Genomic DNA, 143035 nt, shown 5'->3' with positions numbered 1-143035 from the left:
CAACAGCCCCATGAGAAAAGGAACCTTCATGCACTGTTGGTAGAAATGTAAATTGGTGCAGCCACTGTGGAAAAGAGCATGGAGGTTCCTCAAAAAATTAAAAACAGAACTACCATTTGATCCAGTAATTTCATTACTACATATTTACCCAAAGAAAATGAAAACACTAATTCAAAAACATACGCCCTATGTTTAATGCAGCATTATTTACAATAGCTAAGATATGGAAGCAACCCAAGTGTCCATAATAGATGAATGGACAAAGAAGAGGTGACACATACACAGACTCAAATGCACCCTGGAGTAATATACAGCTATTAACAAGGATAAGATCTTGGCATTTGCATCAACATGGATGGACTAAGTGAAATAAGTCAGACTTAGACAAATACCATATGATTTCACTTATATGTGTAAAAAACAAACACCAGGATAGACCATATTCTGGGCCACAATCACACCTTCACAGGTCATTAAGGTAATCTCTCGGACCACAGTGGAATTGAACTAGAAAGCAAGAACAGAAAGACAGATGGAAAAATCCCACATGTTGCTTAGTAACTTTTTAATAACTCCCGTTGCATCTGCAACTGCCAGCTCCCCCATTGAAAATTGTGTTTCCTACAAATACCTGACACTATTCCCTATGCTGATTATTATTTGAGACTTCCACCTCAGTGTCTAAGGAAGCAGTGTGGACTGTGAATGCATTTGGGAAAAGAGGAGCAGAGCAGTGGAGATGGGGCAACTGACAGACTCCTCTTTCTAACGCAAAGGTAGGTGAGAGTACCTGAAGACACAATGGTAGGCAACCTAGCTTAGCCTACACACAATTTTAGGATTTCAATAGTGTTCAGTCTTCAGTTCCTGAAAGGTGTCATATCCATGTGCAATTCTTGTAGTACCTGCTTGTTACAGCTAAAAGCCTTAGGCTGATTAATATCTCTAGCCTCTTAGGTAAAATAGTAGGCTTCTCAAGACACATTCAAATTAGAAGTGATTTTTTTCACTAAAACTCATTCCATAAACATCACTGAGCACCTACAATATATAGAAAATAATTGGCACAATCTTTCTCTAAAAAAGAGATTAAAAACTAGCTAGATGCAGGGAGAGAAACACAATTACATAATGCCATGAACATTATAGTGATACTAATACCTAGTGCTTTGAAGTTTACGATGAGCTTTTCATGTGAATTGTCATTCAAAGGGCTTATGCAGAAACAAAAGTGACTGGTTTTTCATTTATTTTTAACACTTTTGAAACATAAATGGTTCCTATTTCTTTCAGTCAAATCTAATCATCTTTGGTGTCATGCTTACAAAGTTATCTACCCCTAAAATTATCAAAACATTTAAACTTCATTCTAATGTATTAATTATTTTTTGATATTTATATTACTACAAGACAAAATCTATATTAATGGAAGACAAAATCTTCAGTCTTCTATTCCCATGAGAAGTTAAAAGTAATATAATTTATTTCAGCTCATAGCATCTACCTCCAAAAAAGAAATCAAACAAAAAGAAAAAGAAATCAAGCATTCAAACACAACTAAAATTAGGCTGCTTCTTTACAATACCTTACTCACCAGCTAAAACTAAAAAACTAACATATCATCTGACCTAGTAAGTCCATCTCTGGACTTACAGATGCACTCAAAAAATGCTTTTACAAAATGTTAAGAGCAGCATTATATAAAAATAATTGGGGGGATCCCTGGGTGGCACAGCGGTTTGGCGCCTGCCTTTGGCCCAGGGCGCGATCCTGGAGACACTGGATCGAATCCAACGTCGGGCTCCCGGTGCATGGAGCCTGCTTCTCCCTCTGCCTGTGTCTCTGCGCCTCTCTCTCTCTGTGTGTGTGTGTGTGTGACTATCATAAATGAATAAAAAAAATAAAAAATAATAATAATAATAATAATTGGGGCCCAACTAGGTAAACTGAAGAGGTCAATATATGACCTTTGTGACCTTTTATTCATATATATTCTACAAGCCTGACTCCCAATGCTACACACCGACCCCTAGTTTCCATATTCCCTCTCCAACCCATGTCTCCCAAGATGCTATGCTTGCCTGGCTAGCTATTCCCAAGTCACTCTAGCCCTCATGGCCAATGGTTATTCTCAACCTGCCTGACTGCCATATACCTACAAAACCCATCCTCTACCTTAGCAGTCAATGTATTTACCCACTGCATTCTATAAAGGATTAGGGAGATCTTACAGCCACAAAAAGAAATACACATGATAAAAAAATAAAATGTAAATAAGAAGCTGTTAAGAGACTACATTTGAAAAAGTATGGCATAGGAAATTAAGCCATCTATATGTTTCGAGTGTATGGAAGACATGGCAAGGGGAAAATGGCCCAGTACAAAGTCTTCATTGTCTAGGAAGAAGAATCTCACTGGTTTCCCAGGGGAGCTCTCCCTTACACTGGGGTCCAGAACAGATGTTTCCCTTGTGGTCTCACATGGGGGACCCTGAACAGATCCCGTCCTTGATACCATCCTAAGGAGGGCTCTTCTTTGTAGACATCCTTGTTAAAGACAATAACATACTTCTGAATACAGAATATCATTTGCAAGGCTCTCTGCTATTTGTTAGGTGGCAGTAAAAAACTCCAGAGTGCCAGTTTTAGGTAACATGCTGTTCCTGGATGCTGGCATACATAGGATTCCAATTGGACTATATTTAAAAAAAAAAAAAACTTAAAAAAAACTCACTTCAACAGGAATTAAATGGTTCTAATGAAAAGAATACAAGGGATCTTATATTCTATTTTAGAATCCACATATAAGTGAGATCATGCAGTATTTGTCTTTCTGTGTCTGGCTTATTTCACTCAGCATAATGTGCTCTACTCATAGAAGCAGAGAGTAGAATGGTGGTTGCTAGGGGCTGGGGGGAGTGGGAGACAGGAAATGTTGGTCAAGGAACACAATGTTTGATTTATGCAAGATGATTAAGTTCTGGAGATCTAATGTACAGCATGGCGACTACAGTTAAAATGTATACTTGAAATTTGTTAAAAGAGTAGATCCTAAGTGTTTTCACGACAAACAAAAAAAAAAACCCACAAAAGTATTTGAATATTAAAAAAAAATTCTCCATGTTTCACCAAGTCAGGCTGGTTCTTGAAAAATAAACAATCTTCTCTGTTCACCCCTAAAGTGAGGAGTTTTGGGTTGTCACCTCTGAAATTTTAATAATCAGCTTTTCTGTGACACCTGAATGTGCTCTGAACAATGACTGCAGCTCTATACTCTATCAAGAGCCCTGTGGGCCCAGTGAGGTCCAAGTGTCTCTAAGTGCAAGAAGGGGGACTATGAGGGGCTGATTCTTCTTTTCCTTTAAAGAAGGAAAGGAGATTAAATAGTCACACTATATAATTAACTGCTTAAGCCTTATCTATCCACTATAATTCTGAAAAACCAAAGTAAGTTCCAGACTCTCTGGTCTGGAAGAAACAGTACAGGGGGAAACCTCTGGAGTCTGTTAAACAAAAATTATTCACTGGACACTTGTTTAAAATGGCAAGACAAATTTTACTCAAGACTATTCCAGCAGGGGTCAAAACTATTGCAATAGAGGAGAGAGATTAAGCTTAACTCCAGGGCAGCCCCAGTGGCCCAGCGGTTTGGTGCTGCCTTCTGCCCAGGGTGTGATCCTGGAGACCCGGGACCAACTCCCACGTCGGGCTCCCTGCATGGGGCCTGCTTCTCTCTCTCTCTCTCTCCCTGTGCCTGTGTCTCTGCCTCTCTCTCTCTCTCTCTCCCTCTCTCTCTGTCATGAATAAATAAATAAAATCTTAAAAAAAAAAAAGCTTAACTCCAAATACAACAAGGACAGGTTGGGATTTATAGCCAATGAGCAGAGTGAGGGGGTCAGTGTATGGAACATTGCTAAGGGGACACATCAAGGTCAAAGAACTCTTGCTAAACTGGCCTAACAGGACTCTTGCAAAGATAAGCCAAGGATTTAGATACAAGGAGTTAGATATTAAGGGTCTGGGATGACACATTTGATCAGACACCAAGAGTGGGAGCTTCTGAGCTTCTTGTTAAACTGATGTAGCAGGATTCTTAGCAAGACAGAAAGCCGAGGTCGAGGCCTCGTTGAAAAGATAGAAAGCCGAGGTCGAGGGCTTGGAGGAGCCCAACTAACATTTGGTCTTTGTCAAGTCTGAAAAATTATTTGGATTTGAATCCTTGATTTGCCACTGACTAACTTTGCAATTGTGCAAATGTAGGCTAGACATGAACCGCTTGAAGCTTCATCTTCCTGTATGTAACATGGAGGTGATCGTAACCACTCTCTGGACCCCACAGAGACATCATGAGAATAAAGATCAATACGAGCTGTTGCAGGTGAAAGCCTTTGGTAAAGCATAAAGCTCTGCATACATGTGAGGAAGTTACTCTTGCAGGACAGAAGGCAAGCCATTAGTCAAATGACCCTAGTCCTGCCATCTCCTTCTTGTCAGAGGAAAGGCATTGGAGTATGATGGCTCTTGCTGTCCACTCAGAGTATTTCCAATAGGATCAAAGAGTTATCAGGATAAAGAATTTCCAGGCCACAAAAGGGGAGACCTTAGCCCAGTTTTTCTGAGTGGTCATGATGATCTGGGTGCTTGAAAGAGCCTTATAAGAATATACAGTAAATGATGCTGTTGCCTCACGACACTGTGCTCCTAACCCTAACATACCTTTTCCCAAGGTAGACCTGGAGGAGGGTGATCTGCACCATGGGCCAGAGCAACCACACCAATGTGAAGGAATTTGTCTTTTTGGAACTCACTCACTTCCACGAGCTAGAATTGTTCTTGTTTGTGGTCTTCCTTGCTGTATATGTAGCAACTGTGCTGGGCAATGTCCTCATTGTGGTGACCATCACCTGTGAGTCCCACCTTCACTCTCCCATGTACTTTCTGCTGCGGAACAAATCAGTCCTGGACATTGTCTTTTCATCTGTCACTGTTCCCAAGTTCCTGGTGGATCTGTTATCAGAGAGGAAAACCATCTCCTACAATGGCTGCATGGCACAGATCTTCTTCTTCCACTTCGCTGGTGGGGCAGACATTTTCTTCCTCTCTGTGATGGCCTATGACAGGTACCTTGCAATCGCCAAACCCCTGCATTATGTGACCATTATGAGGAGAGAGATGTGGGTGGGCTTGGTGGTGGCTTCCTGGGTGGGTGGTGGTTTGCACTCAATTGTCCAGGTAACTCTCATGCTTCCACTCCCTTTCTGTGGCCCCAACATCCTGGATGCCTTCTACTGTGATGTGCCCCAAGTGATTAAGCTGGCCTGTACCAACACCTTTGCCCTGGAGCTTCTCATGATCTCTAACAATGGGCTGGTGACCCTGCTGTGGTTCCTCCTGCTCCTGGGATCCTACACTATCATTCTGGTGATGCTGAGATCTCACTCTGGGGAGGGGCGGAACAAGGCCCTGTCCACCTGCACTTCCCATATCTTCGTGGTGACCCTGCACTTCGTGCCTTGCGTCTACATCTACTGCCGGCCCTTCATCACGCTGCCCATGGACACAGTTGTATCCATCAATAACACAGTCATTACCCCCATGCTAAACCCCATGATCTATACGCTGAGGAACCAGGAGATGAAGTCAGCCATGAAAAGACTGCAGAGAAGGCTTGGACCTTCTGAGAGCAGTTAGCGGGAGTGAGCACGCACATGGAGACTGGAAATCTATGATCTGGTTTCCTCAAACTGCTATCCTGAGGCAACAGACCACCAGCTCTCTCACCAGTCATTTCTGTATATCCTCATAGCCTCTCAACTCTTAGCAGGAATCTAACAACAAAAGGAAGAGATGAGATTGAACATGAGCTATTGGGCTTGTGAACTTGGGAGAAGCAGGGGGTAGAAGATGGAAATCAATTACCTAATGCCATTTTGGTGTAATCTGTGATTCTCATGCCAACATATTTTACCTTACTTTTACCACCTGCAATATGGAAATGATCTTGTCTGTTCACAAGGTTGTCATGACAATGGAGAATGATAAGTGTGGAGAGGATGGTCATTCTGAAGATTAGCACCGCTCATGGAGTTAATCAGGCATACAATCCACATTCCCTATTGTCTATCCCTCTAATCCTAAATATGAATATATGAAGATTACGGATGTGTTTATTTCATACGTGCTCTCTCTAGTGACCCTGAATTTCCAGTTAATTATTAAAATCACTTCTTGATTTAATATTTTGAATACAGAATCTTCAATATATTTCGCCAACTAGTGAAAAGAGAAGAAATGCTTTAAGTTATGTTCAGTCAGATACATACATGGACAAATCTACACATAGACCAAGAATTTTCTCTTCTCAGGCCCATTTTACTGATCTTCCTACTGAAATTAACCTCAAAAGTGCTTGCATGGTTTGGGGATATGTCTGCACAAAATCCACAAAGGTAATTTATTTTATGTTAACCTGAACTTTCTTCTTCCCTCCTTTCTCTCCCCATTTCACCCTCAGTGTTTTTATAGCTAGAAAGCAAATTTACAGTTTTTGTCTTTGAATGCCTGACAATTCAAGAGAAGTTGCTTAGAACAGCAACAATGAAAATACCCAGGAAATACCATTTCACAGACTCAAGACCCATTTCATGTACCAGGAGAGGAAAGAAATCTATTGTGTGCAGGGTCATTTAGGAATAGCCACTGGGTCTGTGTTGTAAAACACCTCTCTCCTAAGAGAAAGAGTTCAAGGAATTTAATATGTAGAAAGACAATAAATAACCCTCTATTCCCTATGCTCATATCAAATTCTACCTTTCAGCCTGCAATAGTCATTCAAAAATCAGACAATTAGTAAAGAAGCTCAAGAAATTTCAATGTACAAAGCCATGTTTTGCAAATTGTTATGATGCATTAAAATGTCCTGGTAAGTGACACATGTCTATGATCTTCTCTACATCCTACAAGACAGAAACACTAGGCCAAGACTTTTTTTAATTTCTATTTGTTTTTACTTTATGCAGAATTTACTGCTGGACCGTAAGGTGTTTTTTTTTTTTCCTTAGTTTCTTCCAAGATATCTTTTTCTTCTATGCAACCCCTCTTCTGTTTTAGGAACAACATGCTCTTATCAGTAAGGATCATTTCTATGTCAGGGAGAGCGCTCATATGGGTTAATCTGACCATAAGCCTTGTGAGTTTTACACCGCATCTTGGGGCATTTGTTCACCTGGATTGCACTCAATGACCAGAGAACCCACATCAAAACCCTTAAGTTCAGCATCACTCTTTGCATTTTTAAGCACATGCAGTAAAAATTCAGCTCTCTTTTTGGCCCACTGTTTGGCCTGGATGTACCTACCAACTCTACTGTTACTATTATAGCAACAGAATGGCCACGATGGTTCTGCAAAGTGACATCTTTCAGATACTTGGTGGCTTTTCAGATATGCATACCCTTGATGGCCTGGGTAGTTTTATGTGTGTTCTTTTTTTTTTAAGATTTTATGTATTTATTCATGAGAGACACAGAAAGAGAGGCAGAGACATTGGCAGAGGGAGAAGCAGGCTCCACGCAGGGAGCCAGACATGGGACTCAATCCCAGAACTCCAGGATCACACCCTGGGCCAAAGGCAGGGGCTAAATGGCTGAGTCACCTAGAGATCCCTTCATATGTGTTCTTAAGGTGAACATGAAGATTTGTATGATTTTTGTAAGGTTTTCTGGCTCGAGTGAATAGTAAGCCATTTTCGGAGATCACTTCAGGCCACTTATGGGAAGAGGCTAGACCAAGACTTTAATTATACACCAATACTTCTCAAATTTTTAAAAATGATTGCCCCCCTCAAAGGAACTTTATTAAATATTTTTTAAAGATTTTTTTATTATTTTTTTAAATTTTTTATTGGAGTTTAATTTGCCAACATATAGCATAACACCCAGCGCTCATCCCGCCAAGTGGCCCTCTCAATGCCCATCACCCAGTCACCCCAACCCCACTCCCACCTCCCTTTGCACTACCCCTTGTTCATTTCCCAGAGTTAGGTGTCTTAGATAATTTTCCTAATTGCTCTCCCACAAGAAAATTTAATACCAAAGATATACTATATATCTTTTTAGGTACTGAGGTTCTTTGTCTTGTTTTAAAGATTTATTTATTTATTCATGAGAGGCACAGACTGAGAGAGAGAGGCAGAGACACAGGCAGAAGGGAGCCCAATGCGGGACTTGATCCCAGATGCCAGGATCATGACCCGAGCCAAAGGCAGGTGCCGAACCACTGAGCCACCCAGGCATCCCTGTACTGAGGCTCTTTGAAGGGCCACCCAGCACTGTAATATCTAAGATTTTTTGGGCCCCCACGGACCAGTTTTTGTTCCTTTGGGAATGTTGCTCACTTTGAGAATGAAGGATCATACGACATTAGATGTTTCTATTAATATGTTCCCCTAAATAAAAATATATATATATGTTCCCCTAAATCTCAGAAAATCACAGAACAGATAGATTCATGCCTTCTGGGGTTTTACAAGAATTTGAAAAGCACAGAAATGTGGGTATGTGTGTGTGTGTGTGTGCGTGTGCATATGTGTGGACTTGTGTGCAGTAATGACTTGGGAACTGTTTAATAACTCCCACTGGAACTCCAACATGATTGGAGAAGGTCCATTCTCTTTCCACACCAATAAAATTCCCTTTGCTAATTCTCATATCTGGCTTGGGCCTGAGGGACTAGTGCATGTGTCAGGGACACATTGGGGCAAACAGAAGAGCTGTGGTGACATGACTCCCTGAGTCTTCCCTTTCCACTGTGAAGGTGGAAGAGAAGACCTTGAAGACTAGTGCAATTCATCTTGAGAAGAACATGGTTCCCCAGCTTCATATATGCTGACAGCCACCTGCCCAGTCTTAGAGGTGCGAATTCCTGGCTGGATACTGAAGGCTTAGGTAAGGACATGGAACTGCCAGTGTGAGACATTGTGGATTATGCACGAATAGGATAAACATGAACAATGTACCTGGTGTATAAGACACTGCAAAAATAGCTCTCTTTGGTGAGAGAAAATGAAGTGGATGTTAAATATTGGGAAAGGAGGAATGTCTTTCTAGTAAGAGGTCACACACACATGGGTCTGCATGCTTAAAGAGAAAGCAGCTTGTATTTGGTGGAATAACCGAATTGCATTTAAGGAGATTTTGTTCCAGCTTAGGGTCTGTCCATGGGGGTCACAGAGCATTTTCCCACAAGATGGGTGCTTCCTTAAAAAAACACGATTTTTTAAAAAGATTTTATTTATTTGACAAAAAGAGAGAGCACAAGCAGAAGGAGCAGCAAGAGAGGGAGAGGTAGGCTCCCCACTGACCAAGAAGCCTGATGGGGGACTCAACCCCCTCTATCCCAGGACCCTAAAATCATGACCTGAGCTGAAGGAAGACACTTGAATGACTGGCGCCCAAAAAAATATGACTTTAAAATGCCCTAAATTCCCTTCAAAACTATAGAGGTTTCCAAGGCAGCCCCATATCCACACACTGCCCCTGATTCACTGGGTCTCTTTTGCCTTTGATCCAGAGCCAGCTTTATTCTCAGACCTGATGACTTAGCCCTGAAACCTCTAGTCCACTTGGTTAATCCACACAAGTTCATGGAAATACAATCTAATTGGTTCAAAGAGAAGCTGTTCTTCTACTGAGTAGCATTTTACATTCTGCCAAGGTCTTCCTTTTTTTTTTATTGGAGTTCAATTTGCCAGCATATAGTATAACACCCAGTGCTCATCCTGTCAAGTGCCCCCCTCAGTGCCCATCACCCAGTCACTCCATCCCCCCGCCCACCTCCCCTTCCACTACCGCTTGTTCGTTTCCCAGAGTTAGGAGTCTCCCATGTTCTGTCTCCCTCTCTGATATTTCCCACTCATTTTCTCTCCTTTCCTCTTTATTACTTTTCACTATTTTTAATATTCCCCATTCTCCATACTCAGTGGAAAGTCTGCCTCCCCCTCCTTGTGCTCTGTCTCTCTCAAATAAATAAAATCTTTTTAAGAATAAAAATAAAAACAATAAGGAAAACATTTTTTGAGCACCTTACTCATGCCCCAGACTAGGTAAAGCTTTGGTGATGTTAGGATGAATGAAACACTGAGCAGGCAGGATGAACATGAGGGGAAACTATACAAAACTAAGGAGAGACAGGTAAGAAATTAAATGGAATAATCTGTTATAGGCACAAGAAGAGAAGTCAGTGCAGGGAATGATGACAAAAGGGTGTCAGGAAAGTTTTCACAGAAGACTCTGAACCTGAGTGTTGAAAGATCAATGTTTGTGAAGCTGGGTAAGTAGGAGGTTCTGGGAGTGGTGAGGGCATGGTGGGTAGAGGGGTCATAGGAACATGTACAGACACAAAGGCGTGGGCCAGCAAGAATTTTGCATGACATTTAAACACCTGAAACAGAGGATCAAAGGAAACAGGGTACCAGATAATACCAAAAGGGGTTTAATCTTTATTCTGTAGATAATAGGGAACCATTAAAGATTTTTAAACAAAGGAATATATGGTCCCTGGATTTTCCCCATTCAGTGAAAAAACAGAGAGGAAGACAAACCATGTGAGATTTTTAACTCTGGGAAACAAACTAATGGTTGCTGAAGGGGAGGTGGGTGGGAGGATGGGGTAACTGGATGATGGGCTTTAAGGAGGGCATGTGATGGGATGAGCACTGGGTGTTATGCACAAATGACAAATCATTGAAAACTACATCTGAAAATAATGATGTACTATATATGTTGGCAAATTGAATTTAAATTTTTAAAAAGGAAAAGAAAAAGAAATATATGCTCCCATTTGTGACTTGGAATTACATTTCTGGAAAAAACAGGATGAATTAGAGAAAACTACACCAAAGGAAAGACCAGTTGGGAAATTTGCAATGATCGAAGGAGAAATGATAAGTGGTTATAACTAGGGACAAAGAGAAGGGGACTCACTGGGAAAGGCAAAGAAAGTAGAATCTTAAAAAAATAAAAATAAAAAATAAAAAATAAAAGAAAGTAGAATCTTCAGAAGAGCTTTTACAGTGTCCGAGTTCCTTGCAATGTGAGTGGCTCAGTAGAAGTCTTTTGGATAAAACATGCTACCTATCAGTACCTGCTGTCCTCACAGAGACAGAATAAACAGGAAATAAGGCAAATAGTCATATTCTCCAGAGCAAAGGCGATGCAATGTATGTTTAGGGTTTATTTAGCCACCTAATTTCTCAAGACTCGCAAAGCTTTTTTCTACACAGACCAAGAACAGTGCTTCCCAGGTGAACTTGATCTGGGGGCCATCTAGATGGTGGTTCAGACAGATGCTTAGGCTGAAGATGGCTTTTTTCCTCTGAGTTAACTTTGTCACTCCTACCAACATGATAAATCTTCTCAGAAATTATTGAAGCAACATGGGTGGAATGTGTATTGTGCTGAAAGCCATACTGACTGCACTAGCTCTCTCTATGCCCTTATGTATGTCACTTAAGCCTCCCTGGAACTTTATTTTTTTGAAATCGACCCTCAAACAATAAAAGGTTGCTCACTTCTGACTCCTACAGGCAAAACAGAATGAATTGAAAATTCTCTAAATTGGATCTGCCACTCCAAGTAAGAGAACCTATGGGCCACCAAGGCAGGAAGCTACCATTGTTCCATTTGGTGTTGATCTGTACTCTGTCAGGAAATGCAAATCCTAAACTCATCAGAAACTTCTCAGGTTTTATAGGAAGGGTATACCCGTATAGCCTACATCCCTGTGGTAAGCTTCTACGTCATGCCCTGTCTCTATGTATGCAGGCCTGGACTTTGCTGTCTTCTTTGTGAACAAAACCCTCTCCAGTACCAACCTTGCCATCTTTGTGTTAAGCCTCAACCTCTGGGAATCAATGAAATGAAATTTTAAAAAGTAAAAAAAAAAAAAAAAAAAAGACCTGTCATTTTTGAAAGATAATAGAAAGGCAATGGTCTAAAATACCTTGGCCATGGAGAGAGGAAATGAAGGGGTTGATGAAATACACCCTTGAAAACAATAGGAAAATTCTGTAAATTCTTTTATACAAATTATTCTTGGGGTGCATGGGTGGCTTAGATGGTTAAACATCTGCCTTTGGCTTGGGTCATGATTATCGGGTCCTAGGATGGAGCCCCACACCCAGCTCAGCAGGGAGTCTGCTTTTCTCTCTCTCTCTCTCTGCCTCTCCCACCACTTGTGTTCTCTCTTTCTCTCTTTCAAATGAATAAATACAATCTCTTTTTTAAAACACAAATTATTCTTGTATTTATATATTCTGAAGCTGCAGGTAGCATGGAAGAGTAGAAAGATCCTAGAAGTAAGAGACAGAGGAGATTTGTGTTATGTTTCCTGTGCCACTGATTTCCTATACAATCTTGGAAAACTGACTTAGTGTTTATTGAGTTCAGTTTTTCAGTTTCAATATTAACTGATGTGGGAATGCTAATACCTTCCCCTCTAATTTCAAAGGGATATAAGAAAAATTGTTATGAGGTATGCAGTAACTTTTATAACATGCTGTTCAAATCAATTCCTATCATGTGGCCACTGAAAGGCCTATGAGAGGTGATTTATTCCAATGGCTTTTACTGCACAGAAACAAATTGGAATGAGAATAAAATCAGAGGTGCTCCCACTCACAGAGGTGTAGGGAACCCACAGCTCCTTCCACGAAACCTTCCTTAGTTCTCTTCCTTGATAACATCTAGGGGTGGATTTTAACAGATGCCAAAGGCCCCACTGAATACAGTAGGGAAATGAATGATCTAGCTCAAACCACATTTTGGACTAATGCAGGAGCTAAAGCAAGTAGAACTGAGTGACTTCCCAGGTAACACAGCAGGTTCATGAAGGATAAGATATAGCATTAAAAATATATTTATGCATGTTCAGTTTCCATGTAAGAGATAAATCTTTGCTTGATTTCAATGCCTCAGCACTATTACGGTTTCTTTCAAAGCTGTACATGGAGGAAGAAATATCATCCAATGGCCCTGAGAAATCATTCCAAGGTGTCTGAATTTATTTTTTGTGGACTTACCCAGTCTCAAGAGCTGAGCTTGCTCTTATTTTTCTTTCTATTTGTAGTTTATGTGACAACTGTGTTAGCAAATGTTGCCATCATGGTGACTGTGACCTGTGAGTCCCGACTTCACACCCCCATGTACTTCCTGCTCCGCAACCTCTCAGTCTTGGACATCTGCTTCTCCTCCATCACTGCTCCCAAGGTCCTCGTGGACCTTCTGTCAAGGACAAAGACCATCTCCTTCAATGGTTGCATCACTCAGATGTTCTTCTTCCACCTTCTCGGTGGGGCAGACATTTTTTCTCTCTCTGTGATGGCCTTTGACCGCTACATGGCCATCTCCAAGCCCTTGCACTACGTGACCATCATGAGTAGGGGGCGATGCACTGCCCTCATTGTGGCCTCCTGGGTGGGGGGCTTTGTTCACTCCATCGTGCAGATTTCCCTGTTGCTGCCCCTCCCCTTCTGTGGGCCTAATGTTGTTGATGGCTTCTACTGCGATGTCCCCCAGGTCCTCAAACTTGCCTGCACTGACACCTTTGTTCTTGAAGTCTTAATGATTTCCAACAATGGTCTGGTCACTACCCTGTGGTTTGTCCTTCTTCTTGTGTCCTACACAGTCATCTTGATGATGCTGAGGTCCCACACTGGGGAAGGCAGGAGGAAAGCCATCTCCACCTGCACAGCCCACATCACTGTGGTGACGCTTCACTTTGTGCCCTGCATCTATGTCTATGCCCGGCCCTTCACTGCCCTCCCCATGGACAGAGCCGTCTCCATCACCTTCACAGTCATCATCCCTGTTCTGAACCCCATGATCTACACCCTGAGGAACCAGGAGATGAAGTCAGCCATGAGGAGACTGAAGAGAAGACTTATGTTTTCTGAAAGGACATAGGCTCATTATAGATTGTTGATCAAGATAAAAGCATATAATTGAAATATGTTCTTAAAATATTAGCTGTCACATATTGGGGCCCAACTCTGCATAGACAATTAACTATAGTAGTTATACAGACACAAAGGATCAGTGACCTGAAACACTGGTATGGAGAAGAAACACCTACAGGAAGTTAAACAGGAAGAACACAGTCCTTGAAGAGCAATTGACAGCAAGCAGGGAACAAATGTGGAATATAATAAAAGGTCTTGGGTGTCCCAGCAACAGAGTGAAGAATAGCACTGCAATGTCCAGACATGCAGTAGGCAACAGGGACATCTATCTCAACATAGCAGGGCTCCAGCAGCTAGGTCCCAGTCCAGCAATAGTTACCCTATGACTATTTTATTAAGCATATACTAAATACTGCTTATAAACATTCTTCTCTATCATCTCTGCTTTGTCAGCAACTTTGGACCTTCTTTTAGTCAATTCACCTATAAAATACACTAGCACAACCCCTACAACCACTCGGAATACATAAAGATTTAGCTTTCAAGGGTTTCCATTGCCTTTTACTTCCTGTGACTCTGTCGGAACTGGATGTGACCTGGGACTTAGATTGGGGCCTTACAAAATGAGACTGCATAAGAACAATGGCAAGAATCTGGAAGTCTATCCTACCATTCATACCACTGCCTAAGGCATAAGCTGGCTTGATAGTTGAAAAAAGAAAAAGCTGTATCCAACCCAATAAATACTTTTATTTTTCCTATGTGCACTCCTTTATCATTTCCCTTACCACAATGTATTAAAATATCCCATAAAACTTCACATTACTAGATCTGGTTTTTCTTTATATTCCCAGTATCTAGAATAGTGCCTGTCCTGTAAAAAGCTGTAAGTGTTGGTTGAATCTGTGGAAATGGAATGAAATGAATGTAAGATGCCAAATTCTATTTAAGTTTGCTTTTTAGTATTTAAAACTGACTTTATTTTCTGAATAGATACTTCCTCATGGAAGACAAAGAAATTGAAATGCCTAAATCAGAGTGTACTATGATCTTATACTCAAGGTCTTAGCATCTATGTATGTCTGTATAGAATCATCAAATCAAGTGTTAGATCCAAAAACGTTTGTTGAGAACCATGTACACAATTGAATAGAAACATCCCAGGGCAAATGAATGTTTTGCAACACTCAAGGCAAATGAATGTACAAATTTATTCATTTAGAGTTCCAATAAGCCTGTGTTCTGAGTATGTCCAGATAGCCCCTCAGGATGTCTGGTAATTGTACACAGAAGCATGAGATGTATTTCTTCTCTGCTCTCTTCTTCTCTGGAGCATAGGACTTAGTAAAATTGAGTAAGTAAAGAGGTTCATTGAAATGAAACTACAGGTTAATAATAATAATAACAATAATAATAATTAGAACCACATTCCCTTAATTTATTAGGACCAAACAGGCTTTGGAATTTGGAGTTCCTTAAATTTTAAAAAGATAATATAGTGTATGTATTATATCATTTCTCCAATGGGGAGCACCTGATAACCAAACACTTTAATATTTCTGTAAGAAAATGTATAAGTAGGAGCACCTGTGTTGCTCAGTCGCTTAAGCATCAGACTTAGTTTTCCAGTCATGATCTCAGGGTCATGAGATCAAGTACAAAGTTGGGTTCTGTCCTCAGTGCAGAGTCTGCTTGAGATTCTTTCCCCTCCCACTGCCTCCTCCTCTGCCCCTCCCCCTGCTGGTGCTCTCTCTCTAAAAAATATTCAAATCCCAATCCTCAGAATCTGTGAATATGCTATGTGATATGGCAAAGGAAACTAAGGGTGCAAATGGAATTAAGGCTGCTAATGAACTAACTCTTAAGTAAGGAGATCATCCTGATTATCTGGGAGGACCCAATGTAATCACAAGGGTCCTTAACAGTGGAACAGGTAGACAGAAGAGGAGGTCAGAGTAATGCAATGTGAGGCATACTTGACTTAACATGGCTAGCTTTAATAATGGAAAGATCCACAAGCCAAGGAATGTAGCTAGCCTCTATGAGGAGAGGAGAGGAAAGAGAGCATTCTCTTGCTAGGAAAAGCAAGAGAATGAACTCTGCCTTAGAACCTGCAGAAAGGAATGCAGCCTGTCAACACCTTGACGTTAGCCCAGTTGATACTCATGTCAGGTTTCTGAACTACAGAATTTGTAAGATAACAAATTGGTGTTGTTTTAAGCCACTAAATGTGTGGTGACTTTGTTACAGCAGCAAAAGGAAACTAACACAAGTTGGAGATGAAGAGGCTGTAAGAGCTGAAAGGGAAAGGAAATAAAAGATGAATGAAGTAACAAGTGCTGGGAGCAGGAGGCAAGAAAACCAAGGGAGGGTGGTCACATGCTTCTCCCAGGAGTCCAGAAGTGAGCACCATGCCCATGCACAAATCTCAAGTACAAGTGTATTGGGATAGAGAAGCCAGTCCCAAGCTGTCCCAATTTATGGACTCTGTATAGGATGGAATAAAACATTTGAATCTGAAGTAAAGGTCTAATTTAACACCCTTTGAAATGCCCCAGGTAATTGAGTAACAGAGAGACCATTTGACACCACACAAGCTGCTCCTACACTTTATGAGAAGAGACACAGAGATGGAGTTTCAAGTATTTTATATGGTGACTATACCATATTTGAATTGAGAAGATCACCCACTGTAAAATGCCACTTTAATAACAACTATGATGTAAAAATGAAGTTGTACCATGTTACATGTACTCATTGATGGGGAAGACACATCTTAATTTCAGGGACATTAAAATGTGAAAACCATTTGCAACAACATGGATGGAGCTAGTGAATATTATGCTAAGTGAAATAAATGAGTCAGAGAAAGACAAATACTATACAATTCTCTCATATGTGGAATTTAAAAAACAAAACAAACAAGTACAGGTTGTTTTAAGTCCAGTACAATGTGATGAGCACAATCTTAAAATGAAATAACATGGTCTTACCTATATATACAAGTGGAAGTCTTAAAAACACCTTTTTTACTAGCGCCACTGCAGAGTGTTTTAAATTCTATCCATGAGTCAAATACATTTGTTCCTTGAAAAAACACCATCTAGATGCAATGTAATTCTATCAATCTTCAAAGCACCCTTTATAGTTGTGACATTATATAGTGTGTCCTTTGCACAATAGTATATATATATAATATATATATACTATTATATATATAATATATATTAAGTTATTTAAATTAAATAGCACAGTAGCTCTGGCATTTATAGAAATATGTATTAGATGTGTTCCTTTATGGAGCATATTAAGTACAGCACAGTATTGTGAACACATTCTTTCATTGAAATATTACTTAGGTACAATAAAATTCTATTATTGATTTTTAAAAATGGGAAAGAAAGAAATATTGAAAATAAAGTTTCACCTTAGAACTTAAGAAATCCGGGGTGCTTGGGTGGCTCAGATGATTAAGCATCTGTCTTTAGCTCAGGTCATGATCCCAGGGTCCTGCAGGGACCCTGCTTCTTCCTCTCCCTCTCCCTGCCGCTCCCCTTGCTTGTGTTCTCTCTCTCTCTGTCAAATAAATAAATAAAATATTTTTAAAAACCTAAGGAAGGGTAAAGGAGAAAAAATGAGTGGGAAATATCAGAAAGGGAGACAGAAGATGAAAGACTCTTAACTCTGGGAAACGAACTAGGAGTGGTGGAAGGGGAGGTGGGCAGGGGGTGGGGGTGTTTGGGTGATGGGCACTGAGGTGGACACTTGACGGGATGAGCACTAGGTGTTATTCTATATGTTGGCAAATTGAACACCAATAAAAATAAATTTATAAAAAGAAAAACAAAGAAGTTTACAACAGAGCTTCCCTATAACCCAGCAATTGCACTGCTGGGGATTGACCCCAAAGATACAGATGTAGTGAAATGTCAGGACACCTGCACCCCAATGTTTATAGCAGCAATGTCCACAATAGCCAAACTGTGGAAGGAGCCTCGGAGTCCATGAATGAATATATAAAGAAGATGTGATCTATATATACAATGGAATATTATAGAGCCATCAGAAAGGACGAATACCCACCATTTGCTTCAACGTGGATGGAACTGGAGGGTATTATGCTGAGTGAAATAAGTCAATTGGAGAAGGACAACCATCATATAGCTTCACTCATAGGAGGAATATAAAAAATAGTGAAAGGGATTATAGGGGAAAGGAGGGACAATGAGTGGGAAAAATCAGAGAGGGTGACAAAGCATGAGAGACTCCTAACTCTGGGAAACGAACAAGGGGTAGTGGAAAGGGAGGTAGGCGGGTAGATGGGGTGACTGGGTGACAGGCACTGAGGAGGGCACTTGATGGGATGAGCACTGGGTGTTATACTATATGTTGGCAAATCAAACTGCAATAAAAATAAATAAATAAAAGTAAGAAAAAGAAAAAAAACAAAAATAAAAACCTAAGAAATTCAATATTTATTTATTTATTTATTTAAGATTTTATTTATATATTAATGAGAGACACAGAGAGAGAGGCAGAGACACACGCAGAGGGAGAAGCAGGCTCCACAGAGAGAACCCGATGTGGGACTCAATCCCGGGACTCCACGATCATGCCCTGAGCCAAAGGCAGATGCCCAACAGCTGAGCCACCCAGGCGTCCCAAAATTCAATATTTAAAGATGTAAGTAATCAGTTTCTAGTGTGTGTACATGCTCTCTCTCTCTCGCTCTCTCTCTCTCTCTCTCTCTCTCTCTCACACACACACACACACACACACACACAGACACACTTTCCAAAGAGAGACAGATAAAAAGCAAACATGTTTAATTTGGTCAGCCCTGTGCTTTAGGAACACATAAGACTACCATCAACTCACTAGCACAAAATAGATTTTTTTATAACTAAATTTTGATCATCTATAACATACATTATTTATATATAGTTTACCAGTTTCTTGGTGTTTAAAGAAAGTTTGAAACTGCTATTTGTCCTCCCTTTAGGGGATTAAAGATACTATTGCTATAGTTCCTCATTTTGGAAGTCATAAAGATACTTGTAGGAATCCTATACAGTACTCCCTTCTAGGAACCCTCCTTTTGTTCTCCAAATATCCTGGAATATCCAAGAGTGACAATTCTCTGGTTGAGTATACAAACAAATGTAATCTATAAACTTGCCCCCCACTAAGGGAAAAAAGTAAAGACACCAAAAGGTAGTTTTAAATTGTTACAGGATGGAAGGAAGAATATAATCTCCATGGAGAATATAGGTCAAGAAAACTGACTAAAGAGGAAAAAATCTTGATAGATCAATATTTATAGATGAATTGAAAAGGTGTCAAAAATTGACTCTTTGAAAAGGCACCAGACCCCAACTATTTTGTGATTTTCAATAAATATTCAAAAAGCTAGTAATTCCAACTTTTTAATAAATTGTAGAAAGCTTCTTAACTCATTCTATAAAGACAACATAACCCTATCTATAACTAGATAATAGTACCTAATGTATCTAATGCTATCACGTATCTAATATATGTGTACACACCAATCACATCTTTGAACAAAAATGTTAAGTTCTTATTACACATCAACAAATTACATACCAATTAATTAAAAAGAATGACAAATTATCATCAAGTAGGCTTTATTCCAGATATTCAAAGAGAACTATTAATGCAATTCACAGCAATAACAGATTAAGATGAGAAACAATGTCATTATCTCAGTGATGCAGAAAATATTCAGTACAACTCAACACACATCTTTGAAGAACAAAACACTTAGGAAGCCAAGAATTGAAGAAAAAATGTATAATCTTTATAAAAAAAAATATCTGTTACAACCATAGAGCAAACAGTATACCTAATGATTAAACATTACAACAATTTCCTTCATATTTTCAGACCATAATGCTTTGAAACTAGAACTAAACCACAAGAATAAGTTTGGAAGGATTTCAAATACGTGGAGGCTAAGGACCATACTGCTAAAAGATGAAAGGGTCAACCAGGAAATTAGAAAAGAATTAAAAAGATTCATGGAAACTAATGAGAATGAATATACAACCATTCAAAATCTTTGGGATACAGCAAAAGCAGTCCTGAGGGGGAAATACATTGCAATACAAACATCCATCCAAAAACTGGAAAGAACTCAAATGCAAAAGCTAACCTTGCACCTAAAGGAGCTGGAGAAGGAACAGCAAATGGAACCCTCACCCAGCAGAAGAAGACAGTTAATAAAGATTCGAACAGAACTCAATGAAATAGAGACCAGAAGAACTGTGGACCAGATCAACAAAACCAGGAGTTGGTTCTCTGAAAGAATTAATAAGATAGATAAACCATTAGCCAGCCGTATTAAAAAGAAGAGAGAAAAGACTCAAATTAATAAAATCATGAATGAGAAAGAAGAGATCACCATCAATAACAAGGAAATACAAACTATTGTAAAAACTTATTATGAGCAGCTTTTGCCAATAAATTAGTCAACCTAGAAGAAAAGGACGCAATTCTGGAAAACCACACACTACCAAAACTGAAACAGGAAGAAATAGAAAACCTGATCAGGCCAATAACCAGGGAGGAAATTGAAGCAGTCATCAAAAACCTCCCAAGACACAAAAGTCCAGGGCCAGATGGCTTCCTAGGGGAATTCTATCAAACGTTTAAAGAAGAAACCGTACCTATTCTACTAAAGCTGTTAGGAAACACAGAAAGAGATGGAGTACTTCTAAACTCGTTCTATGAGGCCAGCATGACCTCAATTCCAAAACCAAAGACCCCACCAAAAAGGAGAATTATAAACCAATATCTCTGATAAACACAGATGCAAAAATTCTCAACAAGATACTAGCCAATAGGATACAACAATACATTAATAAGATTATTCACCAGGACCAAGTGGGATTTATCCTCTGGATGCAAGGCTGGTTCAACACTTATAAAGCAATGTGATTGATCATATCAACAAGAGAAAAAACAAGAACCATATGATCCTCTCATTAGATGCAGAGAAAGCATTTGACAAAATACAGCGTCCATTCCTGATCAAAACTCTTCAGAGTGTAGGGATAGAGGGAACATTCCTCGACATCTTAAAAGCCATTTGCGAAAAGCCCACAGCAAATATAATTCTCAATGGGGAAACACTGGGAGCCTTTCCCCTAAGATAAGAACATGACAGGGATCTCCACTCTCACCACTGCTATTCAACATAGTACTAGGGATCCCTGGGTGGCGCAGTGGTTTGGCGCCTGCCTTTGGCCCAGGGCGCGATCCTGGAGACCCGGGATCGAATCCCACGTTGGGCTCCCGGTGCATGGAGCCTGCTTCTCCCTCTGCCTGTGTCTCTGCCTCTCTCTCTCTCTCTCTCTCTCTCTCTCTCTCTCTCTCTCTCTCTGTGTGTGTGTGTGTGTGTGTGTGTGTGTGTGACTAGCATAAATAATAAATAAAAAAAAAATAAAAAAAAAAACATAGTACTAGAAGTCCTAGCCTCAGCAATCAGGCAACAAAAGGAAATAAAAGGCATTCAAATTGGCAAAAAGGAAGTCAAACTCTCCCTCTTCGCACATGACATGATACTGTACCTAGAAAAGACTCCGGAGTCAATACCATTTACAATTTCATCCAAAAGCATAAGATACCTAGGAATAAACCTAACCAAAGAGCTAAAGGATCTATACCCTAAAAACTACAGAACACTTCTGAAAGAAATTGAGGAAGACACAAAGAGATGGAAAAATATTCCATACTCATGGATTGTAAGAACTGATATTGTGAAAATGTCAATGTTACCCAGAGCAATTTACACATTCAATGCAATCCCTATCAAAATACCATGGACTGGGGATCCCTGGGTGGCTCAGCAGCTTGGCGCCTGCCTTTGGCCCAGGGCAGATCCTGGAGTCCCGGGATCGAGTCCCACGTCGGGCTCCCTGCATGGAGCCTGCTTCTCTCTCTCTCTCTCTCTCTCTCATGAATAAATAAATAAAATCTTTAAAAAAAATACCATGGACTTTCTCCAGAGAGTTGGAAGAAATCATCTTAAGATTTATGTGGAATCAGAAAAGACCGCAAATAGCCAGGGGAATTCTAAAAAAGAAAACCATAGCTGGGGGCATCACAATGCCAGATTTCAGGTTGTACTACAAAGCTGTGGTCATCAAGACAGTGTGGTACTGGCACAAAAACAGACACATAGATCAATGGAACAGAATAGAGAATCCAGAAGTGGACCCTCAACTTTATGATCCACTGAAATTCGACAAAGCAGGAAAGACTATCCACTGGAAGAAAGACAGTCTCTTCAATAAATGGTGCTGGGAAAATTGGACATCCACATGCAGAAGAATGAAACTGGACCATTTTCTTATAGATAAACTCAAAGATAAACTTTGAGATAAACTCAAAATGGATGAAAGATCTAAACGTGAGACAAGATTCCATCAAAATCCTAGAGGAGAACATAGGCAACACCCTTTTTGAACTTGGCCACAGCAACTTCTTGCAATACATCCATGAAGGCAAGAGAAACAAAAACAAAAATGAATTATTGGGACTTCATCAAAATAAAAAGCTTCTGCACAACAAAAGAAACAGTCAACAAAACTAAAAGACAACCTACAGAATGGGAGAAGATATTTGCAAATGATGTATCAGATAAAGGGCTAGTATCCAAGATCTATAAAGAATTTATTAAACTCAACAGCAAAGAAAAAAAACAATCCAATCATGAAATGGGCAAAAGACATGAACAGAAATCTCACAGAGGAAGACATAGACATGGCCAACAAGCACATGAGAAAATGTTCCACATCACTGGCCATCAGGGAAATACAAATCAAAACCACAATGAGATACCATCTCACACCAGTGAGAATAGTGAAAATTAACAAGACAAGAAACAACAAATGTTGGAGAGGATGTGGAGAAAGGAGAACCCTCTTGCACTGTTGGTGGGAATGTGAACTGGTGCAGCCATTCTGGAAAACTGTGTGGAGGTTCCTCAAAGAGTTAAAAATAGACCTGCCCTACGACCCAGCAATTGCACTGCTGGGGATTGACCCCAAAGACACCGATGCAGTAAAATGCCGGGACACCTGCACCCCGATGTTTATTGCAGCAATGTCCACAATAGCCAAACTGTGGAAGGAGCCTCAGTGTCCATCGAAAGATGAATGGATAAAGAAGATGTGGTTTATGTATACAATGGAATATTCCTCAGCCATTAGAAACGACAAATACCCACCATTAGCTTCAACGTGGATGGAACTGGAGGGTATTATGCTGAGGGAAATGAGTCAATCGGAGAAGGACAAACGTTATATGTTCTCATTCATTTGGGGAATATGAATAATAGTGAAGGGGAATATAAGGGAAGGGAGAAGAAAGGTGTGGGAAATATCAGAAAGGGAGGCAAAACATAAAGACTCCTAACTCAAAAAAAAAAAAAAAAGACTCCTAACTCTGGGAAATGAACTAGGGGTGGTGGAAGGGGAGGAGGGCGGGGGGTGGGGGTGAATGGGTGACGGGCACTGAGGGGGACACTTGATGGGATGAGCACTGGGTGTTATGCTATATGTTGGAAAATTGAACTCCAATAAAAAAAAGATACAGATGCAGTGAAACGCCGAGACACCTGCACCCCGATGTTTATAGCAGCAATGTCCACAATAGCCAAACTGTGGAAGGAGCCTCAGTGTCCATTGAAAGATGAATGGATAAAGAAGATGTGGTCTGTGTATACAATGGAATATTACTCAGCCATTAAAATCGACAAATACCCACCATTTGCTTCGATGTGGTTGGACCTAGAGGGTATTTTGCTGAGTGAAATAAGCCAATTGAAAAGGACAAACATTATATAGTCTCATTCATTTGGGGAATATAAAAATTAGTGAAAGGGAGTATAGGGAAAGGAGAGAAGATGAGTGAAAATATCAGTGAGGGTGACAAAACATGAGAGACCCCTAACTCTGGGAAATTAACAAGGGTAGTAGAAGGGGAGGTGGGCGGGGGGTTGGGGTGACTGGGTGATGGGCACTGAGGGGGGCACTTGGCGGGATGAGCACAGGGTGTTTTGCTAAATGTTGGCAAATTAAACTCCAATAAAAAATTTTTAAAAAGAACAATTTCCTTTACCATATATAACTAGACAATGATATGGGTATCACACATATTAGTCATTAAATTTGAATTCACTTACAATTTAAAAAGAAGAAAAATAAGAAAGTGTATAAACGTTGGAAAAACAGAGGAAAAATCATTATTATTCTCAGATATTGAGAGGATATACCTAAAATAATATAAAGAAAATTCACTGAAAGCTCATTGAAAATAACAAAAGAATTAAACTAGGTGATTACATACATAATTGGTCTCCGATATACCACTACATCCATGGAGGGAATGTAATAGCACTATTTCGGGCAATATGAAAGACCATATACCATGAAATAAAGCCCTGATTTAAACGTGCATACACACATTAGAAATGCTTCTTGCAAACATTTACTTTAGTTCACTTAACTTACTTAGGTGCAAATAGAACTCACAGAAAAGGAAGGGAAAAGCTCAGACCCAAAAATAGACTTAAGCAGGAAACCAAAGAACTGAATATTCCTCCATCTGTGGAAGGAAAAACTGGAGAGAAAAAAAATCCACCTACCAGCAAAGAGAATAACTATCAGAAAGAGAAATTAAGAAAACGATTCCATTTATAATTGAAAAGACTGAAATACCTAGGAATAAATTTAACCAAGGAGCTAAAAGATCTCTTCACTAAAAACCATAAGACATTAATGAAAGAAATTGAAGAAGACACAAATGGAAAGATATTTTATGCTTTGTGTTAGAATAATATTGTAAGATGTCCATACTACCCAAAGAGATCTACAGATTTAATGTAATCCCTATCAAAATTCCAATGGCATTTTTCACTGAAATAGGAAAAACTCCTAAAGTTTACGTGGTACAACAAAAGACCCCTAATAGCCAAAACAACCATGAGAAAGAAGAACAAAGCTAGAGGCACCACAATTAAGATTTCAAACTATACTACAAAGTTATAATAATCAAAATAGTACAGTACTGGCACAAAAACATATAGACCAAAAGAACAGAATTGAACTCAGAAATAAACCCATACATACATGATCAATTAATTTACAACAAAGAAGCCAAGAATATATAATGAGGAAATGATAGTCTCTTTAATACATGGTATTAGGGAAACTGGATAACCACATGCATAATAATGAAATTAGATCCCTATCTTATATCACTTAGAAAAATTAACTTGAAATGGATGAAAGATTTAAGTATAAAACCTGAAACCATAAAACTCCTGGAAGAAAAATGAGAGAAAACCTCCTTAACATTGGTCTTAGCAAGGATTTTTTTGAATGGGATACCAAAAGCAGAAGCAACAGAAGCAAAAGTTAATAAATGGGATTACATCAAACTAAAAAACTTCTGCATAGCATAAGAGACAATTAACAAATTTAAAAAAAGCATATAGAATGGGAAAAAGTATTTGCAAATCATATAGGATTAGAATCTAAAATATATAAAGAATTCATACAATTCAACAGCAAAAAAAGAAAGAAAACAACAATCTGATTTAAAAATGACAGAGGAACTGAAGATATTTTTCCAAACAAGACATACAGATGGTCAACAAGTACATGGAAAGTGCTCAACATTGCTAAGCATCAGAGAAAGGTAAATCAAAACCACAATGAGACATCACTCAACACCTGTTAGGATAGCTATCATCAAAAAGACAGAGATAAGTGTTGACAAGGATGTGAAGAAAGAGAAAGGCTTGTGCACTGTTGGTGAAAATATAAATTCAATCAGCCACTGTGGAAAACACTATAGAGATTCCTCAAAACATTAAAGATAGAACTACCATGTGATCCAACAACCCCATCTCTGGGTACAGATCCAAAGGAAATAAAATCAAGATCTCCAAGAAGTATCAGCACACCCATGTTTATCGCAGCATTTTTTACACTATCCAACACAAGGAAAAAATCTAAGTGCCATCAATGGATAGATAAGTGATTAAATATACGTATATATGAGCAAACACACATACACACATGCTGGAATATTTCAGCCATATTAAAGAAGGATACCTTCCATTTGTGATAACATGGATGGATCTTGAGAGCACTAAGCTAAATGAAATAAATCAGACAGAGAATGAAATACTATATTTCATTTATATGAGCAATCTGTACTCCTAGAGAGTAAAATGGTGGTTTCCAGGTACTGGGGGATGGGAGAAAAGGAGAAATGCTAAAGGGTACAAACTTCTTCCATTTACAGGATGAAAAACTTTTGGGAACCTAATGTACAGCATGGTGATTATAGTTATCAATACTACATCTTGAAAGTTGTTACAAGAGTAGATTTTAAGTGATCTCACCACAAAATAGAATTAGTAATTATATAAGGTGATAGAAATGTTAGTTAATACCACAATAATAATTTTGCAATATGTAAATGTATCAAGTCAACATATCATAAACCCTAAACATACACAATGATATATGTCATTACATCTCAATAAAACAGGTGGGAGGATTGCCTATCTCAAATATACAACTTGTCTCATGCAGTATTTATCTTTGTAGATTAGTTTAATATAATAGAACAAAAACAAAATGGAAAGGCAGGTAAATCCAAACCCATCATCGTTCTAGAAACAGTTGAACTGCATTCTATATAAAGTCAAGCCATTCAATAAATTGAGTTAATCTTAAGTAACTACTGTCGTTGTGTAGAGAGCTTTACTCACATACTCATCTAGTTGTAACCAAATCAAAAGATACCATATGTGCAGAGTGTAGGAAAACAGGAAGAATGTGCACTCCCCCAAACACCACCTACATCATGGTTCTCTACACGTAGAGGCATACAGCAATATCATGAGACTATGATCATCCTGTGTATAATTAGAAATTGAACTGGTAGCAAAGAATTTTAGGTCCAGTTCTCTTGTAGTTTTTCTGGCAATTTAATTGAAACTCGCTTGTATATAATGTCCTCTGAGCCTTGCAAGTAATGAAAATTGGACCCTGGTACTCTCTTGGGTACTGCATTTGGCATGTTTTAACAGTGTTCTGATTCAGCTGTGGATGAGGGGATAAATTTCTACTACCACTTCTAAATAATTTGGGCCCTAATCAAAATGTGCCCATCTCTGTGTGTGTACGCATATGCATATCTTGGTAACTTTTTAATAACTCCCACTGCAACTCATCACCACCAGCAGAATCAGGTTCTTGACTTCCACTTCCTTGTCCAATAATATCCCCTTTGCGATTCTTATATTAGGCCTGAAGCTGAGGGATTTGCACATAAGACAGGGATACAATAGAAATTCTTGAAGGTGTGATGCTTTGAATCTGCCCATCTTGAAAGGAGAGCAAAGATACTAAGATTTAGTCTTCCAAAAAGCTTGCCCTTCAGAAACAAAATTTTCAAGAACTAATGTCCCCAAGTGTACTATTCTGCTCTGCACCTAAGAGCATACAATTTTTAGTTGGAATTCTAGGATCAAAGGAATTCAGTAAAGACATTAAAACTTCTAGCTCAAACCTATGTTATGCATAGTGAAATTGACATGTTGTTATTTTGATTATGAATAAATAGTCTGACTTTGATATTTCTCAGGTATATTAAACACTTCGGAGCCAAGATGATCTTCCCAGCAACAGAAACAACAAAAGGTGGGTATTATCTGTCGGGCAGAGGGATGCTGTGTTCAAAGGGATTCCAGAAATGTGGTCCCTTCAGCATGAGGGAAGACATCATACATTTTTTGACATCATACATTTGTTGTGATCCTTTGAGTTGCTTATTACTGAGGCCACCTTGAGCAAAGGTCAACGTAAAAAAGGTTTCCAGAGCTCTGTTTTGCCAAATTCCTATCTTCAGACAGACTTTATGAAACATTCTTGTTATATAAAATTAGACCCTCTATAGGAGATTGAGGAGGGGAAAATACCACTATTTATTCCATCCTATTTCCATCTCTTTCTTCCCTTTCACCCAAACATAGACTCATAATATATTCCATATGAGAAACAAGAATAACATTAATATCTACTGAAGGATAGGGGTGCACATTAAATGTATCAACCTTTTATAACTCTTCACACATAGTAAGCATTCATAAAGTAGTAGCTTTTGTAGCTCCTGAAAATCACGATATCTCTACCATATGTCCTCTCTTACCCAAATCTACCCTTACTTTCCTCATGACACATTTTATATTTTATCATATATTATGTTTATCAGTTTATGCAAGTCACCCATTTTTGTTAGGCTGTAAACACCGAACAATGTGTTCCAACTTCTTTTTATACCTATGAAGATAAATAAATAAACTAGCAAAAAATATTCACTTGCTACATGTAAGGTGGAGCAAATAAAAATTTATAAAAATTCCTAAGAATTACCCATTATACTGTATTTAAAACAGGCATTATTCTAAAGATGCCAACATCTCTCCTTGCTGTGTGCTTGCTCTTGTGCTCTCTCTCTCTCTCTCTTAGCTTTGATCCAAAAAAGAGTAGATCATTCCTCTCAAAATCAGGTCATTGTCCTTATTCTCTCCCCCATACTCAAGCAAGGGCCACATCACTTATAGAAGATGAAGAAGTTCTAGAAAACTGCTGTACAACACTGTGCACCCAAAAATTTGTTAAGGGGGTACCTCTCATGTTTAAGGGTTTTTACCACAATAAAAAAATTAATGTGATTCTTGGAGATTTAGATTTATATGCTGTCTCATCTGTTTTCCAATAGCAATTTTTAAATATTTTAAAATAATTATTAAACAAATAATCTGATTAGTATAAAGTTATATTCTCAGTAACAAGTAACCTACATGAAATAACAGGCTACAGATTTAAGAAATTCGACCCAAAACAGCCAAGTGCGAGGAAAGTGACTCATGCCACAGCAACACTGCCATAAGAAACAGAATGATAGAGCTTCCTGGGTGGCTCAGTTAGTTAAGTGTCTGCCTTCGCACTGGGCTCTTTCCTCAGTGGGGAGCCTGCTTCTCCCTGTCCTTCTGCCCCTCCCCCTACTGGTGTGTGCTCTCTGTCTCTCTTTCGGTCTCTCTCTCTGCCAAATAAATATAAAGAAAATAAACAGAAGGACATCCTTTTGTAGCAAGACGAGACCCTCCTGAAGTCAACAGAATATGTGCCAAAATGAACATTAAATTTGTAGACCATCGAAAGATGAATGGATAAAGAAGCTGTGGTCTATGTATAGAATGGAATATTCCTCAGCCATTAGAAACGACAAATACCCACCATTTGCTTCGACGTGGATGGAACTGGAGGGTATTATGCTGAGTGAAATAAGTCAATCGGAGAAGGACAAAAATTATATGATCTCATTCATTTGGGGAATATAAAAAATAGTGAAAGGGAATAAAGGGGAAAGGAGAAAAAATAAGTGGGAAATATCAGAAGAGGAGACAGAACATGAAAGACTCCTAACTCTGGGAAACGAACTAGGGGTAGTGGAAGCGGAGGTGGGCGGGGGGGTGGGGGTGACTGGGTGGCGGGCACTGAGGTGGGCACTTGACCAGATGAGCACTGGGTGTTATTCTGTATGTTGACAAATTGAACACCAATAAAAAATAAATTTATTTTAAAAACTGTACACTATAAATCTACAATGGCTGGAAAACACGTCTTACTTTTTAGGCCTCAGACAGTTCCTTATATTCAATCAGTTTGTGCAGAATGAAAAAAAATAAAATTTAAAAGCCAAAATTTGTAAAATATGCTATATAGAGGTCACTACTTAACATACATGCTTATTCTTTCTGAAATGAGTTTTTTAGGAAAAGAATTATTGAATGACTTCACATGTGATGATTTCATTTGATCACCAAACTGACTGCAATCTTTAAAAATTGGGCAGCTCAACAAATTGCAAACACTACAGCCACATGGGCAGGATTCTGAATTGCAGTCTCAGTGCTTAGGAGGAAAAACAAAATAAATTGCTGAGTACTTTCATGGGAAGTAGCTTGAAACAAAAGAGAAAAACAAAATGACTCAATGGAGCTGAAAAACTGCACCAGGGTGAAAGAATTTGCTTTCCTTGGCCTAACCCAGAATCAAGGACTGAGCTTGGTCTTATTTCTTTTCCTGCTTCTGGTATACGTGACGACTCTGCTGGGAAACCTCCTCATCATGGTCACTGTGACCTGTGAGTCCCGTCTTCACACCCCCATGTACTTCCTGCTCCGTAATTTATCTGTTGCCGACATCTGCTTTTCCTCCATCACAGCTCCCAAGGTTCTGATGGACCTTCTGTCACAAAGAAAGACAATCTCCTTTAATGGCTGCTTCACCCAGATGTTTTTTTTCCACCTTGTTGGAGGGGTGGATGTATTTTCTTTGTCAGTGATGGCATTGGATCGATATGTGGCCATCTCCAAGCCCCTGCACTATATGACCATTATGAGTAGAGGCCGTTGCATTGGATTAATAGTGGCCTCCTGGGTGGGAGGCTTTACCCACTCCATTGTACAGATTTCCCTGTTGCTTCCGCTCCCCTTCTGTGGACCCAATGTTCTTGACACTTTCTGCTGCGATGTCCCGCAGGTCCTCAAGCTCGCCTGTACAGACATTTTTATGCTTGAGTTGCTGATGATTTCCAATAATGGACTGCTCACCACACTGTGGTTTTTCTTCCTCCTGGTATCATATATGGTCATATTAGTAGTAGTAAAGTCTCAGGTGGGGGAGGGCAGGAGGAAAGCCATCTCCACCTGCACTTCCCACATCACTGTAGTGACCCTGCACTTTGTACCCTGCATCTATGTCTATGCCCGACCCTTCACTGCTCTCCCCACAGATAAAGCCATCTCTGTCACCTTCACGGTCATCTCTCCTTTGCTGAACCCCTTGATCTATACTCTGAGGAACCAGGAGATGAAGTCAGCCATGAGGAGATTGAAGAGAAGACTCATGCCTTCTGACAGGGAATAGATGGGTAGTTCACGCCTTCTCATCACCCTTGAAAAATGTTTGTCCATGAAATAAACTGTATTTAGTCAAGGATTCCTAATTAATTTCTATATTTCTACTAAGATACAGAGGACCTTCAAAGATACTGCTCAACATGCAATAATAATGTCAAAATATGGGTTTCCATGTTACAAAAGAAGTCAAATTGTTAGCCGGGGAGATGCATGCTGCTTTTGCAATACACCCTTGAAGAAATAAGGAAAACAGAATCAAGATATACTCAGTTTTTATCAATTTAGAATTGTCAACTGTATTGAGGTGTAACTGTGTGAAAATCAATACAGGAAACCTCATTTAAAATGGAGTGGGGAAGCCCTGAAGGGAATGCTTTCACACTACCACCTGGCATTCCCCCAGCAGGAAGAAGCCTAACTACCCCAGCAGGAGGAGGGAAGAATTTCTCCTTGCCCAGCAACAGCGCAGCTATTGAGAACTCAGAAAAAACAGCCGCTCCCAGCTTCCTCCTCTCCTGTATAAAAGCAAGCCCCTTCTCCCCACTTGCCTATGGATGGCCATGGTTGGTTTATTCTAAATAGCAGTTCCTCAATCATTCCCAAATAAACTCATTTTGCTGGTAAAATAACTGGCTCTTGTTTTTTAAGGCCAGTATTGCATGGTGACCACAAAGGAACCTGAAGGAGACGAATCCCTAAGGAACTAATAGCCCCCAGAACCGTGTGAGGTACCCAAATTGAGCCCCTGTGCTCTCTGCTTCCCGGAGTCGTCTTTTCCCTTTTGGTTCCAAATGTCTCCTCTTAGATCAGGGTTCCCTCCTTCTGGCTGAGCTCCACAACTCAGTCAGAAGGATATCTGGAATCTGGCTTTGTGTATATATATATATATATATATATATATATATATATATATATACACATACACACACACACACACACATACACACCTTTTTTTTTTTATTTTTTAAGAAGGCACTGCCTCTTCTGGTGACTACTCTTCTGTTTACCGAATTTTTGGTTTTGAATAATGGCATGTGACTCCACTAAATTCTCTCAGGAAGGTCCCCCTTCTAGAGCCCAGTCTGGTTTTATGTTTAAAAATTCTTGTCCCGGGCAGCCCGGGTGGCTCAGCGGTTTAGTGCTGCCTTCAGCCCAGGGTGTGATCCTGGAAACCCGGGATCCAGTCCCACGTCGGGCTCCCTGCATGGAGCCTGCTTATGTCTCTGCCTCTCTCTCTCTCTCTCTCTCTCTCTCTCTCTCTCTCTCTCTCTCTCTCTTTTGCATTAAAAAATTAAAAAAAAATTAAAAAATAAAAACTATGGTCCCTCCTCAGGAGCATTTTAAACTAATTGGACCAACTTAACCAAAACTAATGTAGAACTCCAATGGCCAGTAGGGGGAACTTTTGATCTCCCCAAACTTGATTTTCTTAGAAGACCACAGCTTTAAAAACAAACACAAATGGAATGGGATGCCTATTTCGGCTGGTATCTTGAGGTTTCCAAGTGTGTTCAGGACTCTAAAATATCTACAAAATGACATTTCTAAGATAACAGAGACAAACAAGCAATTGAAAAAAGACAAGCTTTTGAGGACTCATTCTCCCCTCCCCCATCTTCTTTATTTCCATCCCCACTTTCATCCCCTCCACGTCTCTAACTGAACTTCCCATTTTCTCCAAACCTCTCCCTGCTTCCTCCTCCTCTGAACCCATTAGAACCTGCCCCTTTGGGATCCCTGGGTGGCGCAGCGGTTTGGCCCCTGCCTTTGGCCCAGGGCACGATTCTGGAGACCCCGGATCGAATCCCACGTCGGGCTCCCGGTGCATGGAGCCTGCTTCTCTCTCTGCCTGTGTCTCTGCCTCTCTCTCTCTCTCTCTCTCTCTCTCTGTGACTCTCATAAAATAAAATAAATAAAAAAATTAAAAAAAATCTATAAAAAAAAAAAAAAAAAAAAAAAAGAACCTGCCCCTTTAAGATTAGACCCTCTGGGGGCGCCTAGGTGGCCCAGTCAATTAAGCAACTCCATTTCAGCTTAAGTCATGATCTCAGGTGGGATTAAGCCCCACGGGTTAGGCTCTGCACAGAGTCTGCTTATCCTTCTCTCTCTGCTCCTGACCCCACTTGCGCTTGTGCTCTCTCTCTCTCTCTCTCTAAAATAAGTAAAATCTTTTAAAAGAATAGAATATATTAAAATAAAATTAGACCCTCTGAGGATCCTAAACAGTAAGCCTGTATTTCCTGTATTTCCTGGACTAAGGCTGAACTCTGAGCTGTAGTCAAGGATTTTCCTAGAGTTACTAAAGATCCTCATAGATCGGCCAAGGAGTTTAACAGTGGTTCAAACTTACCAACCGATACCAGCTAGTTCACATGCTCCCTGCCAAGCCCAATGCTGGATGAAAGCAACTAATTGGGATGATCCTGAAATCTCCAGAACTGCAAACAAGAGGCCAAGCCCCTGCCTTCTTACTTGATCAAGCTCAACAGTCACTAAATGACTTCAGCTGGTAATCCTTAGGCTTTCCCTAAACCTACTGACTTAACATTCAGGCTTCCGCTCAGAAACCCAGGGAACCGGTGCGAGACTATTACTATCAACTACAAACTGGTCTTAAGGAAAATGTTGGCCTTCCTATGGATGTTGAATTCGTGCAGGTAGCCTTCAGCTCTGTGTTCATTGAAAGCCTGAACTCGGACCTTTCCCTTCCAGTTAAAAGGATGGGGCACCTGGGTGGCTCAGTTGGTTAGGCATCTGCCTTTGGCTCAGGTCATGATCATAGGTCCTGGGATTGAGCCCCAAGTCAGGCTTTCCTGCTCAGTGGGGAGTCTGCTTCTTCCTCTCCCTCTACTCCTCCTTCATTCTCTCTCTCAAATAAATAAGTAAATAATTTTTTTAAAGGAGCAGGATGGAATGAGAAACTATATCCACTCTAGATTTAGTTAATTTAGCAAATCAGTTCACCTGCGTCATTGAGACTCCCAACTAAAAGGAAGACCACTGTAAGATCCTTAGTTTTCAGTTCCAACAAGTGAAGTCCTCTAAACAAAACCCCTTCCTGGCCTCTGCCATTATTGGGAAAAGCCAAGACATTGCAAGAAAGATTGCAGTAAACATGCTCCCCGTGTTTTCAGCCCTCTGACCAGCTTTTCCAAAGCCCTCCCACAGGACTCTGAGGAACTACAAGGACTTTCCCCAAGCCTTCTTTTAACCAGCTTGGAGAAACAACTCTCAGAATGAAAACAAATCTCCAGGCAGCCCTGGTGGCCCAGTGGTTTAGCACTGCCTTCAGCCCAGGGTGTGATCCTGGAGACCCAGGATCAAGTCTCATGTCAGGCTCCCTGCATGAAGCCTGCTTCTCTCTCTCTGTCATGAATAAGTAAATAAAGCCTTTTAGAAAGAAAGAAAACGAATCTCTCCCTGATCTTACTGACACCAGAGACACTCTTCCCCACTCCATTTTAAAGGAGGTTTCCTGTATTTATTTTCAACCCTGCTGCTGTTAAACCCCTGCCTTGGGTACTGAGATGGTTCAAATAGGGGGTCTCAGACCTCGACAGGTTCCTATCTCTAAACCTATCTCCCTCGGGCTAAGCCTCCTAAGAGTTATTCGTCCTTTCTCCCTAGAAGTAATCAATACCCTATAAATAAAGAGGCTCTGCAAGGTATCAAGTCCATAATAAAAGATCATAAAGATCAGGACCTCCTCATCTCCTACTCTAGTCCTCATGATATTTCTATGTTGCCTGCGAGGAAATCCAAAGCCTGCAGATAAAGATAAGTCTGGGATCTCTGAGCCCTGAACAATATTGTTATCCCTCATCACCCTGTTGTTCTAGTCCCCATATGTTATTAGCCTGAGTCCCCATTGAAAGCAAATTTTCATTGTGATTGATTTATATAGCACCTTCTTTAGTATCCCTATGGATAAGGCTAGTTAGTATCTCTGCCTCCACTTGGGGAGGAAAGCTATATGCCTGGACAGAAATGCCTTGGGGTTTTGCCTAAGTATTTCCTACTTCACCCAAACCTTAAAAACAAATTTGGATGATATAAAGTTACCCAGAGGTTCTACTTTGTGATAACACATAGATGACTTGCTTCCCTGCTCCATTTCTGAGGCTTCTTCACTGCCAGACAGCAACCACTTGCTAAAACTTTGAGCCTTTGGACACCTGGGTGGCTCAGCGGTTGGTCACCTGCCTTCGGCTCAGGGCGTGATCCCAGGATCTGGGATCGAGTCCTACATCAGGCTCCCTGTGGGGAGCCTGCTTCTCCCTCTGCCTGTGTCTCTGCCTCTGTCTCTCATGAATAAATAAATAAATCTTTAAAATAAATAAACAAAACTTTCAGCCTTAGTGGAACACAAAATCTCCAAGGAGAAACTTCAGTTTGCTTGAACTCAGGTTTGATACTTGGGGTACCTGATTTCATAACAAGGGTTACCCTTAGATCCAAATAAGCTCCATGGCATCTTGAACTTCACAAACCCAAAACTAAATGCCAGTCACAAAGTTTTCTCGAGCTAGCTGACTACTGACAAAATTAGTCTCCAAATTCTTTTATGGCCCAATCATATTTTATTTTATTCCCCCCTATATATTTTATTTAAAAACAACAACCCAACCCTATTATTTGGGAAGATCAGGATGACTTAGTCTTTAAAGCCCTAAAGGAAAGTTTGGTGAGTCCCCCTATCCTTGGACATCCCAATTATCAATTTTTTTTCCTTTTTGTATTTGACGAGAAAGGGAACACCCTTACTGTACTTACCCAAAACATGGGCCCCACCATCGACCCATAGGTTATTATAGCCAACAGCTAGACCCTGTGGCACAAGGACATCCCCCCTTGCCTCAGAGCCATTCCTGCCAACACCCTTTTAGCCAAGACCTCTGAAGAAATAGCCATGGGATCCTCTCTAAAACTTTGTATCCCCAAGGAGTTGAAACCCTCCTGAATGCCTATTACACTCAACACTTTTAAGCCAACTGTCTCACCTATGAAATCCTCTTGCTAACTGTGCCACATATAATTCTTGCTGTAATTATCTTAACCCTGCCACCCTTCTTCCCTTCCCTACAGATGATGCTCCTCATGACTAACTCTGACAAATCTCCTGATCCCCTGTGATGATACAGGAAACTCTTTTGGATAACACTGACTTTTCATGGTTTACCAATGGTTCTTATTTGAGAAATGAAAATAGTAAATATTATGCTGAGTATGCTCCTGTAACTCCTTTTGAGGTGGTACCTTTGCTCTTGGCTACCTTGACTGAATGGGCTGAATTGTACACTCTTGCTCAGGCCTGCATTTTTAGCCAAGGACAAAACTGCAAATATCTATACTAATAGTAGGTAAGCCTTTGGAGTAGCTCATGACTTTGGGACGCTGTGGAGAGAGTGAGACCTCCTCACTCCCAACAGGGACAAAATTTTAAATGCTCTTTATGTCCAGGAATTATTAGATGCCATACTCTTACCAGTTACTTTAGCCATTATCAAGATCCCTGAGTATCCCAAAATTGATTCCCTGGAAGCTAAAGGAAACTACCTTGCTGTTTTTTCCATGAAGAATGTGTATATACCCCAATAGGAGAAAGGAAGAATTTCTCCTTGCCCAGCAACAGCCCAGCCAATGAGAATTCAATGAAAACAGCCCCTCCCAGCTTTCTCTTCTTCCCTATAAAAGCAAGCCCCTCCCCTCTGTTCCCCAGACTTCTTTATTGTTCACCATAATTTGCTTGTCCCAAATTTTAATTCCTCTGCTATTCCCAAATAAACTCATTTTGCTCAGAAAAAAAAAATAGCTCCTTTGGTTTTTAAGATCAACAATTGACAAAAATGGCACATATAGGGCAGCCCGGGTGGCTCAGCCGTTTAGCGCCACCTTCAGCCCAGGGTGTGATCCTGGAGACCCAGAATCGAGTCCTACATCAGGCTCCCTGCATGGAGCCTGCTTCTCCCTCTGCCTGTGTCTCTGCCTCTCTCTCTCTCTCTCTCTCTCTCTCTCAAATAAATAAATAAAATCTTTAAGAAAAAAATCCCTGTAAAAAAATGGCACATACTAAAATGTGTACAACTCAATGTTTTGATATATGTAAATGATCATAGGGGGAGACTGCATTAAGGTAGGATCTGTTATTTCCTACAACTACATGTGAATGTACAATTGTCTAAAAAAAATTTTCAAAAAAAAAATAAAAATAAAAAATAAAAAAATAAATAAATAATTTTCAATTAAATAAAATCTTTTTTTAAAAAAGCACCTGTCTACATATGTACTCAGATTCCCACTATATTCCTGCCCTCTTACCAGGTAGGTTGCTGAGACACATACTAGATACATAATGCATCTTGGCACTGGAGTTCTATAATATCTTTCATGAGGTAATCACATCTTTCTAAAGTAAACATGTCTGAATTAAGTTAATCCTTTGACTCTATAATGTTGATAAGTTAACTATTACCAGAAGGTCGTTCCACCTAAAGTTCACATTCCAGTGGTTGAGAGTTGGTGCCTTGAAATTAGTCCAGCTTGAATAAGACTATGAACCTCATCAATTATGAGTTCTGTGACCTGTGCAAGGTCCTTACCGTGACTTTCCTCTGAACCTCAGGCCTGTTGGGCACCTGGTGCTTAGCTCAAGCCAGAACTCAAGGTCCTGTGTCCTGTCCCCTCTTCTCTTTCTTCCTATCTTCCCCACTAGGTTTACACTTCACTTATTACTGTATCCTTGGCATCAGCATCAAGCAAAATATAGTAAATAGGCATTAAAAATTGTTGAATTAAAACAACTCAATGATTTCACATTGTTTCTCAAACATTTCTGCTCTTCAAATCATTGGAGGATATGGTTAAAAAACCACCAATTCATTTTTACTCACAGATAACATGACTCTCTAAAATTGATAGAAACCTACAAAGCTGCTTCAGATCATGCATATATATCAAAAAGACTGGAATGAAGTAGAACACATTATTTAACATTAACTCAGTATGTATTGGTTTACTCATTATGCTATGTAGAGCTGCTGGAAGGTTTTTTTAGAGCTTAGATCTTAAATTTTTTGAGAAAATTTAGAAAAATGTTCATATCATAATATAAATCTCAGTCCACAAATCAGACGTTCAAAGACCCTGAGGCAGAGATTTTCCCAGACCCAGAGCATCTAAAAAACAGCCAAGAGGACTTTGTAACTAGATGAGAGGAAGCAAGGAGGAACAAGGTAACAATTGAGGTCAGAGAGATCATGAGGCCCCAGGACCCAGCATTAGGACCTTTTAGATCATTGTAAAGATTTTGACTTTCCCATTAAGTAAGATAAAGGGTGTCAAAGAGCAGAATAATGATGTTTTAACAGAATTACTGGGGCCACTCTGATGAATAGACTGAAAAGGAATAAGGACAAAAGCAAGGAGACCAATTAAGAGGTTGCTACATTAGAAATTATAAAGACATGACTTAAGGTAGTAAGGGTGGAGTTGGTGAGAAGTTGGAAAAACTCTGAAGGTTGAGAAAAGAGGATTTGCCAATAGATCCAATGTGTACTCCCTGGCTACATGAGTATCTTATGAGAATTTGGTCATCCAGCTTGGTCATGAGCCCATCAGCTCCTTCACTCCCACCTAATAACCCCATCAACTCCAATAATACTTGTATGTCTTATGTCAAGACTCCCCCTGCATGGGTGACACTGCCTGAGGAAGTTGTTCAGAATCCCTAAGAATAGATATTTATTTTCCAACAGGAAAGTTATTAAAGAAAACACTAGGGTTAAAGGGCAACTCTGGCTAAACCAACCTAAGGGGATTCTTGCTGAGGTGATAAGACATGGAGGGTGGAGGATCCTGGCTAACCTGACTTTGCAGGATTGTTGCTAAAACTGAACAATGCAGAGATAGACATGGAGGCCCAAAAGTCAAGTCCTGCTTAAAAAGTTCAGGGAAGGGCAGCCCAGGTGGTTCAGCGGTTTAGTGCCACCTTCAGCCTAGGGCATGATCCTGGAGACCTGGGATCGAGTCCCATGTCAGACTCCCTGCATGTAGCCTGCTTATGTCTCTGCCTCTCTCTCTCTCTCTCTCTGTCTCTCTCTCTCTCTCTCATTAATAAATAAATAAAATCCTTTAAAAATAAATAAATCTTTAAAAAAAAAAAAAGGTTCAGGGGAGCCTGAGTAGAGTTTAGCCAAGGACAGAATCTTTCTCACTGCTAGAAAATTTTAGGCCCTCACAAAAATGTGTGTTCCCAACTGTGTTGTGTACATCTAATTATGTCCTAATTACTCCCACGGAAACAACCTTACCATCAGCAGATTTTTCCACAGCTACATCCAACTATAACCCCTCTGATAATTCCCATACCAGTTTTGGGATTAAGGAATTGGTAAATAGGTTAGGGCGCTGTGAATCAGCATGGAAGAGACAAGAAACTACTACTCCTTGAGTCTGCCCTTTTCCACATAAAGACAGAAGAGGAGCCATTGAAATCACTGGCCTTTAGAAGGGTATGTAACACAATTTCCTGAATCTGAATAGTTTCCAAGGTTCATGTGAACATAATTTAAGATGGCATCCTTGAAAGAAGGTTGGAGATTTTAGGTAAGAAGTATAATTCTACATGAGTGTGCACCTGTAGTGTCTGAATGTCTACAGATAGGAGGGACAAGTGAGAGTGAGGAAAATATAAATCTATTTGTGAAATGTACTCACAAAAACATTTGACTGAAAGTAATATGATGGGTACAGAAGGTGTTGCATTTCAAGGTTAACCTTCAGTGACAGCACAGATAAGTAATATCAACAACAGGGATCCCTGGGTGGCGCAGCGGTTTGGTGCCTGCCTTTGGCCCAGGGCGCGATCCTGGGGACCCGAGATCGAATCCCACATCGGGCTCCCAGTGCATGGAGCCTGCTTCTCCCTCTGCCTGTGTCTCTGCCTCTCTCTCTCTCTCTGTGACTATCATAAATAAATAAAAGTTAAAAAAAAAAGGAATATCAACAACAAAAGGCATTGTGATATGAGACACAGAGAAATGGTTCAGTTTAGAATCAGAGAAAAGGCATTTTTGTTTTCTGGGATCCCCTGAATTGCAGAGAGATTTCTCACAGGCCCTATTTCCCCTACTTGGATCTCCTCATCTCCTCAGCCTGAAATCTATAGAGGTATTTCTTATATTAAATTTAAAACTAGAGGGAAAAATAAAATATTTCAGACCTTCAGAATAGTTGAGAGTTGTACAATAAACACCTACATTCCCTTCCTCAGGCTTACTAAAATATAAAAATTTTCTAGCACTGATTTTCTTTCCATGCCTTCATGCTTGCATCCGTTTTTTTCCAGCCAATCTTCCCAGCTATAAGCAACTTTTTTAAAAAAATTTATTTATTTGAGAGACAGAGAGAGAGCATGCACACAGGTGGCAGGAACAGCAGAGGGAGAGGGAGAAGCAGATTACCCACTGAGCAGGGAGCCCAATATGGGCTCCCAGAACCCCAAAATCATGACCTCAGATGAAGGCAGATACTTAACTGACTGAGCCACCCAGGGGCCCTTACAAGCAACTTTTATATAGTCCAGTGATCCCCTAAAGCTAGAGCTCTCTGTTTCTCCATTTCTATGTGCAGCAAACATAAATGTCACTTTCTCCATGCAGATTTCTTGTAGCTTCTAGTGAGAAATCATCCTTTTCTTTCATGCAGCTCATCTGTCATTATCACTCCCGTATTACTATCAGACTTCTTTTCCCACTGGTTTTTTTTTCTTTCGCTCAGATAACCTAGAAGTCTGCCAATTTCCCATCAATATTTGCTAAACAACTGAATGGATTAAAAATAGGAAAATGATGGGGGCACCTGGGTGGCTCAGTCGGTTGAGCCTCTGACTCTTGATTTCAGCGCAGGTCATGATCTTAGGGTCATGGGATTGAGCCCTGCCTCAGGCTCTGAGCTCAATGGAGAGTCTTCTTGAGATCCTCTCCCCGCCCCTCCCACTACTCCTCCCCCCCCACACACACTCAGGCATGTGCACTCTTGCACATGCGCTTTTTCTCTCTGAAATAAATACGTAAATCTTTAAAAAATAATAAAAATAAAAATAGGAGGAAGAAGGAGAAGCTGGTGGACATTATCCGAATCACCAAAAGTAGTTTGTGAATGAATATAAGAAATATTACTTTCTAACAGGCCTTCTTGGGGTTTGAGGTACCTTCTCCCCTTTTGTGTAGATGGTCTATTATTGACACAGGAGTCCCTGTGGAAGACATTCACAACTAGGATGGATCTCCTCAACAACTATTGGGTTGGGATATTCTGATGATCATTTTTTCTCTCTCTTTAAACTAGTCAGGATTGATAGCTTAGCTATCAGTTAGCTCAACATACCCCATTTGTCGATGATCTTCCAGTATTAAGGTTACCCAACATAGTAAAAATTGTAACAGATAACCAACCTGTATGCTGATACCTCTGAATGTGTTAGTTCGCCTAATCCTTATAGCCTCCCTATAAGTTGAGTATCATAAGCCTTATTCCATGGATGCAGAAGTGAAGCCTCTCACTTGCCCAAATCACAAAGCCAGAACTTGAGCCCAGAAAGCTCTCACTGCAGAGACCATGCACTGGACTTCCCTGGTTTGCTAAGATGATGTCAGACAAGAAGCCAGATCAAGCAAGCTCTCTTCTTGCCTTCATATACTGTCACCATGCTCCGGGCCATTCTTACTACCACTGAACAAGAAAAATCTCCTATTTTCCTCAAAGCAGTATGTTCTGATGAAGCTGTTTTAGAATACATGTTCTGGGAAAAGAATGAAAAGATTGTCGGACTATTTAAAGACGCTGTGTGTCTGTGATAGTAATTAACCCAGAGTTTTTCTTTAAGATAACAAACATATGATCACAACTTATGAATTATGGATTAGGTAATACTCGAAGTATTGATGCTTCTGCAGAGATTAGTTCATGTAATCTTCACAAAAATCATATGAGGGAGATACTATTGTTTCCAAATACTGATGCAGAGACTGAGGCCAAAGGGGTGAAGTAAATTGCCTGCGTTCGAGTAACCAATAAGTGCCTGGTTGGGATTTGAACTGGCAGGTGGTGCCAGAGTCCCCCAGGTACCCACTGTACGCTACGATACCTCTTATAGATTTTTCAGCTTTCTGTATTAAATAGACTGGACAAAATCACACACAGATGAAATAAAACTTGATGGGAATGTGAGCTAAGCGAAAAATATCTTCACTGGAACTGAAAAACACACCCAAAAAAGTGAGAGAGAGGTGGTGTTTACCTTTCTTTTGTTTCTGATTATGGTAAGAAAAAGGAGATAAACTGCAAAGAAAGGAATTAAGGCCCATTTCAAGGATTCGTGAAAGAAAAAGAAAGGAATTCAAAAGCAGTAAGATTATACGGTAAGTATACACTTCACATTTTAAGAAACCGCCAAGCTGTTTTCACACTTTGGTCATGTCATTTTATGTTCCCCCAAAAAATGCCTCTCCTTTTTTGCCTATTGTTGATACATCTGTCTTTGTTATGTTAGCTATTCTAATAGGTGTGTGCTATGATTTTAATTTACATTTCCGCACTGATAATTGATGCTGAACATCTTCTCGTGTGTTTATTTGCTATCCCTGTATCTTCTTGTTGAAGTGCCTCTTCAAACCATTTATCCCTTTATGTGTTATTTGGGCTGTTTGTTTTCTTATTATTGAATTTTAAGAGTTACAGCCACTCTACTCCTGGGTACTTATCCAAGAGAAGTAAAAACATATGTCCACATAAAGACTTTTAAATGAATATTTATAGCAGTTTTAATGTGTAATATTTATTTTTTTTCATTTGTTTTTTATTGAAGTTCGATTTGCCAACATATAGTATAACACCCAGTGCTCATCCCATCAAGTGCCCTCCTCAGTGCCCGTCACCCAGTTACCCCATTCCCCCACCCACCTCCTCTTCCCCAACCCTTGTTCGTTTCCCAGAGTTAAGAGTCTCTCGTGGTTTGACTTCCTCTCTGATGCTTTAATGTGTAATAGCCAAACACCCAAAAGCAATCCAAATGTTCATCAACAAGTGAATGGATAAACAAACTGTGGTATAGCCATACAATTAAAAGGAAGAAAATATTGGTGCACACAAAAAGATGGATAAATTTTATGAGTGAAAAAAGAAACACAAAGGAAGTCTATATTATAGGATTCAATATAGAGAAAATTCCAAAAAATACATACTAATGTAGAGTGACAGAAAGCAAATCAGTGGTTGCCTGAAGAAAGAGGGGCAAAAGGGACATATAACAAAGGGTAACAAACACTTCTGGGGTGATAGGGTAACTACTTAAATATAGTAATGTCATGGGTATGGTCATGTCCAAACACCGAAGTATACACTTCAACTACGTGAGTCTATTGTATGTCAATGATAGCTCTTATTAAAAATGCTAATAATTTTTAAGAAACAAACTAGAACAATGGGCAGAAGAGAAGATTTTCAACACAGAGGGCTTTGTACCTATAAAAATAAAGGTAGAAATAAAGAAGTCTTGTTAAGTGAGAGTAGACCAAATAGAGAAGAACTTCATGGCTTTAAATTTTTCTCATTTGTCATAGAATTAAATTTCCAATTTAAAAAAGGGAGGAATGTTTCTATGGAATTCAGTCCAAAGAGGACCATTTTGCAGATAGGGGTTCTTAAACCATTTAAATGGAGCATGCAATGTGGGAAAAAAAAAAAACAGACACATTGCCTTACACACACACCAAACTGACTTCATTTTTACATCCCTCATGTCCCAACAGACTCTTTCTGAATATTTAACATCCAGCTGTTTATCTTGGATGCTTACAATTTCTATACTTAGAACATTTTAATGCCACATTTAAAATATATCTAATTTACAGAAGAATAACTAGATGCATGCTTGTGTTAATCAGATGCCGTTTTCTACATGTTAGCAATAACCTCAGAACAGTTTTTCATGTAGTAATAGCAGCTGACTAGTTTTTAGATCTGATACCTGACTCTGTCTGATACATTAAGGAACAATGAAAATTTCTGAAATAATATTTTTCATTTTTCCCAAGCTACGCAAAGAAGAGGAAACATGATTCAATGGAGTTGGGAAATAGCACAAGGATAAAAGAATTTATATTTCTGGGGCTTACTCAGTCCCATGACCTGAGCTTGATCTTATTTCTTTCTTTGTGTTTGGTGTACGTGATAACTCTTCTGGGAAACCTCCTCATCATGGTCACTGTGACCTGTGAGTCCCGCCTTCACACCCCCATGTACTTCCTGCTCCGCAACCTAGCCGTCCTTGACATCTGCTTCTCCTCCATCACTGCTCCCAAGGTTCTCATAGACCTTCTGTCAAAGATAAAGACCATCTCCTACACAAGCTGCATGACACAGATGTTCTTCTTCCACCTTCTCGGTGGGGCAGACATTTTTTCTCTCTCTGTGATGGCCTTTGACCGCTACATGGCCATCTCCAAGCCCTTGCACTATGTGACCATCATGAGTAGGGGGCGATGCACTGCCCTCATTGTGGCCTCCTGGGTGGGGGGCTTTGTCCACTCCATCGTGCAGATTTCCCTGTTGCTTCCGCTCCCCTTCTGTGGCCCCAATGTTCTTGACACTTTCTACTGCGATGTCCCCCAGGTCCTCAAACTTGCCTGCACTGACACCTTTGCACTTGAGCTCCTGATGATTTCCAACAATGGCTTAGTCACTACTTTGTGGTTTTTTTTCCTCCTGGTGTCCTACGCAGTCATCTTGACAATGCTGAGGTCTCAGGCAGGGGAGGGCGGGAGGAAAGCCATCTCCACCTGTACCTCCCACATCACTGTGGTGACCCTGCACTTTGTGCCCTGTATCTATGTCTATGCCCGGCCCTTCACGGCCCTCCCCACAGATAAAGCCATCTCTGTCACCTTCACAGTCATCTCCCCACTTTTGAACCCCATGATCTACACCCTGAGGAACCAGGAGATGAAATCAGCCATGAGGAGATTGAGCAGAAGACTCACACCCTTTGTGATGGAATAGTGTAAGAATCTCCAACCACTTCATTACCAAGGACTCCTTCCATTATTTTTTCCATAGCGTCCTATTTATATTCTTGAATATATTGTCAATAAACCAAATATACTTAATAGATAACAATTTATTTTCCTATTTAAGTTAATAGATTACTAATAACTCAAGCTTCTGGTGAGCATGAAGTAACTAGTATTATAGGATTGAACTAATCGATGTAGTCCTATTCAAGGACAACTATATGGCAGGTAAAGAGATGAACTGTTTCTCAAGAGGAAGTTAATAAAGCCTAGATATGAGTGATTTGCTCAATATCTTATATCAAGTGAATTGCAGAAATAAGTCTTCAGACACCTAATTTATTACTCTTCCTCCATATGTATGTAATGTGTTATATTACCAGAGCTGTCCATACCAAACTGTAATCTTGCTCTAGAAAAGATCTTATGATTAATGCTTCTGTAGCACACATATATGGGTACATATGGCCTATCACAGATTAAGAGATTTTCCCAGCCTCGTTAAATTCCATACAAGCTCATGACCAATTTTGAGAACCTCAATAGTACATAGATTAAGAGATTTTCCCAGCCTCGTTAAATTCCATACAAGCTCATGACCAATTTTGAGAACCTCAATAGTACATAATGGTTGTCCTCCTGGATTCCTATCAGTAATGAAGAATCTTAGGAAAATTTCCCCATATGGCCTAAAATGGTTTATCTCATGCAGAACCAGACATGCCAGATTCACATCCTCAAGATAAATTTAGACAAAGGCAGAAAGGATCATGCTACATGAAGAGTAATCCATTTTCATTACTGAAGAACTGATTTTCCAGTCTCAGATTAGCTTCACCATTGAGGATTTAAATTCTTCCCACCAGAAAGGAAGAGAGGAAGTGTTAAAGAAGGTAAAATTCTAATAGGTCTGTTTTTCAATCTGTTGATATTTGGGAAGAGCTGGTACAGATTATGGCTTTATCTGTGAAAGACTGGTAAAAAACATAAAGTATAAAGTAAAGCACTGTGACCTGAATCCAAATCCTGATCTCTGCTATCCATTAGCTCTATGATCTTGAGCAAATTATTTTATCTCTCTACAGGCTATAGTTCACCATACAAAATACTTATACTATGCATCTCATGGAGTCATTAATGAGGTTAAAAGGTATGTGTGAAACATACAATGCCCAGCAGATAGTAAACATTCAGTGCAAGGAATATGTTATTCTCAATGTCACCCTTACTGCTCTGCCTAACACACATTCAATCCTCCATTAGCCTGTTACATTCTTCTCTTACATGGCCCATATTCCTCTTTATTAGGGGGGAAAAAACCTAATGGGATAAAAAGCAAATGAATGTACATTGAATTCAAAGCATCTATCATATTAAAATTTCTAGCTTTCTGTCATTAAAACATGACAATAGGTTTGCTTGCTATTTATACAGCTTAAAGAGATACCGTGCAGCTGATAAGCTATAGCACAGGAGGGTTTCCTATCAAAAGAAGATAATGAGTCAAAGACTCTAGCTTCGACAGTGAGATAATGAGTCAAGGACTCTAGCTTTGAGAATGAGATAAAGGAGCAGACCAAAAAGTCAGACTCAGTAAGATAGAAGAGAGCCCAAGGAGAGTTAGCCAAAGGGTGTTGAATGTTGAGGACAAACTTTATTTGGTTTTTAAATTAATTTTTTACTTAAATTCAACTTACCAACATATAGTATAACACCCAGGGCTCATCCCATCAAGTGCTCTCCTCAGTCCCCATCACCCAGTTACCCCATTCCCCCACCCACCTCCCCTTCCACAACACTTTGTTCCCAGAGTTAGGAGTCTCTCATGATTTGTCTCCCTCTCTATTTTTTCCCACTCAGTTCCCCTCCTTTCCCTTATGATCCCTTTCACTATTTCTTATATCTCATGTATCAGTGAAAGCATATGAGGACAAACTTTAGTTATATCTATCATCAGATCTAGACTGGCCCCATAAGCATTCATGAACTAACTGGCTCAATTATTTGCCATTGCCTGTCACTTGATCAATCAATTCTAACTTTTTACAGTACTAACCTATCTCCTCTAGCATGAAAATTCTGAGAATAATTCATACTTGTCAAATCACCATTCATAGAGTCCTGCTACATTACTCAGGTAACTTTGGTCTCAACAGTCCTTAGGCTTTTCTTTATGAAATTTGCTATAAAAGATACACGCCATAAGCCACTTTATAGTCCATTTCATGCAAATGTGTACTTTCCTTTCCTTCATATCTCTGATGACTCACTGAAATCAGATTGTTATCTCTATGTCAGAATTGGATGGCACCAAAGATACATGGGGTCTGAATCATTGTATTGCAGAAGTATATTCCCAAAGGGCAAGAACCCAGAAACCTCTGCTCCTGACACCAACTCAAACCAATTCTAAATGCACAATATAACCTGATTGATAATTCAAGGGAAGGGGAAAGCAATAGTACCTGATTCCACGAACATACATCATTTATCTAGATGACATCAAATCACAACTTGGACTGCATTTTTCCCCCATTTAAATCAGTGTTTATTATTTTTTAAGTTTTGCTGCTAAGAACCATAGGAAACTTAACCGACTCTGGGCATATATATATATATAGCTTTCAAATTACCCTTTCTTGCATTGCTCCCTGAATCAAACACTTTAGTGATTTATCATCTCTAGGTACCCATCAACCAAATAATATAAAATAACGCTGAAGTAATTAAATTGATGAGAAACAAGAACTGTCAATGTGCTACCTCCCTAGGTTTTAAGTGAACTATGGATCTCAGAGATAAAGTAAATTAAGGTAATTGCATGGTGGGGAGCAGGGGGTGCCTGGCTGGCTCACTTGGAGGACCATGTGACTCTTAATCTTGGGCTCACGAGTTTGAGCCCCATGTTGGGTATAGAGATTACTTAAAAATAAAAAACAGTTTTTAAAAAATAAAATAAAAAATAAGTAATTGTAGAGGGGCAACATACATATTGCATTAAATAGAAACTGCACAGATAAATCTACACTGTTCAGTCTCTGAGAGCTGCCCTATCAGTAGCCACAGGCTTTGATTTTTCCATTGGTACTCTTTTACTTAAGTTTCATTTCCCAGCTGATTGCAAGTAGATTGATTTTGGTCAGGAGGAAGACTGCACAGTCCTTGGTGTGGTTGAACACAATGCTTTCTTGTTGAGTCAAAGAGGATAGTGCACTATCTCACAGGCTTCCTCCAGAGAAAAGGGTCCTAAATGTGCACTGGGACCTTTGCATTATGTGTGAAATGGGGGCAGAGAGGAGATGAGGGAGAGAGAAAGGAGAAGGGCTTGGTGACATTTTAATGACTCCCACAGGAACTCCACTGAATTGGCCACTTAGGTTCCATGTTCATAACCAACAATATTCCCTTTGCTCGTTCCTATATTGGGTTTGTGGCTGAGGGACTAATCGACGGGGCCGAGAAACTGTAAGGCAAAGTTGAAGAGTTAGTAGGATGTGATTCCCTGAGGCTGCCTTTTCCCATTTGAAGGAAGAAAATAACAAAATTGCTAATCCTGAGGTAGGCTTTCCATTAAACAGAGAATTTCCCCAGAACCTACTTCTTCTAAGATGCAGTTGGAGCATCATAAGATCAATTTCCCACTTGGAGACTGAAGTCAGTTAGTGTTGGTATGTGTGAACTTCTGAAAATGAAAAGCTGTCAGTTTTGATTTTTCAGAAATTCTACAAGTATATAGAATGTTCCTATTGAAAGCAAAACTCTAGTGAAGCAAATAAAAGTGGTGGTTTTTTTCACTCTTAGGAAAAGGGGAAGTAGAGTTTACAGAATACAAGAAGGTGAGTTGGCTTCAGGGATGTGTTGTATTGTACTCGGTGGGATATTGAGATTCAAAGTGTTGAAGGTAGTCAAGAAGCTGTGACTATCCCAGGATATCCACATATCTCAGGAGGGTGACTGCCTCGAAAAACATCACCAAGACAACAACTTCTGAATCCAGTGTACGTTTCCTGGCTGGGAATGAAAGTTTGGGGGCTTTGAGTAAGGTGTTTTAATGGCTAGCTTATCTAGGCCCTCAGGTGCTAACAAATATGAATCATGCTTCTAAAACATTTAGGGATTCAATTAAGAGTAGAGGCTTTTCAATATTTGGGAAAGAGAAAACTGTGACATGAGATATTTAACTCCATGTAGAGAATGGGGCAGCATCTACTCAGTGGGAAGCCGGAGTACAAGGGTAAACTTCTGGCTTTAGGCTCTGTCCAACGTGTTTGATGACTTTGTTTCCTAAGGACGGTCTCCTTAGGGATGATTTCTAAGAAATTCTTGTGCTCTCTATCTTGACCTTGCAAAGACACATAAGATTGCATTTCTTTGTCCATTCCCCACCTACACTCTGTATTATGTATGTATTTCAACGCAATATGCATAATTCTATATTTTCAAAGTATCCTTCTCACTTTTTTAAAGATTTTTATTTATTTATTCATGAGAGACATGGAGAGAGAGAAGCAGAGACATAGGCAGAGGGAGAAGCAGACTCCCTGCAGGGAGCCCAATGCAAGACTCGATCTCAGGACCCCAGGATCACGACCTGAGCCAAAGGCAGACACTCAACTCCTGAACCACCCAGGTGCTCTTATCCTTCCCAACTCTTTGTAAAAAGACAGCATCCATTGTAACCCACTAGATCCATTATTTCCATGAGGAGTTTATATTTAAGGTAATGCTACTCAGACCTCGTTTCTGCACCTTGCACTGGAGCGTTTTGGCCAGAGCAGTGGATGCAGTTGATGCAGGTTCTTGGAGAGGGTGCCTCTGAAGCCTGCAAAGTCTGCTCTTTCAAACTCTGCTTTTTTTACCTCAGTCACCCTGACATCCTCTCACAGGAGAGGATGTGCAATCTCCTAACACCCACATACTACTTTTGCTTGATTTGGAAAGATTATTTTTTCTTTGCAGCATTTTCTGGGTAGGGCTGATCAACACTGGGAAGAAAAATAGTTGCAGTAGTTAAGAGCGTCAGTCTTTGCAATAAGACAAATCTTAGTTTGAGATGTTCTACCAGCTGTGAGACCTTAAGCATGTTACTTAATCTTTCTGTGCCTCAGTTTCCTCATCTGTGAAATCAAGATAATATCTACTTCATGTGGATACTATAAGGTTTGGAAGAGATTAAATGAAGCAGTTGGTATACCACATAAGAATCACTCCATAAATATTTGCTAAAAGCAAGCAAAAAACAAGCAGAGTAGAGTTCCATTACTCTGCTCACATTTCCATAATGTGAAGACCTTGAAAGTTGCATGGACCCCTACCACCACCCCATCCCCAGCCCACAAAGCCTGATACCCAAATAACTGCCTTTCCAATTGAGGATTATAGTTCATTTTGTACCTAGGAGTTTTTTTATATGAATGTCTATATTTACAACTGCACACAAATATAAATGTATTGGTGTTTATAGGCAGATATGTGATACAATACTCTGAATTATTTTTAAATTTTTTATTTATTTATTCTTGAGAGACACAGAGAGAGGCAGAGGGAGAAGCAGTCTCCATTCAGGGAGCCTGATGTGGGACTCGATCCCAGATCTCCAGGTTTAGGCCCTGGGCTGAAGGCAGCACTAAACTGCTGAGCCACCCGGGCTGCTGACCCAATATTCTGAATTTTTTGTATATACACCTTAGCTCAAATCTCTAAGAAAAAAAGAATAATATCACTAGAGGAGAGATTGCATTTTACATTTACACCAAAATGCTGGGAAGAGGACTTTGAACCAATAGCAACATGAGCCACTCTCAGACAAGCCCCCACAGATGGACCTGGCGTGTGTAAGGAAGAAGCACTCACCTGAGGCTGGAGACACTGAGTAGCCATTGGCAGAATCAGCTTCCTTAGCTGCTTTCAGTTTCCAAAACAGACATATAATCTCACCGCCTCCTTAGAAGGAGCCTGCGTATGAGGTAGGTCTTATTATCATCATGTTGCATTGTAATGGTGCAAGCTAAGAACTAACTCTAATGCCCTGTGAATCTCACATATATTTGTCAGAGTCTGGTACTATTAATAAGTAACTTGCCAAAGGCCACACCAGCTAGGAAGTGGTAAAACCCAAACTGGACGAGTGTTCCAGATGATTCACCCATGAGTACCCCAAATGCAAGTGTGGGGCAATACTGTTCAGCTGAACTCTAGACAGAGTTTACAAACATTACATGCCCAAATGGGACAGGTTTTTGTGTATGCCCCCCCCATGATTTTTTTTGCCCCCCATGACTTCATACCCCTTCACTTTTCTTTCCACTGATTCCACAAGCTACAACAGTCTTACTGTGTTAACTGTAAACTTCTTAAAGAAAGGACCAATACTTGAGTTACTTTTCCCTCAAAAAGATCATCTCAAGGGCGCCTGGGTGGCTCACTTGATTAAGCATCTGACACCTGGTAGCTCAGTGGTTAAGCATCTATCTGCCTTTGGCTCAGATCGTGATTCTGGGGTCTCAGGATCGAGTCCCACATCAGGCTCCCTGCATGGAGCCTGCTTCTCCCTCTGCCTGTGTCTCTCTGCCTCTTTCTCTGTGTCTCTCATGAATAAATAAATTAAAATCTTTTTTTAAAAAAGCATCTAGGAATTTTTATTTCAGCTCAGGTCATGATCTCAGGGTCATAAGATCGAGCCCCAGTCAGGGTCCACACTGGTCATGGAGCCTGCCTAAGATTCTCCTTCTCCCTCTCCCTCTGCCCGTCCCTCCTACCTCATGTATATGTGCTCCTTCTCTAAAAAGAAATCATCTAAATGTAATCATAATGGTTACTTTTATGTGTCTACTTGACTGGCCACAGGGTGCCCAAATTAAACATTATTTCTGAGTGTATCTCTGAGAGTGTTTCCAGATGAGATTAGTTTTTGAATCGATGGACTCAGTAGAGCAGATGAATTGCCCTTACCAGTTAAGGTGGATGTCTTTCAATCTTTTGGGAGCCTGAACAGTTTGACAAAAGGTGGAGGAAGGAGAAATTTGTTCCTTTTCTACTGCCTCCCTGCTTGAGTCAGAACATCTCATCTCATCTCATCTCATCATTTATACCTTTGGTTCCCTGGTTTTCAGGCCATCAGACTAGGACTGAATCATGCCAACACTTTTCCTGGGTCTGCAGCTTACAGACCACAAATCATGGGACTTCTCAGCCTCCATAATAGTGTCAGCCAATTCTTCATAGTAATTGTCCTTTTATTTCTATGTATCTAGGTACAATATGTGCTTTACATGTACATATTATATATATATATATATATATATATATATATATATATATACACACACACACACACATTTGTATGGATTAGGAGAATCCTAATACAGTCATGGAAATGGTAGATAAGGAAGAAAATGGATATGGTAAAGAAAAACAGGACAGGAGAGAGAAAGAAGACTGGGAGGGAGGGAGAAGACAAGAGCACAGAAAGTTCTTAGGCTTGTTGCAGTGATTTTTTGAGCAGATCTGAAATCTATTAACTCAGCATTCCAGGATCCAAAAGAAAGATTCTAGAGTGGCTTGCTGTCATCCATTAAAATATGTTTCTGCATTCCAGGTGGATGACACTCCACTCTGAAATGATTTCCCCACCTTCTAGCCATGGTGAGTACAGTGAGGGGGAATTCTTAGTTCTGGGATCCTGGAAACCTGAAGTCTCCTGCAATCATTATTCTGAACATTTATTCTTGTCATTCCATGTCATACTAAACCCCCAAGACAGGGAGACTGAGATGAATCAGAACAAATAATAATAGAATGGGGAGAGAGCTCTTATGTTTCAATGGAAGCAAAAAGGAGAGTACTACTACAGGGAGAGCTGTGGCCAGTTAAGGATTTTTTTTCCTAAGATTAGAAGAACAAAATAAAAAAGAAATGCAGAAATTAAAACAGAATCAGAGAAAGAACTATAGGGCAGCCTGCATAACACAAGGATTTGAGAGGACCTAAAGTCCCTAAGGCAGAAAAAAATAAAAGGCAACTCTCAGGTTGTAGCTTACAACTACAAAGCTCTAAAAGTAACCATTAGGAAAATGAGTAGTCCATTTAATGTCACTTTCAATGAAATTCATTCTTTAGGCACAAGATTAAAATGTTATAATCACCACATATTTATTATTTTTTTACATTTTATGGAAGTACCAATGTGCATACATACAAAAAATGCCCATGAGGGTACGGCTCAATGAATTTTCACACATGATGAATATGCTTTTAACAATCACCTTGATCAAGAAACAGAGAGAGCATCATCAACATCTCAAAAACCTCCCTCGTTTCCTTTAGTTTTGTATCTTTTTGTCCTTTGTATGAACAAAATAAGAGAGTGTGCACTCATTTGTGCCTGGATTATTTGGCTCAATGTTATAAACATAACGAGGTTCATTTATACTATTCCACATTCTGTAGATCATTCCCACTGAGGTACCGTGTGGATTTGACATGATTTATCTTTCCTGCTGTTAATGGGTATTTGTGTCATTCTCCAGTTTGGAGCAATTACAAAAGAGCTGCTATGAACATTTAAGATATGTCTTGTGGTGGATGGGACACATGTACAGATTTCCTAGGAGTGGAATATATATATATATATATATCCATCCTGTGTGATACGTATACAGCATTAGCAGATATAACCCAATAGCAAAGTGGCTGGGCCAATTTCACACACCCTCCCACAGTGTGTGAGGGTTCCAGTTGTCCCACATCTTCACTATCTCTTGGTATTTCTCATCAACTTAGCCACATTCATGTGTATGTAGTAGTTTCTTCCTGTAATTTTAATTTGCATTTCCCTGATAACTAATTACATTGAATTGGTATTTGGATATTCTCTTTTGTGCAGTTTTGGTTCATGTCTTTGCCACTTTCTGATTCAGTTGTCATCTCTTTCTTTTACTGATTTGTAGTTTTTTATTTATTCTGGACACGAATATTTTTTCAGATATATATATTGTAAATACCTTATCCCATTTGTGAGTTATCTTTTAATTCTTGTGATGATATATTTTGTGAACAAAATTATTCATGTAGTTGAATTCATGTTTATTATTTATTATTTTAAGTGTCAGGTTGTATAGTGAAAGTACAATTGAATAAATTCACAGACCTGTCACCTGTATTTCAGTGTCCACAGTGATAGAACCTATCTGCTTGGATAACTGAGTCAAAAACCCAGATAATTTTTCACCTACCGGTGGCATGCTGAATTGCAGGCACAGCGCACGCATAGAAAAAGAGCTTCCTCCCAAGGCAAACACCATAACTCAAGGCACGGAAAAGACAACAGTAGATTTTATAACACATTCTTTAACTGCTTTGTTATTTCTTCCAAAGATATACTTGAAAAAGGATCTGTGACCCAATGGATCAGGGAAATTATACGAGAGTGAAAGAATTTCTTTTCCTGGGTATTACTCAGTCTCGAGAGCTGAGCTGGGTCTTGTTTGTCTTCTTGTTTACGGTGTATATGACAACTCTGCTGGGAAACCTCCTCATCATGGTCACTGTGACCTTTGAGTCTCACCTTCATACCCCCATGTACTTCTTGCTCCGCAACCTCTCTGTCTTGGACATCTGCTTCTCCTCCATCACTGCTCCCAAGGTCCTAGTTGATCTTCTATCAAAAAGAAAAACCATCTCCTTCAATGGCTGTGTCACTCAAATGTTTTTCTTCCACCTTCTGGGAGGAGCAGATGTTTTTTCTCTCTCTGTGATGGCCTTTGATCGCTACGTGGCCATCTCAAGACCCCTTCACTATATGACAATCATGAGTAAGGAACGATGTACTAGCCTGGTGCTGGCCTCCTGGGTGGGGGGCTTTGTTCACTCCATCGTGCAGATTTCCCTGTTGCTTCCACTCCCCTTCTGTGGACCCAATGTTCTTGACACTTTCTACTGCGATGTCCCCCAGGTCCTCAAACTCGCCTGTACAGACACCATCTCTCTGGAGATCCTGATGATTTCTAATAATGGATTAGTCAGTTGGCTTATTTTCTTCTTTCTCCTCATATCTTACACGGTCATTCTGATGATGCTGAGGTCTCATGCTGGGGAGGGAAGGAGGAAAGCCATCTCCACCTGCACCTCCCACATCACTGTGGTAACCCTGCACTTTGTGCCCTGTATCTATGTCTATGCCCGGCCCTTTACTGCCCTCCCCACAGATAAAGCCATCTCTGTCACCTTCACAGTCATCTCCCCTTTGCTCAATCCTATGATCTACACCCTGAGGAACCAGGAAATGAAGTCAGCCATGAGGAGATTAAAGAAACGACTAGGGCATTCAGAAAGGATTTAAATTCTTTGAGAATGAAATAGCCCCAAAGAGGTAAATATAGCCATTAAATTTCACTTTCTCAAAATGGGAAGAGATCACTTTAATGCCAAAAACAAAGAGGCATCTATGGATGTCACAGAGTCCTTGAAGAAGTTGGTTCTGTAATATAGTATGTGCTAAGGACCTATAGGTGACACTGCTCTAAGGTGAAGCTCATTAATCACTTCCATTACTTACTTTCAATTATTCATTCTGCAAATATTTTACAGAGCATGCATTATATGCCTGACAGTGCTAGGATTCAGATTGCTGCAAAAAGATTAAATACAGTCACTTCCCTAGAGCCATACCCCAAAATGTTCTAATAACGATATGAGCAAAAGTGCTGTGGAAATATGGTAGGCACTTTACCTAAGAGCTTCAAAAGGCACTTTACAGTGAGTAGATCTTTTCAAGGGGAAAAGACGGAAAAAAAAAAAAGGAAAGAAACTAGTATTACAAATGGAGAGAATGGTGTAAGAACATGCCACGTTGCACAAGTGCAATGGTGAGCTCAATGTAGCCATGAAGTAGCGCACTCATGGACTGAATACCACCAGTTAACATTTATAAGGAAAGTCAGGAAAGCAGAACTCCATTTGTGGCCTCTTAAGAAATTCAAATCCATGATTTCTATTGGGAAGAGAAAATCTTCAAATCACTTTGAGGCCATAGTTTCCCCCTAGACAGAAAGAGGTAATGTGGTGAGTGGGAGCGTTCATCAAGAAATAACAGAGATGGGTAAAGGCTGCAGACAGCTCACCTGGATCTGTGCAAGGCTTAAGCAAATAGAGATGCTAAGCACTCCCCTGGGAGAAAAACTGACTCCTCATTGCATAGTAGGATTATCCCAATCACAGATGAGTCAGCCCCAAACTCTTCATTGTATCTGGATATATGGACCCCACAACTCTTTAACACTTTCCACTCTGTCCATTAAAAGGTAAAGGAAGGGTCATAAAAAGCATGAAGGTTTAATCATTGGATTTGGGAATTTGCTAGTCTTTGCAGTGAAAGGGATGAGAATGACACTAGGAGGTTTACCTAGTAATCCAACTGATGTTTTGCTGGTATCTATTGATTTTATTAGACTGTGTTCCTCTTCATGATAAAGCTCAAGCCACAGAAGCTGGCACTCATTTGTTAATCAAAGTAGATCAAACACTGTGACAAAAACATCCAAAACCAAAGAACTTAATGAGCAGAGTAAAAATTTATTTCCTGCTCGTAGCATGGCCCAACGCTGGTCTTTAGAAAGGGCTGTTCCATGCAGGTTTCTTCCACCTTTAGGTCCACGTTTTTCAAGGTCCTTAGAATCTCTCCATTCATCCAGCAAATGGAGAAAGAAAGAGAGGATTAAGAATCATGGAGATGGGGGTGCACCTGGGCGGCTCAGTTGGTTGAGTGTCTGACTCTTGGTTTCAGCTGGGGTTGTGATCTCAGAGTCATGAGATTGAGCCCCACTCAGGGCTTCATGCTCAGCAGGGATTCTGCTTCCCCTCCCTCTCTCTCCCTCTGCCCTTCCCCCTACTCATGCACACGTGTGATCTCTCTCTCTCTCTCTCAAATAAATAAATAAATCTTTTTTAAAAAATTTAGAGAATTATGGGGAGAGGGGAAGGGCCATTATTGGCCAATCCTGGAAGTGGTATGTTCCACGTCTGATCACATTCCATTGGCCAGCCCTTGTTCATATAATCCCAATTTACTGCAAGGGAATCTGGAGAATGTAATCTACTTCTATTCCCAGAAAGAAAAGGAGAACATGAAAAATTGTGAACTCTAATGATCTCTTCTACATCTATGGTTCGTTGCTAAGAAATCACAACTGGATGAGATTACAAAGACTAAGACTTTGTCTCTAAAGGATTCTCTTAATGTATAGATGTGCTGGAAATACTGCTGGACCCTTGGAATGCACAGAAAACCAAACTGAAATGGAGGAAATTTGTGGAAAGGAAATTTAAAGGAAGGGGAAGGTGATCAAGGTAATAGTGGGAGTTAGAGTGACAGTAAACTGGAAGGTCAGATCCCAAAAGATAAAACGCTGGAGTAAAGTGCCCAAAAAAGATTGGCCTGGTAGACACCCTTTATAGAAGACAACCCTCACTTACCCCTGTAGTTGCCGTCGGATAATTGTAAACAACTTTTATTAATCCAGAAGCTCCTACAGAGATGAGTATCTTTTTTCTTTGTTGATTGTCCTTTCCTATATTCTGTTCTATTCCCACCACTCAAAATATGTTCTGAATCATTTTCCAATATTAGACATATTTCCCCAAGCATTAAAATTCCAATAAAGGCATAAATTTGTCTTTGGCTAGATCCATCTGCAGACCAAGTGACCATTTACTACTTGGCTCCATCTTTGCTTTGGTATCATTGTTCTCCAGATTTTAGGTACTTTTCACAATGACACCTTTTTTTTTTTCCTACCTCTATATTGACTCTACCTTGAGCAAAACCTTTGACTGGGTGTAATTTCAGGTAACCAAAGATGTGTACAATCAGAGTTTGTGTTCCCAGATGACAGCAACCCAGCAAAAGGTGCCCATGAAGCTGCCTCGGACTGTTTACACATGCAAAACAACCCGATCACACACAGTGAGGAAAAGCATTTGAATTCAAGAAAACAGCATTAAATTTATTTCCTTGCAATATGACATTACATAATTACTAGGATTAATCTATTTTTCTCCAGGTAGAGACATGTCCTTAGGTAACTATTATATATAAACTGATTCTATCCTACGCAGGTCATGTATACTTGGTCCTACCACCTGTGACTTTTTTCTATATAAGGAAGGTTGATTTTAAATTTCCACAGTATTTTTTAAACAAATAAACATATCTATATATACAAACCAGTTGGTTTAGGAGTGATCCTGCCATTGTGGACCTCTTTGAGAAACTCAAACTCTTTCAAGTTTGGAAGAGTTGTCAACATAGCTCTTATTCAATAAAGAAGACTATTAGTTCAGTACTGTTAGTAATCTATTACTCCAAAACTTAGTGGCTTAAAACAACACATTTTTGTATGTTGGGAACCAGGCATGGCTTAACTAAGTCTTCTGCTTCAGGGTCTCTCACAAGATGACAATCAATGTGTCAGCTGAGAGCTGTTGTCTCATCTCAAGGCTCAACTAGGGAAGGATCTGCTTCCAACTTCACTCACATGATTGCTGGCCAGAACCATGAGCTATTGGACTGAGGGCTTCAGTTCCCTACTGGCTGCTGCTGGAGGCCAACCTCAGATCCTTGCCATGTGAACCTCTCCAGCATGGCAGCTTCCTTCATCAGAGTGAGAAATCAAGGCAAAAGAATGTGCAGCAAAATAGAAGTCAGTCTTTTATAGCCTAATCTTGGAAGTGACATCCTATCACTTTTGCTGTACTCTATTCATTAGAAGCAAGTCACTAAATTCAGTTCACACACAAAAGGAGGGGATTGCACAGGAGCATAAATATCAGGTCCAGGACGGGCAAGTTCTAGAAGTAAATTATGAACAATTATTGCAAATCATGAAAGAAACCTAAAATTAATTTGTTCAGAGAAGGCTACAAAGGACAAAAAAAAATGGGTAGTAAGAAATGTCCAAGGCAATTCAGATGTATTGGGCCCTTATGACAAGCAGAATAATAGTGCCAGAGACAGCAAGAGAATTATTTATTAATAATAATGATCAGATCAAAATATCAGGCTAGATCAACTTTTTTATTTGTTTTAAAATTTTAAGTATTTAAGTAATCTTTATACAATGCAAGGCTCAAACTCATGACCCCAAGATCAAGAATTGCATGCTCCTCTGACTGAGCCAACCAGGCACATCTCGGATCAACTTTTTTAAAAGATTTTATTTTTAAGTAATCCCTACACCCAACATGAGGCTTTAACTCACAACCCCAAGATCAAGAGTCACATGCTTTACCAACTGAACCAGCCAGGACCTGCTACTATAGACATTTTAAGTTGGAGGTATGCAATAGTCAAGTGAGACCATCCTTAGATCTATGGTGAGAGACAAGGTTTCAAAAATGATACAGGGAACGAGATGAGGAGCAACCTGCAACTCTCCGCTTTCAGGACCTGGAATCATAGGGCCTGGAACATGGTAGATGTTCAAAAAATACTTTGCAATTGGATATTTGATGAATGATAGTACCAACATATCTTCTATCTGCTTATATTCCCTCTTGGTATGAGAAGTTTGGTGGTAAACAAGGAGGAAATGCATTTCCAAACTTTATGATGATTCTGATGATGCATATCAATAGGACAACAAGCAAACCATCTGCCTAGAAAGAAAAAATTGGAATGGTCTGAAACACACTCTACCGGGAGTTCTGTTCATTTTCCCTGAGTTCCTACATCTTAAAGAGGAAGACTCCTGTTTGTCCCCTTTCAGGCAAAGATATTTGGGCTCTAAGCCCAAGGTCTAGGAGGATTCACCTCCTCTCCTACATTAGGAAAACTACAAAGCCAAAGTGTGTGTGTTTGCACACATCCTCCACTGCATGACTTCTTAATAACACTCAAGGGAGCTTCATCCCAAAAGGAAAGTCTGGCTACTCGAGTGAGCAGTCACAGCCAAAAATAATTCCCTTTGGTGAGCTTCTATGGGTCTGAGGCTGAAAGACTGGTATTCATGTCAGGGACACCACAGAGCAGCGTGATAGGACTGTGGTGGGAAGATGCGGAGGCAATTCTTGGAACTTCCCTTTGCCTCTGACAGTAGGAAAGAAGAAACTGACCCAACCCATCCTCAGATGCACGTCTGCCTTAAAGGAGAATATTCCTTGATAACCAGTGTCTCCTAAGGTCAGTATATGCAACCAAATGGCCAGCTCTACTTCTCAGGTAGGGACTTGAGTTTGGGACCTTTAATGAGGTAATTCTGTTATGAGGGCTCTTTGGTGTGTGCTCATATATCTATCTGACTGTGAGTCTGTGCATGTGTGCCCAGGCACAGCCAAGTTTGAAACATCACCAAGAATTACAGAAGTGTTCTGAATACTGATAATTATGTATATGAAAGCTAGAAGTCATGCTAAGAAGGGGAACTCATTCTTCAACATTAGGAAGGTGACTTGAAGAGCATACCGGGAAATCAGGTTGCAAAGAGATGGGGTGACACCTGCGTGCTGGGCAGTTAGGCTGGGGTTTCCCTCAGCTGAGGATTCTGTGAAGCTCAACAAGCCTGTCTACCCAGACATGTTTCTGAAGAAGTGCTCAGGATCTTGAGTTTGTTCTGGCCAGAAACAAAACCAAAGGCCAACTCATAAACGATACTTGCCTGTTTTCTTTCTTTTTTGTTCCAAACAGACACGTTGATACACAAGGACTCTCTTTTAGCCTCTGTGTTTTACTTTCCTAGTTGCACATCCCTTTTGCGCCCAGAAGAGCACCATTTTGGGTCTTTCTTGGTGGTCTTGGTGACTTGGTCACATTCGTGACTAATTTCTGCATAGAACCCCATCCACATGAGTTTCAAAGCCCATTCTCTCGACCCCTATGACAAATGGCCCCTGGGAATTCTTGATGTCAACCATTTTTCTAACCACCACCCATCACCTTAGAGTTAAATATCAAGAAACAACCTGAGGTTTATTGAGATTTGACTGCTGGTAGGCAATGAGCAGTACCCAGGCTTGACTAGTCATAAGGCAATTGAGGCAATATTATTTAAACCAATTCAGCATTCAAGCTCCAAAGGTCTAGAAATCGCCCACATCAATGAGTCCCCTTAACATTGCTCTGTGCCATGCAGACCTCGCCTACTTTCAAAAGGACTGAAGGCAGCAAATGCTCCTATTTCACTGATGAAAAGACTGACCTCCGGGGGTTTCCTGTCTTCAAAGATTCCACCGTTTCTCTGTGAAGGCACCAGAGCTCCTGTCCCCCAAGCTGGCGTCTTTCCTCTGCACCATAGAGCTTCCTGCCACCATTCAAAATACAAACAAAACAAAATCCTCCGTGCATTATCTAACACGCTGCATGTGTTCTGATCATTTTATCTCTAAAATTTTTTTTAATCTTTACTCAGAAGGAAATGTCTGACCCCTTTAAAAATGAAAAAGGTTTGAAGGCAATGAAACTGTCTGAGAGTGATGGATGGGGCCACAGATCAGTGGCAGGAAGCCTAGACCATTAACTTCTGTGGCTTGGGCTTCAAAGGAAAGAGAAGGTGAAGCTGGTGAGGAGGATGTTCTGTCGCAAAGAGAAAATGAGCAAGCGAGTACAGAGCGGTCAGAGGGCCCTGCAGAGCCTGGCAGGCCCGCGCTGGCTTCCAGTGAGGACCCAACACGGAGGGAGGGAGTGCCAGTGACACGAAAGGGTATCCGCCCCGATATTCCTTCCACCGGGGACAAGGACTGTCCAGTAAGTGCTGGCAGAGGGCAAGGGGAGTTGCATCATGATTTTAACAGAGAGAACCAGGCCCTGAGCAGAGGAGAGTATCCCAGGAGATGGCAAGAGGGCTGGTCAGCCTCACAGAGACCAGGCCTGCTCTGGTCGCTGCTGGCCGGCCATCAGGGAAGTCAGGCTTCGGGGGACCTCACACACAGACAGAGAGACAGGGGCCGTCCTGCCCGGTGATTACGTTCTGGGGAACAGTTCTCAGGAAAAACTGCATTGAGAAAAACTACATTGCAAGAAATCCATGTGCACCACTGCAAGCCCTTTTTAGTAAGTGCACCGAGAAAGGGCGCTCAGGGGCCTAGGGCATGTGTGCCCTGCAGCACAGCAAATGCTCCTGGCACTCTGGGCTCCCAGGCTGGCATCTTAACGGGGGGCTGGGGCCATCCTAGGGACACGTTCCTCTGCTCCCAGGGCCCTGATAGACGTGGGTCCTGTCTCAGTGCAGAGCTCTGGGCAGAGTCATTCTGCACCAAGAGTTCCACAGCTCTCTAGGGCACGGGAGGCTTTTGGGGGGCAGATGAAATGTTCCTTATCCTGATTGTACGGATGGCTTCCAGGTCTGTGTATACGTCAAAAGGCATCACCTTGTGCCCTTAAATGTATGCACCTTCTCACATGCAAGTTACACTGTAACAAACCTGATTTTCTTTTTCCTTTTAAGAGAAATAGCTTTTTTTTTTAAGAGAAAGAGTTGCAAAGGGAGATTTTATTGTAAACGGTTGATAAAATCGCAAAAGCCAGATGCCTGTCACCAACCACCCAAAGCAGTACTTATTGTAGATGTTCTCTTTACTACAACAGGCTGGGAAGCAAGAGGAAAGCATTGAATTCGCATTTACAGAAAGTGAAGCTTGGTAATAAAAGATTTTCCAAAAATGTGTTTCTTTACAAAATGTAAATGTTCTCAAGTTTGATCTGCTTTTTAAGAAACTAATAGATTTTAGTTCTTAGAGCAGTTTAGGTTTACAGAAACATTAAACAGGGAAGCACAGAGAGCTCCGCACATTCCCTATTCCCAGCAGTTTCTCCATTAATTAACACCTTGCATGCGTGTGTGCTACATTCATCAACAACGGAGGGACCAAGCTGGATACGTTTATTGACTAAAGTCCTTAGTATGCATCAGTGTTCAGTCTGAGTGTTGTGCATTCTGTAGATTTGACAGATGCATAATGCCACGTATCCATGATTTAAAAATCCCCAAATGTCCCCTATGCCTCCCCTTCTCATCCCTCCCTACCTGCACACCCCAACCCCTGGCAACCACTAATCTTTCTACTACAATTTGGCCTTTTCCAGAATGACATAGAGTTGGAGTCATACAGTGTGTACCTTTTCAGATGACCTTCTTTCACTTAGCAATATGCATTTAAGGACCCTCTTTGTATTCTCATCATGGCCTCGATAGCTCATTTCTTTTTATAACTGAATGATATTCCATTGTATGGAATGTATCTGCTTTTTAAATGCTGCATTTGATCATTGTTGCAATTATTTCAAAAAACTCTCTTTTATAGGAAAAGTGTAACAGCATCTCCCAGATAATGTTGTAGAGAAGACTGGCCCTGCAAAATGCCAGGAGCTTCTATATGAGGGAACATGTAGTCTGTGGGGACTCAGATTTAAGAATGAAACAAGTCCATTCAAACTTCACAACCTTATGACACAAACATGATTATACCCACTTCTACTGATGAGACACAAGCTCAGAGTCATCTACTAATTGAGCCACTTGCTCAATTAATACTGAATTTATATTCAAATTCAGATCTACTGGTTCCAAAATCTGTGCTTTTTGCGCAAAACTGAAACCTCTACAAATAGTGAGATGAGGGGAAGTGCCATGCAAATGTAGGTGATGCGAAGGGAGGGAGCCCAAGAAAAGACAGCCATTTGTCTGGTGTGCTGGGCGATGAAGTGTTTGCCAAGAGCATCACCCAGAGCAGGGACGATAGCTACCACTTGCCAAGTCCCATGGACAAAAGAGAACAAGACACCAAAGAGAAGAAAAACTGAGAACAAAAGCAGCATATGCTCGAACTGTGTTAGCTACTGCAAACCTGTTTGTCCTTGGGGGGGTGGGCACACAGGAAACGGCTTTTTCTGACCTTACCTCAGTGCTGATCATCGAGTACCATGAAATTTTGCACAGACTATGCCCAACAGATTGTCTGCTGTGGAAGATGATGAGAGAAGCCTCTCTAAGCTTCCATGAGAGCCACAGGCTGTGTTTTACACCTTTCCCCTGTGTGTTTCCCACTTCCTAATGATTAGATACAGGAGTATTTGTTGCAAAACAAAACTATTCTCCTCACTTTTCAGACCATCTAGTGACTTTTCAAGAGGGGATATAGAATATGTAAAATTATGCAAGTGTAAAAAAAATCTTTATTTAAATTTAATTAGCCAACATTAAGTACACACTTAGTTTCAGATGTAGTGTTCAATGATTTATCAGTTGCGTTGGACTCCCAGTGCTCATCACATCATGTGCCCCTTAATGCCCATCACCCAGTTACCCCATTCACCCCCACCACCCCTCCTTCAACCCTCAATTTGTTTCCTAGAGTTAAGAGTCTCTCATAGTTTTTCTCCCTCTCTGATGACTTTCCATTCCGTTTTACTTCCCTTCCCTTATGATCCTCTAAGATTTTAATAGCATACTGATTTAGGTGCTTCGATTAAGCATCCATTGGAAACCCACTCTTTGGTTTGCTCTGAAAGAACTCAAAAAACACCACTACTGGGGATAACTCACTGAATTGCAGGCATCCTTCCCCAAAAGGAAAATAATTGTAAAAATAACCCCCGAGACACTCCAGTCCTATAACTCACGTTCCTTTTGTTTTTAATGATATACTTTCTATCTTCTATTTTCTCCCCCAGGTAGTTGAAGGAGAAAACACATGACACAATGGAGCAGGGAAATTATACGAGAGTGAAAGAATTTATTTTTCAAGGACTGACCCAGTCTCGAGAGCTGAGCTTGGTCTTATTTCTTTTTTTATTCTTGGTGTACACATCAACTGTGATGGGAAACCTCCTCATCATGGTCACTGTGACCTGTGAGTCCCGCCTTCACACCCCCATGTACTTCCTGCTCCGCAACCTCTCAGTCTTGGACATCTGCTTCTCCTCCATCACTGCTCCCAAGGTCCTCGTGGACCTTCTGTCAAGGACAAAGACCATCTCCTTCAATGGTTGCATCACTCAGATGTTCTTCTTCCACCTTCTCGGTGGGGCAGACATTTTTTCTCTCTCTGTGATGGCCTTTGACCGCTACATGGCCATCTCCAAGCCCTTGCACTACGTGACCATCATGAGTAGGGGGCGATGCACTGCCCTCATTGTGGCCTCCTGGGTGGGGGGCTTTGTTCACTCCATCGTGCAGATTTCCCTGTTGCTGCCCCTCCCCTTCTGTGGGCCTAATGTTGTTGATGGCTTCTACTGCGATGTCCCCCAGGTCCTCAAACTTGCCTGCACTGACACCTTGGTTCTTGAGGTCTTAATGATATCCAATAATGGCTTAATCTCTACACTATGGTTTGTCTTCCTCCTCGTGTCCTACACAGTCATTCTGACGATGCTGAGGTCTCATGCTGGGGAGGGCAGGAGGAAAGCCATCTCCACCTGCACTTCCCACATCACTGTGGTGACCCTTCACTTTGTGCCCTGTATCTATGTCTATGCCCGGCCCTTCACTGCCCTCCCCATGGACAGAGCTGTCTCCATCACCTTCACAGTCATCATCCCTGTTCTGAACCCCATGATCTACACCCTGAGGAACCAGGAGATGAAGTCAGCCATGAGGAGACTGAAGAGAAGACTTGGACCTTCTAAAAAAAAATAGATACTATGAAGTCCAGACTGAAAGTCAGAACTGAAAAGTATTTTCTCAACACAGAGTAGAAGACCCCGATCAATAGGCCATCTTGGCCAAAGTTCTCCCTTTGTCATACAGCAGTGTCCCCGAAAAGGGTGGTGGTCCAAAACAATCTTCTCTGAAAGGTTTTCTCTGAAGAGGTTGTTGACCACTAAGGGTCTCAGATCCAGAAATTGTTAGCTCTTAATAAGACTCCAAAGCTTACATGGCCCAAACACCTCAGGTGAGGTTTACAGGTGAGGAAATAAGGCCTGAGAGAAAGTTACCTCTCAGTTCTTGAGTCGTGGTTGTTGTTGCCTAATCATTAATTAGTAAAATGATATCCAGGGAACAGGAGTCCAGGCTGGAAAGCCCAGCCACCCCTCCCTTTGAGGAAATCATTTTCCATTGTGAACTGTGGAGGATCCAGGTTGCATCTTTCTAGGGAAGCCTCTGAGTTTCCTTTGCAGGAGCTGAGGTAAGTTCCATGTTTTATCCATGTTTTCCTAGCTAATCAATGGTGGAGGCAAGGCTAGCTCTGAGATATCTGAGCCTCAGTTAAGTGCATGTTTTACTACTCCTACTGCCTCATTCTGGATTTGATAGGGTCTGAAACAAGCTCATCCACAAAAATTTCTCCTCTATTGTAGTATTACAAAAGGTGCTTGCTTGTCTTTATCTGACCAAGGAGTAGATACTTTAAAGCTTCAGGCCCCTCTAAGAATTTCAACATCATTTTTCAGCCATTCATTCCCAGCCACCCTTCCAGAGGAAGGAACCCTAACCTGTATGCATTGCTAGAATGTGCCTGACTCAAGTCCACAGGGAGCAAAGGCTGAAGAATAAATGGACTTTTCATCATCTAGACCTCCTCTTTAAGAGAATAGAATGCAATATTATATTTGAGTTGGTCTCCTGGCAACCTATTAATTTGTCAAGCAAATAGATGAAATTGGTAGTCAACTAAAATTTGGATTGCATTTGGATCCCAATCTTTTCTTCCATGAAATCTCTAACGGATGCATGAAGTAAGGGAAGCAAAGAGTCACTTACATAGCCTGATTCTAAGAAAAACACAAGCAAGGGAAACCTGCTCCAAAATATAACCCATCCCAAACATCTCTATCACCACTTCATAGTCCTCCCTTGATGCTGGCCCAAAATCCCTGCCCAAAATCTCACTTATTTCATAAGTGAGACACAGTTCATGAGAGACAAGCTAGATAGAACACCACAACTTCAGAAGTTAGATATATCTCTGGAGGTCTGTGGCAATCTGCTGGTGGTGATGGTGGAGAGGGAGCAGCTCTGAGTCTATTCTCAGTGGTATCTCTATGGACTAGTCAAAGGCACCAGATGTCCTCCTAGAATAAAGGAGATGTAGAACAGGAAAGCAGCGTTGGGTGCATGTGAGGAGGTGAGTCCAAGCCCAGGCTGTCAAAGGTAGCCCGACAGACCCAGGTTTGGAAGGATGGAACATTTCAGCACAACACAGCAAGGCGGACACAATGAACAAAATTCACATTCGTTTATACCAGATCCTCGACGCATGGTGCTTTATTAAAGTGTGAAGACTTGGAAGATCTTTTGAAAATTTGCATTTGCTTCTTTGGGGTGGTTGTGACTTCCTGCCTAGAAGTAAAATCATTCACCTCACTTTTGACTTCAGCTTTGACTTTGGTATCTAATCACTGACATAACAGAAACGGCAAGAACAGTTCAAACTTCCCTTTGAACCAGAATACAGAATCACATTGTGCCCGAAGTCATATGTTCTTATCTACTCTGGATAAGAACATATGACTTCCTTGCAAAGCATTTTTCAAAACTTTCATTTAAGTATGGTGGATATACAATGTTATAATAGTTTCAGGGGCACCACCTAAGTGATTCTACAATTCTGTACATCAAGCAATGCTCACCACAAGAAGTGTCCTCACCATCTGTCACCATACAAAGTTACTACAGTATTAGTGACTCTATGGCCTACACTATACTTTTCATCTCGGTGACGTATTCACTCTATAACTGGAAGCTTGCTCATCCTCCTCCCCGCCCTTACAAATCATTTTTTATTACAAAAAAGAAATACTTTTCTTAAAAATTAAACTTTCCCTTCCTTGTATATTTTTTTTAGCATTTAGTCTTTACCTTCCAGAGGCAAAGAATGAATTGAGGATTCACAAGACAAACAAACAAACAAAAAAAAAGTATGTGCATGTCCTGTATGTACACATATGTGTGCTTACATATAGACTGCTTAGTACAAGAAAACAACATATAACATGTTTTTAATGTTAAAACACACACACACTTACTTTTAAGAGACTATTAATTGATTGTAGTGTTCTCAAAAGACTATGGTACTTTTTTTTTTAAGATTCATTTATTTACTTAAATAATTGCTACCCCCAACGTAAGGCTCATACTCACAACCTGGAAATCAAGGTCATCTGCTCTTCTGACTGAGCCAATCAGCAGCCTAAGACTATGATACTTTAGGGACGCCCAGGGAGCTCAGCTGGTTAAGTGCCAACTCTTGATTTAGGCTCAGGTCATGACCTCAGGGTTTTGAGATCAAGCCCCACATCTGGCTCCATACTGAGCACAGTTTCTGCTTGAGATTCTCTCTCTCCCTGTCCCTCTGCCCCTCCCCTGCATACTCTCTAAACAAACAAACAAACAAATAAGTAAATAAAATCTTTTTTTAAAAGATTTTTTTAACTCAAGCTTTTTTTTTAATTTTATTTATTTATTCATGAGAGACACACACACACACACACACACAGAGAGAGAGAGAGAGAGAGAGAGAGGCAGAGACACAGGCAGAGGGAGAAGCAGGATCCATGTAGGGAGTCCGACATGGGTCTCGATTCAGGGTCTCCAGGATCATGCCCTGGGCTGAAGGCTGCGCTAAACCACTGAGCCACCAGGGCTGCCCTAAATAAATAAAACCTTAAAAAAAAAAAAGACTATAGTACTTTAGAGACAAGTGGAATATATTAAACTCCCTTTCCCTTGGATCCCTGGGTGGCGCAGTGGTTTAGCGCCGGTCTTTGGCCCAGGGCGCGATCCTGGAGACCCGGGGTCGAGTCCCACGTCGGGCTCCCGGTGCATGGGGCCTGCTTCTCCCTCTACCTGTGTCTCTGCCTCTCTCTCTCTCTCTGTGACTGTCATAAATAAAATAAAAAAAAAAAATTTAAAAAAAAATAAATAAAAAAAAAATCCCTTTCCCAAGAAAATATGTTTCTTCTCCTTCAAGGTGATGAGCATGTCTTGCTTGACAACAATTTTTTAACATGTGTATTCTAATGTAAAACATTTAAGTTTTTGCTAAATTGTTCAATATCTCCCACATTGGGAAGCTGTATTCCTAAAGAAGCTCCTCTTGATTTAGGATGAGTGTCTATGAAGCAAAATGTTCTATGTTTCCTTACCCCTAAAGGGAGTCCTTCCATTTCTGTGACTCTCTCTTTGGTAATCAGAACTTAACTGAGATTCTTATTTCCCGAGATGAAGTCTCAAAACCTTTATCACATGTATTTTCTTTCCCCCAAATCTCAGATCTTTCTGAGATCCGAGTTGATCTGAGAAACAGAAACGATGTTGCACATGAACTCTTGCACAGATCAAGAGGAGCAGCTCTGTAGATGTCCCCCTGAGTTCATCCGCGGTCATCTTCAGGGCTCCACAGATAAGAGTTGGAAATCTCTGCGAGGAGCAGCCTGTGTGCTCCCCGGAGCCAGTGGTTCTGCAACCTCAGTGGGCATCGAATCACTGAGCTGTTAAGTTAAAATGCAAACATCCCAGGCACCATCTCCAGGAGATCCAAGAGTTGTCGTGGATACCAGGAATCCGCACCCACTTCTGGGCGGCCCTGGTGTGAAGGGCCTCTGTCTCACCACACGGACTGCCCCAACTCTAAGGGGTGTGATGTCATTAGTAGGTCTGCACATGCATTTTTTTTAATGAAATTGAATAGTCAAGGGGAGAATAAAAGAGCACAGAATTCTTCAAATAGTAAAATAGCATTGTTTCCTCAAAATGTTATTTCGGATATGTCCTTGAGTATAGTGATCTTGATGTAAATAAAACGTAGTTATTTGCAGATGCTTCAGTGAAAAAAGCTTGAAAACCACTGGGCAGGGCGTACTGTCTGCTTGGACTTTGTGAAGCCCCCAAGCCATCAGTTCCAGTTACCAAACCCTCAGACCCATCAATATGGAACAGCATGCCTTGAGCTCAGCTCCAGTCCCTTTCCCACCACTGCCCAATGTCAGCACGCAGGGTACAGGTGACGGGAGGAGACATGTTCTGAATCCTGAAGGTCAGTGGGCCTTTCTGAATAAACCAGGAAATTCTAGAAGGCTGAAAGTCCACAGAAGTAGGCAACGGTAGGGGTCCCAAAGGGTGGAGGGTCTCCCATCCTCCTCAGCCCCACATGCTGGACCAACCTCACAACACTGAAAAATCACTTTGCAAAAATCCCACGCCTTTGAGAAAGAACTGACATCCAAAGGCAACACGCACCTTTGCTAAAGAAATGAAAATGTGCACCAGACCATGTTAAAGCAGTTATTGTTTATATCCTTTTTAACATAGAACTTGTCAAAAGAAACATCAACCCTGAAGACCAAGACCTCAGAGGCAAGTTTGTTAAAAACTGGTACAATGGGTGACACCAGAAGTAACTGCAGAGGACACTCAACACTTCCCTTTACAGTGACATCTCCCTTCTTCATTTCCTTCTTTTTGCCTTCTTTCTTCCCTTCTTGCCTTCCTCCTCTTCCTCCATCTTCTTTTCCTTCTCTAGGCTCCCACTGTTTCTCTCTCTCTTCCCTCCCCCTCATCCTTTTATTCATGTCTGATTTCTTCTAAAATTTCTCCTCTGCGTGCGCCTCCCTGCTCACCCCTGACTCAGGATGAGGAGGGGACTAGTGTGGTCTCCAAACTCTGCTTGCTCTCAAGTTAGGGCACTTAGGGCAGCCCCTAAGTGGCCCTACAATTCTCACTTCATTAACCTGTCTTTCACTTCTCGCTTCCCATTAATAGTTTGAAAAATGATGTGGAGCTTCTGATGCCTTGAACCCATTTCTTCTCCTTATCCCCTGCGAAGTTAATTTTTTTTCTTTAAAATTACAAAAAAAGGGATCCCTGGGTGGCGCAGCGGTTTGGCGCCTGCCTTTGGCCCAGGGTGGGATCCTGGAGACCCGAGATCGAATCCCACATCGGGCTTCCGGTGCATGGAGCCTGCTTCTCCCTCTGCCTGTGTCTCTGCCTCTCTCTCTCTTTTTCTCTCTCTGTGACTATCATAAATAAATAAAAAAATTATTTAAAAAAAATAAAATAAAAAAAATAAAATTACAAAAAAAAATATCCTCTATGTCTTTAGACACAATCACATAGAGACCTCTTTCTGGATCTGGAGGTTTGACACACCTGCAACTTAGCCTGCTCTATCACTCAGCTTCTATTAGTCCACTATCCCCCAAGAAATGGAAAAAGACTGCAAAAAAAATTATCCAGAGTTCACATAAAACTGTTAACGATCCCAATCTAAATTCCAGTCTCCACTCCATTCTATCATTCCTCCAATAAGTACTTTTTTATGTTTGATGGTTGATTCCGTTTCCATTACTGAAAGCCTGCACTGTGCTAGAAACCTGACCTTTTTTGTCTATTGAGGTATAATTTATATACAGTGATATTCACCGTTGTAAGGTATATAGTTCTATGAGACTTGACTAAGGCATAAAGTCATGTAACCACCATTATAATCAAGATTTTGAGTGTTTCCATCACCTTAGAAAGTCCCCTTGTGCCACTTTGCACCCACACTGCTCTCTACCTCCACAGGCAAAACGTCCTCAGTGATGTGAGATCTTGGGGCATCATGTGAAGTCCTCTCAGGCTCCCAGAATGCTGTCTCTGGTCTGTCTTCTGTGCTTACAGTTTTCCCTTTTCCAGAAAGCCATAAGGCTATCTCCCCATATGGCTTATGCCACTCCGCATGGCACTTCTGAAATGTACCCTGTTCCCAGGGGCATCAGGAGCTCATTCCTTCCTCATGTTGATGGTTTTCCATGGATTGGCTGCTTCCCCTACTCACCAGTCAAGGACATTTCGTTTGCTTCCAGTTTTTGGAGATGAATTAGTTGACTAGGGATCCCTGGGTGGCGCAGCGGTTTGGCACCTGCCTTTGGCCCAGGGCGCGATCCTGGAGACCCGGGATCGAATCCCACATCGGGCTTCCGGTGCATGGGGCCTGCTTCTCCCTCTGCCTGTGTCTCTGCCTCTCTCTCTCTCTGTGACTATCATAAATAAATTAAAAAAAAAAAATTTGAATTAGTTGACTAATGTTGCTATGAACATTTACACGTAGATCTCTGTGTAAACGTGTGCTTTCGCATCTCTTGGACAAATACCTAAAAATTGGGTTGCTGGCAAAATAAGTGTGTTTACTTTTACAGAAATTTCTAAGCTCTTTTCCTAAGTGGCGATACCATTTGCATTCCCACCAGCAACATACGGGAGTTCTTAGTTACGTCTCATCCTTGTCAGCACTTCATATTGTTAGCATTAAGATTTTGTTTTTTAAGCATTCTAACAGGTGTGTAGTATAATTTACAATGCATTTTCCAAATGGCTAATAATGTTGAGTATCTTTCTATGTACTTGCCTGCCATTTGTATTTCTTCTTTGGGAAAATGTCTGTTCAGATCTGTTTTGTATTAGGTTGTTTGTTTTCTTATTATTGCACCATAAGAGGTTTTTTTGTTTTTGTTTTTGTTTTTAACAAATACCAAATACAAGAATTATCAGAGCTCTGCGAGCTCGCCGAGTCGGCGCCATGAGCTGAAAAAATTTATGGACAAGAAATTATCATTGAAATTAAATGGTGGCAGACATGTCCAAGGAATATTGCGAGGGTTCGATCCGTTCATGAATCTTGTGATAGATGAATGTGTGGAGATGGCAACTGGCGGGCAACAGAACAATATTGGAATGGTGGTAATACGAGGAAATAGCATCATCATGCTAGAAGCCTTGGAACGAGTATAAACAATGGACGTGTTCATCAGAAGAAGAAAACTGCTTCCACGTGTCCCCTGTCCATAGTACCTGTTTTACTACAATATAAAAATCAAAAAAAAAAAAATCAGGTCACCCGCATTTTCATATTGAACTTTTTTGTTAAATAAACTTTTATAATAGTCAAAAAACAAAAAAAAGAATTATCAGATAAGGGGATCCCTGGGTGGCGCAGCGGTTTAGCGCCTGCGATCCTGGAGACCCTGGATCGAATCCCACTTCGGACTCCCGGTGCATGGAGCCTGCTTCTCCCTCTGCCTATGTCTCCGCCTCTGTGTGTGTATGTGCGTGACTATCATAAATAAATAAAAATCTAGAAAAATAAGAAAATAAAAACACTGACTTGAAGAGTAAATTCTTAAAAACATAAAAAAGAGAATTATCAGACAAGATTTTGGCAAATATTTTTCTCCCAATCGATGACATGTCTTTTTCTTTTAATTTTTTTATTTATTTATGATACCCACACAGAGAGAGAGGCAGAGACAAGCAGGCTCCATGCACCGGGAGCCCGACGTGGGATTCGATCCCGGGTCTCTAGGATCGCGCCCTGGGCCAAAGGCAGGCGCCAAACCGCTGCGCCACCCAGGGATCCCAACGTGTCTTTTTCTTTAAGAGCATTTTTAGACAAGTAGAAGTTTTGGGGTTAAATTTATTAGTAATCTTAGGGACACTTTTCATGGCCTATTTAAGGATTTTTTTGCCTAGGCCTCTCTCTTTCCGCCATCGTGGAGCCTGTGGAGGCCTGCTGGGAACAGGACTCCTAAAGCGACGACTATGTCTGGAAGGCTTTGGTCCAAGGCCATTTTTGCCGGCTCTAAACGGGGTCTCCGGAACCAGAGGGAGCACTCAGCTCTACTTAAGATCGAAGGTGTTTATGCTCGAGATGAAACTGAGTTCTATCTCGGCAAGCGATGTGCTTATGTCTACAAAGCGAAGAACAACACGGTAACTCCTGGTAGCAAACCAAACAAAACCAGAGTAATCTGGGGAAAAGTAACTCGTGCTCATGGAAACAGCGGCATGGTTCGTGCCAAATTCCGAAGCAACCTTCCTGCGAAAGCCATTGGCCACAGAATCCACGTGATGCTGTACCCCTCAAGGATTTAAACTTATGAAAAGTAAATAAATAAAGGTGTAGATTTGTAAAAAAAAAAAAAGAATTTTTTTTGCCTAAACAGTAGTCACAAAGATTTTCTCTTATATTTTCTAGAAAAAAATACTTGACAGTTTCAGGCCTATAAAAAAAAAAACTATCTTTTTGAAGCTTGAAATATGGCGATTTATGACAAGACATTCCCCTGCAAGGTGGGTGCTCTATTTAAAAACCTTGAGAGACAAACTCCAAAAAGTCTGAGCTTCCTCTTTGATGGAAAAGTTACAAAGGAAACCGAATTAAATTTAACTCACAAGAAGAGCAAAAATTTTAAATGCCACTATTCTAAAGACCCTTTCCTTAGAAATACCTTAACTTCAGGGGCACCAGCGTAGCTCAGTGGTTAAGCATCTGCCTTCAACTCAGGTCCCAATCCCTAGATTCTGGGATTAAGTCTGCATCAGGCTCCTCACAGGGAGCCTTCCTCTCCCCCTGCCTATGTCTCTGCCTCTGTGTGTGTGTGTGTGTGTGTGTGTGTCTGTGTGATAAATAAATAAATAAATAAATAAATAAATAAATAAATAAAATCTTTAAAAAAAAAAAAAAAACATTCAGACCATAGCACCCAGTTAGAGAGATTTCAAAAAGACCAAAAATGTAACAGATAAATTTTAAGTAAATAATAATCTGGAGAAAATATAGCATCATTTTTGGAATATAATCTCAGAATAGGGAAACATTTTCTAAGCAAGAAATTTTAAAGCCCCTCCTCAAAAATAAATAAACGGATAATCAATTTGACGACATTAAAAGTTTTACATTTCTGCATAGCACAAAAATCTCAAAAGAAAAGGGGCAAACGGTAAGTCTGGGAAATACATCTCTAAATCGGTATTTATGAAAAGCACCTAAAAATCAATAAGGAAACATTACCAATATAATAGAAATTCGGACAAAAAGATTGAAAAGATAGTAGGGTGGGAGGGAAGAAAGGACGATAGGGAGGAAAGAGAATGTTTTGTAAGTATATGAAAGAAATATTCAACCTTACTCTGATAAAAGACATATAAATTAAAGCATTTTTCTCATTTCAAAAGGCAAAGAGACCCCAAAGCCTGTTAATGCACTTTATCTGAGAGACTGAAGGGAAGCAAGCAGCGTGCTGCTGGTGGGAGTATAGCATCGACCGAGCTCTTTGGAGGTGAAAGTCGCAATATTCCTAGAAGGAGGGGGAAAAAAAAATAATATATATATAGCAATCCCTTCTCTAAGGCAAAAAAGCCTGCGGAGGTTGAGACTGCTGTGCCCTGCGGGCGTGGCCCTGGCGGCCACCTGGCCTGCCTGCGCGTCTTCCCGGGTCCAGGTGGTCCAGAGCATCACCGACCTTGCGCGCTCCCCGCGCCAGCACGACCCCGCCCCGGCACCTAGGCAACACCTACTGGGGGGTTGCTGTGCTTGCTCCCTATGCGGATCCACCCCACAGCCAAGTCCGAAGGAATCCACCACGGCATGGTCCGTAAGATGGGACACAAGGTCACTGATGGGACACAAGGTCACCAGGCAGCGCCCATTAACCGCCGCGATACATCCCGGCAAGGTGAGCGAAAGGATGCGCGCACTAGCCGGGAGACACAGATCTCCAGAATACCGTTGGGGCGGGGTGGGCGTACCTTCCGTGCGCTGTCTTTTGCACAAAAATCCTAAGTGGCCAATAAAGGGAATGAGCATCTGTACTGGAGGATGCAAAGCCGCCCCCGCCCCCGCCCCCGCCCGAGGGTCCCAGAAGAACCTCCTCGCAGCGGAGAGACGCCGCCGCGACCCGAGCCGGGCGGGCCGCCTGCACCTCCGCAGAGCCGCCACACGGGGGCAGCGTCGCCGGCCGAGGTGCGCAGGCGCCGGCGGGACTGGGGCCCACGCGGCCCGCGAGGCGGAGCGAGCGCGGAGCCGGGTGCGGAGGCCCGAGCCGGCCCGCGGCGCCCCTCGCCCGCCCCAGCGGAACTCCGCGTCTGGCTGGCAAAGGGGAAACTCGAAACAAAAAGGCAGAGCCGCGGCCCCTGGTTCCACTGGGGCTCGAACCCAGGACCTTCTGCGCGTAAAGCAGACGTGCTAACCGCTACACTATGGAACCGCGCGCAGCGGCGGGCCTCCGGGGCGGAGGAAGTGCACACGCAGCCCCCCGCCCGCCGCGCCCTGAGCGGGCTGCTCTCCGCGAGGGCCCAGGGGAGGCCTTGCCCAGGCCCCCGGCTGCCCGGCGCGCCCCCCGCGCACGCCCCCCGCGCCCGCGCCCGCTCGGCGGCCGCACCCAGCGCTCCCCCCAGGCGGCCGCGGCCTGGGCCCCGGGGAGCGTCCGGGTCGGCGCGGCGCCTGCCTTGATGTAAGCAGCGCGGAGGGGGCGCCAGTGCCTGGCTCTGTGGCGCAATGGATAGCGCATTGGACTTCTAGACAGATGGAGGCATTCAAAGGTTGTGGGTTCGAGTCCCACCAGAGTCGCTTTTGTTTTGGTAAGGGACAGCAGGCAACGGAGAGCAAACACCTTAACCCGTCTCAAAGTCCGCATCCCCCCCCCCCCGCCCACTGGGGGGAAGGAAAGAAGCTCACGCCAACTCCCGGCTGTGTCCTCTCGCTCGACGCTGTTGGGAGTCCCGCCACCTGAGCCTGGTTCTCCGTCGCCTTCGGGGCCCCAGGGTCTGTGATGAGACGCGGGAGGTACGAGAAGTCACTGGGGTTTCCCCTCCTCCCCCATATCGCTTTGACGTTAGCAGAGAAAAAAAAAAAAAAAAAAAAACCCTAGACTTCAGCAGCTCTGTGTTGTTCACGTTGTCTAAAAGTGAGCGGAAGCTCGCGGGATACCAGAATGGCCGAGTGGTTAAGGCGTTGGACTTAAGATCCAATGGATTTATATCCTCGTGGGTTCGAACCCCACTTCTGGTAAAGACTTTTCTGCCTTTCAAAAAAAAATAAAAAGAAACCCTTCTTTGAGTTTTCTCAGGGCTTAGCGATGGTGAACGGTAAGTTTGCAATTTTAGGCTGTTTTTGCAATTTTAGGATGCAGACAGGATGATGGATGAGAGCAACCGAGAACCGAGACAGCTCGAAGGGTTACTTGGCAATGGCATTTTAATCTGAATGTTAGTATTTTCGCCACAGAATGTGTAGCCACAGATTCAGAACTGATGGTTTAGAAAACTGAAAGAAAAGGTCTGTGTAAAACTATACTATCTGGGGGAGGGGGGTGCATTTCTGCAATAGAAACCTTCACCCTTTGCAACAGTTAATTAAGATCCCGCTATGTGCGGTGGACTGTTCTAAATGCTGCGGTTATGGGAATGGGAATGCAAACTTTTTTTTTTTTTGAGAAAAAGTAAACAAATAAGGACGAGAAAAAAGACAAGGTCCTCACCAGCAGCACTTAAATCGCAGTGACAGAAGAGATGGTTTATTAACAAGCAAATAAACAGAATTTCTGGTGGCAATTAAGGGCTATAAAGTAAATTATACAGGGTGGCACAACAGAGTGGCGCAGAACGTTTTCAGGGCAAATTGATCCCATTTGTGGAAATCATTCATCGTGACAGGAGTGTTCTCCTCCTCTCTCTGCCAAATAAGACTTTGTCCAAAGAACCAATTCTGCTGTCGGAGCCTTCACTAAAAGCTTTCCCTGACCCATGGCCCTCATTGATTTCACAGCAGTTTTTGAGAGCTTGATCTGTGCCAGCCACTGACCAGGCATTGGGGACATAGAGGGTCTGTCGGCCTCGCTGCAGACACGTTCTAGGAGGAAAGACACACCCATTATGCAGGAGCCAGAGGGATGTTGTGGCAGGCAGAGCAATAATGATAGGTTCAGAGGCCCAGTACCTAACCCCATCCCGAGAGGATCAAGCAGGGATCTCTGGGGCAGGTCCTCATCCCTGTCTTTAAAGATCACAGGGCACTTCCCAAACCAAACTTGGAGAGTGGGAAGAGGATGGCATTTCAAGAGGAGGGGATGGGAGGGGGGTCGTTGGGGGGGGGGGAGAACCAGTGGGAAAAAAGCACTAAATATAAACAGCTGCAGTGAACTCTCTCTATGCTGATTAAGTCAGTTAACACTTGATTGAAAAAAAAAATACACTTGATTGTATACAGTTTGAGGCTTTGGTTCTCAGTCTTTGGTACCTGTCAATTTAGTCTTGTCCTAGGAGAACAGGAAACAAATCCTCCTGCAGGCGCCATGCCCCTGGCTCTGTTGTAAGAAGCAGAGGTGAGGCCGGAGGCTCACTAACTCCCCCAGGACTGACTTCCTGGCCCAGGCAGCTCCTCTGGGGGCGGGGGGGGGGGGGGGGGCTGGTTTTAGTTTTCTTGGTGGAACCTAGACATGCCATCTGATTCATAGGGAATCCACATCTTCTTTTGTGAAAAGGTGTACCTTATTCATTTGTGATATTTCAATACTAATAAGCAATTCTCCTCCCCTGAAACGTAGAGGGAACACCCCCCACACACACACACTGGAAAGAAAATGTGTGCTTTTAACTGCTCTCTGCTGGGATCTGTAGAAAACACAGGATCAGGGATGCTTTGATCTGAAGGGCTGCCTGTGTGATCCCAAAAGGGTGGACTCATGTAACACATTACATTTTTTCTTCCTTTATTTTATTATGAAAACACATTTTTTAAATCCAGTAACAGATGTACCTAAAGGAAGTGGTAAGAGCCTCCTCTTACACACCTCCTTGCCATTCCCCAAAAAGTAGCTGTCTTATTGAATTGTTTTCTATCCTTAAGCATCTCTTATGACCATGCAAACCCCAAATATACAAAATGTAAAATTAAAGAATATATATTCATATAGAGACCCTTGCAGTTTTCCACAAATATTATCCCATAAGTATTGTTTAGCACCTTGTGTTTTTGCTTCCATAACATGGATATCTTTCCATAACAGGTGTTACCTGTTTAAACTTTGCTCCTACTTCCCCGATACATTTCATTCCTGATACATTCCCGATCATATACATTTCATAAAAGAATGCAGGCCTCAATTCCTCCCGGGGCCCCTTGGTGGAATGTCTCTGAACTCCAAGGAGGGCTAAAACTGTTGTGAGGTTTCACCTCATAGGATTCCCTTCCTTTCAAGGGATCCTACCCAATGCCTCAAGGAATGACATGGCAACCAAGGAGCAGAATTTAGGAAAAGATTAACTGTGTCCGGGACACAGGTGTCAGGGTAAACAGGACTGCCAAAAGATATAAAATCCCACCTGATCAAAATCTTTCAATGGGAGCTCCAGCAAAATGTTGAGATTCCCTGGAGAACGTGCGTCCTGTTTGCTGGTCCCTCTGCTTTCCAAGTCTACGGGGGGCCTCAGCAGTCACCATTCACAGCTCAGTTCAGGCTTCACCAGCTCCTGGAAGCCTTGTCTGCCCCTTACTTCTGGGGTCAGCCAGGTGACGCTGCAAAAGCCAGCTTCCCACCGCCAAAGCGCCACACTGGGTGCTTCTGGAAGCGTGTCTTGTCGCGGCCCCGAGGACCAGGACTGGGTCTTCGCAGCCTAAGTTTGCTTAAATGCTGAAGAGCGGCATCCACTGGGTGAATGTCTGTTGAATAGATGATTGGAAACCTAATCAATTATTCATAATTCCCACCCACGACACGCTCCGGGGTTCTTCAAAGTCCAACGTTGGCATTAAAAACCCCGCTGCTCACCCAGAAGCACGCCCAGAGGTCCTAAAGCTGAGGATTCCCCTGGGGATGCTCCCCTTAGGGTGCTAGCACTTCGGGGGGAGGGGGGTTGCTGTCCATCTGCGAGGCGGCTAAGGCAGGCAGGTATTTTCTTTACAGCCTCCGATGGGAGAGAACGGGTTGCATTCTGCCAAACGCCCACTAGATCTTCATTTTGCAGTTTCACCTCCCGGGGAATCAGTAAAAAGACTCAGAATGTTAAAAAGACAGCGGCCACGTGTTCTATTTCACCGCGGATAGGGCCGGGAAGAGGCCCCTCTTGCGAGCCCGGATAGCTCAGTCGGTAGAGCATCAGACTTTTAATCTGAGGGTCCAGGGTTCAAGTCCCTGTTCGGGCGGAGGTTATTTTAAGCTCCAAGGATAAATTTGAGACTTTGTTCACCTCTCTTGACGAGCAGCAGGAGGAAGAGATGGGGGACGGGGGGGGGGGGGGGGAAGGCGACCCGCGCAGCACACCGGGTCCAGCGCTGGGTAGGCGCGGGTTCCCACCTGGACCCCAGCCCCAACAGGGGCTCTGCGCATGCGCAGAGCGCCTACCAACGAGCCTTCCAAGCCCAGCACTTTCTCTTCCAACTTTGGAATGTCACTTTGCCCGGAGATGGTTTCTTTTCCCTTGAAACTTCCTTTTACATCCGGAACATCAAAAGACCCACAACCAAGAAAGCCGCCCCCCGCCCCCGTCAGTCGCAATAGTGATGCTCCTGGCGGTTAGTGCGCCCCATTTATTAAAGGCGCGGTGAGAAAACAGCTCCCAAGGACTGTCGGATCGAGCCGGGCGCTTATGAGTCACATCTCCGGCAGGGAACCATCCTTTACCCGGTTTCTGACCCGCCGACGGGGCCCGGGCTTTCGGCTCTGGCTGTAGAGACAATATTTAAGGCTGTGGGTCTGCACGTCTGTCGCCCACGAGAAAAACATGCGAGCCGGGCGGGCTGACCGCTCAGGGAGCTTAGCGCGCCGCCGTGGGACTGGGCGCCGGGGCTCCCGGCGGGGATGGAGCCCTCCCGGGACCCTCCTCCCGGTCGCGCACGCGCAGAGGAGGGTACGGGCGCCGAGAGCCCTCTGGGCTGCCGCTGCGCACGCGCGGGAGAGGGTCCACGCTCTAGGAGCCAAGCACCTACCGCCCATCCACCCAGGCCGCTGCGCACGCGCACCAAGAGACCCGCGCGGCCGCTGCGCAGGCGCACTGGGCGGGGAGGCCCTCGGTTCTGGGGTGTGTCGGCAAAAACCCTGCCGAAACCCGGGATCGAACCAGGGACCTTTAGATCTTCAGTCTAACGCTCTCCCAACTGAGCTATTTCGGCGAAGGCGAAAGCTGGTGCTACCCAGTTAAGGAAATTTTTTAAAAGAAAGTAAGAAAACAAACAAACCCAGAAAACCATGTGAGGAAAATTGAGCATGTTTATCCTCATGCTTTCTCCACCTCTCCCCAGGAACCTCCCTGATAAAGACAGCCTCTTACCGAGGGCCTACTGTGCGCCCAGCACATGACCCACTTGGTCTCCCTCGATCCCCACCCGCCTCACCCCTGCCGTGAGGATGTTCATATGATAATTTCTAAATGAAATACCTGATGCATCTAAAATCATCCAGAATTGAACCAGAGCCCTCCGGCCCCAAAGTCCAGAAATGTTGGTCAAGACAGGCATAGGGTTTTTTGGGTTGTTTTTTTTTTTTTCCTTTTTTCCCCCCTTTGATGAAAGACAGAGGGAGTGACCTCGGGGTGAGGAGGGAGGAAGTAGGAGGCCTCCATGATCTCCACCCCGTCCTCCTCTCCACGTCCCAGCTCACTCTGCTCCTTCAAAGACACTTCACTTTTCAAGTTTGCCAAAGGTGCACTTGATCACTTTCCAAAGGACTCCCTCAGAGAGAAGAAAAATTGCCACCTTGTTTCTCTTCCTGGGGTGCCATCTGAGCCCCTCAATTCGCTGTCTTCAAAGAAGCCTGACTGCCCACCCTCCCCACCCCCAGTGCCCTGCGCCCTCACGTGGATCCATGACCAGGGCTGACCCTTCAGCAGTATATCAACTGACACTGACACATGAATGTGGATAGGCTTCTGATCTTGGGCATGTTGGGAGTATGTTTCTCCAGAATGGTTCCTTACCTGTGTTGAAAGGTATCTTTTGTTTCCTTCCCAGATTGAAAATAATCACAATTCTGCTGAATATTGAATAATAGTAATAATGGCCATTGCTACAATGTATTGAATGTTTACCTTGGGGCAAAACCCCACTAAGCACTGTGCATGCCTTAGACCTCATTAAATCACAAGTTCATAAGATGGATGCTATTGCCCGCATTCCCTTTCTCCTGCTGAGGAAGCTGCGCTTGGGAGAGTTGGAGGTGATTGTGGGTCTGTGTAGACCCAGGGTAAGGCACTCCAGCGTGGAGGATGAAGGCCTAGGCTCCGGCTTGAGTGCTCCCTCCAGCCTGGCCCTGCCGTGCCCCACTAATCCGGACTCCCTGGGTACCACAGTCCATCAGCTAAGAGGGCGGCTGCCTCAATCAACCTCCACCTCCATCCTGCTAAGGAGATCAAGATCCCCCCTCCTTTGTTGCCTGACGGAAGCAAGGGAGGCTTCAATCTCTAGTGAAGCCAGGATGCACCTTCCCTCTACCTCCCAAGGAAATTAGTTTTAGTCTTAGTGAACCGCAGCCTAAGCTGCTCTTGGCTCCACAACCCGGCTTCGGCAATATGTTTCAGGAGCTGAATCCTTCCCATGTCAGTAGTCGGGGCCAGCTGACTACTGTTTTTCCAACCCCAGGACTTGTCCCATTCCAGCCCCTTGAAGGTACTCTGTCCAATAAGACCCTCTTCCACCCATAGCAGAAGCTGCCATCTCGGCCTCAACGCCTCCCTGTGTTCAGGGTCACACTTTTCAGACTTGCCCGTAGAGGGAACCGTATCACTCCATGCACTCTGTCTGGTGCATGGGTTTCTAGACGGTCCTGTCTTCTGTTTCAGAATGCAAAAATATCCTTTGGAGGTAAAGGAAGGTGGCGTGTAGGTGCAGGACCCACGGCATATCCGCAGACATTTGGCGGGAAGGGAACCCCAGAGGGAGGGTCAGCCTGGAACAGTGATGGGGGCGGTGCCCCGAAGCAACCGTTCCCCTTGCTGTGAATGCAGCCGTCAGCAGTTGGGACCCCAGGCCCGGCCCGAGGTTGCAGAATAAAGCAGCCCCTTGAACTCCCCCGAGCAACGCACCGCAAGTTTTCCAGGGGCCTTTGCACAAAGGTTCGCAGTGTCCGTCGTCGCAGGGACCAGGCTTTTCAGAGACAGCGGCTGGACTCGCAGCCTACACGCTCCACGACTTTACTGCCTTCTCTACAGGCACCCGATTATGAAAGCTGTTCTCATTTTTAAATTATTTATGAAAAAGGGAGAGCGCCGCCCGAACAGGGACTTGAACCCTGGACCCTCAGATTAAAAGTCTGATGCTCTACCGACTGAGCTATCCGGGCTCGCACGCAGCGCTTCCCTCCGGTGGCTGAAGGCCTCGTCCTGTGTGCGCTGTGAGCTAACAGCTCCGCGCCGGGCGGGCTCCCGACTCCTCCTCCGAGTGTGTTTCGACCCGTTCCGACCCACGGACTCTGCGGGGAAGGTGTCAGGTCGTTCTTCGGCAGCCCCATGCAGATTCCTTAAATAAAACAACAAAATAAAACGCGCGCCCTTTTATTCAGAAAATTATTTTTCTAAATAACTAATAACAAAACTCCTTGGCAAGCGTGAATATTGAGCCCTGCAAAAGCCTGCAGGAGGAGAAGGCGTTTACTCACGGTCTCCCCCTCCCCAACCCCGCCCCCGGCCCGCCACGCCTATCTTTGCCCTAAAAGCAAAGAGCACAGGGGCGGAGACCGCAGTTCAGGGTTTAATGATCAGGTGCCCCTTCTGCCGAGAAGCACCACTTCTGGTGCCATCTCAGGTGTCCACCGCAAAAGAAGTGCGAAGCGGATTAGCTAAACGAGACGACCGGGCTCCGGCCTGCTGCGCTGGAAGCCGCCTCGGCCCCAGGGCAGCGCCGGGAGAGCACGGCCCCTCCCAGCCGCCCCGCCCTCTAGCCACGCCCCCGCCACTTCCGCCACGCCCCCTCGCCACGCCCCCGCTGGCCGGGCCTCCGCGCACGCGCAATCCCTCCCTCCTGCGCGGGCGACCCCGCCTCCCCCCGCCTCCCTCAGGGACACCCCATCCGCACGTTGCGGATCCTCTCCTGCCTTTCGGTCCTCCGGGCCTTTACACAGGCTGTCCCCTCTAACAGGCGTCCCACCTCCTCTTCCCTCCTCCCCCATCGCCCGTCCCCAGCACCTTGGGAACTCAGTTCACCCGCCATCCAGCCTGGGAGGTACCTCCTGGTGACCACACGGTCCCTGGTCCTCCGCTCCCCTGCGCTGAGGATCTGCTACAGGTCCCGAAGGCAAGCTTGCGGGCGGCCGACCTCCGAGAGCCTCGCACTCGGGGCTCTAAGACAGGACAATATAAATACTAGAAGGCGGGCCGAGTAGAACCTGGCAGAGAAAAAAAGACTGAAAACTGAGTAGGTGTGTGTCACGGGGGCAAGAATGGTGATTGAGGCAGAGACACCCCATCTTCTCCAAGCTTCTTGCTTGTACCCCAAGTGCTTCCTTGGGAATTCCCCCTTTTTCTTCAGGCTGCAAACTGAGAAAGCCCAACACTGACACTGAGATTTTTTTAATATATAAATTTATTTTTTATTGGTGTTCAATTTGTCAACATATAGAATAACACCCAGTGCTCATCCCATCAAGTGGCCGTCACCTAGTCACCCCCACCCCCCGCCCACGTCCCCTTCCACCACCCTAGTTCGTTTCCCAGAGTTAGGAGTCTGAGAGTGAGATTTTAAGGAATTGGCTCACAGTTGTGGGAGCTGGCAAATTTAAAGTCTGTCGGGCAGGCCGACAGACAACATTCAGGTAAGAGTCCAACTGCAGTGAGGCAGCAAGCTGGAGACCTAGGCAGATCTTCTATTTACCATCTTTGAAGAGAATTCCTTCTTCATCAGGAAACCCCAGTCTTTGCTCTCAAACCTTCAGATGCTTGGATGAGGCCCAGCCACATTACAGAGGATAATATGCTTCACTCAAAGTCTATGATTTACACCTTCATCACATCTACTAAACACCTTCACAGCAGCATCTAGACTGGTGTTTGATTAAACAACTGGGCACCACACCACAGCCTAGCCAAGGTGACCTATAAAATTCCCTGTCACACATGCTGGCGTACATCATGCAGACTTTGAACTGCCCAATTTCGTAGTACATCATTTTCCTTCCTTTTGACCATCTTCACATTTCATCGAAATGCATCCCTCTACCCAAGAACCCAAAGATTTGGGGGGACACTTCTTTAGCTAGTGTATTGGCACAGAGGAACAGAGAGGGGAGGGCATATAAATAGGTCCAAAGCAGTATTTCTCCATTTTGTCTTTCACCACACCTAAGGTTTTTAGAATGTGAGGACTGAGAATTTCTTTTCTCTCTTCCCATGTCCCAGCCTGGTGTCCAGCCGATAAAAGGGCATCCCCAAGTGTGTGTTGTTCCTTTGCACTACCTTGATAGAGCGATTCATCTTAACAAGTAATAAGTATAATAATAATAAGTATTATCATATCCTTTATATTATTATGTATAATATATTATAGAGCATATGTTCTGATAATGTATTATTTATATAATAATATAACAAATATATTGTGCAATATTATATGTTATAGATTATGTTACTTATATAACATAAATAGAATATAAATACATAAGTGTAATGTTAATATATAATGTTATAGATTATATTTGATATATTATCTATATATAATAATATAAATATATGTTGTATAATATGTATTATTATACCTATTACTGTTATAACAATAAAGTAGTAATAATAATACTTGTTATTATTACTGTTAGGATCCACCCCAGAGCCTCCAGATTCCCCTGTCGTCCACCCCCCGCCCCCCATCCCAGACCAGTATAAACAGCTCTGGAAGCCCGGACCAGGTGGGATGCGGGGTCCCTGGGGGTCTGTGCCATGGTCTGCTCCGGTGCTGATGGACGCAAACGCGTTTTGTACTTGGCGAGGTGTCGGGAACAAGAAACGATCAGTCTGTTCTGGAATCCGGATCGTCCTGACGGTAGTTTCCCAGTGTGTTTGCTGGGGCGCAGTGTGGCCGGGGCATCGCGCTCGGAGCGCAGGGACGTATACACGCATACACAACAGTGGCTTGCGATTTGGCAAATAAAAATTCAGTTAAATCTCTGAAAAACAACGACCGTGTGCTTTGTATGTTGCACGCAATAATTTGAGACGTACTTATACCAGAAAGAAAGAAAGAAAGAAAGGAAGGAAGAAAGAAAGAAAGAAAGAAAAGAAAGAAGAAAGAAAAAAAGAAAAAGAAAAAGAAAATCGTTGTTTCTTGGAAATTCTAATTTAACTGGGCGTCCGGTGTTTGATTCGGTAACCCGGGTGTAGACGTGAACCAGACAGGGCTTTCCATACTCACCAGCTGTCCTAGAGACAGATCCCTGTTACCGGTAAACCAGCTGGAGCAAACCGAAGTCGAGGGGTTCTCCGGCCGAGAGGGGGCCCGAGCTGCGCCCCCCGCCCCGCTCCCCGCAGGTGAAGGCTGCGTGGCATCCTCACGCTCCGCGGAGCGGGGGGGGGTGGGGGGTGGGCAGGACCGCGACCCGCGGAGGCAGGTGCCGGCGCCCCGGCTCCTGGACGGTGGTGGGAGACGGGGAACCGGGAGGAGCGATCCCGAAGCAAGCGAGCGGCGCGCGGTGGGGCGCGAGTGGTCTCGGCCGGGCGCAGGGGCAGGGAGCCTGACTTCTTCCTGAGCACTGGAAAAGCGACGACATAAACCCTTTTTTCCCCAGAAGTGAGGGGAAAAAAAGAAAGGGAGCAGTGCCGTCCGCGTCTACCCCGAGCGTGACCCGAGGGCGGCCAGTGGGGCTGGGGCCCTCTTGTCACGATGAGGCCGACGTCGTACCGCACAGGTGGTGACATCCAAAACCACTGCCGAAACCCGGGATCGAACCAGGGACCTTTAGATCTTCAGTCTAACGCTCTCCCAACTGAGCTATTTCGGCTGCTCACGGGCACCGCTTTCCGCATTTCCGTAATGAAATAGTACTAGGTCGGTTGTAGCAAGAGGCCAGGGCGAGTGCAGCTGGTGGTAAGCGTTCAGCAAACATCATAAAGATGCCTAAGCCAAGACTCTGTTTACAAGCTAGAAATGGCAAATGATTTTACTTTTCTCCGTTGTCTGGACTGGAGAAACGTATGGAATCCAACGGGAAGGCCATTTGCAAAAGGCTTCAGATGTGGCTTTTCAGTGTGACCTCCAGGGGAGGTGTGATGGAGTCACTGCCTCTTGTAGGTTAAAAGCACTGTTTTTGCTAAACCAAAGTCTTTAAACTATACTTCGACTTTCATAACCCCCACCTTGGCATTTTTAGACTTTCAAATATACAGACCACTGTCAAAAAGTGGGGTTGGCTGAGACCTCTCCCAAACTCTGAGGAGCAGACTGTAGTTTAGTGATATCCCTTTAACAGGTTGCTTTTATCCCACCTTCTCCTATTTCATAATTCTGCATCTCTTGCATTCATATATATGCGATTGAACCAGCCCTAGCCCTAACTGAATCAAGATCTCTGCAGGTGGGGCTCCCGATTGCATGTTTTGTGAATTGACCAGGGGAATTTAACGTGTAGCCACTCTCGGCATCCCATTCCTGAGTCTCCCCCAAAATGTAGCTATAACCAAGAGCCCTATGTTTTAAATTGCTTACTCAGTCTCTTCACCGGCATGTCCAGCTCAGAATGTCCAAAAATGAACCGTCTTTCCCTCTAAATTTGCTATGACTTTCCATCTAAGTTTCCCTAGGCAGAAAAACACAATTTCCTCCCTCCCTCCTTCTGCCTTCCACCTACCATCAGACTCAAGTGCTGTTCGTTCCAGTTCAGTATTTCTGGAATCCTTCTACTTCTCTTCACTCTTAAATCTTCCCCAACTTCTTCTTTGGTCTTCCTACCTGGGAATCCACACTGGCATCCATCATCTTGCTTAAAAATCCTTCACGGGCTCCCTAACAGAGCAGACACCAAGACTGCTATCTATGTATGGGCTATAGGCTCTTATAACCTGGGCACTTCCTCTCAGCAGCACGGGTGCAGTGGTCTCTCCTGGACTCTGAATTCCAGCCATTCACGCAGCCACCCAAACCCGGGAGGCTTTCCTAGACTTGGCTCTGCGTCTTTGTCCGTGCCGCTTCCCATACACTGCGCTTCCCCATAGCCCCTAGTAAACACACAACTCTCAACTCAGATACATTCTCCTAGTTCTAGAAGCCCTCTCTGACCTGTCTCTAGCCCGTCCCTCCCCGCCCCATAGACTGGTTGCCCCTCTCCAGTGCCTTCACACCACTCACCAAACCAGACTGTAATTACATATCAGAGCTCTTTCTTGTCGTTTGTATCACTTGTGTATGTTACGTAACAGACTGGGGTCAATGTTGAAAGAGAGAAGGGAGAGAAAGCAAAGAAGAGAGAGAGAGAAAGAAAACCTATCTCCAGGCCAACTGGTTCTGTACTAACTTTTAAAATCACCTGGTTGGAGCATCTGGGTGGCTCAGTCAGTTGGGCGTCTGCCTTTGGCTCAGGTCATCATCCCCGGGCCTGGGACAGAGCCTCACAGTGGGCTCTCTGCTCAGCGGGGAGCCTGCTTCTCCCTCTTGTCCCTCTGTTCCTCACCCCATGCTGTCTCTCAAGTAAATAAATAAAATCTTAAAAAATAAAATAAAATCACCTGGTTAGACTCAAATGTGACATCTGCAAGACTATTTAGAGACGATTCAAGCTCTTTAGTTCTTGCATTTAAAGATACTTCACGAGACCACTCTGCATCCTTCCTCTGAGGGATCAGTGTGAACGGAAAAGTTAGTAGGAATGCCCAAGGAGAGTATAACTACACATTATTGTCTGAGCGTGGAAGGAAAAGCCAGGAGAGGCTTGGAATGCTTCCCACAGGGCAGAGCCGATCATGGAACAAAAAGCTGTATCACTTTGAGAAGCAAGCTCTACATTTTGATGACAATCCTAAGAGTTTCACAAAGGATACACTTTATGGTGAATAACTTCTACTAAAGATTTTTCTACCCCTCCTTTTTAGGGTTGTTTTTCACTTATCTTGTTGAAAGTAGAGTAGGCCCTGAGATTTAAAGGTTTACCATTTTGGTGGGACTTCAGGGGGTTCCTGACAAGTGTTCTAAATTGTAATTTCTGGGTCATCATTTTGAATCATGAGTGAGTGTGGCAGGCCCTTGGGGATCCACATCATGACCCACTGGGTCATAGCGGCCCATGAAAGGGCTAAAGGAGGGATTGTTAGAATGTTTCAGGTACATTTGACTGTCTTCTATCGGAGGAAACTATATGGCACAGGGCAGGTCAAGATGCCAGATGCAGCTCTCTGCAAATGGCAAGTGTCCACTGCGATGATTTTTAGCTTGCCAAAAAGCAAAAAACCAAAAAACCCTTCAGGGGCTGAAACTTACCAACGAACCCAACAATACAAATCAGGCAAATGACTTGAACAGATGACTGGCTTTCCCAAGAACCAGGCTAGAAAAAATAAGGCCTTCCCAAGAACCAGGCTAGAAGAAAACAATCTGGCAACATGACTAATTCTGTGGACACGAGAGCCCTGAGAAATCAAGGAGCCTGGAGGCTGGCCTTCAAGGATGCTCCTTCTTCGGGTGGACTTCCAAAGGGGCGCTATCCACATCACTAAGCCCCTGGAAACAGAAATGTGCGTTACTGCACGATGTGACCTCACCCAGCAGGAAATGACTTCACTGTCAGCTGCCTTCCAACCCAGTTTCTCCCGGAACACAAGGTTGTAGAGGTCACACACTCCGGGGGTCAAACAAACCCAGCTTTGAATTCCAACACCATGACTAACCAATTGGCTGTGACCTCAGTGAATTTATTTAAATTAGGGTTTTTTTCCAATGCCTTTGTATTCCACATGACTTTAACATTTACCTCTTAAAAACTGTCCAAGTAAAAGCCAGACGGCGCTCAGAATTCCACACTTACCATGTTGGACGCAGAAGCAGATGGTCAGCCGCAGGGCAGGGCCTGTGCTTGCTCTGATGTGCAGCCTCTTCCCCTTCCCGGGTTCCTTGGACTCCTTTGCCCAATCTCCTCCCCTCCCTGAATTCTATAGTAGAAACCTCAACAAGCATCTTCACAGTCCTTAATTCTAAGCCCTCCAAATCAATACTTAATTGTTGGAATGCCTGGGTGGTTCAGTGGTTGAGCATCTGCTTTCAGCTCAGAGTGTGATCCCAGGGTCCAGGACGGAGTCTGGCATCAGGCTCCCTGTGAGGAGCCTGGAACTCTATGTCTTTGCTTCTCTGTGTCTCTCATGAGTAAATTTTTAAAAATCTTAAAAACAAACAAAAAACTTACGTTTCAAACTACAGAATTTGAATCCCTACATGAGACAGCTAAGAATCTGAGAATCTAAATGGGCAAGAGAAACTGAATTCAAGAAAACTTTTATTTTTTGAGGTGAAACAGGCCCAACATCAAAAACACTACAAATGACTCCCCTATGCCAAGGTGGGTCACTGACAATTATGTTCCATTAAAGCAGAAGGGGCGTTAAAACTACTCTTCTGTCCACAGGCCCTTTAGAATGCTGTCAAATAGTGGAAACATCTGGAAACCCATGCCCAGTTTTTCTTTCAATTTCTCACCAAGAGCAGCTGCCTGATTCCCTAGAACAAACCAATCAGTTCTCCAGCCCCTCCCACCACCACTTCTTACCTAGTAGGAGTACAAGTGAATCAGACAAATTATATGACTTTTTAAAAATTATTTAATTTAGTAGTTTTCTTGGAAAAAAAAAACAATAAGGCAAAAAAAACGAAAATATATATAGTTTTGTTTTGATGTGACTTCATTTCACCTGAAGGACTCAAAGCTTCTCCATTAGCAGGAATCAGACTGGGGATCAGGCTGGAAATGTAGTGCAGATGGTGGAGGAAGAAAGGTGGGGGATAAAGCAGAGACGTTCTGTTTGGTTGAGGAATTCCTGCTCTGGTTAAAGCCCCCTGATTAGGTCACAGCCTTTCCGGGCCTCCTTGAAAGAAGCCCCAGCACAATCCCACATTTAAGGTGGCAATTGGGGTCTTAGAGGAAACTCCCCAGTGGATGCCCATCTCTCAAATGCACCACAGCTAGGAAGGGGGGTGGTGAGGAAGGAATACTACTAATTTATCCAGTATAAATCCAATTTCCATGCAGGGATGGCTTCCTCTGGAATGATATTTCCCCCAGGACCCACACTGGCTGAGGCTCAGCAGTTAAGGAACAGAAATGAAAAACAGTAACAAAAAGCATACAAGGAAGGCACCTCAATTTGTGATCCTCAACCAAGGGCGGGCTGCGCAGGGGCAGATTTCTAAACAAGACAACTGAAACACATATGGAACACACAATGAAGGAAGCCAGGGCCCAACAGGAGCAGTTCTCTTACCCACCCCACATGACGGCACTTTCAGCCCCACATCCTAGGAAGAAATTTCTTTTGGGAATTAGCTGTATGTGCTGTCATTTGGGCAGATGCAGAATTAAACTGGAAACTACCGTCCTGACACTCTACCCATACTCTGCCTAACAAAAGAGGGAAAAAGAGGATTTCATTCTCGAGACTCAGGTAATTAGGAGAGCAGAATTTCGACAGCAGTGGGCACTCCATGATACAGACCGAGGATCAAGCCCCTGTTCAGGAGCTGCTGGACATGATCCTGCTCAGGTTTTGAATCTGTCTGCCCCTCAAAGGTGGAAAACAGAGGAGGCTCCAGCCCACATCAGTGTGTCCGAGAGAGAGTCCCAGGGAGACAAAAGATATCAAAAAAACAAGATTCTGAATGGGAAGAAGGAAAATCAAACAAAAAAATTAGATTTTTCTCTACATATATATAATATACAGATATTTAACACATTATTCGAGAGGTGGCTCCAGTCCATGGGGCTTGAGAGATGGTGGAAACTTTTGTTTCAAATTAACTCCTTCTCTCAAATTCTGAAGTCTATCAGAATGGGACAGGTAATGCTTTGCTCCACACTGGGGCACAGACCCAAACAGGTATTGCGCTGAGAGAGAGAGAGAGAGAGAGAGAGAGAGAGAGAGAGAGAGAGATGGAGAGGGAGAGAGAGAGAAGGGGGAAGGGAAGAGGGGGAGGAGCAAGAAAGGCTATGAAGAATGGGGTGGAAGAACTGGGAAAGCAAAGTGGCTAGCAGTCTTTTCCATCCTGCCTTTTGTTCTCAGAAGTTCCCCGGCAGAGGAAGTCTGTAAAACTCCCCTGCAAGGATAACAAAGCCTCCTACCGACCACCAGAGTGGCTTGGGTTGCTGTCAAAGGAGGACAGCACAAGGGGTCTATAGGCAAGTGCACATACAAACTTCTAAGAAACATAAGTCTGAGTATTCCAATCTTACAGAACAGGCCCCTCGCAGTTTTTCCGATACTATAGTTATCTCCGGGCCGATGCCCCATGAGACCGATCCCGTGTGTGACTCCATTTCGGGAGCCATGCCTAAGCTCCACCGCAGTCATTCACGAAGCCTCCATTGGTCAAGTCTTCCGTGCTCTTTCCAGGAGCTTCTAAATTCAGCTCTCGCCCTGATCAGCACCAAAATGGCCCGGAATCATGACCTCACAGACCTTGGCCGAGCAGGATGCTACAGGGGAGGATGAATGACATCATCTGAAAGTGGGGGCGGAGGGCGAAGAGAGCCGAGGACACGTGGCTGTGCAGAGGTGGAGCAGTGCTACCTTCTGGCCACAAACACAGGGACCTAGTAAGTCGATTTCAGTTTCAATCAGCTAAGGCAACCAGCCAATCACCACCACTGGTGTCTGCTTCTGGTGATTGATTTGGACAAAATGATTGGTTAAGACAGACAAACTGGAGGAAAGCGCTGGGTCAGAATCCCAAACGCTAGCTTTCCCGCACATCCTCTGTCCTCTTCTCCTTTGGATCCTCCTCCTTTTTGTTGCTGCCATTTCAGAAAATGTCCGGGCATGAGGTCCAGTCCTGTTTTTCTTTACACTCCCAGTATCCTCCCCTATAAATATGGGTTAGCTCCTTGGTAACAGGGTCCTTCTTCCGCTCAAACCACAGCGCCTTATAGGGATCATAGGGTGTGCCTAAAGGGGAAGGTGGGTTAAGAAACACAGAATGAGTGCCAGAAACACACGAAATGATTCTCCACGCATCAAGAGAGTGGAAGGCAGGTTCATTACCATCCTCCGTGGCTTTCATTGCTTCTGCTTCTCTCTTCTTTCTGGAAAGTCTCTGCTTTTCCTCCAGGCGCTGCTTCTCAGCATTGGCTTCATCCCAGCGCCCATTCTCCATCAGTCTCTGGTCGGGCCGCAATCGGCTGTCTGTGGGCGCGGTGCCACTTTCCCAGGCATTGAGCGTCAGGGCAAGCTCAGAGAAGTAGTACATGTTCTCAGCATTCTTCCTACAAGTCAAGGATGAGAAAGACGAAGGGTGATATCAGCGCCCAGTCCCTTGTTACGGAACCACCAAGCACACTGCCAAAACATGGCCTCTGCAAAGCTGTTCTACAGATGGACAGACCTGAGCACCAGGTCACGGTCCCCTCATGAAGACACCCAGACCAGACCATTCTCCAGCCCCTCCCCTGGCATCACTCACTCTAGGAGTTTGCTGGGTATGTACTGTACTCTGCGGAGATTAGGAAGGAATTCATTACGAAGAGTGAAACATTCTACAAAATGAAAATTCCTCATTCCTATTTCCTTTGCTTTCTCTTTATCCTCTTTCTGGGATAATCTTGGCTGCTACTATAGACTAAACAAATGAGATGACAGGAGAAAAATAGCCTCCATCTCATTTCGGAATTCCTTTACTTGACCTCAGAGACCTTTATATTGCCGCTGGGTCTCAGGCTAAGTTGTAAACAGGTGGTCAGCATGTTTCTTGTCCAGCTGCTTCTGAATGGTTTTATTATTTTTTTTTTTATTTTTAAAGATTTTAGTTACTTATTCATGAGAGACATATAGAGAGAGGCAGAGACATAGGCAGAGGGAGAAGCAGGCTCCACACAGGGAGCCTGATGTGGGAATCAACCCCTGAATCATTTTGCTTTAAATTATGAATATTTTGGGGCACCTGGGTGGCTGAGCGACTGAGCATCTGCCTTTGGCTCAGGTCGTGATCACGGGGTCTTGGGATTGAGTCCTGCATCAGGCTCCCCGCAGGGAAGCCTGCTTCTCCCTCTACTTGTGTCTTCGCCTCTCTGTGTCTCTTATGAATACATAAATAAAATCTTTAAAAATAAATAATGAATATTTTTGGCAGATGTGACTTGATTAGTTTCATTTTTCTTGGCAAAAGCACATTATAACTCAAATCATATGGTGACAGCCTTCTGGTAATCTCTCCAAAGGTTCTGATTTCCCTGGCTTGATTCCTCACGTGCTTAAGTGGGAAGGAAGGCAGCAATGCCATCAGTACTGCTCCAAGGTTGGGGTCAAAGTGTTACCCAGATAGCATACATACTGATACTCACGGTAAAGGGTTCCTTTTCCATAGCATGACCCTGCTTTCCTCTGCCTCATGGCCTCTCTGCCGAGCATCACCCCCATTTTCCCCAATGACTGGCTGTACTTTGAAACAATCCATTTTCTCATCCCATGTCCCCAGAAGAGCAAAGTGAACTTTTCCTGATGGATCTGTCACTTCCCCTGTCACCTACAAGGATGGAGAGCAGGGTTTTGGGTTAGCTTACCTGACTACTCTGGAAACCAAAGCCCTACAGTAAATACTGGTTAAATCCTGCTACAATAAACACCATAGAACCACCCATATTATTCTGGTATTTTTTTTGAGCTGCTTAAAATAAATGAGCCACAAGTTGGAGTTTCATCATTTTGTTGTATAGGGTTTTTTGTTGCAATGATACATGAGGGGTAAAGATCCGACTGGTACTCAGAATTATGGCATTTTCTTCTCTCTGGAAGTTAGAGACAGCCATAAACAGATTTAAATCTCCAATTCTTCTTCACTTGACATCAAACTCATGGTGCAATTGACACAGGACTTCACGGCAGTCAAACTACCCATCCTTCTTCCTGAAATCCTTTTATTGGTCCTTCCTCTGTGTTTCCCATTTGCAATCTCTCCTTGCTCTTGACTTTCACTTTCTTATTGTTTTGATCAGAAAAGACAATGATTTGGTTTAGTAATGCAAAATCTAAGTCCCCTTTCCTGATGACTTTTTCCTTTACCTCTCCTTCCCCTCCCCCAAATCACCACATAAATATTTAGGAGATATATACGTTTAGACTATCTATTCATCTATCATTCACACCAGCCCCCAAAGAGTAGGCTTTCTTTTTTTCTTTTCTTTATTTTTTTTTAAGAGTAGGCTTTCTAAGGGATACACACTAAGGAAAAACATTTAAAACTCCAACTCCTCTTACCTTTCTTGCTACATCACGAGAGAAGTAGCTGTAAGGGACAAATTTAAGATTGCACTTGTCTCCTGTCTTGTGGTTCACAATATCGATTTCACCAGACTACAAAATAAAAAGCATCACTGTATTAAGACTGGAGGACTTGAATATGTGCCAGACCCCGTGCCCTATACTTTTCCATCGTACACTCTCAGACTCCCTTGCTTAAGGGTTCTGGTCTCAGCCAACCCTGAGAAGCCATGAAATTCCTTCAAAACCTTGGTAGGCGGCATGATTTGCCTTTCAGCACATATGTTGATATTCACATAATAATTTACCTTTTCACCCCACTCATACCCTTCATGAACTCTGTGCTTAAATCAAAGTACTCTACTCACAATTACAAGGTTATACATGGCGGAACTTTCTATACTTTATTTCATTTTCTTTCTATCTTCTAAATCCCAAAGCACTTGAAGACTCAGCTTAGAGCACATGGGTGGCTCAGTTGGTTAACCATCCAATTTTTGATTTCGGCTCCGGTCATGATCTCCAACTTTTGGTTTTTGGCTCAGGTTGTGAAATCAAGCCCCTCATGGGGGCCCTGTGCTCATTGTGGATGGAGTCTGCTTGAGATTCTCTCCCTTCCTCTCCACCCCTCCCCTTGCTCATACTCTCTCTCTCTCTAATAAATAAATAAATAAATAAATAAAATCTTAAGAAAAAAACTCAGCTTAATTCACACACCTACTGTGAAGGTTTTCCTGACTTGTCAGACAGTATTCCCCCCCTTTTTAAAGATTAGTTATTTATTTGAGAGAGTGAGTGAGAGAGAGAGCACAAGTCAGGGCAAGAGGAGAGGGAGCAACAGATTCCCCGCTAAGCCAGGAACATGACTCAGGACTCGACCTTGAGACTCCAGGATCAGTACCTGAGACCAAGGCAGACACTTAATCGACTGAACCACCCAGGCACTCTCCCTTTCTTTTCTGAATTTATTATAACCATTGTCTTAAGAGCCAACTGATAATTAATTAGATGTTATCTTAGTACAGCTCTTATGCTAGTGTATTTTGTTAAATACTTTTGAATCTATACGTATTTGTCACGTCATCTCCAATGATACAATAACTTTGCAGGACAATGTCTTATCTAGCTTTTTATCCCCAAGACTTCGTGTTCTGCCTAGCAGTCAAGTCTGATGAATAATGAAAGGTGGAAGACTAGGAGCCACGTTTATTATTTTGTTGTACTTTCATAATAGTCAACACAGTCCTGGGAGAGTAGTCCCTGAATGAATGTTACAAATTGGTCATTTACAAATAATAATTCGTGGTATAGAAACTCAGGGGACGCCTGGGTGGCTCAGCGGTTGAGCCTTTGGCCCAGGTCATGATCCTGGAGTCCCGGGATTGAGTCCCACATTGGGCTCCCTGCATGGAGCCTGCTTCTCCCTCTGCCTATGTCTCTGCCTCTCTCTTTTGTGTCTCGAATGAATGAATGAATGAATGAATGAATGAATAGATAGATAGAAAAGAAAGAAAGAAAGAAAGAAAGAAAGAAAGAAAGAAAGAAAGAAAGAAAGAAAGAAAGAAAGAAAGAAGCTCGGGGGCAGCCCTGGTGGCGCAGCAGTTTAGCACCGCCTGCAGCCCAGGGCATGATCCTGGAGACCCTGGATCGAGTCCCACGTCAGGCTTTCTGCATGGTGCCTGCTTCTCCCTCTGCCTGTGTCTCTGCCTCTCTCTCTGTGTGTCTCTATGAATAAATAAATAAAATCTTTAAATAAATAAATAAATAAATATTAATTAATTAATTAATTAAAACTCGGGGATTGGGGGGGGCGCTACTGCCTGAGAGCAATTCGTGAGAAAAATCAGTAACAACCGTCTGGGGCCAGTTCTCATGCCCTTGATACTGCAGAGACGGACCTACGAATGTACTTCTTCTGCACTTCAGAACACTTTGGGCACCTCTGCTTACCTGATCTATCCACAGCTTGCCCACAATAATGTTGTGCACTGTGGTGGTAACCTTCTTCCAAGTGTAGTGGTGCCCAGTTGCATGGAAAATACAGTGAATGCTACCTGGAAACGGAGACAGGTACACAAACAAGCCAAATATTAGAACAACAGTGTCACATTAGCTACAAATAACAATGGACTGATTTTCTTCTATCAATATTTCTTACTTTTAAAAGGAAAACAATAAACCAAAAAGGATTTATAATCTTCTTAAATGCTGGAAGCACTGATTGAATTTTTTTCTTCACTTATTTTTAAATTTATGATTAAACTGTAACTAAATGATGACCAACACTGACAACTGATTAATCTTAGCTAGGAAGCGATATTCTGCAATTAGAGAAAAAAGAAAGCAAAAGCTCCAATCTTTTCACCAAATGTGCCTGCCACACAAGTTGCAAAATTTACAGGAACAGGTCAAATCTGCCCCACATAAAAAAAATAAAACTGAATTGTGGAAAAGAGCACATGCTGGAAGTCAGGATGGCAGTGGTGAGGCCCTCTTTTAGTAAGTAGCCACATGACCTTAAGTAACCTGCTTTTCTAAGGGCCTTAATGATAACGTAGTAGTGGATAGGGCAGAACTAGACTGAATCCTGGCTCCAACACTTGTTAGAAGTGTGACCCTGGATTGTGTAATAAGGAATTGGTCTGGTATTTCTCCATGGTTCCTGGGAGGGGACCTCTAAACCCCTGGAATCTCCCAAATGAGAGGTCCCAGAGGGGACCTCCAGGGAAGGAGGCCTGAAAACGGAATTCAGTCCAGTGGTCAATGTTTCCATCATGCCCACCTAATCAAATCCTAATAAAATCTGTGGACGATGGAGCTTAGTGCAGCTTCCTGGTTGGTGAACACCTCAATGTGCCCTGATTCCATGGGAGAAGTCATAGAAGTTCTATGTCCAGGACACTCGCAGACCTTGCTCTATGCATCTCTTCATTTGGCTGGTACTGATTTGTACCTTTTATAATAAAACTATGATAGTGAGGATAGTTCTTTCCTGGGTTCTATGAGTCATCCTAGCAAATTATCTAAACTAAAGCCAGTGCGTCAGAAGTACATAGGGTCTGGGGCCCCCCAAATTGGTAGCTGGCATCTGAGGTGAGAGCAGACTTATTGGAGCCGGTGTCCTTAACTTATGCGGTCTGCGTGAATCTGGGAGGTTAGCAACAGAACTGCACTAGAGTACCAGATCCTGCATATGCTGTGATCTCCCTAGGTCTCAGCTTTATCATCTGTAGACTTGGGATAAGCACACCTTGTCACGCAGTACTGTTTATCTGCCAGTACAATGCCTGAAACATAATGGGTGCTCAAGAGATACAGTCTTCTCTTGTCCCTGTGAGTTCATCTTGCATATAAAACCAAAAGTGAGGTGAAGAGAAGTGCCTAGGGATTCAAAATAATAAAAAAATTTAAAGATAAACATACATATGTATATCTTTTTAGAAAAAAGATTTTATTTTTTTGAGAGACAGACAAAGAGTGAGCACGCAAGTGCGAGCTAGAGGAGCAGAGGGAGAGGGAGAGAGAACCCCAAGCAAACTCCATGCTCCACGTGGAGCCCGACGCAAGGCTCAAATTCATGACCGAGATCATGACCTGAGCCAGAATCAAGAGTCAGACACTTAACCGACAGAGCCACCCATATATACACCCTATATGTATATCCTTATATACATGTTGACTAATACAGTCAGTTACAGTACTGGTAGAAGTCTAAGCTCTCTCTGCAACCACTAATGAACAGAAGAGTAATTATGTGTCTTTCTTGTACATGAGACTAAACTAGCCCTGTTGGCTGCAGCAGCAGTGATGACAATGACACCCAGGACAAAAGGAGCAGCTCTGCTGACAGCACCTTGTGTCCTAGGCACCGTGCTACACTCTCCTCATCTATTAGCTCATTTCATCTTCACAACACCCTTTCAAATACCTGTGTCATCTACACACATGCTAAGTCTCCTGCTCAATACTTCTTCTACCACCACTGCTGTCTAAAGCCACCGTCCTCTCTTGCCTGAAGCTAACATTGTTTCGGTCCCACTTCCACCATAGTCACCTTCAAGTCTCTAGCCAAAGTGATGTTTAAACCATGTCACGTCAACTTGCCACACTGTGTAAAATCTCTAGTTTCTTCCCACTGCAATGAAAACCAAACCCAACTCCTTTCCCTCATGTACAAAACCCTACAAGATCCGGCCCTTGGGATGTCTGAGTGGCTCAGCAGTTAAGCATCTGCCTTTGGCCAAGGGCATGATCCTGGAGTCCCAGGATTGAGTCCCAAATCGGGCTCCCTGCATGGAGCCTGCTTCTCTCTCTGCTTCTTTCTTTGCCTATGTCTCTGCCTCTCTCTGTGTGTCTCTCAGGAATAAATAAATAAAATCTTAAAAAAAAAAAAAAAAGGAAAAGATCTGGTCCTGGCCAACTCCTCGGATTGTGCTCGAAAGCTGCTGTGGCCTTTGTGCTCCCTGAGCAAACATGCTGTGCTTATTCCCCTCTTGGGGCCTTTATCTATAAGGGCGTCTCTGCTGGGACATTCTTCTCCAGATCTTCAGATCTTCTGATTGGTTCTTTTTATTAGTTAGGTGTCTGCTCAAATGTAACCTTGCCACAGAGAATTTTCCGTGTCCAAGGAACCACTAACACACTCGCTTCTCCACTATTCACCCCATCTCTGCTTGCTCTAGTTCTTCATAGAACTACCACTGTCTAAAATTAAATAAATATAGACAAAAAATAATATTTAAGTGTTTACTTTTTTGTCTGCTTAAGAAAAGAATGCAAGCTGGGGCGTCAGGTGGCTCAGTTAGTTAAGCACCGACTCTTTTTTTTTTTTTTAAGATTTTATTTATTTATTCATAGACACACACAGAGAGAGAGAGGCAGAGACACAGGCAAAGGGAGAAGCAGGCTCCACACAGGGAGCCCGATGCGGGACTCGATCCCGGGTCTCCAGATCACACCCCAGGCTGCAGGCGGCGCCAAACCGCTGCGCCACCGGGGCTGCCCAAGCACCGACTCTTGATTTCAGCTCAGGTCATGATCTCAGGGTTGTCAGATAGAGCTCTGTATTGGGCTCCATGCTGGGCATGAAGCCTGCTTAAGATTCTCTCTCTCTCCCTGCACCCCTCCTCCCCTGCTCACACACACACTCTCTAAAAGAAAAGAATGCAAGTTAAGTGAGGGCAAAGTGGTTTTTGTCCACCATTACATACGCACAGCACCAAAAACAGTTTCCAGCATATAGTAGGCACTCAAATACCTAGTGATACCTCAGCTGCGGGCACTATTACCCCTGTATTTGTTTCTATTGCTGCTGGAACCAACTTCCACAAACTCTTTGGCTTAAAACACAGTTGTTACTCAACTGCTACATTTCTGGAAGTCAGAAATCTAAAATCAAGGTGTCAAAAGGCCTATGTTCCCTCTGAAGGGTCTACAGGAGGCCCACTTTCTTGCCTTTTCCAGCTACCAGAGGCCACCTGCATTGTACATTCTGTGGTCTCCTAGTGTCACTCAAAATTCTTGCTTCATCCTGAGCATAAGAAAAATGAGTTTTGTGGCATTTTAACTTGCCCTACTTCCATCTTCCTTTCCCCAGCTTGGCAGTAGCCTTGAGAACCAGCAATCTCACAATCACCGTAGATGTGAAAAGCAGCAAGCAGCTTAGCAAACACTGGGGGAAGCAAACAATATGAAGCTCCCCAAAAGCCCAATCTCCAAGGAACTGTCATTATCTGACCAATTTGGTGGTTCCCAATCACAAGGCTTGGCTTTATTTGACTTGACTCAGTACCTGCTCATCTCAAATAGCCTTTTCCCCAGGGTGACAAGCAAAACACCAATGGTAATTGTTTAACATAGCAGCTGCCTGAGGTGGTGTTCATAATTGGAGCAGTTAAGGGGGCCCCGGGGTGACTCGGTTGAGTGTCCAACTTCTTGTTATGGCTCTGGTCACGATCTCAGGGTCGTGAGATTAGCCCTGTGTTGGGCTCTACACTGAGTGTGGAGCCTATTTGGAATCCTCTCTTTCCTTCTCTCTCCCCCTCCCTTGCTTGCTCTCTTTCTTGCTCTAAAACAAAACAAAACAAAACAAAACAAAAAAACAAAAACAACTGCTCCAATTGGAGCAGTTTAATAAATTATGGCTTCAAATTCCAAATTTGATGAAAAACATTAACCTACATATCCAAGAGGTGTAACTCCAATAGGATAAACTCAAAGAGCACCACACTGGAACCCATCATAGTCAAAATACCGAAAAACAGAGAACCTTGAAGCAATAAAGAGAAAAGTGATGCATCAAGATAAATGATCCTCAATAAGATTATCAGAAACTTCAGAGGCCAGAAGGCAGTGGGATGACATATCCAATAATACTGAAAGAAAAAAATGATCAAACCAAGAATTCTATATCCATATCTATATATGTTTATCTTTCATAAACAAAAAACGTAAGGCATTTCCAGGCAAACAAAAACTGAAAGGATTCATAGCTATTAGATCTTTCCTTCAAGAAATAAACCAAAGGAAGTCTTTTGGGCTGAAATGAAAGGACAGTGGACAGCAACTTAAATCTACATTAGAAGAGACCAGTAAAGAGAACTATAATTAAACTATAAAACAACAGTATTAATGTATTTTTTACTTGCAGCTTTTTTTTTCTGCTACATGATTTAAAAGACACTCGTATAAAGCAACAGTTATAAAACTATGTTGATGGTATTATAATGTATAAAAATATAATTTACACAAAGATAAAAAGCACAAAGGAGGAAAGAGGTACAGGATCCATATATCTGCAAAGTTTTTACATACTATTGAAATTAAATAGGCATTAATCCTTTTCTTTTAATATTTTATTTATTCATGAGAGACAGAGAGAGAGAGAGAGAGGCAGAGACACAGGCTGAGGGAGAAGCAGGCTCCATGCAAGGAGCCCGACGTGGGACTCGGTCCTGGGTCTCCAGGATCAGGCCCTGGGCTAAAGGCGGAACTAAACTGCTGAGCCACCCAGACTGCCCCTAAATTGGTATTAATCTGAACAAGAAGCTTAGATATTAATTGTATGACCTGGGATAACCACTAAAAAAAAAATACCTTCGAAAATACACTTGATCTTGATCTAGCCAAAAGGCTGAGAAGCAATCCTTCAAAAATATAGTAAAAAGAGATAACAAGGGTATTAAAATGGTAAACTAGAAAAATATCTATTTGATACAAAAGAAGGAATAGAGGAACAACAACAACAAAGATATACAGAAAAAAACCCAAAAAGCAAAAATAGCAAATGTAAATTGTAACTAATCAGTAATTATATTAGTTATAAGTAATCACTAATGAAGAAGTAGAAACTGGAAGAATGAATAAAATATGTAAGGGGAATTTTTTTACTAAAATGCCACTCTGGAGCAAATTCAAGGTCCCTGGAACCCAGTAGTGTCACTGACAGAGATCATCAGGCTGACTGGTTGTTTCATTCATATTCCCAATTTGTGATTCTTGGTTTAGAGAGCTCCAAAACTATAAAACAATATCCCTTTAAATGTGTCTCTTTAGGGAACCTGACTGGCTCAGCTGGTAGAGCATACGGCTCTTGGCTATGAGTTGGAGCCCCACAATCGGTGTATAGAAATTTAATTACTTAAAAACCTTAAAACAAATAAATAAATACCTGAATATATGAATGTGTCTCTTTTCTTTTTTTAGAAAGAGAGAGAGAGCAGGTACAAGGATAAAGTAGTGGAGGAGGGCGAGGAGAGGGCTGAGGGAGAGGGAGAAAGAAAATCTGAGAATCCTAAGTAGGTTCCATGCTTAGCAAGGAGCCTGATGCAGGACTCAATTTCATGACCCTGAGATCATGATTTGAACCAAAATCAAAAGACAGATGTTTAACCTACTGAGCCACCCAGTTGCCTTAAATTGTCTTTCACCTTTTGCACTACCACCTGGTTCTAGTGCCCTGGAACTAGATGAGCAAACTCACATGTATTCTCTGCCACTGTTTTCATTTTGCACACTTCCATTATGTTTTCTAGAAGCACTCTTCTTTCTAGATTGCAGGGGTTCTAACTTTTCTAGTCTATTTTACAAGGAGACTCAGACTCCTTGTTATACCACCTCCAAAAACTATCTGCTTACTCACAATCCTGTCCATAAATCATTCTTCAGTGACATCTATTGTTTTACCAACTTACCCTAGGAGAGTAGAGTGCCCTTGCAAATGTGAAAATTTCACTGCAGGATTCTCCTTCCATGTCACTGATCCAAACTATTAAATACAGCCATCTGCAGGACCAGTGCCCGAAAATCCCATTCTCTGTACATCAGTTTCCTGTCACTATGTTAATTCTTTGTTCAATCTCCCTATGAAAGCTGGGATCTTTGTTTTGTTAACTTATACTTCCTGCCTGGTACATGGCAGGTACTCGGTATTTAATGGATTGAGGGACTTAAGGCAACACATCCTGGTGACCTGAATCCTTAAATAACCATAGGAATAGAATCCTATCAAAGATAATTTTTTAACTCTAAAAAGTTAGATCTACCACATATATCATGTTCATATAGTTACTTGCCCCTTAAGGAACTCTAGATTCATCAAATCACAGAGAAAATGTATAGCATATCACTGACAGATTTACTGCTATTTTATTGCTATTTATTAGATTTATGGCTACTTTTAAAATGTATACAACCCTCTTTTTTTTTTTTAAGAGATTTTATTTATTTATTCACGAGAAACACAATGAGAAAGAGAGAGCTGGCGGGGGGGGGGGGGGGGGGGGAGACAGAGGCAGAGGGAGAAGAACAGGCTCCATGCAGGGAGCCCGATGTGGGATTTGATCCCGGAACTGTGGGATCACAACCCAAGCTGAAGGCAGATGCTCAACTGCTGAGCCACCCAGGCATCCCACAACCCTCTTTAGAATTAAAAATAACCCATCCCTTTGGAGAGCCTCAGGGAGCCTCCAAAATGTTTCCATGGATGAAAGTCATATTGTAATATGACCACTAACATCCTAGTTCTGCAAATTAGGTGAGAACATCCCAGGATTTACTACTCTTAACCTAATACTTCTGAAATAGTTATCATCAAAGACAGTTAAGCAATATGAGTCTTTTCTAAGGTCCTTAGTAAACATCAAGACCAAAATCACTCAGTCACCTTTTCATCTAAGAGCCTTTTGCATATTAGCCATGAGGCAGTAGAGCTAACACTCTCATTTCTTTTCTTCCTTTCATATATTACAAACATTCCTGCATTTGTTTTCTGGCTAATTTCTGTTTTCTAAACAATTTCCCATTTCTATATCTGCTACATTTTATATTTCTGAGAGAAAGGAGAGTTTACTAAAGACAAGGACTCCAGCCCAGCACTATGGCTGCCTCATGATAGACTAAAACGGGAAATGGAACACCACCAGGGGCTTAGGCAGTTACTGTCGGTTCTGTCTCTAGGGAGCTACTGAGTTTCTGTCTGCTTTGTGTTTTTCAGCAATTACTCTTCTAGACACACATGGCCAAATGTGGCTGCTCTGGTTTAAGAGAGCCTTGAGATCTCTACTACACTTGGCGAATAATCTCATTTCCCCTAAAGTACAGACTCTCCAACACTGCATATTAGAATTCCTATTCCCAGGCCCGATCTTTTTGATCTTGGTGCAAAATTAACTTGTCATGCAACAAAATCTTTTAAAATGAAGTTTCAACTTACCTGGAGTTCAGTCATTATATAAATGATATCTCACCCTTCCCAGTGGTGGAAGAGAGAGGGGAGAAAGGAGAGAAAAAGGAGAGGGACTGTCCAAGAGACCTAATCTTGCAATCACAAGAGCTGTGATTTCATGGAGTGAAACTGATAGCTAGAGTAATGGGGACAACACCACCAGCTAGGAGTAAGAGTTTTTTAAGCATGCTAGATTTTATATTCTAAAATCACACTTAGAGATTTATTAGAGATAGCTAACAAGAAGAATTTATGACTGAAAGGCTCCTTAAAGATTCTCAGGCCTCCTCACTCATTTGAGAGCTGAGAAGTGTAATGACCTGCCCAACGCTAGCAAGTACAGTTCAGTGCCCCAATCAGGCTTCCAGTCTCTTGACTGCTAACTCAGTGACCACTTTTTTCATGCCAGAAGATCAAGATCTTTCATTCATAAAAGACGGCAGCCTTACCGAGGGGCATGATGGAGAGGTATTTGCCTCGGAACTTGCTGGTGATTTTGATTTCCTGTCGCAATGTCCAGCCATTTTTGGACTCGGCATGGTGTGCAGCAGCAGGGGGATGATGACTCACCTTGAAGAAATCAGTGGTTCAGATTCAGACAGAAGGAGAAAGAAAAGATACTGCCTCTGAATTGGTGATAAACACCCAAAGTGCACACTTGACATTTTTATATTCACAACAGTAGGTGAGTACCAGGGCCTCCAGTGTTGAAGCCCTAAAGGAAAAGAAGGCAGTCTGGGGTGACAGGCGTGGAATTTCTACAAACGGTAACCCCCAGGGGTAACAACCAAAAAGACATCCCTTTCTTTAAAAAGTAAACGTGTCACAGTCCCGAGGTTCCTTTACCTGCTCACAGAGGGAACGGTACCCATTTTCCTCTAAGCGGTCTAGCTCAAAGGTCTCCCCAAGGAGTGGGTTGAATGGCTTGCTGGTACGGAAGACAGTAGTGGAGTAGGAGGACACGGTGAAAGCTGCAACATAACAGAGCTGTTCTAGAGAGTTCTCACATTTTGCAGCTCGGTCTAACAGCTCGTGGTATTCCAGATCTTCAGTAAGGCGCTGAAGCATGGATAAGGGCTCATTAAAGTTCACCTGTCAGGAAAAGAACAGATTTAAAAACTTTGCCCACACATCTATAAGAGACAGCTGAATATCTGCAGGTGGAGAGATATATCGAGATGTTGAGATGATAAAGCAAATCACTGGGAAGAAAAGAGGCCTTTGCTTTGCTCAGGAGACCACCTCTAAGATCTAACCTATAAGTAACACACTCTCCCTGGCCAACTGTCCATGTCAATGAGCAGTATAAATCAGTTTTCATTTATTTCACTAAGTGTAAGCTCTTTGAGATCGGAACCGTGCCTCTTTGTTCGTCACTGCATGTTTGAGAGCCATCGATGCTTTACCCATAGGAAACTGGTATCGAATAGGTATAGAAAGAAGGAAATAAAAGAAGAAATGTATTTTAGCACAAGTATACCCAGAGAGGGAGTGAGGCATTTAAAATTCTTGAGGAAGAAAATAAAGGATAATAAGTTATAAGTAGAGGTTTATCCTGACTGGTGAAAAGAAAACATTACAAAAGTTAGCTTCTATTCCTGGACAAGACGATTGCTAATGATTGTTTCAGATCTCTATCAGGGCAGGATTCTGGTTTCTTCTGTGAGGCTGGACAGTTGTGTTCTGGACTGGAGTGCTCATGACGGGGGTTGACTTAGGGCTGTGAGTGTTTCTGCCTTTCACATTTCAAAGCCAACTTAGGGCTTTCAACTACAGGATAAAGCAAGTATGTGTGTGTGCTTCTGTTGGGGAGAAGATGTTCATTTATACCCTTAATTGAGCCCTCATGTGTGCCAGACCCTATACTACCCACTGGGTATAAAGAGATGTGAACATAAGAGACACTGTCTCTCCAACTCCCCCCAAAAAGAGTTAGCTTCTAAATTACCTATTTGAAATTTAAGATGACTTTACTACTTAAGAAATTACTGTAAAAACAGGTTAGGTTCCCAGGCTAGCCCACAAAGCTTACTTTAGCTTTACAATACAACAATCTCGCTGAACAAGCCTGCATATCATTAGCCTGAGTCCTGAATCCAGAGAACAGAGGAAGGAGGAAAACAATTCCCCTTCTATTGAATAGAGCTGGCCTAGAGCAATATTTCAGCAAAAACAAACAAACAAAAACACTTCTCTTTCCTACGATCCCACCTCTTTTTCTGCATTTTTGCCCAACCTCCTACCCACCAATCCCTGAACCACATACTACCCCGCAGTGTTCACTGCCCTCTCAATTGTGAAGTATCTTGTAATTTCCACTATAACAAACTTTACAAAGTATAAAGGAAAAAATTTATCTGAGATGCCATTACCCAAAGATAACCATTATATTTTCATGTTTGTTTCTATGCATTTATACATTTAAAAAATAAAAAAATAGGCTAGAGTCTGCTTTTTCTCTGAGAAACACACCCAGCATTTCTCCATGGGAAATTTCCCAGTGAATGCAGAGCCGCTGCACCAACGTTAGAACACAACATTAGGACTTACCCTGCTTCAACTAAAACGGGGTCACACTACAAAATCCCTCTCAATACTGAGAGATACTTAGAGAAGAACAGTGGACGAAAAAATGCATACAGAGGGGTAATGGACTAATATGGCTCAAATCCTCAAGAGTCTTTTTACGGAAGGTACTTAGAAACTATGCCAACAAAACCTCTCATTGGCAGAGTTTCAGGCCACGTGAAGTAATGCTTGCATGCATGTTGAGGAAAATGGGATGGGTATGTGCTCCACGGGTGGCTACAAGACATATGGGCACAGCCTGGGCCTAGAATCAGTGCATCCTTAAGCCCTAGCTCTTCTTCACACTCACACTCACACACACACACACACACACACACACACACTCACACACTGCCCTGGCCACCAACAACTGTTTCAGGAACTCAAGTTTCTCTAAAGGCACCAAGCTTTTCATATTGGTCATTTTATCACCCAGAGGCCCAATAGGGAAACAAATGAATCCGCGAATTAAAGCAGAAGGAAGGAAGGAATTCATTACACGGCTGATGGAGACTTAGCCGGCCGAGGAAGACAATTTGGAGATCACAACAGCAGGAGGCCATGAGCACGGGGCTGGAGGAACAAAGAGAGGCAGTGGTAGAACCATGGCGCAGAGGCCAGAGGCCAGAGGCACTCGGCAGTAGCTAAAGCCTCAGGGGGCCTGTCCAATGGAAACCAAAGCCACACAGCCATTGCCAAAGCACTGCCCAGGAGAGAAGGCATGGCCAGGGTCCCCCGCAAACTCCTACTGGTGCCTCACCCTGATGGAGCCCAGCCGGGTGCCAAAGCCCGGAAGCCTGAGAAATAGTCTAGAGGAACCAGCTCTCCCGTGATGCATCGCAGCGCAGGCAGAGGGCGAGGACTAGAGCTTTGGGCAAACAGGCAGAGAACCACACACCTGCCATGGCAATGTCAACAAGGAACTAGTGGTAAAGGAGACAGCGAGGTCACCCATATTCAGAAGCTATTTCTGAGCAGGGACTGCCTTTCCCGCTTACCTCCCCACTACTTTTTGTAAGACACCAGGAAAGTGGGGCTTCTTTTTAGGCCCCCAGTAAACCAATGCTTTTATGTGTCTATAGGGTGCTAACTCATGGCCTTTTCTTGTTAACAGTTTTCTAACAAAAGTCCTACACACTTCCATTTAAATCTATTTGTTTTCTAAGACCCAGTTAATTAATTACTTCAACATTTGCTAAATAGTATATGTGCCAGGCACTGGCTAAGCATCAAAGATATGAAGACCAGGGCAGCCCCGGTGGCACAGCGATTTAGCGCCGCCTGCAGCCCAGGGTGTGATCCTGGAGACCTGGGATCAAGTAGCACGTCGGGCTCCCTGCATGGAGATTGCTTCTCCCTCTGCCTGTGTCTCTGCCTCTGTGTGTGTGTGTGTGTGTGTGTGTGTGTGTCTCTCATGAATAAATAAAATATTTTAAAAAAAAGATATGAAGACCAGTAAGACACAGTCCCTACCCAAGAGGAACGCAGTCTGTGGAGAGGCAGAAGGCACGTTGGTCCCTGAGACCCAAGAGGGGAGGAGAATACTTTCTGTATGCTACCCGCCCCCTCCATTCTTTCCTTCTTCTGCAAGAAAACAGAACCCCCCAATGTTTAACTAGGCCATGCCACTGACAGTAGGAATCTTCCTTTCCAGCTAGCTGTGGCCATATAACTAAGTTCTGGCCAGAGACTGAAGTGAAACTAGTTCATGCAACTTCCAGGAAGCACTCGTAAAAGACAGGGCATGCCCTTCTCTTCCCTTCTTTTTGCTGACTGGAATGAGACGCTGATGGTCCCAGCTGGAGCAGCCACTTCAGACTTAGAAACTGAGGCCACAGATAGCAGAGCAACAGGATAGAAAGAAGCCCAGTCCTGAGATTGTAGAGAATGGTACCAGCCCTGGATCCCCAACTTCTGGACTTTAACACGAGAATGAGTTAAGCTAGTATTTGTTTAAAGCAGGGGTTGGCCAGCTTTTTCTGTAAAAGGTTTGATAGTAAATATTTGTATGGCCCTCAAAGCCTAAATATTTACTATCCCATATGACACTGCCATATGGTCTCTGTCATAGCTTCTCAACACTGCTATAGGATGAAAGCAGCCAGACAATAAATTGCATGAATGACAGTCACCGTGTATCAACACAACTTGAGGGGCACTAACATCTAAATTTCATGTAATTTTCACATCATGTCCTCTTTTCCATTCTTTTGAAATATTTAAAAATACAAAAACCCTTCTTAGTTTGCGGGCTGCATAGATAGCAGCCAGATTTGGCCTTGAGGCCCACAGTTTGCAAACCCTGGGTTTAGACAAACAGATTTTGGCTTTGCTTCTTTAAATTGATCCTATGTGTAACAGACACACTATGTGTACAACACCAGGCAGATGGTAGGCACTCAGTAAATGCTCATGTAATGAGTGAGCAATGTTGGAACACAACCTGTTGGAACACAAGGCAGAGCCAACTCACCCTGACCGGATGCATGGGTGAAAGCTTGCTAAAGAGATAATGGTAGAGCTGAATCCTGAAGGCTATTAGCCACAGAAAAAGAGAAGCGGCAAGGGTGAGTGGGGAGCTGATGAAAGTTTGGGCAGAAAGAGCAGTCTGTGCAAATGACCTAAGGGGGAGAAAAACCAAGATGCCTCCGCATACCTGAACGTGACTCTGAATGACTAGATCACCAGTGTAGGTGGAGCCCGGTCCAAGGGAGGAAGTACCAGGCCCACTAAAGAATCTGGACTACTCTCAAAGCCAAAAAGGATCCAGTTAAGGATTTTAGGCAAAGGAGTGACATGACTACGTTTGTAATTTTAAAAAGGTCATTTTGGCAGCAGTGAGGACAGACTGGAGGAGGGCAAGACAGGAGGCAAGGAGGTCAGTCCAAACACCAACTTCATCATGGAGATGGTCCTCATCTTCCCATAGTGAACGGACTGTTTTTTGCTCCTATGCTTCTGTGCTTTCCCAAGCTGTGTATGGCCAGCACCTCCCATTAGCGCTACCATAGAGAGTAAAATTCTGTACCTGTCTGCACTTCTGTTTTCAGCTACATGCTTTTAGAAAAACATAAACTATGCTAGATTTATTTGTACATGCCCCCAGCAAACCGAGCTTAGGAATCTGCTCATATATAACTGCCATTAAACAAATGCATCTGATTCTAAGTGATCTGGAAACACACCAGATCTACAGATTACATTAAAGCGGCTGATTCTCAGGCACAGTTTATGATTATAAGGGTAACAAAGGCCATGCCACACACACAAACCGCCTCTCAAGGGCGTGGGACCATCACGGCAGCACTCTTCCCACTAAGGCCCAAGAGGCCCGAGAGGCTCTCTGGGCAGGCCCAGATGTGCAGGAACCTCACCGGCATGGGGATCTTTGAGAGTTCTTTTCCAATGCAGTTCTTCATGATGCTCCATAAATTGAGGCTATAGTTTGGCTTGTATGGTATTCTAGTTCTCTTTTCCTTCTTGGTCTCTTCCAGTTGATGCTTGTACTAAGGGCAAAAACAGGGCCATTCAATCATCCACAAGGAACAGAATACCCAGTATTTATAACCTTCCCTCCCACCCCCCACCCCCCGTTTAAAAAAAGAATCAGTATCTCACAGTGCCTTATAAGCAAATCCTTGGGAATCACACCGTCCCTCACCCGATGGCACCCAAATGAGAGTCACCTGTTCATCCAGGCTGATGTCACTGCTGGCCCCACTGATGTTGCTGCCAGTACGTCTACACAGGTGGGAAACATGTGAGAATCAGAACAAAGATCAACAACTATAGTTGGGTCCTCGCCAGGTCTCTACAAAGCGGAATGCAAAGCACGTTGTGCAAACTTCGGAACGGGTGACTAAATGACAACACTTAGAATATGCATGAATTTAAACATCTCTGGAGAACCTGCTCATGTAAACAAGTTGGCAGTTTTCCACTCATTTAAGGAAGAGTCCAGATCTTGGTTAACATTGACAACTTCAACAATCCAACTGAAACATTTCTCAACTTTGATGGTCAAGATGTGTTCATTTTGGGGTGAGTCACGGACAACTTACTTGTGGCCCAAGTTTTCAGGCATAGTGATGATCTCAGGAGCATCAAAAAACTCATTCTCATCATCTTCATCACTCATGTCTCCTTTGCCAGAACAGCACTGATCTGCAAGGAGAGGAAAACCATTTGTTTACTTTGGCTCTATTTACCAAAAACCCAGCAGGATCTTTACCATGCTGACTACCAACATGGCAACACATGGTAGAACCAGAAATAAACAGCTCTAATTCCCTGGCACAGGTCACTGATCCTGGAGAGTTTGCAGTTCTTCTATCAACAGCAGAAAACCACCTGGCTCATAGCGACCTACCTTTTCCAGAACCAGCACTGCCAGGAGTGTTTGCCGGCAGCACGGTGGCCCCCCGGAAGGCCCTCTCCAGGTGATTGTGTTGCTTTGCCAGTTGCTCCAAGGTCTCTTCCAGCCGGATACGCTGGTCTCTTTCGTACTGAAGGGACTTCTGCCATTTCTTACTATGGGTCTGGGCTAACATGAGGAAATCTCTACAGGCCTGTGTGGAGAAAGGGTTGTGTCAGCTCAACGCAGCTAGTCAGAGATTTCCCTCAGGTCTCTGTCAGCCCATTAAGTAACCTTGTTCTAGGAACTTTAGCAAATTACAGTAAAAGACTCCTTGTTATTCTACAGTATCAGGGACAGCCAGCTCCATGATGAAATCAAGGTCAACGCCAGAAAAAAAAAAAAACTGAACATGGTTGTCATGGTTCTTTTATATATTCCTAGTCATGGGACTAAAAAATGCCAAGTGAGCAGCAAACCCAGACTAAGTATTTGTGGCAAGATCGCAAAGGACTATGTGAACTGAACCAAAAGAAGCAATACTAACTAAAGGAAAAGATGAGAAGCAGAGGGTAACTGCTTTCAGTATATTCCTGACCACACTCACACACTGGTCACAAAGTTGATGAATTCAGATGCTGAGAACAGGGAGTCTGCCTTGAATTAGATCAAATTGGGAAAAGTAACTGGTTTTTATTTTTGAAGAGATACAGGTAACCTTAAAAACTAGAAGCCTACCTGAGGCATCAAAGAAGGGATCTACAGACAAAACACAGACCTGATCACATTATCCCCTTCACTGGCTCCCCACTGAGAACCTAACTATTGGGTTGAACGTCCAGGGCCCTTCAGGTGGCCACCACTTGCCTTGGATCCTCCTCCTCAGGCAGTCGGACCTACCCCTGCACCTGATGGTGGAGCCACACTGACTGGCTCGCCATCTCCTGGACACACAGTTCTTTTGGGCCTGCTACTGCACGCATATGCTAGTTGTGTTGCCAGGAATGCCCTTTCCTACCCACTTCCTCAACTTGGCCAAGTCCTCTCCATTCAAGATCTATGGCAAATGTTACTTCTTCGATAATTTCGTAAGCTGCCAATCTCTCCTGTGCATTTCCATAGCACTTTGTGCACACTTGTTTTAAATCATCCACAGCAGTATTGTGACTGATTTTGTCTCTCCAGGTGGATTATGAGTGACCTGAGGATACCATTTATACCCTAATTATATACATCTCTCCAAATCCGAACTTAGTTGCTCTGTACATACTAGGAGCCTGACAAAACCTGCTTAATAATGAAGGAGGCAATGTAAGCTTAGAAGTCTATGCCCTGTTATGGAGAAACTAAAAGGTAAACAGATTATCTACTCCCATGGTCTCAACCTTTGCCTATAGGCTAATGATTACAAAATCAGTAATTCCAGCTCTGCATTCATGGAGGCAGAATATCCAACTGTCTGTCCAATGGTTCAAGGTGATCTCAAAATCATTGGATCCCAGAGTGAACTCACCACGTTCCCTTTCGGACTCTGCTTCTCCCTTGGGTGTTTACTCTCCATGCCAGGAACAGTACCAGGGCCCTTTCCCCTGCCCAAGCAAGTAAACTAGGAGGCACCCTGGATTCTTAATTTTTCTTCCCTCCCCACTTCCGATTATCAAGTCTTAGTGATTCTTCTTTAATATTTCTGGGGTCTGTGTACACTTCTTTCCATCCTCCACACCCAGAGGAGTTCTACTTGTGTTGGGGCTGTCATCACAGCTCCATCCAACTATCTAGCTATGGAATTTGGGGCAAGTTATTTATTTAACCCATCTGTGCCTCATCTGTAAATAAAAAATGATGGCAACTATCTCAGAGTTGTCGCTTTATGTGTAAAGCACTTAGAAATCTGAGGCTTACAGCGTTCAATAAGGTGTTAGCTATTATAATTAAGCCTGCATCAAAATCGGTCTTATCCTCTTCTAATCCACTCTACCAAGCCCATTTAGTAGGATCTGTACCCCATCCCCTCCCCCACACTTAATCCCTGCCAGCCTTATCTCTAGCTACTTCCTTGTTCTAACCCTCAATTAGTCACTTCCAGACTTTGGGAGAGAGGAAAGGGATCCACATAAGCCACACCTCTACCTAGATCAATTCTTCTCCTTCATTTCTTTTACAGATGCTGACCGGATACTGACCGTAACTAAAGTTTAGTGAAAGACAAAAGACAATGATACGTTAGGCACTTTGCTGAACCCTTTACAGTAATTGTCTAATAGAAGCCTTTCAACAATCCTTTGAGCAACTACTGGTATCATCACCATTTACAGAAAAGAAATTGAGTTCACAGAGGAAGCTGGTTATGTAGATAGTTAGCTAAGGCAGCTGGACTTCAGGGCCTCAAGCTCTACATTGTCTTTTTTCATAGGAAGACTCTCTCTTGTCTTTCAGAACTTAGAGGAGGAGTAACCTTCTCTAATCTGCCTGGTCTGAGATCAATACCTCCAATGTACCACGTCATCACAGCCTGTGCTCCTTTCTATCATGGCACTTGCCACACTCTATAATGGTCCGTTTACTTCTCTGGCACTTCACTAGAGAATAATCTCCTGGAGGGCAAGGGCCACAGCCACATTTGCTTTTTTTTTTTTTTTTTAATATTTTATTTATTTATTCATGAGAGACACACACAGAGAGAGAGAGAGAGAGAGAGAGAGGCAGAGGGAGAAGCAGGCTCCACGCAGGGAGCCCGACGTGGGACTCGATCCTGGGACTCCAGGATCATGCTCTGGGCTGAAGGCAGGCACTAAACTGCTGAGCCACCCAGGGATCCCCCACCCTGGAGAAGCTTTCTATCCCCTTGCACAGTGCCTAGAACAGAGATGGTACTCAACAGATGTTTGCTGAATAAGCAAATAGGTACACTAACAGCATCAAATTTATTTCCCTGGTTAGACTTTTAGATTCTTCTTAGTAGTAAGAACAGCTATGTCCTGGGCAATCAAGAAATTGAGTGAAATGTATTCCTCCTTTGATAAAACTGCCTGTTTTGAGAGGTGAAGTTAGCATGTTAACATTGAGGCCTTGGCACTATCACCTAAAAAATATCAAGGAAACAACATAAGGATAAAAAATGCATTTCAAGCAGCAACCAGCTCTGAGGGAGGCAAAGGCAGTGCACTGGAGAGAAGAGAATGAAAAAAAACAGAACTTACCTCTGATTTCCAAAGGATCGTTATCTTTTTTTTTTTATTTATTTATTTATGATAGTCACAGAGAGAGAGAGAGAGAGGCAGAGACACAGGCAGAGGGAGAAGCAGGCTCCATGCACCGGGAGCCCGACGTGGGATTCGATCCTGGGCCTCCAGGATCGCGCCCTGGGCCAAAGGCAGGCGCCAAACCACTGCGCCACCCAGGGATCCCCCCCTTTTTTTTTTTTAAAGATTTTATTTATTTATTCATAGACAGAGAGAGAGAGGCAGAGACACAGGCAGAGGGAGAAGCAGGCTCCACGCTGGGAGCCCGATGTGGGACTCGATTCCAGGATCACAACCCCAGGCCGCAGGCGGTGCCAAACCACTGCACCACCGGGGCTGCCCAAGGATCGTTATCTTTGACATAAACTCTAAACATTTACAACATGGGGAAGAACAACCCCCCAAGGAACAAAGATGGAACTTTCTTTGAAAGAAAAATCCAGACTGAGTTTCAGTTTTATGAGAAATTTTTTAATCAAGAGATGTCTGACTTAGTTAATTTTTCCACATCAGAGGAGAAGAGGAACTGCCATGGAGCAGGGATAAAGGCAACATCCAGTGTCAGGAGACTGTTGTCTCCTGAGCTGTTCCATTTAAAAAGTACCTTTATTTACTATTGGTCAACTGACCTGATTTATGAGGTTCTCCTGATCATAAGAGGACCTGAAAAACAGGCACACAGTCACTGAGAAGTAAGTGGGACAATTTGGAAAAAGAGCACATGATTAGGCATTAGAAACACCAGCATTTGTGCTGATCAGCAGACCAGTCCTGGGAGATAGCTGAGCATCCTTAAGTGGACAAAAATGATTAGTCTCTTCTACCTGGTGTGTGAATCAGAGCACTGAAGAAAACGTTCAACATTTCGGCAAATGATATGAAAGTCAAGGTCATCACAACTTTCTATTGAGTAACAAAGGGGTTTTAAGTGTGAAAAAATGAATTTTCCCCTGGTCACAAGACCTTTGATCTCTAGAAGCCACGTGGACTAAACTAGTTCCAAGCAGACGTCTTAGTATCACTTCCTGAACAAGGGAAAATCTGGCCCCAGTGAATTAATATCATCCCATTTAATTGGACAGGGGAAAAACCAGCATAACTCCTTTCTCAGAATACTCTTCTCACTTGCCTTAGGAAACATCCTCTGGTGTTTTTGTGTGCAAGTTAACTGAAACAACTTGCCAGGTGAGAATCAGTCACCAGTAGAGAAGAAACAGTGCTGTTTATCTTATTTTAATTTTTTAAAAAGATTTTTAATTTATTTTAGAGAGAGAGAAAGTGAGAGACAGAGTACAAGCAGAAGAGGAGGGGTGGAGGGAGAGAGAGAAGCAGACTCCTCACTGAGCAGGGAGCCTGACAAGGGCTCCATCCCAGGATCCCGGAATCATGATCTGAGGCAAAGGCAGACACTCAACTGACTAAGGCACTCAGGTACCCTGAGACAGTAGTGTTTTATTAAACTATGTATTCACTTCATACCTATCAGCCAGTATCTGAAATATATCCCAGATGCCCGCAGTGCTCTGAGTTTACCTAGAGCCCAGTGCTCAAGCAACTGAAGCATTCCACATGCCACTAACAGCCACCCAAAGCTGGAGTCATGAGGAGGCAGGACCACCGGTCCCTTCTTGTTGAAAGCAAAGTACCCAAATTTGAGCACTTTGTCCAGGACCCAGAACTACCTCTGAAATCAAGGACTACAGATGGGACTAACTAGTATTATAAAGTTCTCCCTAATACCTGGCTGGCCTCACTTACCACACTGTAGGCCAGATGCACTAGCAAAGTACCTGCAGCTCACACACCGCAGTGGAAGGGATCCTTGGAGATCACTCACATCCAACAAATCAAGTTAGATAAGAACAAATAAATAAAACCACAACCCACAGAGGTTAGGAGACTCTATTCCCATCACCATCAGAGGTCCTGCTGGCTACAGAAGTAAGGCTAGACTCCGGACTCCTCACTCATTCCCAGGCTGGAGTAGACTGTCAGAGCAGAGTGTGAAAGTCATTCCATTGGTGCAGCCTGTTCTATTTCATGCAACAAGAAATGTGACTCGAATCCCCTGAGCAGTGAAGCAGGACCTACTGTTCTGTGCTTTGTCAGTGACAATTTTCCCTGGCATCCGGGGAGAATTACCCTTGGAAGAGGGAAAGAATGAAAAGGCCACACAAGCGCCATCTGCACTTACATTGATCATGGCATTGGATGTTATCCTAAAGAGTGTGGCCCGTTCGTTGACCTGCTTGATCTTCTCATTGCTCTCAGCAGGCAACCGCAGGGCCTCCAGCTCGCTGAGGGAGCGCTGCAGCGCTGTGCCGTGCTTGGCTATCAGGTCGTTGCACGTGGTCAAATCCTCCACTTTGCTGGACAGCGTCCGGAGGGTATTCTGGAGCTCCGTCTTGTCCGTTTGTGAGACAGACTCTTCATCTCCTGACTCATCTGTAGGAGCCAAAAGGTGAGTGATAAGGCTCCTTAAGTGACTCCAGAGCTAAGAGTCAGACCCAGCCAGCTCTGTCCACAACTAAACCAGCAGGCCTCATGCTGTGCATTCAGATCACCTGAGAGCTTGCTGTCACCAGACAACATGACTAGGATGCGGTCCACAGCCCACCTGTACCACAAACACCCAGGGTGGTCCTTCCTTTTTGTCCTCCAGGGCACACAAGTGCAAGCATGTATTTCACTCATGCTTTTCTTTTTCCTTGCAGTTTTACTGAGTCATAACTGACATACAGCACTGTATAAGCATAATGATTTGACCAACATATATTGCTAAATGATGACCACAAAAAATTTACTAGCATCCATCTTGTCATATAGACACACACAAAAAGGAAAAAATGTTTTTTCCTTGTGATGAGAACTTCTACAATGTACTCTCTTAGCAATTATCAAATATACCATATAGTGTTAACTGTAGTCATCATATTGTATGTTACATCCCCAATATTTACTTATAACTAAAAGTCTGTCCACCTACATTCAATTTCCCCATCCCCCACCCCTGGGGATCTTCTTCAAGGTGCCAAGGCTCTGGCCCCACCACAGAAATCGATTTGGCTGATGTGAAGCAAGGCCCAGGAACCTGCATTTTGAATAAGCTGCCCAGGCCATTCCAATGCACACTGATGTTTGACAACCAATGATCCCTGCAAGACAGAATGGAGAAGCTAAATGGCTCCTGGGATTGGAAATGAACAGATGAGCCCTGTAACTCAAGTCTGAGGATTCCAATCTAGTCCAAGCTGATCATTACTTCCAAATCCACCACCATCCATTGGGTGATGGGCAAGCCCTGTATGAAGTGGGTTGAGAATCGCAGTCTGGCTCTTTGTAAATAATGTCCACATCACCAAAAGACTCAGTAAATTTACCTTCTCCAAAGGAGACCTCAGGAACGTTGTGATGAATTCATTTGACACTAAAGCCACCCCTGCATTGAAAGCAATGCAAGGTCCTCTATGAAAGGACCCTCCAAGTAGTGTGTCAAATAGAGAGCTATGTTGTACCTCTCACTATTACGTTTATACCCAACACTCTGCAACTGCAAAATGCTTTTCTAGCAATGTCACTTCCTTTGGGGGAGCTAACATCGGCACTCAAACCAAAACAAAAGAAAGAAGAAAAGGCCTTCCCTATCTGCTAGTCCAAGAGGCAGGACTAAAGTCAAAATACAACCCATTACAAAAAAACCTCACAAAGCAGTGAATTTTCCTTTCACTGTTTAAAAGATATTAAATACGGTGTGGGAGAGGACAGGGGATAAGAAAACAAGAGATGAACAAAAACCAGCAGGTAATCACCCTGGTCAGCTCTGAGTGGATGAGCTCAATGTGATTAAACTATCAATAAGTGGGGCATGGGAAATCCTATGATTTTCCTTGAAGAAAAATCAAAACCTGGTTAGATCGCTCTTTTTCGTGAAATTAAAGTAGCAAAATGAAGAGTTTTCATGGAAAGTATCCCATCTAATGTTTCTTGCAATCTACAAAGACTGTCTGTTTCAACTCCATTAAAAGATCCTTAAGTAAGAAAACACCATGAGAAAAAGAAGTAAAGATAGAACCAAACCATGAGTTGTAATAATCATAAGATGGCCCTAGCAATAAAATATTTCTTTCTTGAAATGTTAAGATAGTCAAATGGCATTAGCCAAAAGGATAACCATCATGGCTCTAGGACAGAATTTCTCAAACTCTGTACTACTGACATTTGGGCCCAGATAACTCTGTTGGGAGGGGTGTCCTGTGCACTGGAGGAGGCTTAGCAGCCTCCCCAGCCTCCAGTCACTGGAGGCCCAGAGTACCACCGTCCCTCAGCTATGACCACAAAAACACCTCCAGACACTGCCTGATGACCCCTGCAGGGCAGAACTGGCTGCAGGTGCACACCACCAACCCAGGAGAAATGTTGCATAATGAGGAGAAGCCTGAGTCATCTAGGAGATGGTGATAGTGTCTAGGAGGGGCAAATAGGAAGCTCCCTACCCGATTCTGCCAGCATCTTCACAGCCTTTGCCTTGGCCAGTTCCAGGGCGGTGACCCAGCGCTGCCGCTCCACTTCCGAGCTGGCCTTCAGATGGTAGGTCTGAGCGCCCCCATTGGAGATGATGAAGTTGCACGAGTCTTCCACGGTGATGTTGGCTGTGGCGAGGTTGATGGTACCCCGGCAGGTGTGTCTCATTTCAGCCTTTGACCTGCAATAACGAGACAAAGGCAAGCCAAGTGGAAAGTGGATGGGTGGTTTATCCTTCACCACCTTCCTTGTCTTCTCGTAGCTCTAAGTCTTCCGAAAATACAGCAGCCTTGGGAAACAGCAAGCTCTACGATTTCCCTCACACAGCTCCCTAAAGTTCCAGAAACGACCAGTTGGGATTTCCTTTCACAGACATTAAGTGGGGTTTCTGAGTCAGACTGTATTGCTCTGCTGTTCCTCTCACCCTCGGCTTTTTAGAAATAGCCTTCACAGAAGTTTAATGACATACACTGTTAATTCAGCAATTTTAAGTGTGTAATGCAGTGAGTTTTGACAAATGTATACAATTGTGTCACCACCTCCACAATCAAGATATAGAACATGTCCATCATGCCATAAAGTTCCCTCGTGCCCTTTTGTAGTCAGGGATTACTTCTTATTTAGCAAGTTATAATTATAAAATAGAGGTTTATAAACTCATGCAACATAATTTTTTATAACAATCTCACTCCCTCAGAGGAAGAATAGCTCCATTTTACACACACTGAACCACCGCCCTCCCCCCAACTACAACTCAGCCCAAATGAGAACTGTCACACTACGCTTAGAATTATATTGCATAAGCATAAAGAGCACTGAGATGCTCAGGGTACTAAATATTGACTACAGCACAAATGATATGAAAGAGGAAAAACTAGCCTTCTGGGGGAGTTAAGAAAGAATAATCATAGAAGAGTCACCAGGTAGTATAATCTTTTGGGAATGTGTTCTTTCCAAAGATCCACTGACCTCTATTGGTAGGGACTCCTAAGCCATCCTATTAATAGCTAAGAAAGATTCAGCAAATCTGTTCTCAGAGGATTGGGTGTAAAAATTTTCCCCATCTCTACTGACAGTTCTATTAATAGACTAACTTTTGAACTTTGCATCACTATTTGGTGGCAACAAGCTACTTCACATAAAATACCAAGCTGTTAGCACAATTGAGTATACCTTGCAAATTGAGCTGATTTTCCCACTACCTGCTGGTTATGCCCAGAAACCTGCATGTTGAGACCACAGTTTTCCCTGACCAACTTGGAACATAAAGAGGTCAAAGTCCTTTGCCAACTGCCAAAGTGCAGAGCAGAGCCATTTCCCTTTCACTGGAGCCAAGTGACCCAACACACCTGGCACATCCAGAATTCCTGCATGCCAGAAATGACACACACCCCATCTCCAGAAACTAAGTCTTGGTATGTTTGAGAAAGTGTTTACTGTGCTTAGGAAGACAGATTTGCTATTGTTCAGTGTGTCACATGAAACTGGTTTTTCTTCCCCAAATGCACAAATGAGCAGTATGGGATGGCCAGGGGGGGGGTCTCAACGGCCTGAGCCATTTTCTACCGTCTGCACCTGCCACACTGTAATGTGAATCCCTGTTTTTTTTCTATTCTTACCTCCCTTCCCCCCCACCCCCAAGCTTCAGTTACATTATGAATAATGCAGGCTGAATTTCAGATCCGCAGCTGACAGGCCAGCTCACCCAGGCTTTCTACTCCAAAGGTGCTACTTGGACTTTGTACCACATTCCTGACAATCTGTTGGTACTTTTCACAAGCCACTTCCTAGGGAATCTCTTCTGCCTGGGTCATCTTTGTGAACCCACGGAGCTTCTCAAATCACATAAAGTCCGTAGCAGTTTTCGAAATACCAAGGAACCCTAGAAGTAAGGCAGGCTTGACTCAGGGGCTCTTGGGTTCAGGCAGATACACCTACGTTTATAAATGATTAGTGTACGGGCTGGAAAGGTATGATTTTCAGAGTGCAAGGTAAGTTCTTCAGGCACTACAGTATTAATTAAGTGGTACTTTCTGACTAGAAAGCACCCTTAAAAGGCCAGCCAAAATAATAACTCAGTCTCCGGAAGCTAGTCAGGAAAATGAATGCTAGGGCTCTGTCACCATGCATCTGGGAAGGCTGGAATTGTACATATGGTTTTTAAGTAATGGGATATCCATGTAACTGTGTACATAAGGAAGACTAGGATGGGTAAAAAGAGGGAAGTGGCCCGCCAAAGCCCATCAGGACAATTCATCACAGGATAATGGGTCTTGGAAGTACAGGATGTCAGTTAAAAAGAAAATCGTATTTTGTAAAAGGTGAATGGAGGATATGACAGGTTTTGGAGGCATGAAAGGCAGGAGGAATGACAATGTAGCTAAATAGCCCTAATGAGATGGGGACCTGAATAATTCTGTTAAGAAGAATAAACTACCAATAGAGTTGGTAGGAAGTACTCTGATGTGATTTTGAAGGTAGTACACAGATTTGATAACTGTTTCCTGTTGCCTGGTTGGTTTGTGGGTGGGACCATCCTAGCTGGCAAAGACAGGCCTATGCACATTTCCCAACATGTGGTTTGGTATGCTTTAGAAGGAGCTTGATCTGTAGTCAGACAGGTACCACTAGCTCTTGTAAGAGAGAAGTTGAAAGTGGTTACAAATACATGAAGAGATGGCAACATGTAAGTTCTTAATGTCCAGCCAAGATCAATATTGATTAAGACTGGTACTGATCAAAGAATCAACTGGCCTGAAGTGGATCTGGTAAGAACTTGAATGAGGAAATATGACCACACAAGTAAGGCCCTCAGCTGATACACAACTTCTAAAGATAAGCAATCAATGTTAATAGTGACTTACAAGATAAGTTAGGATATGAATCAATTGAACATTAGAATGATGGTCAGTGTAACAGGAAAACAGGAACTTAGGTAGCGGAAAACTTTGGAATACACTAAGAATATTAGATTAGATTTGTGATCTAATCTTAAACTGATCATCCTGGATGAGTACTTAGAAAGGTTAAAATTAAAATCAGTTCTGAATATAATAATGTAAATGATACAACTGTTCACAATGTGGCTGAAGCTGTGAGGACGTGCTAAGGCGTTTTCCACTGTCAGAGACTAGATAAGAATGTGTTCTTACTTCAACTCCCTCCAACTCCCACCTTCAATTTCCCCTCAAAATTCACTAAGAGCTGATACAATGGAGTTGATGGAAGAGATCCATTCACCCTAACTCTCCCGGCAGTAGAGTAACTACCTGCAGAAGAGGAGAAATAGAGTGAGGTGTTCTTAACAGCGTTTGGGGTCTCAAACGGAATGGTCTTTATAAAAAGACTTCAATGAGAATGCCATGATATTAAGAAGTCTCTCTTAAAGGAGACTTTTATACATTTTGTATAAAGTACACATTGTAAATGTGATCTAGAAACTTACTTGCTATAGGCAAGCAATGATCTCTATTATCTGATTGATTCATGTAACACTAACCTGGGTTTTAGGTTATGTTGGTGTGAAGAGAACTAGTTTCAAATCCTGACTCCTTAAGGCCTTGGGAGAAGTTGCTCAGCTAGGTCTCGGTTTCCTCATCAGTAAGATGGGAATGTCTCCTGACTCCCAGGATTATCCTTTGGAGTCAATGCAACCATCCACACTGTCCAGCACACGGGAAATGTTGATGTCCTGTCCCCAAACCCTGTATCCTGTCTCTAGGAACACGAGTAGCCAAAAAGCATGCTCCAGTTAGGGCAAGACTGTGAGTCACCATAAATATATACGAAACATTCCAAAACAAACACCGTGGAACAGAAGTCACTACACCAAAGACATGGCTTCTTCTTTTAATAAAACTTAAACCTAACCCACCGAAGCGACTCCAGAAATAACTGGATAGACCATTGAAATCATTCCCACGGGCGGGGGTGGGGGGGTGGGGGGGGGATCAGCGTAAATAAAAGCGGCACTAGAGTGCACATCTCCACTCCGGGCTGGCCAGAAGGTGAAAGCAGACGCCAAGTCTGGGAGAGATAAGGGAGACAAGGGGTGGATACCGAGGCCACCCAGTGCCTGGCGTCCTTGTGCCTGAACGTGGAGAGAGCAACGGCGGGTACATCAAGGGCTGCTGATAACCTTGAATTCTGGAGCCTGGGCAGAGACAGCTAAGGCTTGGGACTTTTCACAGTTAAGTTCCTTGAGAGCCACGCCTGGGCTTTGCTCTCCTCCACGCGCCCCTTCGCACCCACAGCAGCGCCTTCCTCGCAGAACTCATCACCGCACCGCGGTGCCGGTGGAACACAATGGAAGGGGAGACGCTCTCCGAACAATCGGAAAGGCCAGGGATCGAGGGGAAGGTACTGCACCGAGGGCGGGTAACCCAGCCGAGGGGGAAGGCCCAAGGCGTTCGCTTTCGCGAGGGTGGGCTCGCGTCGCCCGCTGTCAAAGCGCGCAGGTGGCGGAGAGGGGCCTGGGGCGACCTCGGCGGCGGGCCGGCTCCGGGGGCTGGCGGCGCGGGGCCCGGGGGCTGCGGTGGGGTCGGCGCCCCGGAAGCAGTTACCTGTAGTAGCTCAGGAGCCCGTTGCTCAGCACGAACCACCGCCGCTGGTAGCCTTTGATGTAATTGGTCCATTTGAAGAGCCAGCCCTCTCGAGCCGAGCCCGAGCCCCCGGCGCCCGAGCTGCCGGAGCCCCCCGCCGGCGGCGCAGGGGCCGGGCCCGCAGCCGCCACTCCCCCGGCGCCCGGGCCCGGGCCGCCTGCCGCCGCCGCCGCCGCCGCCGCCGCCGCGGTCACCGAGCCCAGCGCGGCCCCGGAGCCCGGCCCCGAGTCTCCGCGGCCGCCGCCGCCGCCTCCCACCACGGGGGGACCGGTGCCGCCGCCGCCCGGAGCCGCGATGGCCGCCGGGCCCGGCCCCACCACCCCTCTCAGCTCCGTCGCCGCCATGAGCCGCCGCCGCCCCGAGACACAGGGCCGGAACCGCCTACGAGAGCCGCCGTCGCCGCCCGGAGCGCCCCACACGGCTAGCGCATCAGCCGCGGCCGCACAGCGTCCCCGCCCCGCCAGGCCCGCCGCGGGAGGAGGGCTCGGCCGCCGGGAAGGAGGCAGCCGATTGGCGCCGCTGAGCGTCACTTGCGGAGGGCCCCCAGGACATTGGCACTTCTCTCGGGCCTGTCAGCGCACGCCGCCCAGTCAGAGCCCGGGGTGGGACGCGTCCTCCAGGCGCGCCGCTGATTGGCTTCGGCGAAGGCCAATCAGACTCGCGTGCGAGCCCATTGGTGGTTTCCCGCAGTCGAGACCGCAGAGTGTCCGGCCAATTCGGTCACCCATTGGCCAGGGCTTCCGCCACTCATTTCAGTTTGTGACCCCGTCACTGCCACGTCACCCCCTCCCGTCGCTCTGCGCTGCGTCCCTGTTTCCGCCCTTACGGATTGGTGGTTGGTTGGTGTCAGCCGCTCGGCCTTTGCTGCCATTTGCTGGACGAGCTGAGGAAAAAGGGAAGGCGTCTCGCTGCCACAGCCTCACTTGCCTTTCTCATTGGTTGGCGTGCACGTCACTCACACGTTGGCGGAGAGCCCGGACGGGGTTGGGAGACGGTTGGTTCCGGATACTGTCTGTGACCGCCGAAGCTTGGCGCTGCTGACCAATAGCAGAGAGGAGCTGGCTGGAGGCAACCAATAGAATCCGGGAAGCCCGCCAGGGGGCGTGCCCGCTCCTCCCAGCTTGTCTGGGTAGGTCGTGAGCGAGTCCTGTGCCCCAAAGCGATTTTTCCCGTAGGCGGCGGTGTTGGGGTCGCTGCTCCAGAGTTAAGACTCCTCGGTGGTTTCCTGTTTGGAAGAGGGACTCTCGGCAGTTAGCCGCGGCCTGTGTAGGGCCGCCTCCGGGCAGCCGGCTGGGAGCTGGAGGCCCGGATTCCTGCGGGGTCCACCGTCAGCTTCCCCGGTTCCCTCCTGGACCCAGGATGCACCTGACTCCCTTCCCGGGTTTGCTCATCAGCGCACCACACCCCTTCCCTCCGGGCCCTAGACTGTCCGCAGGCTCTTGTTAGAGCCCGTTGGGTTCTAACAGGTACCTGGAGGCCAGAAAAGGGGAAGTCGCGGCCAGCGCAGCTGTAGGAAAGGCAGAGCCGCTTCCGGCCGCACTCCCAAAACAAAGCCACAGGAAACCGGATCAAACCAGACTGGCCCGGGCTGGCTGATAAAGAAGGCTGGACCCCCCCACCCCGGCCCCGCTGTCACCCCCGCCCGAGCAAATACAGAAGAAAAGGCGTGAAACCCTGCTTTCAAGAAACCCCCGCCTCGTTAACTGTCAATAAATGGTAGAAACCCAAGCCCCGGCGTCGGTCCTGCCCCCAGCCCGCCTGCTCTCCCAGCCGCGGAGCGTGCTTGCAATCGGGTAAATTTTGCTGCTTGCACGGCCCGTCCACCGTGTCTGGTCTGTCCTTGAATTCTTTCTTGCAATGAGACCAAGAGCCTCCAGGGGCGTCCTTGCAGCGGGCCGGGCTGAGGCCTCAGGGCCCCGGGCTCCCCAGGGCACCGGCGGCGCCGTCTGGGGGAGCCAGGCGGGCGGAGGTGACGGCGCCCAGCGACCCTCTCCACCGGTGAGTCCCCAGCGCCCGCCTGCCGTTGTGCTGGAGAGCTGCTTGGTCCATCACCATTCCTCCTCGGCTCTGCTGTCGCTCTGGTCTACCTGGGAACCCGATGGTCTGCTAGCATTTATGAGAGACTCCTCTTCAGCGCTGAAGAATAAAGGGACACTTGCTCCTTGCAGTTGAAAGGCACTCCTAAGTGACCAAAAGTTGCATGGACGTGTCAGAGAGTATTTCCCAGGACGTGCAGCAGCCCCAAGGGGCTTTCCCTCTTACTGGTCATTAAAACTTTGGCTCATCTGGGTATGTACACAGGGCAGACCCTCCATGCTCCCAGCCCTCTCATTGTCTTAGACCTCCAGCAGAAGAAATGGAGATATTTAAGAGCGTGCTTCATGGTCACTCATGCAAGTGACACAAACAGCACACCGCGAGCTTCTACACTGGTCCCTGGACGACTGTCTGGTATTCCTAGGCCGACTATGCGGGAATCTGCCTCTCGGTCCATCTTGCCTAGCTCCAGCTGCTTCCTCTTGGACCTACTTCTGCACTCTCCGCTGTTGGTGGGGGACGGGGACCTATGAGACAGTCTGTCCCCTATCGCAGAGGTCCCGCATGACTGCCAACTCAGACAGTGATCACCATAAAATAGCCACAAGTCATTTACTCCCTGGCAGAGGACCCCACTCATCGAGATCTCTCCCTGAGGGTATGCCTTACCCACCACTTAATTAAATGTGACCCTACCCCAATAATTCAGGGATGCAAAGAGAACTGGAAAGTAGAGGCTAGTTTCACCACTACTGACCACAAAGTGGGAGAAACCAACAGGACAGACAGGAAATATTCAGACAGTCAAAGGGACCCCCATCCCTGGTGGCTATCGTTTGCCACCAACAGTTAAGAGGCCTCTCAGAACAAGAGAAGTGGGATTTTCAGAGATCTTGAAATCACGATGATGCCTCTTCCAGAGGGATCCATCCTGGGACATTTGGGTTAATGATAAGGCATAGTCTCTATTGGAGTCTTCAGGAAGGCTGTCCCTCCTGGGATTGCAGGTGTGGGAAAAAGGCTTGGGCTCCAGGGAAGCCAGGGCTGCTGGGTCATCACAGAGCATGCTGGCCACAGGTATGATTACAGAGGTGAATGGACAGCAGTTTGGGAATGCCCACAGTCCACTTGCCATTGGAACTCTCTAGAAGAGTACCAATTTGAGCTATCAGTTTCCTTAGAGAGAGCTAACTTTCCTCAGGGAAATAAGACTCCAGGCTTCTGAAAATAGGAACCCTGGTTTAGTTGCTCCTTGTTATAGGAGTCAACTCTCCCTGAAGACCATGGGAAATTCCACCTCCACCTCAAAGGCTTCCCATCCTCAAAGGCTTCCCTCAAAGGAGCCCAGTATTTTGAGACACTGGGATCAGCTCCCATTAGAAACCTAAATACGAAAATGCTTATTTTCTTTCATAACATTGCTTGGCCACCATATAAGCTAGAGGTGAGGTCTGATCAGAAAATGATAGCCTTAACTATAAAACCATATTGTAAGTCCATCTCTTCCATAAGAGACAGAAAAGTAGGTAGATATCCCTTACATCCAAGCCTTAATGGCTCTCCGAATGACCCTGACAATGTAAAACATGAACAGTGGGAAGGGGTCATTTAGGCCTTGGCCCCAGAAAAAAATTCTTGCAATAGCTCCCCTCAGGAAACATTCCAACACCGTTGGCTCCAGCCCAAACAACCAATCCCCCACCCTCCAATCGTCTACCCTCCTTTTTTTTTTTTTTTTTTTCCGATCTACCCTCCTTTACTGGACTCAGGCAAGAAGAAAAAGTTCCTCTGCCCCCTCCAGCAGGTGGTGGGTAGACCTCAGGGGACCACAGAGACCCATGTTCGCTTTTTGATGTCAGATCTCAGACAGTGCCATGAGTACTTACGCCAATTTTCTGAGGATCTTAGCAAATTTTGTTAAGGAATACAGGAACCTGACTCCAATCTTTTGATCTAACCTGGAATGACCTTCTGGGCATTCTTTCTCATTGCTGCCATATGGAGGAGGAGGAGGAGCAATTCCACATCTGGGCAGAAGAAGAACCCCTGTATATGCCCTTCATGCTACCCAGCCTAACAGATATCCAGTTGGAATGACCACTGTACCTCAGATAGACCCTAATTGTAATTATCAGCCTGGGTAGCAGGGACTAGCCTTCGGGGATCACATGGTACTATGCCTCCTGGAGAGCATGAAGAGATGTATCATCAAGCTAGTAAACTATGATAAGGTGAGGGAGATCACCCAAGGACCTGATGACAATCCTATTCTTTTAGTCCCATCTGGTAGAAGGGCTATGAAAGTTCACCAGTGTAGATCCAGATACCCCAAAGGGCTGGTTGGTCCAGGGACCTCATAAATCAGGCAGCTCCAGATATTCGTAGAAAACTCCAAAAGATGCCTTTAGGACTCCAAACTCCCAATACAGGCAGCTTTACTTCTTCATGGGCCAATCTTCCAATAAAGGCCCCAATATACAAAAAGAAAAATAAATTGGAGTCAGCAGAAAGACTACCAACTATATCCCAAGGGATGGCGGACACAGGATCAGAAGATGGTGTATCCTCAGGCATCCCAATGGAAAATCATCAAGGGATTCTCTCATTTGGAAGAGACACATTAATCTAGTTTAATAGTCTTGTCAGGAATTGTCCTGTCATGGGTGATCAAGAAAGTCACCAGGACCTGTGACCTATGTCATAAGAACCCCCCTGGGGGAGGGCTTACACCACTTCCACTTCTCCAGCCCATCCAAACACAAGGCACATACCCTGGAGAGGATTGGCAGATAGACGTCACTCAGATGCCCCCATCTCAGGGATAGAAATACCTCCTGGTCTTTGCGGACACCTTCACTGGTTGGATAGAGGCTCATCCCGCTTGAACAGAAAAAGCTCAGGAGGTAATTAAAGCTCTACTAAAGGAAATTATCCTATGCTTTGGGCTTCCAAAGTCTCTCCAGAATGATAACAGCCCATCCTTTATTGCAAGGGTGATTCGAGCCGTGTCTTCTGCATCAGGAATTAATTCATTATCACCTTCATGCTGCCTGGAGACCCCAATCCTCTGGGGAAGTCAAGAGGGTTTATCAAACCCTTAAAAAAAAATTGGGCAGCCCAGGTGGCTCAGCGGTTTAGCGCCGCCTTCAGCCCAGGGCCTTATCCTGGAGACCCAGGATCGAGTCCCACGTCGAGTCTCAAGTCGGGCTCCCCACGGGGAGTCTGCTTCTCCCTCTGCCTGTTTCTCTGCCTCTCTATGTCTCTCATGAATAAATAAAATCTTAAAAAAAAATCTTTGCCAAACTTTGTCAGGAAACCTCAGAACCCTGGACAAAACTCATGCCCTCTTGAGAATGAGAATGGCCCCACAAGGAACCTCTCCAACTCAGCCCCTTTGAAATGCTATATAAGAGGCCTTTCTTAATAGCAGATCTGCTGTTTGATTCAGAAGCCCATGAATTTTTTTTAAAGATTTTATTTATTCATGAAAGACACACAGAGAGAGGCAGAGGAAGAAGCAGGCTCCATGCAGGGAGCCCAACGTGGGATTCAATCCCGGGACTCCAGGATCATGCCCTGGGTGGAAGGCAGGCACTAAACTGCTGAGCCACCCAAGGATTCCCGAAGCCCATGAATTTATAAAGCATTTAATCAGTCTAGGACAGGTAATCGAGTTATCATAAACTATGGCAATACAAATTTACCCGTGTCCAAGAAAGAACCTGTCCCTGCCCAGACATAGTATTATTAAAGACCCAGAAGGAGGGGTTTACCTTCAGATCAATTAGACCTCAAATGGCAGAGACCCTACCAGGTTCTTCTTAGCACCCCAACAGTAGCTAAGCTTTAAGGCATAAAACTAGCTGGGTTCATTTGTCTAGAATAAAACTAGTGGCTTCAGAGTAGTCACAGTTGAAGACTGAGGACATTCCGTCCTCTTCCTTTGAAGCCTGTGGGAAATCTATACTATGTCTTTGTAGAGATAAGTGACCGACATCCTACTATGAATATTTGGTTCATACTGTTAGCTATCATCTGGATTTTCTTTACACTGTTTCTCCTCCTTGCAAACCTTTGCCTACTTGGATCTCTGAATTGTTTTTCTCACCACCCTTGAACCACTCCCCTCCTCAAACAAAACCAATCAAAAAAAAAACTTTCCTATTGAGTTTAACACTCAGACATGACCCTTAAAGTCTTATTTTTTCTCATTCTCATTACTGCTCTAACCTAGGCAGGTCCACGGAGGGGTTCAACATCATCTCCCAGGGAAATCACTTTTCCAACTGCTGGATTTGTCATTTACATCCCCAGGAAGACTCTTCTTACCCCTTGTTTTATCCTGCTCATTCTCCTAATATAACTCTCCATCAAAAAAACTATACTGGACCAAGTTCCCCTTCCCTAGAAGGGAGTCTTATCAGCCCTAATTGGATCTATGTTGGCCTATCTATTCTCACCACCCCAATATTTTCAGGTATTGGATCCCAATTATTCCTAAGCTCCAAGGCCACGCTTCCAGATAACTCCAATGATTCAACCCATAAAAACAGACCTAAAAGATGACCAGCTGCCCAATAGTATCACCTCTAGCAGTAATCTGTGGACCTCACATTGCCAATGACCCTTGGACCATCAGACAATTTTCCAGTGTCTCATCTCAGTTCCAAGCATGGAATGTGGCATGCTTAGCCTGCTTAGGATGGGTGTGTGCCAATTCCACCCTTTCAAATAAAACCCTAATATATTGTGGTGTGGATCATGGCCTAGCTGGTCACCACTCAGCATTACTGTTTAATTTCTCCCTTCACAACCACACTTTCTAGTTCCCTAGGATACAGGTGGGGGGGCCGGTGGGGGGCCTCAATTCCCCAACTGCATGCATAATAACTCTCCCAGATGGCCCCAACAGCTCCAGGAGCTAGGAACAGCAAATGAGTCCATAGCCTATGTGCCCCTCCCAACTATCTCCTTATCTGTCGTCCTTCTCACAATCTATAGAGGCCAATCTTTACTTTGCCCTCCTTGGCCTGAGAGTTTCAATGCGCTGATAACCTAAAACATTGGGGCGCTTGCTCCCTGGAGCCTAAGTATACAATTCTGCCCACCCCCACAGGAGAAGCAGAAGGCACTAGAAGTTCTATCGGCTGGAATAGCAGCCTTAGCTCCTTGGCGACTTGCATATTCCGACACCACCCTGCAAGATCTGATAGTAGGCTAGCTTTCCCCACTGCATCACATTTCTCTGATCTCTCCCAAGTCCTATCCATCTTTAGCCAACGGGGTAGTAGACGACAGGCTGGCTTTAGATTATTTATTGGCTGAACAAGGTGGGGTATGTGTTGTCGTTAACAGAACACGTTGTACTTATATCTATACCACTGAACAGGGGGAAGAAAAAATCACAAAATCATATGACCCTAATGGCTACGTCCAAGGGTCAAAGGGGCTGCCACCGCTCATGATATTTGGAATGCTGTACATGAGACCTTTCCCTCTGTAACCTGGCTCTTGCCCTTCTTAGGACCACTAGCATCTGTATTATTACTTTTGCTTTTTTGGATCTTGTTTGTTTAATTTTCCTGTCAAATTTGTCTTTCCCAGACTCCCCACAACTTCATTTACAAGTGATAGTGCCCCAGGGATTCCAACCCATCCTCTGTGAAGATGAAACCTATCAATACCTTCTGCACCAAGCCTGTGACTTCCTTCTACTACCCACCATTCATCCAGGTTTCCTAAAATTTAGACAGGAAGGACTTCTGGAACCCTCCAGCAGACTCCCCAATGTTCCGTACCAGCATGTTGTACTTTGCATCATCACTCATGTTCATTTAAAATATTTTAAGGGCCCAGAGTCCTTGAGGTGAAAAGTGTTAGTCTAGGCAGCTAGCTAGGTTCTAACAGGTTACCTGGAGACCAGAAAAGGGGAAGTTGTGGCCAGTTCCATTATTAAAGAAGTCAGAGGCCTGTCCTGGCAGCACTCCCAAACCCACAAGAAACCAGATCAAACCAAGCTGGTTGACAAAGAAGGCCAGACACCCCTGACCAAACAAGGAATAAAAGGTACGAATTCCTGCTTCTAAGAAATCTCTGCCTCCAGTAACATTCCACCCCCTAGCTAACAGCTGTCAATAAAGGAAACCCAAACCCCCAGAGTGCTTGAGCCCACCTGCTCACACATCTCCAGAGTGTAATTTGCACTTTGAATAAACTTCCCTGCTTGCACTACTCATCCCCTGTGTCTGGTCTGTCCTTGAGTTCCTTCTTGTGATGAGATCAAGAGCCTCCAGGGACGTCCCTGGGATGGGCCAGGTGGAGGCTTCAGGGCCCGGGTCTTCCCAGTCCATGTGGCAAACACTCCTCACTCTGTCCCACGAGTTGCTGGCCCCGCTGTGAGGAGAACGTAGACTCAAGAGCCCTGCCTGTACGTGTGCTTTTACAGGTGGGTGTCTCTTCCCGACCTAAGGGTCCTTTGGCATGGCTTTAGCATTATTGACTTTGTTCACACGTTTGTGAAAGTCACAGATTCATAGCTCATTGAACAAGTAGATGGTGTGAACTCTTGTTACAAACCAAGCTTTGGGCAATCCAGTCACCTGTTACATTTTGCTAGTTTAAAACCCACAACAGAAAGCCCTGTTAAAGCTTGTAAAACAAATTGCTTTTCCTTGGCATTGTGCTCTCTAGTATCAAGAACGTAAAGAATACTATTTTTCAGAAAATGTGGCTATAAAGGAGAGAAATACTGAATTATGGAGACAGAATATACTTGGAAAATCTGCAGTTAGATATAGGCTATTTGTGATGATGTTTTTAAAAAGATTTTATTATCTATTAGAGAGAGAGCACAAGCGGAGGGAACAGCACAGGGAGAGGGAGAAGCAGGCTCCCTGCTGAGCAGAGAGCCTTGACTTGGGGCTCCATCCCAGGACCCTGGGATCAAGACCTGAGCCAAAGCCAGGTGCTTAACCCACTGAGCCACCCAGGTGCCCTATTTGCAATAAGTAAGTAAGTAAGTGAGTGAGTAAATAAATAAACAAATAAATAAAACATTTAAAGTGAACCCTTTTATGCTTGAGTCCTGCTTTTGCTGCTTACTTTGGTTCGGTGACTTTGGGAAAGTCATTCAATCAGTCCAAGCCTCAGCTTTCACTTCTCTTAAATAGTAATAAAACCGTACCAGGATGCTGTTGTGATTAAATGCACTTGAACATATTTGCTAAAACTAAACAGCTACAAAAATGTGACTTACATTGACAAGCACATCCCTCAGATTATTTGCCAGGCATAATGGAGAATGAGATACTTTTATAGTAGGGAAATGTGGCTGTCCCCGCCTTAACCCAGTTATCCAGCTTCACATCATCCACCCTGGGACCATCAATACTGTTATGAGGTTCCTGGTGTGCTGCAGCATGAATCACACAGCATTGCCTAACGAAGTTTTCCTGCTGTAAATGCTGACTCAACACAATCAAGCCTTCAAATCTAACCTTCGGTTTATAGAAGCTGGAGGAACTGGTCAAACAACACCCCCAAGGAGACCATCAGATAAACCAAGAATGTGAGGCATTCTACAAGACAACTGGTTTTCTAGAAGACAAGACTTAAAGACCAAGGAAAATTGATGTCATTAAAAAAGGGCCAGGTGGATGATGGTCCTAAATTTTAAAAAGCTTAAAGGACAAAACCACATGCTTGATTAGGTTCTGGTTCTGGGGAAAATAACAACAACAAAAATAGCTTTTTAGACATTTGGGGGAGAACTGGGGAAATCTGAAAATGGATTGGTAGTAGATGATGTTAGGCAATTATTAGATTTGTTCAATGTGATACTGATATGATGAATGGAAGGAAAAACACCTTTAATATTTGGAGAAATGATTGAGAGTAAAGAGTCCTAATGTCTGTAACTTCCTTTGAAGTGGTTCAGAAAAGGAAAGAAATATTAAAAAAGAAAGAGTGAGCCAAGAAAAAGTAATACATATTTTGAAATGCACACACACACAGTTATAGCTACATCTCTATTTTATGTATCTGTATATCTCTATATAAAGCAATAGGGCCCAATGTTAATTGTTGAATGTTGGTGGGAAGTGTAGGGGTGTTTATTGTACTATTATTTCTATTATTTCTTCCTTTATTGCATATCTGAAAAGAAATGTTTTTTTCCATGTTTTCAAAGGCTGGGTTGAGTCATTGTCTGCCATCACTGCCTCCAGAACATGGCCCCCTCTTAGCCTGGCAAACGAGGTCCTCGGCAGTCCAGTGTCACTTTTTCAGCCAATCTTTTGTCTTCTGTTTTGATGTATTCCATGCTCCAATTAAATTGGTCCACACGTCTTTTTGCACGTTCATCCCCCACTCTCCCACATTGGTGCCTTTGGGTAGGCTTTCCCTTCTTTCAATGCCCGGCACAATATTCTTCCCATGCAGCCTCTCCTCTAATTTCCCTGCCTAGAGGTAATGCTCCCTCCTCAGGACTCGAAGAATTGGCTGTGACATTCGTTGTCTCGCCTTAAGTCATTTGTGTTCCCGACATAGCACAGCTACTATAGGCCGAGTTCCTCTGGCACGTGATCTGTGGATGCGTATCTGTCATCTTCGGCTCCCTCATGTTGGTTAGCACACAGCCTAGCCTATTCACCCATGTAACAAATATTTACTGAGCATCTACGATACCATCTGCAAGCTTGACCCAAGTGTTGGGGACAGGGCAGTGAATGTACAGATAGGTTCTAGTTCCCACGGAACATAGAGGATCTTGGGAAGAGGTAGGTATTAAATAAGAAACAGAAATGAATATATATATAGTATTTTCATGGAGAAAATATGTAACCCTAGGCAAACATACAGTAATGTGAAGGTCAACCAGGGTGCTATGAAAGAGAATAGCAGGTGTAATCTGATTCAAATAGGAATGAACGCACTTTAAGAGATCTGGGAATGGAGGAAAGTTTTTTTTTTTAATTTTTCATTTTTAAGTCATCTCTACCTTCCCAGAGATAGTCTTTTTTTTTTTTAAAGATGTTTTATTTTTAACTAATCTCTACTTCCAACATGGGGCTTGAACTCACAACTCTGAGATGAAGAGTCACATGATCCTTGGATTGAGCCACGGCCTGGCCCTGGAGATAGTCACTCTTGTGTGGAGTCCTGAGGAGGAGAGGAGGGGAGCGGGGGGGGGGGGGGGGCATTAGCTGGGGTGGAGGGGTGAAGGGTGGGCAGCACACATGTACAAGGCCTGCAGTGCTTCCTGAGGGGTTTGGGTTCTGTTTCAGGTGCAATGGGAAGCCATGGCAGCCATTAGAGATTAAAGTGACCCTCATGTTTGTTTAAAATAGTCTCAGTGGGGTCACAAGAGGGGAGAAGAGCCAGCAGTGGGGGAGTGCATGCAGGTTTCTAGAAGAGATGCTGGAGCCCGAGAGGAGGGTGGCAGCGAGTGGACCCGATGCAGAGGCTCAGGGTGGGTGGGCACCAGAAGCCGGGCCGAGGGGATGTGGGGCCCCCAGTGACCAGCGCCGGAGCTGGGTGCACACCCCAGGCCCCGGGACACTGGTTGGGCGCTGGCTGCACAGCCCGAGCCACCATCCACCGCAGGCTGCACCCAAGAAGGGGCCCTGCGTGTCCCTGGGGTGAGGGCGGCACCCAGGGGGAGACAGGCCCAGCCCAGAGCCCCAAGCCTCCGACGGTCAGTAGGCGGGCCCGCGGCCTGCGCCTACAGGGGGCACATCCCAGGCACCCGCTACAGCCCAAAACTGTTCCCCACAGTCAGGGCTTGGGTGGTGCGGTGCCCTCATCTGCAGGAGAGGAGGCCAGGCCGCCTGGCAGAGGGGTCAGGGCTTGGGTGGTGCGGTGCCCTCACCTGCAGGAGAGGGGGCCAGGTTGCCTGGTCGAGGGGTCAAGGCTGGGTGACACAGTCCCCTCACCTGCAGGCAAGGCCAGGCGGCCTGGCCAAGGGGTCAGGACTGGGTGACATGGTCCCCTCACCTGCAGGGAACGAGGCCAGGCCGCCAGGTGGAGGTCAAGGCTTGGGTGACGAGGTCCCCTTGCCTGCAGGAAAGGAGGCCAGGCCACCTGGCCAAGGAGTCAGGGCTTGGGTGATGGGGTCCCCTCACCTGCAGGAGAGGAGGCCAGGCTGCCTGGTGGAGGGGTCAGGGCTTGGGTGACGCGGTCCCTTCACCTGCAGGAAAGGCCAGGCTGCCTGGCCGAGGGGTCAGGGCTGGGTGATGCGGTCCCCTCACCTGCAGATCCTGCACAGGGTGTTTGCCTGTCACTGTGATTGTGTCACCTGTTAGCGCTTTGCCCCCGCGATTCCTTAGGCCCAGTAGTTTGGGTGCTGCACTGAGCGTGGAAAGGGGGAATGATTCTCTCTGATGCTCCCGAGGGGTGGTCCCCCGGTGCCCCCGACCTGCCGTCACTTTTCCAGAAGCAAGCACTTCATTCTGACCCATTCTTTTTCCACTTCCACCGCGTATGTGCAGCCGACTGGTGGGACTCACCTGAACTGGGGAGACGCAGAGGTGAGATGGGAACCGCGGGGGCAGGGGGCACCGGGACAGGGCCTTCAGCAGACTCAGCGGAGGCCATGTGACCTCTGCTTTGGAGCCTGGAAAGCAGGACCACATTCTGCACGTACTGGGCAGACGATCGCATGGGGAATAATGGTCTGACCCTGCCTACCGCCCGGGAGACCCCCTCACGCACTGGCGGGAGGCATCATTGGCTCCCGGGCTCTAGAGCACGGCCATGAGTTGGGCTCAGGCCCCTGATCGCTGGGGTCTGCTGTCTGCTTGAGCTGAGCCAATGTGCTCTTGGGTGATTTACTTACTTAACCTCTCACCGGTTTCCTTATGACCCTATGATAGCATCTATTTCTCAAGATTTGGGGAGAAGGATACAATGAAAAGGCCTGGATGAAATCTGCCTGTCACATAGTAAGTGATCAGTGAGTGATTATTAATTATGCAAGACTATCTTGGCCCAGCAGAGCCAACCCAAGTGGGACCCAAGACTTCCTTGGGAGTATTACACACGCCATCATGAAGCCTAGAAATACTGGGACTTTATATAATGCAGAAGTGTGTGCATATTGTGAAACTTTACTAAAGTGAATCAGCTTTTACTAATTGTCTAGCACACTCACACACAGATATAATCGCACTTATTCTTTGTCACAACCCCAGTTGTTTTAATCTCTTTTACAGATGAGGAAATAGACTTAAAACAAGTAGGTAACTGGTTCGGGCAAAGCCGGCACCCGCAGATTTGAATAGGCTCACAGCTGAAGGGGGCTGTCCTTTATTCAACAGGGACTTTTTTTTTTTTTTTAAGATTTTATTTATTTATTCATGAGAGACACAGAGAGAGAGGTGGAGACACAGGCAGAGGGAGAAGCAGGCTCCATGCAGGGAGCCCGATGTGGGACTTGATCCTGGGACTCCAGGATTCCTGCCCTGGGCCAAAGGCAGGCGCTAAACCGCTGAGCCACCCAGGGATCCCCAAAACAGGGACTTTAAAACCTTTTTCTCTTCTAAGACGTTAAAGGATTCAAACAGTTACAGCAGGTGTCCTCAACACAAGGACATGACATTTGGTTTCCTTTTGATACCAGAAAATAAACATAGTTTCGTTTATTTTTAAAAAGTATCACCAGCCTGCCCCTGCTGCTGTTCCTACCAGGAAAGATACCATTTTTGCCATCCCTCAAATTTATAAAAACTTTAAAAAAGATTATTCAAACCTGCTTTTCCCAGGGCACCTGGGTGGCTCAGTTGGTTGAGCATCTGCCTTCGGCTCAGGTCCTGATCTCAGGGTCCTGGGACTGAGCACCACATTGGGCTCCCTGCTCAGTCATTCCTACCATTTGTGCTCTCCCTCTCTCAAATAAATAAAAAATATATTTTTAAAAACTGCTCCTCACTACCTCCCCCCCCCGCCCAGGGCACTTAACTCTAATACCAAAAGGCTGAAAAACTGTGTGATAATTAGGATTTGGTTTATTTGCAAATAACAGGGACTCCATTTGTGTGGGTTTAAACACATAAGAGTTTATTCTCACATATGAAAGAAATCCAGAGGTAGGCAGCTCAGGCTGGTAGAGTAGGTCACTGAAGTCTTCATGGACACAGACTTCTTTTTCCTCCACTGTGAATTGTTTCTGATGTTGACATTAGCTTTTGCCTCAAGCTGGCTCCTGGAGCTCCAGCCATCACAACTGCATTCTAGGCAGCGAGAAGAGGGAAGGAGGGGAAAAAGGTTCTCTTCCAAGGAGCAATCCCACACAACATGCCTGCTTACTTCTCTGTTAATGGAGAAGCAATGGGAGATGGTTGTATATGTAATTCAGGTTTTCTTTCTCTGACCCTCCACTCACTGCATCCTTGACCAAGTCATATCCATGCTTTTTTCTCCTTCGAGAACAAACCTATTATATATTCATTATAAAAGATATGAAAGGTTCAGAAATGTAAATAGAGAAAATGAAAATCCCCCATCATCACACCTTTCAGAGATGACCATTGTTAACAGTTTGATATGTATTCTTCTACAATCTTATGTTTTAAAAAATAATAATAATTTAAAAATTGTAAAGATATTAAAATATTTGACACCTCTACTTACTAGTTTTTCAGGGCTATTATAACAAAGACCACAGATGGGGGAGGCTTAAACAAAGGAAATGTCTTTTCTTCCCCCTCCTTTTTTTTAAAAATAATTTTACAGCACTATCAAAGTTTGATTATTGTAAGTTGACCAAACCATATCATTTCTTAAGAAGTGACTGGTTTCTTTTAGATTTTTTTTTTTAGAGAGAAAGAGAAGGAGAGAGTGAAGGAGAGAGAGAAGGAGAGAGAGAGAGAGAGAGAGAGAGAGAGAGAGCACAAGCAGGGGGAGCTGCAGAGGAAGAGGGAGAAGATGATGCCCCGCTGAGCAGGGGCCTGATGTGGGACTCAATCCCAGGACCCTGAGATCACGACATGAACCAAAGGCAGACTCTTAACCGACTGAGACACCCAGGTGCCCCAGAAATTTATTTTCTTATGATTCTAGAGGCTAGAAGTTTGAGATCAAGTGGCAGGTGCGGACGGGATTGGCTCCTGAGATCTCCCCTTCCCTTTTACACTGCCCTTCTCTCTGTGCCTGTGTCCTGAGGTCACACTGGGTTCAAGCCCAGCCTAATGGCCTAATTTTCTTTTCTTTTTTTCTATTTCATTTTATTTTTTAATTTATTTTTTATTGGTGTTCAATTTGCCAACATATAGCATAACATCCAGTGCTCATCCCATCAAGTGCCCCCCTCAGTGCCCATCACCCAGTCACCCCCACCCCCTGCCCACTTCCCCTTCCACTACCCCTTGTTCGTTTCCCAGAGTTAGGAGTCTTTCATGTTCTGTCTCCCTTTCTGATATTTCCCACTCATTTTTTCTCCTTTCCCCTTTATTCCCTTTTGCTATTTTTTTATGTTCCCCAAATGAATGAGACCATATAATGTTTGTCCTTCTCCGATTGACTTATTTCACTCAGCATAATACCCTCCAGTTCCATCCACGTTGAAGCAAATGGTGGGTATTTGTCGTTTCTAATGGCTGAGTAATATTCCATTGTATACATAGACCACATCTTCTTTATCCATTCATCTTTCGATGGGCACCGAGGCTCCTTCCACAGTTTGGCTATTGTGGACATTGCTGCTAGAAACATCGGGGCAGGTGTCCCGGCGTTTCACTGCATCTGTATCTTTGGGGTAAATCCCCAACAGTGCAATTGCTGGGTTGTAAGGCAGATCTATTTTTCCTTTTTCTTTTATTTTTTTAAAGAGATTTTCTTTATTTATGCATGAGAGACCCAGAGACAGAGAGAGAGGCAGAGACACAGGCAGAGGGAGAAGCAGGCTCCACGCACGGAGCCCGACATGGGACTCGATCCCAGGTCTCCAGGATCCCACCCCGGGCTGAAGGTGGCGCTAAACCACTGAGCCAGCGGGGCTGCCCCACAGATCTATTTTTAACTCTTTGAGGAACCTCCACACAGTTTTCCAGAGTGGCTGCACCAGTTCCCATTCCCACCAACAGTGCAAGAGGGCTCCCCTCTCTCCACATCCTCTCCAACATTTGTGGTTTCCTGCCTTGTTAATGTTCCCCATTCTCACTGGTGTGAGGTGGTATCTCATTGTGGTTTTGATTTGTATTTCCCTGATGGCAAGTGATGTGGAGCATTTTCTCATGTGTGTGTTGGAATGGCCTCATTTTCACTTAACCTCTTTACTTTGAAGACGCCATCTCCAAATACAGCCACGTTCTGAGGCCCTGGGGGTTAGGACTCCAACATGTGAGTTTTGACAGACACAATCCGGCCCCAACAGACACAGAATGTGTATGATACACAAAAGCTGTGAAACACAAGAGTGAAGTGAATACCCGCCAATCCACCACTCAACATAAATACAAAACAGCCAGTTTCCTACATCTTCATCTGAATCCCATTCCCCTAAACTCCCAAAGGTAAGGGCTGTCTTCAATCTAATTAAAAAAAAAAAAAAAAAGATGCTCTCAGTCACTGCCTTCTAAGGTTCAGTCTTCTGCAGACCAGAATAGTGCCATGAGGCCCTCTCCTAAGCGGCCCCTCCTCGTGCCTGTGGCCAGCTCAACTCTGCAATGATTTTCAAAAGCATAAATCAGATTCTGTTTTGTTTTGTGCTTTTTCCTTAAACACTCCACAGAGGCTTCCCCTTGCAATGAAAGCGAATCCCTCTAAGGCCCCATGTGGTCATTCTGTCCCCCTTCATTCCAGCAGCCTCAGCCTTCTGTGGTCCTTGAGGTCCTCATCCTCCTCAGGGCCTTGGCGATCTTCCTTTTGCCTGGGGATGCCCTTCTGAGCCCTTCACACAGCTGTCCTCTTGTCATTACTCACATGGTGCCTGCTCAACAAAGACTTTCCTGACCACTATCTAAAGTACCAATCGGGGCACCTAGGTGGCTCAGTCGGCTGAGCATCTGCCTTCCGCTCAGGTCACGATCCCGGGGTCCTGGATGGAGCCCCACATCGGGCTCCCTGCTCAGCGAGGAGCCAGCTTCTACCCTCTCCCTCTGCTGCTCCTCCTGCCTGTCCTCTCTCTTGGGCTCTCAAATAAATAAATGAAATCTTAAAAAAAAAAACAAAAACCACCACCAACAAAGTACTAATCCTCCCATTACTCCACTCCATTGCCCTTTATTCTCTGGGCAAGCCATCATTACCTGTAAGTACCCTCCTGAGACCACAGGCTGCACCAGAGCAGGGCCTTCCTTTGTTGCCAGATTGTTCCTGACCTAGGGGTTGTGGCGATAAAGTGAGTGACAATGTAGTTTGAAGCAGGCATCACACAGGCAGACCGATTGTTTCCAGTAAAGGACCATGCAGATGCCTGACAGCTGTACCTCTCATCCTTATATAATGCAGCTGGCCCCATAATGACCACTTCAGTCGCCCCATTTTTGGATGTTGCTGAGAGGCAACTGCTTGGTTTGCCTGAGAATGAAGGCGTTAAAATCCCCTCAGAAGACTTTGCAGATGTGTCCTTAATGCTTGTAGCTTTTCAGCTGCTCCTATATAAAGCATGGATTAGGCGCAGGAGCCTTCTAGTGGCCAGGACACTAGATGTGCAGCCTAGAACGTAAAGTTAAAATAACAGTGTCAGCCCTTACCTGCTGGATGGTCTTCTGCGCTACAGGTTTGGCAGGGGACCCTTAGAATAGCCCATCCCACTCCAAAAGGTTGTAGGGAGGACTGACAAGAAGATGAGTGTGAGTGTTGTTTGTACACTACAAAATAGCTGTCAGGTGACATTGTGGGTTTACGTTTGTGTGCTGCTGGATGAACAACGATGAAGAGTATCTGATGACTGAATCCTGTTAATAGGGGAGCAGTTAAATAAACGATGGTTCAATGGCACGCAGAACACTACACAACTGTTGGAAAGCCAGGGTGGCTGGGGCACCTACCTGGCTCAGTCGGTGGAGCATGGGATGCTTGGTCTCAGAGTCGTGAGTTCAAGCCCCACATTGGGTGTAGAGATTACTTTAAAAAAAAAATCTTAAAAAAACAAAACAAGGGAGCTCTTACATAGTGACATAGAAAGATGTCCATGATGTATTATGGAGAAAAAACAAGGTAAAAAAATTTGTAATTCTGACTATGCATGTATATGCATAGAGAAGTCACCTGGAGGATGATATACTAAACTGTTAGTGGTATGTTTTCTGGGGGAGGGTGGAATCTGAGATACTTTCCCGGATTTCTCTGTTTCTTTAGATTGGCTCAACATCTACGCAATTTAAGAGTGTTGTATTCACAACTGGCCAAGGACAAACATCAATGATTACCTAGCTTCCTTCTGGAAGTTTCGTGGCCCTCAGGTCTGAGTGAGGGTAACATTGCCTTGGAGAATGAAGGTGGCTGAGGTGGGAGCTTGCAGAGTCACAGACAATAATAAAGACAAGCTACTCCAACAGCCTCATGTGCAGCATTTGCAAAACAAAAAGCAAAGCAGAAGCTGTTATGAGACCCACAAACGATTCACAGCTGTGCTTCTGCAGGAAGGAGAAGGGTCAAAACCAAGCTGTTGGGCGATTTTCAGATGCTGGTTCCTCAGATTAAAGACCTGCTTCCTACACACCCTCATGGTAGTCTCCCAAAGGTCACGACATTCATATACTTCAAATGTAGCTGGGCCCAGAGGAAGAGAAGTTGCCCTCAGCTCCCTGCTTGCCCTCCCCCCACGGTGGACTCCTCTGCCCTCCACGAGCAGATGGCAGAAGGCGGCCAGTTCTCCGTATCAGATTCAGAGAG

The 143035-nt window shown here is 43.7% G+C and overlaps 9 protein-coding genes and 7 non-coding genes across 16 annotated transcripts; 11 read left to right on the top strand and 5 right to left on the bottom strand.

Moving 5' to 3' along the window:
* The first annotated feature begins 4754 nt into the window (after positions 1-4754).
* On the top strand, positions 4755-5690 carry LOC129494174 (olfactory receptor 4D6). Its single transcript, XM_055300930.1, has one exon. The coding sequence runs from the start codon at positions 4755-4757 to the stop codon at positions 5688-5690; it is 936 nt and encodes a 311-aa protein (XP_055156905.1).
* Positions 5691-13023: 7333 nt separating this feature from the next.
* Positions 13024-13959, top strand: LOC129494173 (olfactory receptor 4D9-like). Its single transcript, XM_055300929.1, has one exon. The coding sequence runs from the start codon at positions 13024-13026 to the stop codon at positions 13957-13959; it is 936 nt and encodes a 311-aa protein (XP_055156904.1).
* A 16096-nt stretch (positions 13960-30055) lies between these two features.
* On the top strand, positions 30056-30991 carry LOC129494423 (olfactory receptor 4D10). The gene has a single exon (XM_055301327.1). It carries the CDS (start codon positions 30056-30058, stop codon positions 30989-30991), a length of 936 nt encoding a protein of 311 aa, XP_055157302.1.
* Positions 30992-44106: 13115 nt separating this feature from the next.
* Positions 44107-45042, top strand: LOC129494172 (olfactory receptor 4D11). Its single transcript, XM_055300928.1, has one exon. The coding sequence runs from the start codon at positions 44107-44109 to the stop codon at positions 45040-45042; it is 936 nt and encodes a 311-aa protein (XP_055156903.1).
* A 9387-nt stretch (positions 45043-54429) lies between these two features.
* LOC129494421 (olfactory receptor 4D9) lies at positions 54430-55392 on the top strand. Its single transcript, XM_055301325.1, has one exon. It carries the CDS (start codon positions 54457-54459, stop codon positions 55390-55392), a length of 936 nt encoding a protein of 311 aa, XP_055157300.1. The 5' UTR covers positions 54430-54456.
* A 9349-nt stretch (positions 55393-64741) lies between these two features.
* Positions 64742-65677, top strand: LOC129494422 (olfactory receptor 4D9-like). The gene has a single exon (XM_055301326.1). It carries the CDS (start codon positions 64742-64744, stop codon positions 65675-65677), a length of 936 nt encoding a protein of 311 aa, XP_055157301.1.
* Positions 65678-72544: 6867 nt separating this feature from the next.
* LOC129494329 (small nuclear ribonucleoprotein G-like) lies at positions 72545-72924 on the top strand. The gene has a single exon (XM_055301184.1). It carries the CDS (start codon positions 72557-72559, stop codon positions 72749-72751), a length of 195 nt encoding a protein of 64 aa, XP_055157159.1. The 5' UTR covers positions 72545-72556; the 3' UTR covers positions 72752-72924.
* Positions 72925-73516: 592 nt separating this feature from the next.
* Positions 73517-73941, top strand: LOC129494351 (60S ribosomal protein L35a-like). The gene has a single exon (XM_055301219.1). The coding sequence runs from the start codon at positions 73559-73561 to the stop codon at positions 73889-73891; it is 333 nt and encodes a 110-aa protein (XP_055157194.1). The 5' UTR covers positions 73517-73558; the 3' UTR covers positions 73892-73941.
* A 1991-nt stretch (positions 73942-75932) lies between these two features.
* Positions 75933-76005, bottom strand: TRNAV-UAC (transfer RNA valine (anticodon UAC)). The gene has a single exon. It is a non-coding gene; the product is annotated as a tRNA-Val (tRNA).
* Positions 76006-76281: 276 nt separating this feature from the next.
* On the top strand, positions 76282-76367 carry TRNAR-UCU (transfer RNA arginine (anticodon UCU)). The gene is given in 2 exon segments: positions 76282-76318; positions 76332-76367. It is a non-coding gene; the product is annotated as a tRNA-Arg (tRNA).
* Positions 76368-76725: 358 nt separating this feature from the next.
* On the top strand, positions 76726-76808 carry TRNAL-UAA (transfer RNA leucine (anticodon UAA)). Its single transcript has one exon. It is a non-coding gene; the product is annotated as a tRNA-Leu (tRNA).
* A 3059-nt stretch (positions 76809-79867) lies between these two features.
* On the top strand, positions 79868-79940 carry TRNAK-UUU (transfer RNA lysine (anticodon UUU)). The gene has a single exon. It is a non-coding gene; the product is annotated as a tRNA-Lys (tRNA).
* Positions 79941-80833: 893 nt separating this feature from the next.
* On the bottom strand, positions 80834-80906 carry TRNAF-GAA (transfer RNA phenylalanine (anticodon GAA)). The gene has a single exon. It is a non-coding gene; the product is annotated as a tRNA-Phe (tRNA).
* Positions 80907-82997: 2091 nt separating this feature from the next.
* On the bottom strand, positions 82998-83070 carry TRNAK-UUU (transfer RNA lysine (anticodon UUU)). The gene has a single exon. It is a non-coding gene; the product is annotated as a tRNA-Lys (tRNA).
* A 3569-nt stretch (positions 83071-86639) lies between these two features.
* Positions 86640-86712, bottom strand: TRNAF-GAA (transfer RNA phenylalanine (anticodon GAA)). The gene has a single exon. It is a non-coding gene; the product is annotated as a tRNA-Phe (tRNA).
* Positions 86713-90214: 3502 nt separating this feature from the next.
* On the bottom strand, positions 90215-124598 carry OSBP (oxysterol binding protein). The gene is made up of 14 exons (XM_055300872.1): positions 124127-124598; positions 119537-119745; positions 117238-117488; positions 111817-112015; positions 111509-111611; positions 111134-111188; positions 110822-110953; positions 105726-105971; positions 105329-105449; positions 97106-97209; positions 95153-95248; positions 94240-94421; positions 92945-93165; positions 90215-92848 (listed from the first exon to the last, which is right to left on the bottom strand). Exons 1-14 carry the CDS (start codon positions 124507-124509, stop codon positions 92706-92708), a joined length of 2445 nt encoding a protein of 814 aa, XP_055156847.1. The 5' UTR covers positions 124510-124598; the 3' UTR covers positions 90215-92705.
* Between the last annotated feature and the right edge of the window lie 18437 nt (positions 124599-143035).

This window comes from Nyctereutes procyonoides, unplaced genomic scaffold, assembly GCF_905146905.1.
Source record: "Nyctereutes procyonoides isolate TBG_1078 unplaced genomic scaffold, NYPRO_anot_genome, whole genome shotgun sequence".
Lineage (NCBI taxonomy): Eukaryota > Metazoa > Chordata > Mammalia > Carnivora > Canidae > Nyctereutes > Nyctereutes procyonoides.
Note: the sequence above shows the minus strand (reverse complement) of the source record. Positions and strands in the feature narration are given on the sequence as shown.

What these genes read in the sequence shown, in the direction of transcription:
- OSBP (XM_055300872.1), bottom strand. Translation starts at nt 124,509, where the DNA reads ATGGCGGCGACGGAGCTGAGAGGGGTGGTGGGGCCGGGCCCGGCGGCC. An exon ending in ACATCAGCCTGGATGAACAG is followed by an intron (nt 110,954 to 111,133) that starts GTGACTCTCATT and finishes TTTTGCCCTTAG; the next exon opens with TACAAGCATCAACTGGAAGA. An exon ending in ACCGTTCCCTCTGTGAGCAG is followed by an intron (nt 105,450 to 105,725) that starts GTAAAGGAACCT and finishes GATTTCTTCAAG; the next exon opens with GTGAGTCATCATCCCCCTGC.
- LOC129494173 (XM_055300929.1), top strand. Translation starts at nt 13,024, where the DNA reads ATGGCCCTGAGAAATCATTCCAAGGTGTCTGAATTTATTTTTTGTGGA.
- LOC129494351 (XM_055301219.1), top strand. Translation starts at nt 73,559, where the DNA reads ATGTCTGGAAGGCTTTGGTCCAAGGCCATTTTTGCCGGCTCTAAACGG.
- LOC129494329 (XM_055301184.1), top strand. Translation starts at nt 72,557, where the DNA reads ATGGACAAGAAATTATCATTGAAATTAAATGGTGGCAGACATGTCCAA.
- LOC129494421 (XM_055301325.1), top strand. Translation starts at nt 54,457, where the DNA reads ATGGATCAGGGAAATTATACGAGAGTGAAAGAATTTCTTTTCCTGGGT.
- LOC129494423 (XM_055301327.1), top strand. Translation starts at nt 30,056, where the DNA reads ATGGAGCTGAAAAACTGCACCAGGGTGAAAGAATTTGCTTTCCTTGGC.
- LOC129494172 (XM_055300928.1), top strand. Translation starts at nt 44,107, where the DNA reads ATGGAGTTGGGAAATAGCACAAGGATAAAAGAATTTATATTTCTGGGG.
- LOC129494422 (XM_055301326.1), top strand. Translation starts at nt 64,742, where the DNA reads ATGGAGCAGGGAAATTATACGAGAGTGAAAGAATTTATTTTTCAAGGA.
- LOC129494174 (XM_055300930.1), top strand. Translation starts at nt 4,755, where the DNA reads ATGGGCCAGAGCAACCACACCAATGTGAAGGAATTTGTCTTTTTGGAA.